Here is a 144179-nt window from a genome sequence, read left to right on the forward strand (position 1 = left end):
ATTTTTCCTAAACCATACAGCCCTAAATATGACACCTTTTCCAACACAATCAAACTTAAATTATTCAGTCCAGTGAATCAGCATTGAATAAAAACAATATCTCTACATTCAGCAGACCCTGTCATGGTCACTTGACACATCAAATCATCTGAGCTGGAAACACACTGGGAGACGAGCTTAACACCAACTAACAACATCTCCATTTAGATAATGTTTTGATAGGTATACATATAAATTATACATGACATATGTTGATTAGTGCCAGTTTACTGTTGGCTAATTATTCAGGTCTAGCAACACTGGACTTTTTCTACAGGAAATGCAACCACACAGGTATTTTTAAGACCTCCCCTCAGGACCATGTGGGTGTGGATCCGTTGGAGTTTGACTGACAGCTCCACTCTCCTGTCATTTTTGGAGCACCAGTTTGAGTGGGACGACATGTTGACCTGTTATCATTCAAGAGTTTTATGACATCATAAATTATGGCTATAGTGCCGTTCATCAGTCCGAGCAATTAAAAACACGTGTGTGCACAAGAGGATTTGACTTTTACTTTCCATTGCTGGTCTCAGATCAGATAACATCCTAAACTTGCAAAACAAGAAATAAGCGGTGTCGGCTCCTGTGTTTTCATTATAATTCAATGCTGACTCTGCCCAAGGTTTTAATATCACACATTTATACATCTGATATAAAATGATTAGAATACGTTTCATGAAAAATGTCTGGTATAGGAAAGAAAGGAAGCACTGTTCTATATGTGCAAGAAGGCAGGATGTGGCGACCGATTATTAAACAAATATGCAATGTTAATGTTATCAGGTCTTCCCTGTCTGGTTTAGTGTTGCATTGGAGTTTCATTATGTTGTTCACAAGGTGGGTACCCTCTGATATAGTGAGTATGGTTTTCATAAGCTTAAATCAATGTAGTCAGCAAATCAGAATATTCTGGTTTCACCTCACCTCCTCGATTTTTATGTCAACATTTTTCAGATTTTCGAGCTGAGGGTATATTATTTACCTTTCAAGGCACTTTGCTCATTGTTAAAGTTAAAGAAACCAATGGGCTGTTACACAGGTATCCCATCCTGTGACGTGTAAAAGAGAATGGCAGGCCAGCAGCAGCAGCATCAGCAGCATGAATCTACAGTGTGGTTTCCACACTGAGCAAGAGGAAGGCTCCAGCACAAAGAGAAGCTCTGTTCCCCCACTGATGAGCCAGCATAAACTGCCAGCCCCCTCACTGAATCATTCCTCTAGTAAATGTCCTTCACCATCGGCTTTTATGCAGCACAGCTCCCTCGCCCAGACTCCAGGCACTGTAAACGGCAAGCAGGGTCAGAGTAATTGAAATCATTAATCGTGTTTTATTCCACTTTGGGGCAAAGTAAGCTTGAATTGGAAAGAGGTAGGTAATGGCTTTGGATAATGTACCAGTCTTTGAGGGAAGCGAATGAAACAATATTGAGTTGCATAGACTATTGAGTTTCCGAGGTGGAATAGTTGTAGATCATGTATTATTATGCTGTCATGATAAAATAATTGATTTATATTTTGGAATTAATCTCATATATAATCTCTGTATTGATTTATCACATGACAATTGAAGTCACAAAGACATAAAAAGAGAAAAATAAAACTCAGGCAGCCCCTCTTACTGTTTTCATTTTTCAAAACATGAATAGTGTTTGGCAGTAATATGGAAATCTAAATTGTATATTAGTGGAATAAATTTATATTGCAACATGACATTGAGGTAGATTGTTGAGAACTGGTTTCTCAGCACGACAGACTCTTTCTGCACTGGTGTTGTATTAGTGGCACGTTGAAGTTTATGGGATACACCATAATCACTGTCTCCTCAAAACATTACCATGATCTACTCACACTTAACCTTCCCAGAGGCCACAGCAGTAACCACTGTCATGTGTGTATGGACCCGGCACGGCTTAGGTTCAAAGGTGACTGTCTAGTTGATTGCACGTCCATGTCCTGAGCACCTTGGGGTGCAAGGGCACAACATGTCCTCCACCCTAATGATAGCAGAACAGCATGATGACCTCTCTGGCGCCATGTTCTCAGTTTGGCTATGACCTCATGTTGTTCACCAACTGGTTCAAACAGACCAACAATGTCAGCTTGTGTCTGACCTGTCTCCACCTCACCCTGCTCCAGTTTCATCATCGATAGACATGCTGGATGAGGACTCCTAAATATGGGCACCAGTTCATTCAAGCTGCTCACCAAGCACAAACATGTTTACTCGGTCTCTGACCTTAGCACAAGCTCATTGTCATCATCTGTTTTTCTGGACACCACCATTTAAATGTGAAAAGTGCAGTGTTACTCTAAAATATGGTGAATGCATTTGTTTAGGGCCAAAAACCAAACCAAAAGAACTAGCTTACAAAATACACCTGGGGTTCAACTGTGCTAGGCTTTTGTTTTTTGCACACTGACGTTATTGCAGATTGAAAATGAAAAAAAAATTGTTGGCACAGGTCTTCACCAGAACTATACAGTTATTTAAATAATAACAAAATATCTGCAGTCATTCAAACCATATATCAACAATGTCAATTGTTCTGGGTACTTAAAATTATGAAAACCCACTTCTGTACTCCAGCCAACATGAGAGTCTGGTTTGTCATTTTGTGATACCAAATCTTTCTGTTTGTCTTTTGGAAATATACATTTAAAACTCAGGGTCATACACACTAATTCTCACATACTCATGTTTGCTCATAGAACCTCTTGTGTAGATTTAGATATTATGCTAACTATGCTCCATGTTTCTTTTTTTTCCATTTCATTCATCCCAGTTACTTAAATTCAGATGCTGACTGAGGATAGTTCTCCTTACCCTCATCTATATGGGCCCATCTTCTTCATATAGCACTGATGTGCCACCTAAGTTTGCAAAGAAGAAACTCATCGTTATTGGGATTTGTATTAAATTGTTTTAGCTCGAGCTTCAAGGTTTCTGCAGGTATCTGTCGGAGCTGATCCAGACAGGCTGTATATCCAGTACCTTTCAAAGCTATTTTGATTTCCATCCTTCATTCCACCAAGGTACAGCTCTCCCCCTACGTTATGGTGTTGTCTTTGGTTGCAACACTTAAAATATGTTCTGCAGCTTGGATTGTGCTTTCTCCTATGATTCCGTCTGGTGTTACCAAATTGGACGCCTTTAGCTCAACGTCTCCTGAGCTGGAGAAACTTTTCCACTTATTTTGTGTGCTTTCACCAGTAACTCGCAATACACCCTCAACTTTCAATCCTGGTTCAAATCAAAGTCTATTTAAAAGGTTGTTCAGGTGGACTGCTTTGCTAAACAAGTCCTTTACTTTCCAGATGCCAAACAAAACTTAAAAGTAACTGATTAATACATATCTAGTCAGTTTATCTAGATATGTATTAGATACATAAAGTACTTGTGCTCGTAAAACCTGGATTTAATAGCTTGATAGCGAGGTTGGTTTTTTTTGTTGTGTAGAGAGGATGTGACTTACTCCTCCTGTTCCAAAACAGGTTGATTGCCTCAGGACAAGATAAATCATACCTGCATACTAATGCTGTGTGGCTGGCATGGCTGGACAGGCGAGCGCTAACTGGACATGTAGTGGGATTTCATCCCTCCCATCATGCCAGCTGTTGTACCTGTCACGCTAACTGGCTCTGGACTGGTTGAATTGTGCTCACGAACAACAGAGCCGAGAGAATGACAGTTGTTTCTGGAGTGCAGTTTCTCTTGTTGGCTTCATATTTGTTTGTGTTTACTGTGTTCACCAGAAGAATATATGAACAACCCCTCTTATAGTATTCTGGACCTCAGACCCCGAAATTAATGTTTTGTGAAATGGGTGAGCTCATGGTGGTTCATTTTTCATTGGATCATTAGTTACTCAAATGTAAATTTAGATTCAGTTGGTTAAAATACATTCCTAATATAACAATAATAAAGGATAATATTTCATTATAGAATTCTGTAATGAAACAAAGGATTCTTTATATCGACTGCAGCTAGATTCACATCTTGTTGCCAAATTCTCATTCAGCAAAGTTCTTAGTCATCTCAACAGTTTTTCAACCTTAAACTTAGACTAATCACCAAAATGTGTTTAAATGATCCCACCCATCTTTCACAAGGTTACATTCTTTTTTTCATGCTTACCGCTGATGAAATCGGATCATAATGAATTTCCAAAAACGCGAATAGCTTTTCTTCAGAACAGCAATTATCTGACTAAGCCCCCTTCCAAGAGGTGCGTGAACCAATTCTGTGGCCTGATTGAAAGCTATTCATCACACTTGGCAGTTTCCTCACTTGTGCACCGTGCATGTACGCGAGTGCCACGTCTCAGTCCTTCGCAAAAAAGCAAAGTACAGTTTATACCAGCACACAGTGGTCTATACTTGTATTTTAAAGGCCTTAGCTTTCATGTGGTAAACAGTCAGCACTCAGGGGATAAATTCAAACTACATTAGGTTATTGTGGATTGTGAATCTGTTTTTGGGAACAGTGGAAATATTTTAATGTAATCTCTCCCTTTGGTCGTGTACTCTGCACATCAAATTACAGCCTTTATTTTGCATGTCATTAGCTTTGCTTTTAATAAGTAATTAGTGTGGAAAAAGAGCAAATATATGCTCATACATTTCTGGTGAATAAGCAACAATATGAAAGAGATTGTTGGAAGCATTGGTAGGAGAAGGCGGTCACATAGTGAAGAGATGGTGGGTGGAATGGATGAACAGCATTAGACGAGCACATGGACAGTGTGTTTCCTATGGGCTACGTTGATTGCACGCACACTTAATTTCCTCAGTCATTAGTTTGTGTCTGCAGGCAGGAGGAGAGAGGGAAGAAATAGCTTGGCACTGTGTTAAACTTTCAATACATCATCATTTCTCCCCAGAGCCGAACCCGATTCCAGCAAACACAATTGCTCTTGACCCTCAGAACAAAGGGCAGCAGTGATGAGAATTAGAATGAAGGCAACGGTCAAAGAAGGAGGCAACATCGTCCTTTTCAGAGTATAACTGTTTACTTCTCTTTTTTTTTTCTTGGCCATAACAAAGACATATTACCATAATCACCACTTCTCCACTATCATCAAATCGATTCAATTCCCCTCCACTGTTCTTAAAGTCCTTCGGGAGGAACATCAGTATCTCTATGTTCAAGGTGAACCGTGTGAGCTCCTGTGTGCAGGCAGGAATGCATGTTTGTGCATTCATAGTGTGTGCGTGTGTGTGTGAGCATGTAGGGAATGTTCCCTGGAAGAGGCAGTAAAGTCTGGCAATAATCACCAAGTCAGAGAGAGGGAGTCCTGAGGAAAAATCCTCTCAGTCAGTATCCACAGCCACATTATCTCAAGTACACACAGTGGCAAGTTAACAGTGAGCGAATTAAGCTTTTGACCAGAGGGGCGACAGTTCAAACCAATTTGAGAAGACTAAACAGGAAGGTGTACGAGCTATCTGTATGCCTCTAAAATCAACCTGTCATTACTGTTTTTCTGCCCTTGAGCAAGGAGATGTGAACCTTAAGTGCTATAAGAGAGGGCAATTTAGCAGCCAGGGGTGCAAAACTACTGCATGTGGCTCAGCTCTTGGGAGGAATTCTCTGTGCATCAGGAAAATAAACTACACAATCACTCTTTGACACGTAATTTGTTACCTTGTTAATATTTGAAGATGTTCTTGCAGAGAACTGCTATCAATAAATTGTAGATGACATGTTGAAGTATTTCTTGTAACCTTATAGTGGCAAAACTTAATGTATGTAAATCATACATGATGAAAAAAGGTTTGGTATTAGCCAATCAGAATTAAAATACATGTTCTTTTTAAGTACCATTTCATATTTACATTTCACACCTCTCACACCAATGGAGGCGTAAAATGCATTGCAGCTCACAGTATAGTGTGATAACGGACTGAGATTATTAGATATAAAGTTGCTCCCATGATTTTACACACATGAGCCAACCCTAATCACAGTGATGTGGACATGTGAAGCATTCAATACTAACAAACTTTGAATAAACAGGATCAGCGCTCTGTAGTAGCGACGGCTGAGACTCATCTATATAAGTGACGATGTGGATGACAATAACAGCGCATTCACAACAAAGGGCCAGTTTGGACTGAGTCGAGCTTCACTAAACTTTGACTAAACAGCTTAAGAGCTCTGGTGGTGCAGCTCCAGGATTCTGTGGACTGTGTCCTGCAGCAGGTCTTTACTTGTCGCAGATCAATTCCTGCAGGTCACTTCTGTAAATTACCACAGGGCAAGCAAACTGTCCACTCCAAACAGGCAGGATAAGAACTGGCACTGCACAAGTTAAATACAATTTAGAAAAAACAATGGACCAGATCAGTTGCTTCATTACACTCCGAATGTCCAAATTCCCAGGCAGCTTCTTTATTTCAGTTCTATAAATATGAGATATTCATAGGGTTACAGCCTGTTAGAAAATCAAGTCAAAGTAAATCCTAGTATATTAGTTTCCTACCAAATGAAATAATGTGTCATATTAAATTCACATTTGTGTTATTGAACCTGCTTTGTTGAAAGTGCAGCTTCTTTTCAACTCAGCAGTCCTCATGTGTCAGGAGCAGTGATAGCTGTTGGATCGGGCTCTGCCTGTGCTCATGTTTCAACTGTCTGCCGTGCCTCTCACCCTATGTGAGGGTTTTTATCACATCACACGGGACCACTGAAGCATGTGCGGTAGGAGGTGTGCTTGTACTGTTGTTGTCAAGCATGTCTCGATTTTCTTTTTTTTTTTTTTCAAACCTGCCACTAATCCTTTTTTCTGCTCCCGTCAGGCACGGATGGTGCTCATATGTCAACGTGGCAAAACCGCCTCCATGAAGACATGCATCCATCTGCAGTGGAGTATGAAGACATGAAACACGCAGACTCAGTTGCAGAAAGACACACGGGGTCACCCAAGTGCAACCATCTAAAATCACAATCTGTGTAGTTATGCAAAGATACTTGAGTTGATTTCAGTGGCGTTCATTGTAACATTAATATTAGCAGTAAAGTAAAAGTTGTCATCTGTACATAGAATCTCAAAGTTCACAGAGGCCGCGCTGCTGTTAAACTGCCCAATAAAACATGTTTTTATTATCTATTCAGCTTTAACTTCAGAAAAGGAGGTATTACATTTCAACTCTGAGACCAATTTTATTTCTATCCTCCAAAATTAATTATAACATATTTCAGAAAGCTATGGACAACAGAGCCAGCAGTAAATTACCTCTGGGCTTGCTAGGATCAGATTGTTTTACTCAGGACAGGAGCCAGGCTGCAAGCTGCTGGGATGAGCGGCTCACATCTCCAAAAATGTCAGAGCTGATTTTTTAAGGCAAAGTTAGTTTAGGTACATTAGCAAAAGTATATGTAAGTTGTTGATATTATTACTCCTCTGGGATGCAGTGTAGCAGTTTTTGTCACGTGTTTTCTGCTTTTATTTCTCTTCATGATTCTGTTTTCATTGTTACATGATTGCACTTGTCTCTTATATACATGCTTTGTCCTTAAAGGCCACCGTACCTCTAAGCTTTTACACCGCAGTCATTGTGGTAAAAGCTTCAATAGCTGAAAATCACTGGCTTTGTAATTAAAACTGCAAAATAATGCAGTGTAACCGTCAAATGTGGGATCAAGTGGAAAAGGATTAAGGGCAGAATAGAAAATCAGAGCAAACAGGACATCACTGCAGTTACAGTCATTTCCCCTTAAATTCTGTGATTTCCCTCCTCTTCAACACTTGCAACGCTGCTCTGGATAATGCTGCTTCACAAATTAGCACATTCTCATCTTATTATGGAAGCCGAGTTTATGGGCAGTCTTTGATGTGTGCAGCATTGCTTTTATTTCACATTTTCCACGTGTTTAATATGACGGCCTTAACGATGTAGAAGGTAATGAGAGGTAATTGCCGGCGCTAACTACGCCTCTATCGAAAGCCTTTATTGTTCTTCATTGGACACCATTTACACCCTGATAGCACACTCTGCTAAATTAGGCTTGATGCAAATCTTTGTTAATGAGCCATATGTGAGCACTGTGTGTTTAGCTTGTCTCAATACAGCTATTAAACACAATGCTCACTGGTGTAGCATTAGGGCAACAACTACCCTGTACGCGTGAATATTTATTTAAATCTCTGTCTAGTTCAACAGAGTGATTGCTTCTCTGTTTACCAGCTGTCCTACATTTCTGCTTTCACAACTGCCCTCCTCCCTCCCGGGGAAAAAAAACAGGGCACATTTTACCCAGGATGCACCACGATCTGGCCTTCGCATGACCCCGTCCGCCATGTTGCGAATGTCTGGCCGCGGGCGGGGTCACATATCGGTCATTTTAGTCCAATCAGAATCCTCAGATGCGACTGACGGGCCGTAACTGGTGCTGAGACTGTGCCCGGTGACGCGATTGGAGAAGCGCCGCCGAGCGAAGACAACAGACAACGGCGAGAGAAAAAAAAGCCCCAAAAAAATCCAGACGTAGTATCGCCTCGTAATCTGAGAAATTGGACAATGTCCCACTTATCATGATTCATCCTATTCTGCTGCCGAGAAGCGCTTTGGCTTTCCCGCTGCGTATGCCTTACACTCAAGCAGCACTTTTTTTGCTCTTCGCTTTTGTTTTATGACAACTCCGGGCGACTTGAACTGTTTACAGGTCAATGGCGGTGCAAAGAGGGGAGGCTGAGTTCGTAATGAGTTGACACATGGTCCCGTATATGAACACCTCTGGCCTTCGAAGCCACACAGCTGTGAATCCCACAAGAATGTTAACACATTATCAGACACCCCCCATTGCCTCACCTTTGTGTGGCTGCCACCTGACATTAGACTGCTTCACTTTGGCCTTGTTAGAGTCCTTAGCGAGGTCAGAGGGTAAGACTGGAGACCCGACAGCACAAGTAAGTGACTGTTGTTTTTGTGTGAACAAGAAATTAATTTTCCCCTTTCGAGCTAAGTCACTATTTTTTTTTAACTCTTTAACAATATTTTGTGTTGTCTTTTGCCGATGCTATGGTTTGTGTGTCGTGATCATTCTCTCTTTCCACTTGACTGCGTCATGACATTATCTTTTTCTTCTATTTGGCTGTTCTCTTGTCCGTCATCGGCTTCAAAATATCTCAGTGGGTGGCCAACAAGAAGATACACCCAAATAATCAATATCTTGAAATAAACTACAGGGAAATATAGTAATTATCGGTTAATTATAATTTATATCCTCTTTATTTTTTTCGAGTTACAGGGTGATTAAATGTTATATTTTATATTATATCATTTTTATTTTTACATTTGTAAACATTTTCCCATGTTCCCATTTTAACTAACTCTATATTGAAATTGAATTGAAATTATACATAAATATTTTTTTCACATTTGTGTGATATTTTATTTAATAGTGATTTTGTCCATCTGAGCCAAAGAAGCATTTCAGTATATACAAATTTTAAAGGCAAACTAATTATTGATTTCACAGAAAAATAAATGTTTTTGTTTGTGGATATTATTGTGTTTATGTGTAAAATGTAAAATCTTGACCGTTTTCTCAACCATCCTATTTGTTGTGGACACAATTACACAACACTTTGAATTTCAATAAAAGAACAGTAGTTTGTCATTGTTGCTGAGAGTGGATGCTGATGTATTTTGATCATGTCCATTTTGTTTGCAGTAAGGAGAGATACGGCAGATTGTGGGAACATGCTCTTTTCAGTTCCTACTTATTTCTAAAGCGGTCCTCTCTCAAACTTCGTCAACCATGTCAGACTGTTTTTCCCTCCAGTAAATCAAGGACGGTTGGGAGGACGAGGTGTGATTGCGTTCACACCCAGGAAGTAATCACACTGGACCTGCCACTGCTCTGATTAAGACTGATAAATATCGATGAGCAGTTAATGAGATGTCAGGCAGGAACAAGGCCCTTCCCTTTATGCCTCGCGATGACACCAGCGAAGAGGAAAAATGACCTTGATGTGGAAACGTCACAACCGCCTCTTATGAGCACAAAGCACAAGCCATTAATTATCCTTAGCAGTGGAAAAAAATATCGACGGTGCAAAAAAATAGTAGCCGGCAGATGTTTGCTGGGATTTTATTCTTCATAATCACGTCAGCTAAACTGAGAATGATTATTGTTATCTTTCATTTGCTGCGATGCTTTGTCTCAATAACAGGTTCAAACAGACAACAAAAGGCTCCTGCAGGAGGCCTAATTAGCCGATTAAAAGATTATCTTATATGTTCGTAATGGCCAATCATTAAAAAAACATCAATAAAATTCAAATAGATACAGATGAACGTTTCCATAAAGATGTTTTTGTCTGGCATAATGATTCAGTCCTGTTTCCCTCTGATGTAAACATGCCCGAAGTCCTTTGCAAACACGGCAGCGCACAAGACTCCCACAAAGACACAAACATGAGCCTGCTAGACATCTGCTGAACTGTGTTGAGGACACGAGCTCAGTAGGGGGCTGGAAGAAAGTAAATATATTATCTCACCAAGCATCATGTATGCAGTGCTGTAGATGTGAGCTCTGTTCCCCTGAGCTGCCAGCCCACGTCAGTGTACTTTCATACCAGGCCATGGGATTTATGCATCATGGTACTGGTATTATGCTCTGTTTACTGTAAATTAAGGCTCCATCTTGATAACTGCAGCCATGAGGACATCTTATCTTTCCCCAGCAGGCATTTTGATGTGCTTGTTCAATCGCCTCACCGTATCCGAAGGCCGCTGTACCTCTCACATGTGACAGATTCCCACCAACTGTCCAGCTTTGACCGTGAACTCCGGGTCACCCCGTGGTCCCTGAGCGCAGTCCTGATGAACATTGTTTCCCTGGCAGACATGCTCAACTCAACAGACAGAAAGACCATGCAGCTGCACCCAAACACCCAACAATAGGATGCTTGTTCTGGGGCAGAACAGGCTGGGTCCCCTTTTGGGGACGGGGGTGATGTGAGCGGGTGGTCAAATATTTCAGGGGTTTTGCAATAGGATAATCCTTTGTGATGTTTCTGTGAAATGAAGCGATGGTCTGCTCATTTCAGGAGCATTTGACTCAATGGAAAAACTCATCCTTCCACTGTAGAAATATTTAACAATTTTACATGGCCGAGCATCTTAACAAAACATTTTGACACACACTCTCTCTCTCTCTCACACACACACACACACACACACACACACACACATATTAGTGTGAGGTGGACAGCTCACTATGGATATTGTTGCCGGTCAGGTTCAGCATCACACTGGGAAAGGCAATCAGCTGTAACCACCATATATCAGAACATTTATTATGATTACCCATCATGCCATATTTAATTTTCTCCATGTGCTCTACAACAGAGAGCTCAGTTAACCAGGTCTCAGACCCTGTACCTAACTTCCAAATCCATAATATTACTCTATTTGCAATTACCATTCCATGCATACAGTGTTAGTTCTTCGCACAGAGACACGGTGGTTTAGTAAAGAAAGAGAATACCCAAATAATGTAAAATATAACCTTCATGCCAGAGGACCTCTTGAATATGCCTGACCAAATATGGGGCAGTTTTGGGCCTGTCCTGAAAAGCTGGGTCAGAGATGCTCCTGCAGATTTACGACCACATGGAGGAAATGGGAGGCCATTTTGCAGATAAATTGTTATTCATATTATTTACATCCCTTATTTTTATACTATTGATTTTATTTAATTTTTTAATTTATTTGCAGACAATTATACACACACACACATTCACAGGGTTGCACACATATTTCTTTGTTGGAAGCATTTGCCAATTAGCAAGTGGTGGAGTTGGAGTGGTAATTAGGCTTTCCAGTCAGCTGGTGTCTGTGCACAGCTTAGCTGAGACAGGTCCGAAGCTAAACGCCTCGCTATTTGTCCAGCAATTATGTCAGGTCCCCATGTCACAGTACAGACGTGACCAATTAGCGGTGCCAAGCCAAAGTGAAAGAGAGGGATTATGGCAGAGGAGATGGGGCAGGATGAAAAAGTAGACAGGGACTGAGTGTGGGGGTGTTGCGAGCTTGAAAGACGGAAGGAGGGGGTGAGGGATAGTCTGCAGGGAATAAGATAGAATAAAAGGAGACAGAGTCTGGTTTTGGAAATGAGGGGCAGGAGCGGGTAAGGAGGGTGTAAGGGAGCGGATTTCTTCTTTTTTCTATGCTTGTGTGATCATGTTTTGCATTGATCCTCGTTCTGACCGACATGTGGCTAAGACACACTTATGCATAGCGATATTTATGCTAATGCCATCTCTCTGAACAAGTGGGGATAAGAAATTAATCTTTATTGACGTCTCAATAATTCTCTCTTGCATCATGTGACACATTTTGATGAAACAAGCCAACATACAATCAATATTCTCCGGCCTAGAGTAATGTGACACTACGTCAATACCCGTAGGAAAGTATACAGAGCTCTAGTTTATCCTGGCATTGGTCCACATTTACTTCAAACTGACAGATTATACTTTGTATCGAGCACTGAACAAGCACCCGCTATCTGGGCCAGTCAAAACAACTCAGAACCTATAATACGGTCCCCGTTCTGTCTCGGGGTACATGAGGTAGATTTGTCTTCATGAGGTGTTTTAAAAGTTTCCTCTGCCAAAGTGGTGACACAATGGAAAAATAGAAACTGGGTTTGATACCAGATGACAAGATAGAGACTAATCTACACTGCTCAAAATGACTTCCTTAAATCACATCTCATCAGATCTTGATGAAGGAAAATATTGACTTTACTGATGTACATTGAATATTTTGTTGACAATAAAATGACGTGACGACGGTCAATGGAAAACCAAAATCATCCACCCATTGAAGGCTAGATTCAAAACCACACAGTGTCAAATTAAAAAATTTAAATCACAGGCTAATCCAACTTCATCACGGCAACTTGTAAAGTAACTCAGTAGTGTACTCCAGAACTCAGTACTCCACGTGTGTATACACTCCTGACAACATCTGGGAATGCTCCTCATAAGTCGGCGGATGGTGTCCTGGGGGATCTCCTCCCAGACTGTGGATAGTCTGTTGCGGTACTTGGCGGCATCGGGTGCACTGTTACATAACGTCCCATGGGTGCTCAATTTGATTTAGGTCAGGGGAACGTAAGGGCAAGTCAGTGGCCTCAATGCCTTTGTCATCCAGGAACTGCCTACACATTTTATCCCGGTCCAGCTCTCCTTGTGTAATGGCCGGTCTCCTGGTATCTACTCCATGCTCTTGAGACTGGGAGACACAGCAAACCTTCTTGCAACATATGGATGTGTCATCCTGGAGAAGCTGGACTACCTATGCAACCTGATTGGGCTGCAGGTACTGCCTCGTGCTACCAGAGGTTACAAGGACACTAGCAGAACACAAAACTAGACAATAATCAGTGAGGTATGATAAGGAGAGAGCCATTGTCTGTAGTTACCACATGTAAGACCATTCCCTTTTTGGGGGTTGTCTTTCTTTTGCCTTTCCATCGCACCTGTTTTCACTTTCATTATCACCAAAGCTGGGGAAATTGATTTACAATCAAGTGCTTTCTAAACAGACAGATTGATATCCCTAAAGTTTAACTAACTTAGTGTGACGATTAATTATTCCCTTAATTTTGAGCAGTGTATATTTTGTGTCCATGCTGGACCTTCAATATGTGTCAACTGATTCTGTCATCTAATAACAACAGGAGGCTGTAAAAGTCTGAGAGATCCAAGATGAAATTTATTCTGCCTGCTGCAAAACAAAAAGAACCCACATAATCCTCTGTTGAAACTTCACCGAGCGCATCTAGAGGGGGGGGGCTTCGTAAATATCCTCTCTATCCAGACACCGAAACCGTTGCGATCCTTGGCTCTGAATTTAATTGGACAAGGAAAGGGAGAAGAGGGGAGCCAGGGGACAAGGTGCAGGGCAGATGAGGTAGAATCTATGATCTGAGCATCTTCTCCCTTTTCCCTGAAAAAACAAGACTGTTGGCTCAGTGCCTGCGGAGATGAGTGGAGCTCATATTAATTAGTGGGCTTGAAAGACAATGTGGGAAGCTTTAGGATTGCAAGTTACTGATTCAACTACTGTGGATTGCAAACTTTTTGATTTGATTGTGACAACATGTCTTGCAAACTTGTCTGAGAGGAAAGCGGCCCTGCTGTGATGGTAACTTTTGAAAATGTCTGATGTAGAACTGTGTCATTACATTTGTGGTATTCCTCCAGACAGATGTGTGATTTATGTCGAGCCTGTCACAACTAAATTTGGCAAACTGCTTTTAGAACAGTTGCCTTTATCTCACAGCAACAACTTCAAGGGAGCATTGGAAATAAATGAACTCTGGGTAACATCTCCTAAGGATCAATATCCATTCATCAGGTGCCTGTAGCTATAAAGATGAAAGACAGGAATATAAAAAAAAGTATATTTTTACAGACAGTGTTACACTTAATGTCCTCAGGCTTTTCCAAGGCAAGGGGAACAATGCAGCCTAAACCTGTCTGAAACAAAAACATCAAGTGGCAGATTTGGATGAAAAATGAACAATTCCTGCTTGCAGGTACACCGAGCACATTAATAGAGATGCACAGAGCTGAACCTGGGAGTGTGGTCTGTTTATCTACAGCAGATTATCTGAACTGAGGGAGAGGTGCCTCTTCATACACAAGAAATGTTTCTGCCGAAAAACCACATGATGTTCGGGTAATGATTAGAGGAAAGAGAGAGACGGCCATAAATGATAAGCGGAGAAAAGAAACCTGTTTGTCTTCGGGAAATGACTGCAGAACATGTGTGTGATTATGAGTTGGCGTACGTACCTCACGGAAGAATGGGTTACTTCAATTCCACACTGATGAATGATCATCACACACAACACAAACACAAAGACTCAGTAGGAGGAGACAAGGTCACATTTCTTAAATAATTTAATTGCAAAAAGGGTCTTTTTAAAAATATTTCTACAAGAATGCATCATCATTTTTAGTAATTTGTTGTGTATGTCTGCACCATTAAATACATCTCAATGCTTTTCAAAGAGGAACTAACAATTGCATTTCTTGGCGCCTTATTCCCCCCCTCCCACTTCACTACACATGTACAGTACTCTCTGAAACATCTCGCTTCCACGTATGGGAGGGATTTTTCAAAAGTGACAAGACCGCAGCGAGTTTGTTATAAGACAAAAAGAAAGGACAGTGTGTATATTTATTTAAAACAGACAACTGAAGAAAGGAAGTTGCTAATAAAAAGGGTTTGTCGGGGAGGACGGGGGGATTTTTGATGATCAGTGGAGGATGTAAAATAGGGAAAGAAAAGATGGAAGGAATGCTGGGAAAGGCTGAATCCTATTGGCACACAAAGAGATAACCACATCTGACAAGGCGTAGACTCTGCTGATCAAAATGTTCCTGTATAAAATGACAATCCTTTTATTCCACACACACACACTAACATAACAGTCCATCTTAATTTCACCAGTCTGGAAGATGAACAAAAAAATGAAAAGGAAGAAAAAACACATGAGAGCGAGTTCTTTTCCTCTGAGAATGCTAAATATTAAACCCTCCCCTGAACGTGTGAATCCACTTTATGATTAATTGTTTGCAGTTGATGTGGTGGCAGTTTTATCATTTTAAGATGTGCAACAGTGCCAGCTCATCACTCACGGCTGGTTGACTTTGGTGAACAGGACTCCAGATCCCAGCGCACCATGTGCACCTCATCAATAGTTCACGCAGATTCCAAAACGCTGCCATTTTTCAGAGTGGGCACATCTGCCATCTGATTGTGTTTAGCTCCGACATGCCGCCCCACACGCACACACACGGACACACACCTTTACTTTATGGTCAACGATTGTGTCTTGTGTGTTGCCACAGTGGGACTTAACTGATTAAATGATTGAGCTGAGTGGAGAAAGAAGGGATCCATATTGTTTGTTCCTGAGAGTAAAAGGGAGCTTCTGATTGCATTAATTCTTCGTCCTTTGTGTGTGCGTGTGTATGTGTGTGTGTTCTATCGCTCTTTTCAATCTAAATTCTTCAGAGAAAAACAAAATTCTTCAGAAATGACACGTGTGCCCATCGTACAAGCATTTTCAACACATTCTCATGATGTTGATAACTTGCATGTCCGAAAATGACACTTTGATGAAAACAAGACTTATTTCGAGTATGCAACTGGGAAAATGACTTGATTTTGTTTTACAACTGTTGCAGGTTAGAGAGCCTTTTAAAGAGTGAGCTCAGAGTGGTGAAAACATCTGTACATGGGATAAGATGAAACAATAGAAAATAGGGAACACATTGCTGTTTTGCATAATATTCTCAATGGCTTTGTGAAGGGTCTAAAAAGTGGCTGACTAAAGTAATATGGCGAGACACACTGCACGGCCACTAACATCACGCTATCATTACACACCTAACTAATAATAGTCACATATTGCATTGATCAACTCCAACCCAAACAACGTGGAGACTGGAAGATCGCGCCAATGACGCAGCCCCATCCCTTAATCCGTTACCATCAAACACCCCTCTGTCAGAGGCACAAATAGTACGGTCTCCACGATGCAGCTGCTATCATTTAAGATGAGGGCCTGCAGATTTTTCGGCTGTCTGCATGCCAAGGCTGTTGATCCTGCACTGTACTAATCATGCAGCAGCTTGAGACAGGATGATTGCAGGCCAGACAGGAAATGAAGAGAGATAATGATAGGTCAGCCCCGCCGTATGTTTGTGCGCTCGCAGTGCCAGATTGGCTGCCACATTAATCGACCTGACAGACAAAGACCAATAGGTCTCTCTTCTGACAGCTCTGGATTCTCTGATGAGGATTGTGTTGCAGCAAGGCAAAACTGCAGGTCCTGTGATGGAGCTCCGTGTCTGGGAAGATTGCAATGATTGACAGGTGGGCTGCAACATCTCTGTGTCTCCCCTGCCCCCGAACGACTCTTTAATAACAGTCCTACACACGATGTGTAGTGAGAATCCCTCTGAGGTTATGGTAAATAAGTGAAATCAAAGCACAGGTAAACCACGTCTGAGTGGGTTATAGGATGATGGAATTAAAAAAATGTTGCCTGGAAGACAATTAGTAGCTATGGGATTCCCAAACACTCTTTATGTCAAGAATGAGAATGAACAGGGGAAGCTCAATATCCAGTTGTGGTGGCACACACAATCACACAAACTTCACATGTACATACACACTCACACTGTGACGGACAGAGAGCAGGATGACATGTTACCATGGGTTTGTCTCAGCCCTGACTTTCAACTACTTATCTTCTTAGGGTTTTTTTTTCAACTCCTGAATCATTTCACAACGACTTCGATTTTGTCAAAACACCATTTTTTTCTTTTGTTATTTATCGTATTTTTGTTACAAAACATGTACAGGCTGTTTAGAACAACAACAAAAATACAATATCCAATTTATATGCAACTTCTTTTTTGTTTAATAATCATCTATTCATCAGGTGAATCCTCTTGGAGTTTTTTCTTCCTTCTGATTGTTCAGTCCACAGTCCCAGAGGCCGAACGGACCATCTGATCGGAGAGAGGGTGCTGGGGGGGTTTGGCGGGCGAGGTACAAATAAATACATAGGGCAGGATGCCAAGAAATGAAAACAAGTTTGATTATCTTAAAATCCAGATAATAGTAAGTAGAAAGTAAGGTGTCTGTCATGGTTTCTCTCAGTTTCTGCATGATGTATCTGCATATATATATCATTTTTATATATATGCGTGTGTGTATGTCCAAAGTTCATTGTTTTGGATTCAATAAAAAAGAAAGTTTAACAGTTGTCCACAGACTATAGCGTAATTGTTTCAGATATATTTGCTCCTTGTCATGGTTCAGTTCATGCTTTAATTCTCCACGGTGGCAAATAGCGGAAGCCATACTGTACAGTATATTTGTGTGCAACTCGACACATCCACACATCCATGCACACCTGATCACGCATCCACGCACACATGCACACGCACACGTACAAAAATGCACACAGAAGGCCAAGTGGTCTTTCTATAGCGCCACAGTCAATGTCCCCCTTTATCACATAGTCCAGTGGGGGGGACTTAGGATTGGCCGGCCATTTTAAAACCACAAATCTCCCTAAAAATGTGTAAGAGTCAAAACAAAAAAAAAAGGGAGAAGGCGAGAAAAACAATGAATTGTGGACAAACGAAAGTAAAAGCATTTGCATGTGTAAAAACACACTGGATGAGCGAGTGATCCCAAGCTGCTGCGAGCTATCCTGAGTCACTTCAGGTCAAACTGAAGATTCAACACAAGTGTCCCAAAAATGTGGCTGCACATTCTTGACCTCTGTCGTCCTCTTGAGCTTTGACCTCAGCCCATCATTTTTCCTCCTCTGCCACCTCACCCTTCTTCAGCAAGTGCCCTTTTAGATAACACACCTTCAATATGAAGATGGAGAACGACACACGTGCACAGTACAAACGACTTCTATCAGGGAAAGAATTGTCCGCTATCTCCTGTAAGTCGAAACACGTCCTGTTTTTGTTTATCATGTGAACGTTGGCTCACTTATTTTTTTTTATAGAAGGGTGTTCTTTCTTTAATATATAATACGTCCATCAGAGCTGGGTTGAGGGGGTCAGAGGGCAGGGGGGCTCTTGCAGGAAGTTTAGAGTGTGAAGTTTCAGTTACTGGGGCTAAGGCCAACTTCACTAAAACACACATGCATGCAAACGTCACCCCACACCAGAGCCGGTGAGGCACGCATGGGATATAAGGAGCTTAACTCCTCCTTCAAAAACACACAAACTATGATTGGATGGAAAAAGGAACAATGACAAATAACAAAAAAGCAGGAAGAGGGAATGGAAGTGGTGATGAAATTAAGAAAAAAAAAAAAAGATTCAGAGGCACCGCAAGCCAGTTTCATTGCGTCTAATTGGCAGAGGTGGGTCAGGCAGCTAGGGTTTTCCAATGGCTCTCTCTGCCACAGTTCCTCCCCCTTTTTGTCCTTTCTGGCTGTCCTTCCGACTGCAACGTGTCCGTGTGTCCCGACGCTCACACCTGGACAGGAAGTGTTTGGTTCATCTGTAGTCTCATGTCCTGAATGCTCCCAAGAATCTTCTTTTGATGGCCGGCCAGCGTCACCCCTATCCGCAGCAGGTCCCTGTGGAGTGGGAAGAAAAGGACACAGGAGTAAGACCAGGTGGCTCAGTCAAAAGTAGAAGTAGACAAACATCACACGAAGCAGAAGAGCAAATTTCACTTTTCATCCACAGGTAAACACATGCTACCGGGTGGGAACAGGCAACCCTGGCAATCACCCATAAAATGGACTTCCTAAGGGTATGTCAACAAGATGGGGACGCTCCCACAGCTACAGCGAATGTTGGTGTTAATGCAACATGCTGCTGTTGCCTGGCAGGTGGGCGAGCGGAGCGCAGTCAAAGAGACATAATGTGATAGTTAATGATTAAAGAGCAAACTTTGTTCCTGTAACTAAGTGGCAGGCTGGTGTGAAGTCCACCAGCTGCTACACAGAAGCTGAGAAGCAGAAGATTTGTTTTCTGAGATATTAGACAGATTACTCAGTATCCTGTCATTTAGACTTAGAAGGGGTCCGTGTGCCAGTAAAGCAGCTTTACGTTGGCCACGGTTGCACAACATTCTTTACTTCACTATCCAAGAAAAACTAGTCTGGAGAAACCTCACACAGGCTCCCAGCAGGGTGAACTTTAGGTTTAGACCTTTTACTTCCTCTAAAGTGGAAGTTGCAACAAAAGGTTTTTAAATTATGACATTACTACCCTTTAAAAAAAAAAGCCCATGGAGAGAGAACCTGCTTTGGCCATCATTATCCAAACGGCATGATCTAATCATCACAGTCATGTTGGTTTAACACTGTACAATAATATCATGAGAATCTCTCTTTTCCGCTCGCTTGTTTGATTTCCCGATTTGATAGCTGAGGAGAGACGGCGTCTGCAGCAGCGATTAGCTGAGTGTTGGGGCTCTGCCACCGTCTGCGCCCTCTCCATTCAGTCCCCCACACACACACACACACGCAGGATAATCTAATATCACACAGACGCCACACACTCTTCTTGTCTCATTGACTTTGCAGCCCTATTTATTTCAGTACAAAACTGTGCACCTTAACTCACACATACATCCACACTGCACACACATCCTGTCCAAAGCCAGATAAGGGTTTATCACTGCAAATCAAGTGTTTCTTTTTTTTGTTTTTTTTTTTCCATATTTTGCCATCTCCATCAGCACAGCGACGGTGGATGAAATGATAATAAATGGGAACCATTAGAGGAATTACTGGCCATTAAGGGCCGCAGAGAGCCACAGTACACCACACCTGTCAGCCAGGCCAAATTGAAACAAATTACCTCCACCTCCATTGCCTATTATGCCGCTAATGAGGATGATTTATTTATCATTATAATCTTAATTCATTTATTTGATCATCACTGGCCTCCAATTTCCATGGCCTCCATTACATCATTTCCCGTTTGTAAACACGACAGAAGGTGGGTGAGTCGTCAAGGTCAACTGGAGAACGCGGTGAGGAGGTGGCTTCGAGTGCTCACTGAAAAGTTTATGAAAATATCCCCTGGATTGTACATAAAACAAATCATTATAACAACTTGAATTGTTGAATTTGAATGGTTCTCATTTTCCATATAAATATATAATAACATAAAAGGCCTGACACTCTTTGTATTCATAGTAGATTTATATCACACAACTAATGTTTTCCTGAAATGTCTGAGAAATATCCAAACACAGCTGTAAAACATAAAAAAGACAGTATATTTTACTGTTATTCATTTGATGTCTGAGTCGACTCTGTGCCCACTTCTCCCATCTCCTCGTGTTTAATTTAGCCATGAGATTATTTTTATTCCCTCAAGGTCAATCTGTGTAACACTAATTTGACTCTCAAACTCAGCCCAGTCAATCACTTTAGGCCTGATTAGCTGGAACCACTCTCTCTCTCTCTCTCTCGCTCGCTCGCTCCACTCACTCTGCCGTCATCTGGGCCACCAGGTCAAAGGAAGCGAATCCGGCATTGACGAAGTTGTCACGGTAGCGGCTCATCTTGATGGCGTCCAGCCAGTCCCCCACAGTGGTGAAAGTGGTATAGTCTGGGACACAGCGGTCAAGCAAGGGCTGGGACACCCTATACATGGGGAAGGGGGGGGGGGAGAGAGAAACAGAGAGATAGAGAGGGTTAAGGTCGTCACTCTGCTGCCTCTACCGGCCAACCTCACCCCCAAACGCCCCCCTGCTGAGCGCCACCTCTCCATTTCTCCACCTCTCCCTCCTCTCTCCTTTCTCCCTCCTCTCCTCCACATGTAGGGAGTTGAGTGGGGAGCGGGGAGCAGGGCATGGGCACACTTTTTATGAGAGACTGGCTGGAGGCTTGGGTGGTGGATGCTGGCGCTGCAGCTGGCGTGGCGAGATGGTGTGTGTTGAGAGAGCAGATGTCAAATTTGGGAATGAATGATGAAGCCCACCTTGCAATTTACAAGCAACCAGATGAGATTTATGTCAAGAATCTTTCAACCTTTGCTATCGCAACAACAACAGGTGTCATAAGCAAGTGTGTGTTTTTCTAAGTCAGTCTGCATTTATGTGGCCGTATCAGTGGTAGAGAAGAATGCAGGATATGTCACATGAAACCGTAGACATATCTGGATTGATTGACTCTCTTCATGCTGGTCGGTTGTGGTTTATTTCGCTGCCGAGACATGTCGCTGTGCTGCATGGGGGACTGACAGATTAGATTTCAAGTCCTTTTCCTTTCTTCCCTGAGTGGTTGTACCGAGTTGCACTTTCAAACTACCTACAAATGTGGTTTGAATCTGATCTGGGACGACTGGATTCCATGCGGTTTCGCTTGTCAGTTGGAGCCAGATTTGCGCGGCCAGTAACATTATCTGAACTCTTAGGCTACAGGCCATATGTTTTATAGTGCATAATTACTGCATTTAAAAAACATTCTCAGGGTGTGAGTGAAACGTACACTGTGGGTTGTTTCTGAACTGGTTCTTTCTCACACTCGAGTTTGGTTGCGTGCAACGAAATCCCACGGAGGTGAGGAAGACACTTTGGGGGGAAATGTTTCATGACAGGGTAAAGAAATATCTGTGGAATGTAAACACAGATGTCACTCACGTGTGTGTGGTTGCATACTGGGACTCACTCCTGAACCTGCAGATTCCAGCGGTGCATGGAAGGAGTGACTCGCAAACCTGTGTGTTGACTGTGCATCTCTGTGTCTGTGAAAGCATTTTAGTTGTGTCTGGGTGTATTTTTCCATGTTGTTCCACACCTGTTGACAAGCCTTTCTAAAGACGAACCTAACTCGCTGTGCTGATCAATGCCGCAGATACAGAGGCCACCTTGGGAGTTTTAATAAAACTCTGCTACAACTCGGAGCAAAGTGGAGTGGATGAACGAGAGAGGGGGGGTGGTGGAGGAGGTGAAGGGGGAGAAACAGACGAGGGAGCGGAGCGAAGAGAATGAGCACCACTGTCTCCCCTCCTCTCTGCTCTGTTGATCCCTGTCATCCTTTTTGATGGCATTAAATTCATTAACAATTAAAAGAGGAATGGAGAGAGAGAAAGCAGGAGGAAAAAAGAGGAAAAGCATGGAGGGGGGGAGTTAATAACAGTGATACAGGGGCTCCATTGAGTGGTGTAGATGGAGTGATTTTTAATAAGGCCTGTGCTTCGGAGCTCAAGGCCTCGGGCCGTCGTTAACGCCAGACTGTGGCTCTTCTCTTAATGGAGTATTGTTAGTCGTCCCTCTCTAAAGTTGGCTTCAAAGTGGTCCACAAGCCACAAGCAAAGACAGCAGAAATGCTCTATACTACTTAACGCTACCTGGTGAGTCAGATACAAGCAAAGTCTAAATTCATGTTCCTTTGCTGGGACACAGTTTCTCCAGGGGCTTGGGTCGTTATTTTGTCATTTAAAAAGTTCAGAGGGTGGATGTTGTTCATTTCTGAAGACAGATGAATACATTTCACTTTACACCTGCAGTACAGTACGCAGTCATGTCAAGTACACACAGTACATGCACAGCCAAATAACTTTCAAGTCAGACAGTGCGAGCTAACCTCCAGGCACCCTTCAATGCCGACCAGGACGACTGTATCATCTCTCACTCCTCCCTTGTTAGGTCTGTCGGCAAGAGGCCACCTCTCTGCTGGCCCGTTTAAAATCTCGTTAGTGGCTAATTAAAAGGCGCTCCCATCTCTTTTTTGCATCGCCTTAATCGAGCTAATTAACCGCAAGCTTAATCTTCTTAGAACGTCGCTCCGGTGGCCAACCGAGACCCCGGCTTTCCCCCATGAGCCCAGCCAAGGATTGTCTGTGGCCCTCCCTCAAGACAGAGAGACCCTGATGCAGGGACAGATAGGTAGGTCACCACCCCCCTCCTCTGTGCTCTTCCACCTTCTCTCCTCCAAATTCTTTCCAAGAAACAGATTGCACAGAGAAAGGTAGTGCAGGTTAATGTAGATGTGACATCGTTGATTGAGCCCCCAGTCAGTGGAGGAGTCGCTCCAAGGGTTGTATCGAACCACTGTAATTTGGATTAGCATAATAGTGCCGGCTGCATTTGTAAGAACCGGTGAGTTGTACAAGATGAAATCTGCACTTTATTTTGAGTTAAGAGATTGTTACAGCTGAGTCAGAGGGACTCACGCATGCTGTATCAACTTGGATAAGGAATATTTGTCCAGTGGAAATCATTATCGCACTCTGATACGCTCTGGATCAGGTGCAAATGAAATGGCTCGGTCAGTTCTCTCACGGCTGGAAAGACAAGTGACTCATTCTCATTCAATAAAGTAATGACCTTTTACTGTAATCCATCACAATAGTCCAGCTGCTCTTCTCCAAAATATGACTTCAGAAAACCAGGGAAGATTTTTAGAAAGTAATCGGCTGTAACATCCATTATGCAATGACCTTAATTAGACAATAAAATCACGAATCCACCAATTAAAACTCAACAAGGAGCTCCAGGGAAGCTAAGAATCAAAAGTTACGTCTATTTCTGTGATAACCAGCTCCACTGAACTGAACAAAGTGGCCTTTCCTGTAAGGCTTTGCCTGACATGGCTTTTATACAGATTCGTAACTTAATATGACCAACGTACTCTGACTTACCCAGTGGACTGTGTGCTGTTCGTGACCACCTTGAGGCTGGCAGCATTGCGGATAAGCTTATCCAGCGTGGCTACAATCTGGGTGAATTTGGGTCGCAGGTTCCTCTCTTTCACCCAGCAGTCCAACATGAGCTGGTGCAGCGCTGTGGGGCAGTCCATGGGTGGGGGCAGTCGATAGTCCTGCTCGACGGCATTTATCACCTGGGGAAGGACAAGAGAGAAATCCCAATCACTTCCAGTCATCGAGCATTGGTGTAGAGGGAGGGCGAACAGCACGGGGAGAGAGCCGGGTCGATCGAAAAGAACAAGTGAGGGAGGACAGGCAAGGATGAATGAGGGAAATTATAGAAGAGTCAGAGATAAAGAGAAAAAACCCACTAAAGGTAATAAAGATAATTTTCTTCTTTGGCCCTTATTTCTTAGTTTTGGGCAGATATGTAGAGAGCGAATGTGTTTAGGAATGTGATAGTAAATGAAAAACGTCCCATATCCATCCATTATCTGTAGCCAGTAGGCTATTTGTAGGGGGTGTGTGGTTGGATATCATGTAAGAATAAAAAAAATCCTCTCATCAGCTTACATCTTGATTGCTCATGTCCCAGTACGGCCGCTCGCCGTACGACATCACTTCCCACATGACGATACCGTAGCTCCAGACGTCACTGGCCGAGGTGAACTTCCTGTAGGCGATGGCCTCTGGAGCCGTCCAGCGAATGGGGATCTTCCCACCCTGTGGATATGCGAATGAGTAGGTGAGCATGAAATACTGGAGGGATGGAGCACAAACACAGAGTCGCACACATACAAGAGGGAGAGAGAGGATGAGAAAAACACAGTCTGAGGGAAACGTTGATACACAACAACACGTGGGCACATGCTGCAGGACCCAGACGCCACACACACAGAAGGTTAGTAACACGGTTAGAGAAAATGTGTACAAACATATGAAGCTATAGGAATATTTAAGGTGCTACAAACTGTACTTTTCAACATCAATGTATCTCCATCATTTTACAGTCATCTCTTGGACAAAGTGAATTGTGGGTGAGGTGTTTAACCACCATTACCTCCTAGGACTGGCATTGCTCTGGGTGTTTTTGCATTATGCTTTCTAAACCTAATCTGTACGTTTGAAGGGACTTTGTAAACCGAACAAATTGCTTGTTTAGTGATGGCAAATCCAGAAGTAGTCAAGTTAAACTTCTGTATATGGGCTGCAGCGGGCGGCTCGTCTTTGAACCAGAACTCATGTCCATTTATAACATGAAGACTGAATCTCTAAAGACCCTTTCCTATGTGCCTTGACACGCTTTGCCAGTTTTACATGTTGTACACGTTGTATTATGAGAATAGGAACCATAATCAATATTGTTTTTCAGACATTCCAGTAATTTGACACGTCAAATTACTAATTTGCTTGTAAATTTCTGGGAATCTGTTATCGTTTCAGTAGGAAAAAACCACATGTTCATTAAAGTGTCTATAATTCTGTTCTTTGTGACTACTTTTTGGCTCTAACATGTCCCAAATTCATTATTCAGTAGTAATATATGTATGTAATATATATTTTCTTTGATCCATCATTTTAACTGTTCTTTTTTTTCTCTCCTGCCATCCACAGCGAGAACAAAAAAAACTTTCTTTCTACTGGTCATGTCTTGTGGGAACAAACTGACACAGATCTACTTTTTGAATGCCCTGATACTTGCCAATGAATCATTTGCAAATCGGGCCAAAATCAAGCAATGGTGATGTATTGATGTTAAAACGATACATGCAGCACCTGTAAACATTGTTTTATAAAGATGTGAGTACACACACACATACACACACAGACACATACAGATATTTACACTCACCAGTGAGCTGGTGTAGGTGGGATCTGTGGGGTCGTCCTCCAGGAAGCGAGACAGGCCAAAGTCAGAAACCTTACACACCAGATTACTGTTGACCAAGATGTTGCGGGCGGCCAAGTCTCTGTGCACGTAGTTCATGTCCGACAGGTATTTCATGCCCGCTGCGATGCCACGCAGCATGCCAACCAGCTGGATCACTGTAAACTGCCCGTCATTGAGCTGGCATAGGAAGAGACAACGACAAACATACAATTTAGTTGCAAATCAAGGTCGCATGTTCAAATAAATATATTGTATTTCTGTTTTTATTCGTCCTTTATCTCTTTCTGTTTCTCACATGGTTCTATCTCTTTCTGTTTCTCACATGGTTCTATCACTGTGACATCTTTCTTTTGTATATCCTCCGTACCTCTTCTCTCTCTTTCCCTTGTACCATTTCCCTTTCTCTGGCAGAGAATGTATGATGTGACTTTGAGGCAGAGACTCATTGGAGACTAAGCTCTTTGTAAATGTCACCAATTGCCTGAATGCAGCATTTGTGATATATCCATTCAGGGCACTGCAGCAGAGCTTCAGAAGACCTTTATGGCTTCAAAGAAAGTGAGATAACTAAGAGAAGATCAGGCCAATTTGGATTTGGGTTGTTTGCTGGATAGTGTAACATTATTGATAAAATCACAGATCTGTGTTTTATAAGGAGTAGCTAGAGCTCCTCTTGTGAGTGATGTGTTAGCGTGTGCCTGATTTTCTCACCCTCAGGAATGAGTCCAGTGCCCCATTCTCCATGAACTCGGTCACGATCATCACTGGCCTGCTCTTGGTGACTACACCTTCCAGTCGGATGATGTTGGGGTGGTCGAACTGGCCCATGATGGAAGCTTCGGACAGGAAGTCTCGCCTCTGGCGGTCAGTGTAGCCCACTTTCAGCGTCTTGATGGCTACGATGATCTCCCGGCGCCCGGGCAGCTTGAGGCGTCCACGGCACACCTCTCCAAACTCTCCTGTGAGAGCCCAGGTGAGACAGCCAGAGGAACAGCAAAAGAGAAAGAGGAGATGGAAGGAGAGACAGAGAGAAAGAGGAAGGGGGAGAGAGGCATGACGGAAGAGTGGAGGAGAGTGGGGGAAAGAGGGGAGAGGGGACAGTTAACTGGTTAGAACCAAGGAGCCAGGGAAGGGTAGCGGGAGGGGGTGAGACAACGGGGACTGCAAGATAAGCCAGGACTCTAGGCCAGTTTCAGGGGATGGTGGTGATGGGGGAGCATACAATGACTTTATGCTGTTAAACTACGAACTGAAGAAACAGCATGGTGAGTGTGAGGCATGATGATGGAGTGAAAGAAGATATAGAGTTGAAAACTAATGCATGTTGAAATAAAAAAACAAATGGGTAAAGTTGGGTGAGAGGGTGATAGGAGCTAAGGGGGACAGAGGAGGAAGGGGGGAAAGGATGAGGGGGCGGTGCTAAGCTTCAGAGGTGCTGGAGAACCGGGCGCAGGAGGAAGAGATCGGTGGAGACAGAAGCTTAGGGGTTCTCGGGGTTGTGGACGCTTTACGTTTAGAGTCTACACCAAGCGTGTGCAAAGAATGCAAGAAACGATTAGACAATGAGAGCAATGTATGTCGACAAGGGTGCAGAGATAACACAGTGGGGGAAGTCGGGGGAGAGAGGGTGGGGCATGGAGGAATGGAGGAATGGATTGTGGAGGGGGTAGAGGAAAGGAGGGGGACAGGGAAGACAGGGGTTGAGGGTTCGTCACTTAAAAGGCGAATGCTGGGAAGCGACGGGTTTCAAGTAGCCACAGCAGTAGAAGAGTTGTCGTAGTAGCAGTAGTAGTAGCAGTAGTAAAGGTAGTAGCAGAAGCAGTGGTAGGGGACTCCCATCTCTGCCATCACAACGTCCTCCATTTTGGCTCAGATAAAATGCTAAGACAACTCAACATCACTTGGCACAGTCCTGCAGCTTTTGAGCAGAGATATTACTATCAAATATATCAAATACATAAAATGTTTTACTATCTACGACATCAAATGTTAGGGAGGGACTCTAATGGAAGGGGCACAACCACATATTGGAAGAGGTGTAAGTGCCGGGAAAAGGGGTCGAATAGTGCTCCAGCAGAAGCCCTCTTTAATAAAGAGGTTCTCAAGACAGTAAAAAGTGGGCAGTGTTAGAGACGGCCAATCCTGGACAAGAAAATTTCAATATTTTAGATCCCATCTGAAGAGGAGTAATACCTCAGAGGGATGTGCAAGATGAATATAAAAAATACATTCTTGGTATCATGCTTTGTAAAACCCAAGATTCTCCATTTCCCCAGGCTGCTACAGATAAAACGAATTAATGTAAGATAGCCATAATCACATTTGATAAATTTGTAGGGTCTGATATATTAATTTTGTTTGCATAAAGTCATTTTATTACACTGCAGAAGTTGGAATATTGAAAACAGGTAACTTTTTGGACAACTTATGCTTACGTCTTAAGCCAGTGATTCTAAAAGAAGTACAATTTAATCTAATACTTTAGAAGTATCTCAGTATGTATCTGCTTCCAGATTTCATAAGATTTTCTGAAGCGTGATATGTGTTTGATAAAAATCTATTTCTTTCTCTTACTCCAGGATTGGGCTCCACTTTAATGGCACAGGTGAAATTATAATTCACCAAACAAAATGGTATTACATCTACTTCACTAAATGTATAAAACATATAACATACAAGGGGGTGCTAGGACTGTGAGTCTCTCTAACTAAACAACGATATACTGAAGCTAGTTCAGCTAGTTTCAGTATATCTCCAGCTCACAGGAGAGTGCTGGGCACATCTGTAAGACTGGGGAGGGGGGTTTCCAAAGAGGTGACGAGTGTGGTAGGGATAGGGGGCAAGAAGAGGGCTAGCGATGAATTGAGTGAAAGTACCGCTTGGTGTGAAGTCCTCTAACGGTATGGCCTGGAGGTGACTAGCAGTCTTCCCCCTGTAGCTCAGGAGCTTGGGTGGGTTACCTGCGCCGATGACCTCCTCGATCTTCACGCAGGACACGTCGATCTCCTTGGCAAACTCGCGCACTGCTTCGTTGGGGTCCTCGTAGGTGAAGGGGTCAATGTAGACCTTCATTCCCGGCGTTACTATAGGGGATTCAGTGGCAAGAACAGGAAAGTGAATCTATGCAGCCAAAGGAAACATTTCAACAATCATTAAAACTGTGTAATTTTATGAAACTTAATTAATTAATTGTAGATCAAATCAAGATCCTTCTAAACTGCATTTGATAGATCAGGCAATTCATGCCAATGCAATCCTGGAGCCCATCGGGTATCAATTGAGAACAAATTAACCTTGGGGGACCATGGCAAATATTTTGGGGCTTGCAGTGTAGACGGTGGATATCCGAGCAAAGACTCACACCCTTGCCAGTCCAACTAGTTTCTTTTATCACAACAAGTTGACCATTTCTCTACACAGAAGACAGACAGTAATAGTTTTTGCAGGTGTTTAAGGTCCAGATGACAATGTGTTCTGCCTTTTTTGCTCTCTACATTGACTGTTTACCTGCGGGCAACCGAAGCCTGCTCAAACACAATTGGTCAAACTAGAAACAGAAACCGGAAGTCTTCAGGCTCCAAAACCAGGTCCTTCGTCTACAGATTCTGCATCGTCACATGCAGAATCTGTTTATAGAGATGAAGTTATATGAGCTACTCCTTGGTAGGTGTGGATGCTCAGTAAATTTGAGGTACAGGATTATTGCTACTGAAATGTGGAGTCATGTAGCAAGGAGGGGCATCTCAGCAAAGAGACTTACTGTACTGCTGCAGTTTCTCTGTGTACTCCGACTCTGAGCCATTCCTCTGCTTTCTGTTGAGAAAGATGAAAACAAACTGAGTCACATGGACTCACAGCAGGGTGCAAATACTGGGAAGGAACAAAGGCATGAGGAGAAAACAGATCCCTAATAATGTCTGCAGAGATGTAGCCACACTATAGTGGTGCCTTTTTACGATGTTTAGTCTTCCTGCATTGGAAGCAAGGGATCCACTGTAGATAAAGATTGTATCAATACCTGGTAGTGAAATGATTCATTCTTGGGACTGTAACTCAAGTCTAAACAAAAGATATCGCCCCATTGTATCGAGCAGCGAGTGGAAGCCAGCGAGTGGAAGCCATTCTCTCTCGTACCCCCAGAAGCAGAGTTAAACAGCAAGCTCAGCTGTCTTGCGTTTCTAGCCCTACAGACATCACAGTGTTCATTTCGATCAGGCTGGCTCTTATTTTCTCCTCATGGACTCTTTCTCTCTTGCTGTCATTCTCTCTTTTCCTTTTTTATGCATTTGTCTTCTCTCTTTTTCTCTTTTCCTTGTATCTCTATTGTGTCTTCCTGTATCCGCATCTCCTCACATGTGTCCCTTCTACACCGGTGGGGGGGTGCACAGAGATGATGACAGAATGAGGGGGCTGGGTTGTTGAAATTACATGTTAATGTGCTTCCTTTGTTGTCAAACCAGTAACCAGGGCAATAATACCCGATGGTGATTTGCATCTTATTTCAAATTCTAATTTGGTTCCGGAATATGCCGAAGCTCCGTGTTTTGTATTATTACTATTTCTTCTTCTGTGGCAGTCGGTGCCGGAGCTAAGCCAAGACCCTGAGAGAGACACAATGTAGCGGTGTTAAAATAGACGAGTGAAGAGGCAGGAGGGAGAACGAGAGGAGGGGGAGCCAGGGAGATTATTATTCAGTATAGCGTGACCGATGCCCACGCTTGTCAGACACTGCCTGAACTGGCTTTCTGAGGGAACCCAGTGAGCACCACTGCCAACCTTTAACACATATACACACACAAAAACACACACACACACACACACACTAAATTTGCTGCCTGACAAATGAGTGGTATAAGGATAAACGAGTGTGGTTAAACCAAGCTGATGCAATGTTAGACTTTTTGAAAGGTGTGAGCAGCCGCTCGCGTCTTCCCATTCAATTGCACCCAGCAGACAGGGGTGCATCTGGATTCTTTGTTGACAGTTGACTCAGAGTGTTGGGCCATGAGGGCAAGCCTATCAGTCCCAACAGCTGCTCCACCATGCTGTGTCCAGTGAGCAAAGTAGCATTTTAACCAAAGCTGTTTACTATTCACACATTCAGTGACGGCTAATCTGGCATTCAATGGCCTCACAGGTGGCACAGAAATACAGAAAGACTGATCTGGGGTGGTTTGGAGGACATGCAAACAAAGTTGACATTTGAAGCTATCTCAATTTATTTCAACCTGAAAGATAATTTTTTACAAAGTTTCTTTAAGAGCTTTTTTCAACATATTTTGTAGTTTAGATAAAGTAAAGGCGTAAGTATAAAAGTGTTCTGCCACTCTGTTATCTGCCATTACTGCCCAAGTTGCTGATGCTCATCTTTCACATGTTCCGACTTTTCGATAAGCTAATGAAGGAGCTATAACCTCACCTGAGGCAGACGATTGCGATGACCACAACTGCAATGATGAAGACAAAGGTAGTGGTGGCTGATCCCACGATGAGTGGCACCTGCTCTTGCCATGACTTTGGAGGGTCGGCTTTTGGGGGTGAAAGAAAGTAATTTACTTAGAGAACATACAAACATACTTCTGTACAGGCTACAATTCCTTTATTTTTCCTCTCTGCATGCTCTAAGTCTAAATATAAACTCTTTCCAACTAAACATCTGTATGTTTACATAAGTAAAACCATTCCTTTAGGTTCTTTAGGTGGTGATAGACTGTTTTTACTACTTCCACCATTTCATGATGAGTTAGGTGTGAAGCAGATTTTTACCAATTTCATAAGCCAGTTTCTCTAGAAGGATTTCAGTTACTTTTTTCATTAAAAATAGGAAAGGTGGCTTCCTGCTCTATGAGCTTTTGAGCCTCGATTATGATCATAAGCTTATGCACAGCACTATTATGGATATTCCAATATATCTCTGGGTAATAAAATGGTTATGACATACTTTGCAGGTTGGTGCTGAAGTCGGCTGGACTGCTGTAGCGGCCATAACCAGCTACTGTTCGGGCCCGGACCTGCACCACATAAGGCGTACCAGCCTTGAGGCCTTCGATGCGCGCGTTGCTCCGCTGGGCAGTCATGGTATGGGCGATGGCCTCACCCTGATCCTGAAGAGACAAAGACAGTCAGTGATACTAAAACAGCAGCCCCTTGTGCTGTCTCATTCATCTTCATCCCCTCTCTGATGCTATACCCTCCCTGACAAGGCTGACCAATAGAACCATGCAGAACGGTGAGAGAAATATACAGACAAGAGTGAGAGAGAAAGAGAGATGGAGATAGACAGATCGTAGCCAGCGTGTTAATCTGACGGGAGAAGGACAAGACAACAAACAGAGCAGATATACACTGAGTGACTTTGTTCTCCCCCAAAGGCAAGTCCCAGCATAACTCTCTGGGCCCCTGGGATATGCAGAAACTTTCTGATGCATGGATTGAGGGAGGACAACCAGGGGGGTAGGAGGGAGGCCGAGAGGGAGAGATGGAATTAGGGGGAGCAGAAAAGGGCAGAGCATAATGGAACTGTATGAACGTGTTGGGAGGGGAGAAAGAGATAGAAAGCATAAGAGGGAAAGTGTACAGATGATCATGCAAGCTACAACTGGAAATGGTGAGTCCTTGCTGCAACCATGTGTTTATCAGCAGAGGCATTGTTTCCCACATTTACAGAAAGGCAGACAAAACAGAGGCCATGCGAGTCATTGAAATTGGATTGAATTAGAGGCGTTGACTTACATTGCTGCTTACCTTCTCATGGTACTTAATCTCATAATCCAGAATGATTCCATTGGGCTTGTCTGGAGGCAGCCAGGACAGGCTCATGGTGCTCGCTGTGGCCGCCATCAGGTGGACTGTGGGCACTGCGGACGGAGCTACACGGGGCAGAAAGAGGGGAAATTTGTTTTATTTATTGTTTTCTGTGTTATATCTTTTCAAGTCCTTTGCCCTTTTGTGTGTTCACATAAGCCCAGACACAAAGCCTTAGGCTGTGGGCTTTGTGAAAAGCTTTGGCCAATAGTTAGTATGCAGAACCATTCCCCACTAATGCTGAAATTCTCTCTCCCCAAGGTCTTGGAGAGAGAGAGGGGGACATCTAATTCTCCTGTGACGTGAGAATCAAACTGCAAAATGGATGGATAAGTCTCTCGTACATGCCATTCTCTGTGCCACACACCAACTGTCGGCAAGCACAGGAACAAGAACTATTGTGCACCTTTTACTCCATCGTCCAGTCATGTTTTACTTTTTTGTGGTCGTAGAAATCATGTAAAAAACAATTAACATGTGCATTATTTATTATTTATATAAAACCCAAATAAACATATAAAATATTGGTTTGTGGACCCTAACACACACTCTGAGAAGACCATACTACACCACACTGCACTCCACCCAACTGAGCTCTTTGTTCACATGTGCCTATTAATGTACGAGTGCTGTCTGCCTTCCTGTGTCTCTTTCCTCTTGTCTAAGTTCAGGCTTGTTCTGTAGCTCTGACTCACTCTCTCCTCTCGCTCTACTCTTTTTTGTTTCAAATGTTTAACCATCTACCTCTGGTGGTACCTTCTTTTCAAAAATAAACTCTCTCACTTTTGTCTTATACTTTCAAAATTACCTTCTTAAATTCCTCCCCGTTTTCACTCCTGTCTTAACTTTTCATTTTCTTTTCACACTCTCTCTCCCTATTTTTGTTAAAAGCTTTTTAATCCCCAGTTTTTGCTCCTTTGATCCTCCCCCTTGCATTTCCTTTCTCTGTCTGCTACGTGTTTGTAGCCAGACATCCTTCTGTTTCTCTCTCCCTTTGCTCCTAAAACCTTCCCTTCAATCCCCCGTTCCCTCCCCTGCCATCCCCATCCACCCAGACCCTCCACATCTCTCTTTCTCCCCAGATGACAATACTTCCTCTGCAGATCCCCTGGTAACTCTAGCCGAGGGATTAGGGGCCCTCCTGCAGGAGAAGATGTTGCAGTAACCATGGAGGTGGCCCCTGCGGCTTATCACCAGCCTAGTATTTATTTTGGTTCTTAAAAGGTGAATGCACATGCAGGGATGGTCTTGGGACTACACCGGGGGATTATCTGATCCCAGTTGATGCTCAACATGCCCCCTCCCTTCCCTTCACCTCTGTCTCGCCACTCAACTGACCCCGGCACCCAAAGATGGACGGTGGTTCCTGTCAGCCCTGTACGGGACCCCTCATAAAACAATGAGGCCCTCATGTGCATGTGGGGCCTATTGGTCCTAAACCCACTGACAGAAGGTATTCGTAAAGTATTTTTTAGGAGTGCAAGGTTAGAGGTGATGAGCACAAGGCCATGGAGGGAAGAGAGAGATGACGGGGGATGGAGCAAGGGATAATCCCTGGTGTTGTCGAAGACTGCAGAAAGAGCAAATTTAACATAGCAACTAAACACATCTAAGGCGCTGCTTAAGATCCCTGGGAGAACCGCGACCAAGAGACCAGCTCGCAGGAACAAAAGTCCAAAGTGAGCTCAGCAGCACTAAAATTTACTGAGGTTGTTGATCGTTTTGTTTTTTTTCTAAGTAATTTCCAAAATGATCAACCTGGCAACCTAACTATCCACACGTCCCTACCAATTTACCTATTTACCTTATTCAAAATCATTAACCCATTTTATGATGTAAATCCCAGTGTTGTAAATTATGCACAAGGTTATCACTACTACCCTAACTTATTCTGTATGTACCTGAACTGGGGTACAATCTTGGTTTCATCTCAGCACATTGGCCTAGTTACTGTCGTTGCTGTGGGCTGGAAGCTGTGGGCAGCTCCAATACTGAAGGTTCAACACACTACACACTGCCTCGCTATTGCTATTTGCAGCAGTGTTAGCACAGAGCATGCTGTGGGTGTGTGAAAAAAGGTCCCTTTCTAAGCTCATTCAGAAGAATGTCTTCCTTCTCAATCCCTGTTCAAAGAGAAAATATGTAACACACTCCTACATGGATACAAGAAATTGATCTCTACTTTTTAAGCACATAACATATTCTCCGACATTCTTTTCTATCTTTTTCTAGCCTTTGAAAGTTGGCAATGCCTACAAATTCAATAGTGATCTTTGACAAGCAGCCATGAGGCTGCAGCTTAACGTACCGGCCTGATTTGTGGTGATATTCACTGCGGAGAAATGAGGTGTGTAAGGGCTCTTGTTGGAGACTCCATTGACCGCCTGGATCTCGAAGCTGTACTGCGTGTGCGCTTGCAGGTTACGGACAGCCACGCGGCGTTGGGTCAGGCCCAGGTGGCGCGGCGAGATATCCACGTTGTCGTCGCACCGCGAGCACATCCCCCGCTCAGGCAGACATTTCTTGCAGATGACATTGTAGAAGATGTCGTCCCGGTCGCCCATGTCGCGTGGTTCACTCCACTCCAGCACGAGCGAAGTTTCGTTCACAATGGAGATGACGCTGCGTGGTGCCGAGGGAACAGCTGCAAGCAAAGGTACAGTATGGATGAGATGAGGAAAATATGTTTCGAGCTGAATTTAATGTCCCTGCACTATGGATGCAGAGAAACACTGACAATGGACGAAGATTCATATTGAAAGACACAGTTTACATATCATTGTATTCTTATACATTCATAATTCCGTCAGTGCTATTGACACAATTCATGACCTAAAAATTGTTCCTTGTGTTGTGGTATTGGCCAATTTTTCATGCATTAAGTAGTAAATAATTTTTTCTTCCACATAACAAGAGACCGTTCCAGCAGCATTGCAGGAAAAAAGGGGGGGACAGGAGTTCAAAATTGCATGCTCATTCATTGTGTATGTGTGTGTGTGTGTGTGTGTGTGTGTGTGTAGCTATTGGCAGAGTCTTGGCACTTCTTATCCAATTACCAGAGCCTTATCTGTCACTGCACTGTGAAAGAATCAGCCTCCCACCCCAGCAACAGAAGAAAAAAAAGGATCGTCTGCTCTCTTCAGCAGTGAATGAATTAGTTCCTACGTGTGCGTAATTGCTCTTAACGAAGGCGCAGCCACCGGAATAATTCTTTACTTTCTGTCTGTAAAGGGGGCGTCAGCAGTGAGAACAGATTGACTTCACAGAAGAAGCGGGCAGGGGAGGGCCTGGATGATAAGCTTTTGGATAACGTTGGGAAAGCAAGCAGACTTGTTTGTCGTCCATGTGGCGCGGTGGGAACATGCTCCTGAGAGCGTTTATCAGCCAATTGAGGGCACAATTCCAAGTGGAAAGTTTGGGAAAGCATTTCCCACGCAGTCAATAATATTTTTATGGCTGACAACACATTTTATTCGATCTGAATTTGTGAACCTGTTTCTGTATTTTGAAAGGGAAGAAGATATAAATTTTACAGTTAACATTATGATTTTCAAACATGGCCATGCTGTACAGTCAACAGAAAGCAGTTTTCACGTACTGGTGCAGGGGGAGTCGGGAGAATCGGTGTCTGATCGGTAGTAACCGTTTCGACAGGAGCAAATGCTTGCTGCTCCTGAGCTGGCGACACTGTGGGCAGGACAGGGCAAACAGAAGCCATCTCCCTGTTTGGACTTGAAGGTGCCAGGGCTGCAAGCTGGTGGCAAAACAGAGAAAGAAATAGAGAAAGAAATGTGTGAATAACAACTCAAGACATTTACAGAAACAGTCATAAAGCAAGTAGTACCTTTTTATCACTCGGTATTTGGAGATCATATTCTTTTCAAATGGTCTGCAAAATTAAAACTCTCTCCAAAACCCCCACCTCCCCTTTTTTTCTTAATTATGGAAACTCCACCTTTGGCAAACTCCGGTGGAAATGAGAGGGGGAGTTTTTGAGCAGCATGTATCTGTTTGCATAAACCCCTGCTCACATGAGGACATCGCAACCCAAATTCAGAGCCAAAAAGCCCTTGCAAAAGTAAAGATGTTCAGGAGATTCTCCAGGTTACACTGATTCACAGCAAGGGAAAATCTCTGGAGTGCTAAGGTGTTGGTTGGTATCTGAAGGAGTCAGGACATAACATTTGCATTCCAGATATCTGGAAAGATGTTTTAGTTTACAAAACATCTACACTGGCGTCAGCCCTTATCACCAAAAGCTCTTAAATCTCATCTGTACACATTGACTTCTTTGTTGATGTCTTCTATGTGTATGGTAGCTCTTTTTCATCCTGTTACATTTATGTTCCATTTTGCTGCTATCTTTTACTTTAGGGGGCTGGCAAGAAGAATTCCAGATATCGTCCAGATCAACTCACTCAGACATTTGCAGCATATGCTTCCTTCTGCCTTTGAAATCACTTCCTATACAGACCCACGGCTTGGACATAGTTTAAGAGACTACCATAAACCTAAAACCTGGTTCTTGATTAGGGTAAAGCCTTGTTAATCAGGGAGAAACACTGCTGGTCTTTGTAAATGCCCCAGCTCCATTTATAGCAGCCGTTTGGAAGTTTATAACTCAGGTGATAAGTTGCAGACGCCACCAAGAGACACCGACAGCGGCACTGTGATCCAGAACACTTTGGCAGGCTCCATATCTTTGATAAACTATCTCGTTAAAAGATGAATGAGTTTGCTGCGGTGCTTAATAAAAAAAAAGGACGGGAGCAGGTAAGACAGACAGAGTTTACAGGGGCCAGTTGATTAGCTGACCTACTATGTGTTAGCTTTTCAATGTCAAGGACACATTGCTATGTTTGTCTCGCTGAATGATAATCACAAAACACAGCGGCTGAGTTTGTTTTTTTGCTCCCTTTCTGAAAACCACAGAGGGCTGGAAATCAGTTCTGCCTCAGACCTCTTCCTGCTCCTGCTGCTCTCGCATTTTTAAAAGTTAAATATTAGCACAAAACCACCAGTTGACTGCACCGTGTACATTAGCTCTGAGTGTATTTGTTCTTCCACCATTAATCAGAGTCATCACACCACTGACTAACAGGAAGTGCCGCCTGATGAACAGATAAGGAATGACCTCCAGTTTTTTGCCAGGTGAGAGAACAGCCTCTTTGATTTGGAATCGTGACCAGCACAGGTTCATTGAAGTTCATCCAGTGCAAAGTAAACTACAAACAATTTCTCATCTCACAGGGGACGAGAGTGTTGGTTTTCAACACGCTTGCCCAGCGGAAGTTGTTGAGGGAGCACTCCGATTAAGAGGCACATTTTTTTTTGCAGGGAAGGGATGAACGTGCTGATCAATCACTTCCAGTGAGTAAAGGGGTCATCCTCTTCCTTTCATCCATTTTCTCCTTAGAGGAACGACAAAAGAATGAGGAAGAGAGAGAGACAAGGGGGTAGAGAAAAAGGGAGGGAGGGGTGGAAGAGGTGGAGGCATAGAAAATGCTAATCCTGCCTGCCCCACCACCACCACCCTTCCTCACTCCCCTGTGTCTTATCCTCTCATGCAGAACATAGAGCTTAAGGAAGTGATTAGAATGAAAGCTGAAATTGGAAAGTGTGGAGCATGGAGAAAAGAAGTAAAGAATATTGGGAGTGAAAAATCTGCAGCAAACGAGTGGAGGGGCTAAAAAAGAGGCTCATTGATTAATATTAATGCAGACATCCTTACTGTAACTCTGCAGGCGTATTAAAGAGAGCAACGGCCTTCAGATTAAGAGGGAGAGAAGACTACAGCGGCGAGAAAGGGAGAACAGCAGCGTTGGTGGAGTTGGAGGACGGACTGCACATTGGAATGAGGAGAAAGGAAGGACTGATGGCCAAAAGGATGATGAGAAAGGAGGGTGGAGGAAAATAGTTGGAGAGTATAGACTTGAGGAGAGGTGGTGTGAGAAGAAAAAAAGTGGGAGATTTATCCCTTGTGGTTTCGACTTTGATTAGAGAACGCTTTATCAGGGCCCAGTGGCCAGGGCTTTAACCTTGAGCTGCCAGGAACACACAAATGAGTTTTTAACCTCATGCTGTACACCGTGCTACATGTTCTCCTTCTAAAGGTGAGCACGCATTCGATATCCAGGGTTGGACAAAAGCTGCCTGAGTAGAGTATCTGCCCACTCTCTGCTTGATCGCCAGTACGGGTGTTGAACAAAAGGTCTTCTTGGGCTCATCCCTCTCTGCTATAAAAAGAGGAATGAGCCCTCTGAACCGAGGCAGGCGCAGATGATGTGCGAACTGTACGCAGAATACATATGTGCAGACACCTCACTGTGAACCCTGCTGATCAATAACCCTGTCAGCCCCCTCTCTCTCTCATTCTGCTGTCTCTCCATTTGACCTACGCACCCCGAGCTTAATTTTACGCCCCCATATCCCTCAACACACACACATTTTCCATTTATCCTACCCTCTCTCCCGCTGTCACCTGCACTCCATTTCTGGCGGGACCTGGTGTTTATTTTCACCTTGCTCTCAACCTTTGTGAACCCGTTATGTTTTCCATCAGACCTGAAAGCATCATTGGGCCTCCCAGCTGTAATAAACAGACAACCTCCCATGCATTTCCATTTATTTAGTAACTAGCTGCCAGGCAATGTCAGGTCAGGGGAGTGAATGGATGCCTGCTGACAGCATCATCTACTGTGTATTATTCTACCTTGTAGTCATTGGATTAATGTGTCACAGAATACAAGGCAAATAAATGGCTCATAATAAAGTGGCAGCTGGCCAATCTAGTGATAGAGACTGTAACCTGTAGCCAAAACAATACAGATTAAATCTCTCCAACAATCCATGTGTCCACAGCAGTCATGTGTCCAGATGAAGCGTCCTTCAGCAAGACTTTGACCTTTTGCTTCTCACACATTGTGATTCCCTCAGCATAGAGGCATCAGAAACAGTGTGACTCAAATGCAACCTCATACATTATCGATTGCCATAGGGACCCACCCCCCAACCCCACCATCATCTATTCAAGACGGTAAAACAGCATAACCTGTTATGTAGAATTTACATAGATACATTGAATCTGGGCCAGTCCAGCAGCTGACGTAAGACTTAAGCATTGTGTACAGTGTAGTATGTCACTGCAAACCCTAGATTAATCTGCCATTTCAAACAATGAATAATCAAATGCTGGATTGACCTCAAAAGTCTGTTGTGAAAACACTCACCTTGACATTGGGTTTCCTTTATTGCTGGTTCAAAACCAGATGAACAGGTGCAGGCTCCGACAGGAACCATCCACTCCCCATCTCCGTTGCAATACAGCTTCAGTGGCACGGACACCTCAAGAGCGTTGGGGACACAAGTTCCTGGTGCAATGACCAAGGACGTTGCCTCAGCCCCAGTTGCTGTCTCTGGGAAGACGGCAAAGTTGGCAATTGTGGTGGAGCACTTCTTATAAAACACCCTCACTGAGATGAGTGACATGCAAGCACCAAGGTCCTGGAACGCCAAGTAGAACCCGGCTTTGGACAGAGGCCCAAAACTTCGGACTTTTGTGTTTACCCGTCCTGACTCGAGCATCGAGAAGCTCTCGTCTGGGGCAATAGTGTCCACCTTCACATAAGGGTTCTCCATCCAGAAAGGGCTGGTGGCTGTAGCTGAGTCTGAGTCAGACTCATAGTAGAAGAGGTTGAAGGTCTCTTTGCAGGAGCCAGGGATGTTGGGAATGCTGTTGCAATCACGCACAGTGAATTTCATCTCTACATATACACGCAGCACATCCTTTCGTGGGATGAAGTCACTGCGTAGCCAGTTATTCTGGTTGAGCTCACGTACATTGCAGACCTGATATGTCCTGATCGGGTTCATGGCATCATCATAGCCACTTACTTCTTCCCACTGTGAAGAGAAAATAAGAGGAACAGGGTTAGAAGCTGTTAATCTCTGGTGTTGTACTTTCACCCATCTCTATGCACCTTACAATACTCAGTCAAATTACATCAATTAAAGTAGGGGTGTACGTTTGGACCAAGAAACAAAAAAACAACTCCACTTTTTTTCCTTGGTTTTTGTGTATTTTCTATAAGATTCCCTTGCCTTTGCCACGCTAGGCATTTTATCTGTGGTGAGTGTAGCGAAAAGCAGGGACAAGGACTGCAAATTCATCACAATTATAGCAACCTGTCACCCCCTCACCACAGAGCCACCACAGCATGTTTACCTCATATCTGTTTGGAAGTAGCAGCCACACTGCTTCACAACCAATTACGCTTCAATTACAGAGCAATGATCGCAACGTCCTCTAATAAAGACAGGGAAAAGGCGCCGGTTAACCTTCATGCTTTTCTGTTTTTACACCCCTCTATGTCTTTCACTGTTACCTAGAGGGTGAATTACTCAGGATAAAATGGGATTAAATCTTCTAAACTTTGATTACCAGCTTCATTAAATGAGCGAAGGCAAACTAGACTGGAAAGATTTGCTGTAATCTAATGAATTTTTCAATTGCAAATGAAAACACCACAATTAAATCATTTCACTTCAAATGGCTGTGCATTTGTGCATGTGTGCTGGGGGAACTGCTCCCCTCTCCTATCAAACAAACAGCGTGCATTTATGTTTTCTTAGCTAAGCTAAGGCCTGGTACCTTTGTTTACATAGCACATTTCACATATCAAGGTGTTTTCCATATGGCATGGCAATGCATTAAAGCGTTTAAAAGACAATGAGGAGGGAAACTCCAATAGAACAAAATAAAACAAGGCTGAGGGATGAAATACTTTGGTTGAGCCTTAAATCTTAACCCATTGGACGTGCTACATAAATGCATGGGAATAAACCTGTCTATGGTAATTCACTTCACTCCAAGTGGCATCTTTAACAAAACGTCTATGGTTGCACCCTTGTGACCAAAGTTTGCCTCTGAACATTTGACTGTCTCGAAACTCTGGCATAAAGGCACCAATTTTAACTCCAGAGCCAGTTGTTTCCATCTGAGCTCAGAACATCTTAATTAAGGCTGTGATATGGATGTGGTGGAGACAAGGCTATTAATCCAAGACCCTGGAGGCCATGATGGAGAGAGGGAGAATGGGCGTAGCTCAGTCGTGGCATTAAAGCGATGGCCAAACGAGAGCGAGAGAAGGGGAGGAAGCGACCGTAGGGAATCGATAATCACCAGCCAGGTCAATGGGAAGACTAAAAGCATGAGGTGTCGATGGTTATTAAGTTCAGTGTAATAAATCACCCACTGCAAAAGAGCAATGTGGCCAAGTGTTTGTGGGTGTATGCATGAGGTTGTGTGTGTTTGTCTGAGCGATATGTCTGCATGAGCATGCATTTTCTATGCATGTTTGTGTATAAGTGTGTGTTCAGGGGGACCACATCCCAGTGAGACACACACCAGTGGTCAACCCCGAGTGCCTGCTTACCAAGGCTGAATGTATTAAACAGGTCATGAAAAAAGTTTCTTGGTATTGACTTCCAACAGGATGGAAGGATATGCAACATGTGAGATTCACATTTTCTCTTACTTCTTCCCAATCAAAGTTATAGATTTTACTTTCAGATGACAACGCCTCTGTCAAAATAGTTTGGAATAAACTAGAAACAGGAATATGGTTGTGAGGACAGCGATGCTGGTTGTGCTGTACACATTCTCTCAGACCTATTCTCGATGTCTTGATACCTCTTTTCATTCAAGCAAACATTAAGCAACTAAACTAGATCTATTGGCTTAAGGCATTAGCTGAAATACTTATGTTTGTTCCAGATGTGAATGTGCTCTCTGGGGCTAGACTTAAGGGCATTTCAAACGTATTCATCTCATGTGTTAGCACGCTGGGGGTCTGTGAAGCAGGCGGCGAAACACTAACAATAGTCATTACCTCCACAAGTAAAAAAATTGGTATATTGTTATCAGTGTATGGTTTATGGAAAACCCTGAGTGTGGGCCCTGTTATAAAGTGGAATTCCCCCATGATATCCCATCTGTTTTGTAAGACAAATGATACTGTGTATGAATAAACACACACAATACAGAGACATGTAGTGCAAATTAAGCAACAACACCAGATCGAGATGGTTTTTGCCTTACACACACACACATACACACACACACACACACACACACACACACACACACACAAACTCACACTTAAACACAGACATGAATGATGGACAAATGCTACAGGCTATACGGACGGATGCAGACAGTGAGACGGAGTAGTGCACATACCTGAGTAAAGACACAGAGGGGAAAAATATGATAGAATACATGTGCACACAGAGAAACATAGTAATGAGGTATGTGAAGACTCTGACTTGAAAGGTTCAATACTTAAAGGACCATATTTTAAGAGGTATAATTGTACCATTTATGTGTGTCTGCTAGCTATAACATGGGGAAAAAAGTATTGATTTTTTTCCTGCTTTAAAGAGGGCCTCTTTCTGTCCAAGCCACACACAGACAGATTTTGCTGTGAAGCAGAAGTAACTGTTTTTCATCAGCAAACTCTCTGATTGGCTAAGCACAGGTTCAACTCAAAAAAGGATGTGACTTAGTTTGAAAGCTCCAGTCAACGCGACTGGAGAATTGTTGAGACTCAATGTGGATCATAAAATACAATTCAGTTTCTACTGCTCATCTAGTTCTGCACCAATCCTTGTACCTCTGTTTGCCCCCTGTAGCCCACTCCACTATTTTACTCTGAGCCATTAGCCCACACTCTGGACTAAAACACTAGTGCCTAACTGTCAAAGACTGACTGTCCACACCTCAGTACACCTGCTAACAAAACTTTTTGTACTCAACCTACACAAGTGTGTTAACACTGTCTTACCCTCCCACAGGCAACGCAGCTGCCTGTTTCGGATCAAATTCTTACTGGCATTTAAAGCTGGGGCCCACAGCTTGTTGTGGGTGAGGAAGAAGAATGCTAGTAATAGGTGATTTCAAATTTTTCAGCTTTTTGTTACCTCTCTGAGTTTATAAAAAGACAACCAAATCTATTTTCCTGGTGACACTAGACAGAATGTGAAGCAATCTATGTCCTCAATTTCACTCACTGACATCATTGGTGCTTTGATCTTGTCTTGTTCTCTAAGTCGCTGTCTCTCTGTCTTGCGCTGCTTGAAAATGTCTCTGGATTTTACTTTATTTCAGTCCCTCTGCTTTCCCCCTTCCCCCACTTGGTATGTCACAGTGTTTGTCCTTTCAGCCACTGTACCTGTTCTTCTTAAACATTTGTCAACCATAACAAAACAGGCTGCGCTGTTTCCGTAGCGAGACTGCAAAAGCATACAAATAATCACACGTAAAATATGGTGTGCATCAAAACAGAAAAGGGGGGGAGATAACTCAGGGACACACACCGTCTGTGGTACATTCTGTTGCAAGACAAAAAGAAAAATGCTTGTGAGAAAATTCATCCCCCTTCGGTTGGTAATGTGGGAAATCTGAAGTGCAAAAGGCTCTTCACTGTATCATCTTTTGAAAAGAAGCATCTGTTGCGGGTTTGGTTGGAAAAGAAATAAGGAGGCGTTTTTTTTTTTTCTGTTTCTATGCCCTTCTGCATGGGAGCAGTGGGAGCATTGCTGCAGCATTGTAGTTTAACGAGGGGGAGGGGGACAGAGGGAGGCAAAAGAAGATGGACAGATAGGAGGAGGGAAGGAGGAAGGGGAGAGAGGGCATGACAGGCTGTGAGGGGGTGCGTCCTGATTGTTGCAGCTGATGTGGTTATAGTGTGTCTGGCTTCATTAGTGCTTAGTTACTTGGAAGTAAAGGAAGAGGAGAATAAGGAGGGTGGGTGACTTCCAACAGCTTGGGTGGAATCTTCCCTGCAAGGGCATTGGGGTAAAAACTAAATATATAAAAATGGGGGCCCACCTTTCAAAACACAAGGGCCAAGTCAGAGGGCCACACAAAGGCGAGGGGAGGAGTGCTGGCGGTCTTTGAAGTATAGCTGAGGAGGGGTCAAGACTCTTTTTGCTCCTCTTTAGCCCATTGTGGAGACCACATGGGAAAGCAAGAGGAGGCTGTCACTGGCACTTTGTGTGTGGTAGATTTGGATGCCTGGATGTGCAATAGGTCAACAGCAAGAAATATTTCTGTCCTTAAAAGGGTACTTCACGAGGAAACTGACGCTTTTCACATGTTTCGAGGGCAATGAGGCGAGAGGAAAGGAACATCTGTGACTGTGTGGGTCGGTGAAATTGGATTGCAGTGTATCTTTTTCTCCTCGCTAAAAAGCGCATCCTGTTGAATGTTAAAGCGCATCCTGTTGAGTGATTTGCTGATGAAGGTGTACATGGCTAAGCAGCTTCAAAGAGGCAAGCAGGCGCACTGCATATAGAGGCACAAATGTGCACATGTAGAGTCACAGCTGCAGGCATGTGTAAAACATAAAATTAAAAATCCTACTTCCTTTTCTCTATTAATGACCGATTCTTCGTAAAACTACTACTTAATACACAAACGTTGCCTCGTAAACTTACCCCAGTCTCAGGGTGTGCGGTCCAGGCTAATTCTGTCGTAGCCCACTTTGTGTCCATCAGCGTCTCTGTGAACGGAAGCAGAGAGAAGACGACCAGGTTAGACAAAAGGAAATGGGTAACAGAGGAGATCAATAGAATAGAATAGTTTTACAAGGAAGTCATAAAACTTGTAAAATGGTTCAAGGGACAGATAAGAGGCTTTGACTGAAGTTGTTCCCAGATAACTGGATGAATAACTCAGACAGGGAGGGCTTAAAGCGATATTTAATTCAATTAGACAAAGAAGTACTGTATGTGTGAGTGTGTTGTGTGCATGACAGGAAGAACCCAGAGCCAGTGGGGGAGTGAGACAGAGATCTAGGTGGGCAGTCTGTAAGGTATTGTGTGACATTTTATTGTGGCTCCTCATCTGGCTAATTAGATGGCTATTAGACATTTGCTTTAATAAAGTGGAGAGGAAGTAACGCAGAGTCTCGCTGAGAAGCAGTTCCGCTTCCCACAGGGCGTGCTGACACACAAAAACACACAAAAACACACACGCAGTGAGCAACAGATTGTAAAACTCCAAAAGATATATTACCCAACAGACGGCTTTAATGGAGAGGGGGGTAATAAAGTTGGGTATCACAAGAGGTGCTCTTGAGCAGAACAAAGGTCAATACGCTTGAACTGATTTCACTTTTTATCAATACATGAATGCATACAAGTACGCCCTCTAAGTTTATTTGTACACTTTCAGTATCTCTGGAGACACACTGAGGAATTCACACCCTTCACACTCTCACAGACACGCAAAATGGTGGACAGGGATCTCTCCCGCTTTCCACTCTCTTGTTTCTTCTGGTAAAAGATGCCGGGTTTGTGAGAGCAGAGAAGGAAGACTGTAAATGTCGAGTCTTTTACTACCTTGTGCTCAAGGCGCAGTATGCAGCCACGTTATTATCTCGACCGCTGTGCTGTTCTACAAGATAGTAAAAGATGATGAAATGGCACTGGCGGAAAGGAAGCTTCTGCTATCCCTTGTCGTGAAGGGAAATGCGATATGCTCCAGTTTTTCCTGCCTCGGTTGCAGGGAATGAAGCTGAAGACCTCTTCAAACTTCCACTACACTATCCTACCACCATCTCTCTCGGTTGTTCTCTACATCCCTCTGCTTATTTCATCTTTGTATGTATATATATATTTTTTATGCTGGGTGAGCTGACAGGAAATGGCACCTGGGAGCAAAATAAAACAGCACAACCCCAGTATTTCACCATACCCTCTCCATATGCCTGTGTAGCTCTGTACAGACAGGAGGCAACTGGGGTTTCCCACTGAATTCTGCCCCTGCATGTTTTGAGTGACAGTGTCGCTGACATGTGTATGTGCCTATTATGCTGGCAAAAAAATATGACTTCCAGGAGGGTTCCAGCCAAAGGGAGATATCTTCCCATACAAAAAAACATGCAATCAGATTTCAAATGTAGCTTTGGCTTGTTCCCCTTAGGCAAAATGGTCTGGAAGCTTCAGTATGAGCCAGTTCACGCAGTGAGGGCTGTCTCTCGGGGAGTGGCTGTGGGAACTGTAGTGAATACCACGCACTTGCAGCACAAGGTCAAATCTGGCTCACAACCTTTGTCACAAACAATTTTCTCTCTCTCTATATCCAGCTGGCCTCCAAATCTCCCTCTGTGTGGATGGTGGATATGCTTTAAAACAAAGCCTGAATGCTTTTGCGGAGTGCTCTCTGTCGACCAGATGCAATGATCGAGCCACATTTGTCAACTTGAGCACATAAGGGTCGACCAGTGTTTTCATCTTCCAAACTGTGTCAGTGCACATTACCTGCAGGATTTCCCTTGACTCATACTGTGACAGTGTGTGATTTGGGACCTGTTAATGTTTGGCTCGCAGGTAGGTAAGCCAGTGTGGTGGAAATGACACACCTCCGCTGTGCAGGGTGTTTATTATTATGACTAGGCATTGTGTGTGGTACTAAGGCTTGTCATTAGAGCTGACCTTGCTGAATATGACAACACAGTGAAACACAAAGACAAACAGGGGGGAGTCAAAAACGAGAGGTGGCTGGGAGATTCAGAGAGAGAGAGAGAGAGAGAGAGAAAGAACGAGAGATATGCAAAACACACTCACACACACCTGTCCAATCTGAGTCAATAGGGTTTGGACGGTGGATCATTCGAGAGTACATGAGCAGCAGTAACCCTCCCATCTGGATGCATCTGCATTGTCTATCCTAACCAGGTCTGCAGTGTGTGTGTGTGTGTGTGTGTGTGTGTGTGTTTGGTGCTAAGCCCTGCATTGTGCACAAAGTGGAGCACCAATCCTGAGTCAATGGGCCTGAGCAAAAGCACTGAGTGACCCCAGCCTAACCCAGACACTCCCTTTCTGTCAGTGTGTGTGCATGTGGGTGGTTGTTGTCATTTGTTTCTGCACATTATGTGTGTGTGAATAACTTATCAGGAAGTGAAGGCACACTGCAATATTCATGACTGTACAACAAATACAGACACCTGCACAGTCACAGAAAACACACAGCCTCTCAAAAACAATCCAGAAAATAGCGTTCACGAACGAAGCAACAGTTTTCTGTGTCAAACTGACTTGTTCTATATGAAAGATAAGATAAGAGTATTAAAGAAAATGCCTTTATCTTTTTGCTTTTTTTAAAGCAAACAAAAAATCTTCTAAGACCACGCTGCAGGCAATTTTCCTAATGGACCTGGCTGAGAGAAAGAAAAGAGAAATAGTCGGAAAGGAAACCAGAAGGACGAGTTGAGGGACTAACAACCAAAGTGGGACTGTAAGACCCTCCCCTGTTGTCTGCCTTTTAGCTCTTCAAGTTTCACTTTGAACTTTTTTTTTTTTTTTTTTTTTAAATCCAGCTTGTAGTTTTGCGGGAAAAGGGGCAAACGGAGTAAATCAGTCAAATGAAGAGGCAAATTTGCTGATGAAGAACACACACAGAGGGAGAGTGAAGCATGCAGATGTGGGAGGTGGTGCTGGATCGGCACACACAGATGCACAAGGCTGTTTAATCCATCTTCCTCACATGCACTCTCCCTTTTTTCATCTTCACTTTCAATCTATTTCTTATCAATCCTGTGAAATGATGGAACAAATTTCCTGTTTTTCCATCATCTATTGATCCCACTCTCTAACTACTTTCCATCTCTTGTCACTACAGGAAGTGTTGGGTCTGACCCCTTATTTCGTTTGTCTTCTCTCTCTCTCCCCTCTTCCTTTTCCTGACAATCTCTATATCTGTACTCGTGTTTTTCACGTTGTGCTGTGATGGATGTGACGTGAGGAGTGCAGGGGAATGTTTTTCAACCTCCTGCCGCTCACGACTACTATTCAATTAGCGAGTCACTGTTTGAGTAACCTGAGGACTGCTTTCGTAAAGTGTTATTTATGATGGAGGTCAAATGCTCCTGGGATTAATGTAACAAACACGAGGAAAAGAAATGGCATTATTTTCCTCTGCGTGCGCTGATGTGTGAGAAAGAATTGCAGAAATACAAACAGGGCTTGGGGGGAGATGACAAGCAAGGAAAAAGTACATGCACATACACACATATGCATGCATGCACGCAAAGCCAACCCCTACAGTCTAATCCCATAATGACAGGGCAGGCCTAATAACAGGGGAGGGCACAGAAGCATTCGTCCCTATGGCCGCATCCCATTCACACACACACACACACACACACATACAGAGTTACAAGCCTCTTAAAATATTTCTTTGTTCAAACAAGTAGACTTCTTAACAGAAAAACGAGAGAAGGGCCGAAGGAGGAAAAGGAGAAGAAAGGCTATTATTGACAGAGAGGAATGTGTAGTTGTTTCACAGGGGCCAAGTCCCCAGGGTCACACGGAGCAGACAGGTGAGGGATTTAACTCGGTGCTATGCTGCAACTTCTTTGAGCTTTTTAGCATCGTCTTTGTTAGCGTGACGCCGCCCGATGACAACTGAGAGATAACCAAACCAAACCCTGGGGGAGCTGAAAGCGAATTTCTGTCTCGACAACCCTGGGAGAAAAGATCTTTGCAGACATGTTAAATGTTTTTGTTGACATAATCCCTTCCCTTTAGCATTATTTCCTGATCATAACAAAATGGCTGCTGCAGTAATGAAACATGATGACAGCAGGATTTTGTTTTCAGCTGGAGAAAGTAATGAAAAAAGGAAAAATCAAATCCTCTAATGATTCTTCCCCTGAAAATCCTTCTCTTCAGGCTTCTCCACTAGTTAATTATCGTCTCTCCACCTCTTCTCTGAGTTGCCCTTTTGTTATGTTCTTCTACAGTCAAACACAACGAGCACATGGCAACCTGGCATGGGGGCAGCCACTCCATTAAAATACTATGCCGTCTGGTTGCCAAACACTTGAGCCTGTGTTTAGCCACAGAAACAGTGAAATGTGTCAACATTGAGAGTGAGGACCCCACGCTCGAGTTATTAGCGCTATTAGCCTGATTGCTTAGTGCGCTATCTTTGTTGGCTCCGCTTTTGTCATCCGGTGTGAAGCAGGGGCACAGAAAGAGAGAGAGAGGGGAAGAGAGACACAGCAAAAAGAGAGCAGGAGGAGAGATGCCATTCAAATTCAAATGGTCCAAGCAGCCTTTTTGCCTTTGTGCGGGGCCAGAGTGCGATGATTAGGAGAAGTCCCCCTGCATTTTGCGGCGAGACCTCCCCTCCGGCACCCACACACAAACACTCGCAGTCACGGTAATTGGTTTCTGCGACATGGACAGGCCAAGGAGGTGATTCCTCTGAGGAATTTCTGAACGGACTCTCCTCCCATGACAACCGGCCCACCACCCACACCTCCACCCAATCAACACACACACACTGCGAGCACTCACTGTCAGTCATCCCACAATAGCTGTCACACACAACGTTTGCCGTGTGTGTGTGTGTGTGTGTGTGCTAACAGGGTTACGACGTCGATGCCTCGCAAAACACTCCACCTTCCTCCATCTTTCCCCTTGTTCCCATGCACTCTCTCTCTCTCTCTCACTCTCAGCGTAACTCTTGTTTCATCTCTCCCTGTGGGGAAGTCTAATGAACGCTCGTCTTTGCCCTCTGCATGTGTCACTGGGCCCCTGGCCTCAATTATTTTTCCCTCGTCAGAAGATACCTTGGGGCCGAGTACTATTTGGGTTGTAACAGCGTGCCACTTTTTTTTTTTCCTCTCTTCCTGTCTGCTTGGCCCGTTGTGTCTGTCAAGGCAACTTCTGACAAGCAGCTCTTACCCAATGATACTGGGTCTTTGAGATTAACAAACAAACACAACACGGTTCTTTTCTGTCAAAGGCTCTTGAGGTTGCAGAGCCGAGCGGAGCAAAGCAGCCGAAATGTGGGGGGGGAGGAGCTTTGATCGCAGCAGGGAAGGAAGTAACCGGTTTTAACGTATATCTGTGGCCTCAATTTAAAGAATTCTTTCTGTGAGAAAGAATGTGATGTATTTATTTATTTTTTGTAGTTCCAATTGTTTTCCACGACTTCATGGCCTGACATGAAAACAAAAACCCACCACAACTTTAAAACCAGTTATCAGTTTTAATGTTGTGGCTGACTTAGGTGTGTGTGTGTTTGTGTGCATGTGTGTGTCTGCGGCAACCAAGCCAAAGAGGATAGTGCCTTTTTCAAGGGCTTGTGAAGTCTAGTCTAGTTCCTGTTCTGCGGAGGGAAAGGACCTCTTTGTCTTTCACCCCCTCCCTCTTTTCTTTCTCTCTCTCCCTCACTTTGTCTGTTCTCTCTCTCTCTCTCTCTGCCCCCCTCCCTCTCCCCTTCTCTCACTAACTCTCCTAATTACAAAGCACAGAGGATCTGACGAACAGGTAGCCTTCAGGGCAGCCGTCTACAAAACCAGGTGTGCCTCTATGATTGTGTGTGTGTGTGTGTGTGTGTGTGTGTGTGTGTGTGTGTGTGTGTGTGTGTGTGTGTGTGTGTGTGTGTGTGTGTGTTTGTGTGTGTGTGTGTTGATAAGTTTGAGTGATGGTACATGTGTCTGTTTGAGTCATCGGATGTATGAGTGAATGTAAGTAGTTGAAACTGAAGCTTCTGTTTGCTTTATTGCATTGTCCCTGTGGCTTTTAACATGGTGTCTTATGGGATTAGTTATTCTAACATTGGCCTCTTACAAATTGTTTGATTATTGTTTCCATGCACTTGACTAGATTGATTATTATTATTACTACATAATATCATAATGTGAGAGACTTCTATGTAAATGTAAAAAGATGGACACTACAACTACTACTTTCTCTCACTCCTGCGTTGTACATCTGTGCCTGAGTGTATGTGAATGTGCACAATCTCTTCCGTCTTTTGCCTCAACTCCATTGTTAACCGCCCAAACCCTCACACTGCACATAGACGGGCATTCACAGCCGTGTGCCATTAATGGCTCTCTGCTCGGTCGCAGCCCTTTCATCAACCGTAATAACAATATAACGCACACACACACACATTCACAGCTGGGGTGAGCCATTAGCGTTGTTTTATCGGCTACTTGCTCTCTGACACAAGCACTTTAGGTCGTCTCCAAAATCCAATTCTGGAAAGCTTCAATGGGAATCCTCGATAGTGTGGGTGTCTGCATTTCATCAAGAGTGCTATCCTTGCCCCTTGTAACTGTACCTCCATCTAATCAGCAAACTTTTTGCTATTATTCACGTGTCAATGGAAATACCGACGTAAGACGAACACTGCAGATTGGCCAAGACATGCAGTTTTTAGCTCGCAGCCAGCTGATGCGGTGGCTTTGAACCTGCAATCTTGTAAGATACCACCTCATCTCCCAACTTGTTAAAGCTAGACATGACATTTTGCTCTTAGAAGAGAATGTGCAAGCTTTTGTTCACTGTGCATGTCATTCCACATTTATCATTATATCGCTCCCTGCCCCTTTCATACATACTTATCTTCCTGTGTGTGTGTGCTGCTCCCACAAGACTGCTGATTCCGAGTTTCGTGACTTAATAACAGAGTTCTGGGCTTTTGTCTTAGAAAACCTAACCACCTTCTTCTTGTTTTTCACTCATGCCTCCCAGTGATGACGTGATGACTGAAATATTTCTCTCCAGGAGTCATCCCAGCCCATGCTGATTTACGGCAAGCAGATCTAATTAGGGTTGCCAGTTCTTTAACTCACCTCTCACTGGAAACTAAGTGTGCCACAGCAAAATAAATGCTGACATCATCTGAAATGGAAATATAACTTTTACAATGAATAAGTAGATTGTCAACGAAAGCCTCCACCTCTTATTTTAGATTTTTTAATGAGGTGTAAATGGTCTTTTAATAAGTAAGATCTGAGTAATAATCTAACAAGTATTGTTTTACTGTAGCAATTATTTTGTAAGGATTGGTGTCACTTTCATCGTGTGCATATGTCTTCGGATAGGTCATGTTCCTCATTTGCAGATAATTATGTTAAGGCCATCAGGTCTGTCTGTGTTTAACAACCTCCAGGAAGTGGGCACGGGACCAGATTTCTGCAGGGACACTGAATGTTTACATCACCTAACATGGAAACTCTTGCCTCAAACTTTACCATAAATGAAGCACTTTTTCACTCGCAGTCCTTCCTGGAAATGTTCCACACGTCTCTCTCTCTCTCTCTCTATGTTGTACAACATTTCATATTTCAGTCTGGGTTTGGATTATTTTTTTTTCTCCTCTGGTAAAATTCAACATCAGACACTGACAGTAAACACTGTTTGAGTATACTGCCCTAGTCATGAATTAGATAGCTGAATCCAAGCGTGGGTTTGACTTGTGCAGCGTGTGCCTGGTGCGTGAGACGCATAGGTGCCATCATCTGATTTCCTGGCGAATGACTCAGCCAACTGCGACTGAAAAATGCAAACAAGCAAGGAAGGAGCAGGTTTGCCTTCCCCCCAAAGATCTGCATATGGAAATACAGATTTCCTTGTCGTGTTATGTGGGAATTTGTGCGTGTGTATTTTTGTATTAGTCAGAGTGAGAAAGGAAGCGAGACACAGTAATTTGGCTGTCTGTTTGTGAGTGTGCATGTGTGTGACTGCAGCTGTTTATTTCATTCCTTTTCACCTCACGCTCCCTGGGGGACCGCAATACCTGGAGTATGATTCATATTTAAAGCACAATATAGTGTAACTGCAACCTCGGCAGGCTGTGATTGATTTACTAGCCTGGCACGCACATAATGGCAAACAAATAGGCAGCTGAGACACCACATACACATGAACACACACAACTACACTTTTCCAATTTCTATAAAGAGATTTCTTTGACACATATCAAAATTACAAGCAGGCAACACGCAGCTCCACCATTAGCTAGCTTTCAACGACACTTGTTTATAACATATACTGTTAAAACTGCGCTCCCTGTCTTTTATACAAGTACGTTTTCACCAAAGCATTCCTTTACATGCAGGGTTTCAAAGTCTTGCTCAAGGGCACGTCAGTAGAAAGAAGTAAAGAAGTGCAGAGTACACTGTTCTGCAGACAGTGGAGTACACTAGCCTATATAAGGACATTTCTCTTGACAGATTATTTAGCAGGCTGTTTTTCATTTGAGCTCCCATTTCAATGCAACCAGAGTCCAGCGGAAATTCTGCCAACACGATGAATCAATTCTCACATCTTTCTAAAACAGATACACATCTCTCTCTCTCTCTATCTTTCCATCTCCTATTGCATGTACTTCGGCATTTATTTAAAGCTTGCGACTGATGTTCAACAATTGCCTCATTATATGTTCATCTACAAAGCGAGGGACATGAAAGGGGGGGCAGCAGAGTAATTTACTTAATGAGATAAAGCCGTGTCGATATTCTTTGATTTGCTGCTTTGTCTGGTCAAACCTACAGACTCCTCTGCCGACTCCTCTGCAGATGTGGCTAATGAACAAGCGTCGCTCCGTCGCTCACTTGCCCGATAGGAATCATGTGAGGTGGCCGCAGATGCTAATGAATATGAAGTACCTCAAAAGTCAAATGAGAAGATAGAAAGACAGATTAGGATTCAATTAATCCTGTAATAATCCTCATTCTTATTCAACAGTATCACTTAAATGCTAGGATGTAGAAATACATGCATATACCCATCTATCTATCTATCTGGGTAATAGTGGTGCAGGCTAACATTGTGACAAGTAAGCGTCAGGCCTAACTAACTCCATCCACATCACATTCAGCCTAGTAAGTCTGCCAATGGGTTTTTGGCAGCTCCTTTTATTTTACTCACTTCAACCTACTCCCCGTCACATTTTACAAATTCTGTGTGTCCTTCTGTGGAAGAAAAAGATTTCTCAGGAGAGTGGCCTCAGAGTCCACACAAACCAGAACGTCACAGGTTTAATCTCCAAGGTCAGCATGTGTCCATTAACAGACTGTTAAACTGTCCTTGAGAGTGAAAATGTACCTCTACTTGTTGAGCAAACTGTGTTCAAACAATAACATAATATGCGCCAAATGTCTGATACAGCCACAGCACAAAGGAGATAGCTATTGAATATATGTTTTATTTGTCGAGATAAGCAAGGGAGAGACGAGGAGAAAAAGAGTGAGGGAGAAAGATTCCCAGCTTTGGGTGTGGCAGTCATTCAGCGCACAGTCGTTTATACCAACATCGCTTATGAGTCTCCACAGATTTCAGCAGGAGTGGAAAGAGAAAGAGAGAAAACGGGGGGAGGAGAAAGAGTCAAGGAAAAACAGCGGAGAGTAGGGAGAGGGGTGGCAAGAGATGGGAGTGCAAAATAAAAGAAGAGATATTCAAAGTAGAGACAAAGAGAGAGGGAGCAGACAAAGCAGAGAAAGAGATGGTAATGAAAGGCAGAGGGGGCCAGTAAGGTAACAAAGGGGGGAGCAAGAGGGAGGAGAGAACACAGAGGAGAGAAAAGGAGGGAGAGGATGGAGAGCTGGTACACGCTCTCTTGTATTCCCCACAGCCTCTGCACTTCTTTCACTGCCGCTGTGTTTTTGGCATGCTGACACGCAACGGCCTTCAGACACCGAGTGTGTGTCTGTGTGTGGACGTCCTGTGTATGTGTGTGTGTTTGCCTGAAGTGTCTGTGTTTGAAATGCAGCCTGATGGGAACTGTTTCTGCTCATCGCCTTACTGCCGACCAGGGAGCCATCGTCTTCTTCACTGCTGTCCTTTTCTCTGTTCTTCTACTGTCTCCGTTCTTTTCCTCCTCCCTTCTCCTCTCCTCCACAACACTCGTGCCAACCAGAACTCCCATTCATAACAGCTCAATAGCTTTTGCATCAGACAGTGGAGAAGATAGCAGCACAGTTTCCCGGGCCAAATACTGTATATGAAAATGTGATAGCAGCCAGCAACTGTCCTTGAGGAGCGACTGCACATGTGAATTTCAATGGAAACATCCTACTACCCGAGTGTCTCAGAGGCACTATAACATCAACATGCATAAACGCATAAACACACACACACACACACACACACACACACACACACACACACACACACTTGTGTTCAATAGGAGGTAGGCTATTGTGCTGCCTGTGCAGCAACATTCTGTGTATGCAGTTACTTCACAGCTCTAATAGCAGGTTTTAGACAATTTCATGTGTCAGCAATGGCTGACTCAACAAACAGGGCTCAATCACATGGGAACACAGACCCCTACTGTACACTTACATAATGCTAATGCACACACATTGTGCATAATAGATTATTTAAACAATAATAACATCAACACACACACACATAAACAGAGAATGAGGGCTATTATTAAGACTCACACACACACAGTCCTGTTTGCTCACTGTGGGTGTAGCCTAGAAAGAGCTGGAACTAGGCACTGAATAAAAGCCGTGGCTTTTTGAATGGCTGCACGCCACAAGAAAAGTGCTTAGCACCCAGCTTTGCCATTCAATAGCCACTGAGTCTCTCACAGAAACACATGCTCTCTCGCTCTCTCTCTACACCCCCCTCTACCTATGTTTCTCTTTATACAGTCTCTCCTAATACAGTCATCTGCCAACATATCAGATCACCTTACAATGCACTTCCAGTGCAGCATGTAATGATCGTGTTGAATCTAATTAAAGACGTTTACTTCCTGTTACACCCGGAACAGCTGCCTGCGTGTCTGCAGTGAGGGGCAAAGCCCCGATGCGGTCCACATTTTCTGAATGCCAGTGGCTTCCAATTACTTTAAAACAGTTTAAAGAACACCGCATTCGTAGAGACAAAAAGGTCTTTGAGGTTTGCTTGTTTCTTTTCTGCATCTCCTTGGAAACTCTCACAGACAGAATAAACAAAACAACAGAGCCAGAATCGGAGACTCTCCTATTAGTGTGGACGGCAGCTACCAAAAGGCGTCATTCGGCTCATTGAGCAAACCGCTGATTTATGAAGATGTTGCAGGGTAATTATCAAGTCAATTATCACCGCCAGTCATATTAATTTCCCAGGTATGCCCTTGCTTACCTGTGAGAAAGGGAAAAAAGGCATATGGGGAATTTTAGAAGATGAGTAATTATACTATAACCGCCATCCCTGCCACACATACACATGATTGCACCTGTACCCATGTGTGCTGTGTTTTTCCGGGGGAAGGTTAAGGAGGACCAGGTGACTGACGGACCCTCTGGGTCGGCTGGTGCTCCTCACATCAGCTCTTTAAGCAGACAGAGGGCTTGTTACAGTTTACCTGCTTGGCCCAGTCATTAGCCATTCAGGTCAAAGACACTGAGAACAAAGGGGAGGTTAGAGCAGTTTAAGTTAGGAATGCAGCCTGCCAGGTCAGGGCTCAGCAGGTCTGAGGCTGAGAGGATCTCTCACACACGCACACACACTTTCTTCAGTCACACAAATCCACACACACACACAAGATCACATAAAAGCACTGATATCTCTTTCTCTGTATCCTCACACACAAAGATGTGGGGAGTGGTGCTTTATGTAAAACAATTAAAATCCTAATGTTGCATGAGACAAACATGAACAGGAACAATGGCTCTCATACCAGACGCTGTTTATATATAACAATGTTAACTGGGCAGGTGATCTGGTTCTGTCTTTTTTCTATCCCCTCACATATTCTTCCTTCCTTTCCTTTTTTAATCCTTTGTTTCCACCTTTGTGACGAAGACTCTCCTTCGCACATATGGCTACCACTCCCATCCGTCTCTCTAGGTGTGTGTTTGCAGACTTTAACTACCTAACCAGCTTTGACGCTTTGAAGTGGTTCAAATTCCCACCTTGCAAAACCTCGACAGATGGACCTTATTTCTGTCTGCCTTTTTTTCCCTATTCTTTGCCCCGTGAACACCAGTTAATGACAAACAGTTGCGGATTGATTAAGGAAAATGCTTTGTATATTTAGTTTTGGGGACCAGGCTTTTCATTTAATTTCTGAAGCTGTTGGTGGCAGATAGATGCTATTATTTGTTATTTGGAATCATTAATTTCGAATAAGAGGTGCAGGGGAGAGATCGTTATTTTCTTTACGGATATTTTGTTTTTCAGAGTCACATACTCACCAATAGCTGTGTGAGATTAATCGCATTGATCTGTTTTGAAGAGGTAGCTCTCTCTCACACTGTCTGTCTGTGCCTCTCTGCCTCACTTCACTTTGCATGCATCAAGATTTTTGTCAGAGCTGCATTCTTAATCGCCACAGAGTTAATTAATCTCACACTTGGCTGGAGTAATAACTTGTTAGTCCTGCTCTGTGCAAATGGACTTCACCTCTTTAGCAGCTAAAGCACCCGTAATGCAGCAGCCAGGAGAGGGACACGGAGAGAGAATGTCAGGCACATCCATAAAAGAATTAACACATGGCCATGTCCATGCTAATATCTGCTTGACCTGACACGTATGTTACATTTACATATTCGCCATGAACTGCAAATTACATTCCTGCAAGGTGGATTCTTGTAAGCATAGCTGTGCAGAGGAATACACTTCAGATTCAAGATCGCCAGCGTTGCAAGATGATATGAAAAACTTTCTGACAACAGATGCTACAAATCTGTGTGAGAACACTACATCTCTTTCTTATTACGATGTTTCCATTAAGGTTTTATTATTGTATTATTCACAGAATAAACAATATTGCTGCTGTGGAGATTAGTCTAATCTCAGAAATACACTTCACATTGTGGGCCACACAGGTTCCTGGCTGTGGAACTTTACAGGATAGCGGGCGATAAACTTTATGATGCAAAATAATAACTACGTTTATATTGCAAACAATAAAAAAAAAAACAACAATACCAAACTTGTTTAATGACTTCAACAATAACATATCAGTACAATCAAGGGTTGTTTTTGATTTTACCCATGTATTTGGAAGAAGGACGCAGTAGCACCTAGTTTTTTTATGAGAAATTTGGTATTTTATATATCTCCTGTATACAGTATGTGGTGGTACATACAGGTGAGCTATCTTCTTATTAAAAAAAGAGGATGGAAATCAAATAGAGATGAAAACGACAACAGGGAAAGTGTGTAGTATCCACACTCTACCTGTTATCAACCCAGCCTGGTATTATCTGGTCAATCTCTTCGTCAGGGATTGGCAAGGTCCCAAACCTTATTACATATTAATGTGTTTAACCTATGGATAAACCACTCGATAGATAGTCGCAGCTCAGAATCCTGGCTCTGGGCAATTAAAAGAAATTGATGGACGGACAGACAGGCATCCAAGTGCTGCTGGTGTCCATATGGCAGGGGGCTTTCAGAGGCCCACGCCAATTACATAAAGACCTCTGCGCATTGGCATGACACACAGAGGGCTCCGACAGCAACACCAGAGACAGACGGAATAAATCTTACAGCGGTTAGTAACACATGGACACACACGCATATACATGTATGCACGCACAGAAACAGAAAGACTTGCAAGGACACAAGTCCCAAAATGCAAGATACACACACATACACACACATTGCACAGGCTAACATAGACACAAGCAAAATTAGTTTTCTACCTCCAACACACAAACCTAAACAGAAACTTGTCCTGTCTTTGTCCTAGTAAGATGGATGTCTAAATAATTGCACCATGATTACAGAACCGAATGCATCACCGATCCATGCTCAAGGACCCTCACACACTCCAGCAAGTCCGCTAAACACGAGCCAGATGACTTGCCCAGAGTTTATGCCTCAATTCCTCTTTTCATCTGAAGGTGTCCTGTTGTCCTTAAGGCTCCTAAACAGCAGCATAAATCTGACGGAAAGACGCTGGCCATATATCAGGCCAAGGGAGGAGGGAAACAGGAAGTGAAGGAGGATGAAGTTGGGGAAGAGAGGGAACACGGAGCTCTGGCTTGAATCTTTGATATATATATATCTTGTCTCATCTCATCTTTTCTAGCTTGTTTTTCTCTATTAGAATAGATTTGGTGTCGATAGGTTTCATTTTCAATCAACTTCTTCATTTCTCTGTCTTTCTCCTGGGCTATGTAAGAGGAATATGGGCTATGCTGGCTAATGTATTATTCACCCTTCATTGATGTGTAACTAAAGCTGGCAGTTTGGAGGGAGCACTGTGTCACCAATTACTCCATACCACCACTACCTACATGGACACACACACACATACACACTCACAGTAGCTGTAGCCACAAGGCCGCCAGGCACCCATTGATTTATGTGCTGACACACAGTGCATGTTTGCACACCTGCACGCACGTTATACCCTGAATCTAATGCATGGATTTACATTTTGAATGGCTGTGCATCCATGTTTTTGCACTTTTGTGTGTCCGTGTGCACTCTTGTGTTTCCGTCAAAGACTAAAAACCTGTTAATCTGGGGACACAGAGTGTGTGTGTGTGTGTGTGTGTGTGTGTGTGTGTGTGTGTGTGTATCTGGAGGTAGAGCCATTCTGAACCAGGAGGAGGAGAGCAACTTATTTATTTTTAACTGTCTCTGACTTTTTTTAAACTGTGCATGGAAATGTGTGAATTTAGTAAACACAAATTAGAGGAAAATGGTTTTGCACCAGGTTTGTCCAGGAGAGGCTAACCCTGAAGTTCTCCCTGCCTACTCACCTGCAAACCCGCCTAGTTAAAAAATAACCATGTGTTTTTGCAGAAGCTCACACATTAGCAGAAGTGTGGTTCAGTTCAGCTGTGGCCTATGGGGAGACAATCTGGGAGGAATAAACAACAACTAGGTGCAAGGTTGTTTTTCTGTCCATGCTGGAGACATGGCGAAATGGGATGCACCAAAAAATATCTGTAAGTTTCCATCCAGCTTGAATATATGTTCCATCTACTCAAATACACAAGCCAGACCTCTTGGTGGTCCATGAAGGGAGCTAGGTGGGGTTGGTTATGCTCCAACCGCAGGGTGTGGATCAGCTCGGACCTGATTAGTCATCGGCCCTGACCCTGAAGCTGCCGAAGTAGGTAGAATACAAATGAATCCCCAGAGATGCTGGCCAGTAAATCTGACTCGGGACCAGTGTTTATGGGATTCAAACTGTGCCACACAAGGCCACAGTGGATGGGCTTACTGACCCTGAACAGTGACTTCATTGAAATGAAGGGAAAGAGGCTTTTGGGCAGGGTGTTTGCAGGACTTATTGGTAGTTACAGTAATTATAAGATTGGGGTTATAGGAATTATGTCATGCTACTGGCATAGTTTATTCAAAAAGGTGTGATGAATTCGGCAGAATGTATTTGTTGTATTTCCATGCTCACAACAAACCCTTGTTTAATATATGACGTACTTTGCTCTCGCTAACTGTTAATATTCCACCAACTTGAAAACTCCCCATTCTGTTCCAGGAGGTTCTCTTACATATCTAATGACTGCTGAGGCTCAACACATCCAGGCTGCTTTTTTCCTAGGTTAATGAACAGGTGAGGAATTACTTAGACAGACGGAGATGGAAATTGATTTTTTTAAGTGTTGCCTCATTATCCCATGTGAGGCACTTAATGCAGTACCACAGAAACACAACACCACACAACGTGGACTGTGTAATGTCAAGGTCATATGGCTGTTATGCTTCTGTGTACGCATAGAGAGAATGGGGGGGTCAGCAGTGTGGACTGAGATTGTATGGATTGTCTGGAGGCAGCGCCATTAGTGAGGGACTAATTAGGGGACTAATAAGTGGTCCTCAGTACCGGTCGAAGCCAAGATTCATAAATAAGTAAGTGCATGGGCAGCTTGGTCGCTTAATTAACAAAGCGTGAAAAAAGGGTGTGAATCCCAAGAGGCACGGACCCAATCTGGTTGTTAGGATGGGCTATCGGCAGCAATCCTGTCTATCTTGGTGGCATTGATTGATGGCAGGCCAAATTGAATCTCTAATCATCACCACGCTTTTAGTTCCTGCACCCCTGGGGATTTACAGAGGCCAAAAGTGGCACAGGGAGTAATGCCTTTGTATCCCTTTCCTGACACTAGTGGCATAAACATCACAACCCCACCCCCCCAACAATCTCTCGCCCCTATTCACTTTACCATCCCCATCTGGCCATGGGTTATCTGACCCCTCTGTGTGTTCTCCACTCACACTTTCATGTCTGTGACGATTGTTTTCACACTAAGCCATTCAGCAGAGGTATTTAAAACCCAGACACCTCACACGACTCACTGTTAGACACCCTCGGCCCTGTAGCTGAACCAACATATTGCATTACAGCCTACTGAGGTTTGTCTTTTATGTAGCCGTTCCCTTTGCTCTAATCTTTTTTTATTGTACAAGAAGACAGGCAAGGAACATGTTTGGTGAAAAAAAAACAGAGTGCGACAATGACATGATGAAAGAGAAGTGCATGTCAGACCTGTCACTGAGGTCTCTATGTATGATCCTGGTTTTTTTTTTCTCTCTTCTCTATACAGAAACCATTTTGGCTTCGCAAGGTACAGAAAACAATCTGGGTCAGTGGAATGAGCGGAGATGACATGCACAGAAAGGGAAGTCATCTTGACAGTCAAGACCTTATCAATTAGCAGGTAACAACAAAGGGTCTCAGAGCAGTAAATAGCATCTGTCTCCCTGCTGCTTATTGACGCTGTTGGGATTCTGATATCACAATGACGTGAGATAAAGATGGAAGGAAAATAATACTGCAATTAGGACCCACTGTATCTGTGATAAGCTGCAGCCACAGAAGAGGGGACTGAGCATGGGCAGAGGGCAGAACGATGTACAAAAAGACTGAGATAAAAGAACAAAGGGCTAGAGTGACAGTTACAGAGAGGAGGCGGAGAGATCATGGGTAAGAGCAACGCTGGGAAAGTGACAAGGCCAAACAGAGTGGCAAGGAGGTGAAGAAAGGGGGAAGGTAAACAGTATATAAAAGAAAGCTTTGTCTGCACAGGATCTAGCTTAATGCCCACCTTTTTTCATTGGAAAACCTTGAACCCTCTGGTTCTTCCTCTTTGGCAGGCCACAGCGCCAAACTGTCTAGCTGGCACAATGCAAGCGGGACCTTGAAGTTGGTGCTACCTGATTAACCTTTGCTAAACTACCACTGCAGATACACAGCCTCAGACTTTCTCTTATCAGATGGCAACAGAATGTATAAGTTCTCATGTATCATTGCAAGATTTATTTTGAAATCTGGCACCATACTTTGCTCCCATTGATAACTTAGCTTAACCAGGTTTTGAATTACTCACATATGTTTGAGCAGATGAATCCACAATGCTCTGCTGTTGGTAAGCTTGCAATACCAGCTCATTTGAGATTTGTGTTTACTCACTCACTCCCTCTGCCTTTTGTTCAAATATAATTATCTTATTCTATCTGACACTGATTCACCTATTCTGACAATATCGGACATTAGTTCTTGAAATCATTAATTCAAAGTTTCCATTGATTGGCACTAGCTTGCTTGTCAGGTTCATTAAAATAACCCCTGCAGATTCCTATCAGACTTTATCAAAGCCTAGACTCTTCGTCTTAGCCTAACGAGAGTGTATGTGTGAGCAAGATACTGTAGAGACTGTAGGTGAAACATAGTGAGAGGTACTGGTGGAAAGGTGAAGCTCCCTTCTCAGGCAAAAAAATCCTGTGTCAGGAAGGATGCTGCCTGGTGTGAAAGTGGAGACTTGGACTGAGATCGGTGGCAAACTTCCAAGTCAGGAGATTAGACTTTCTCTGCTCAGATGGATCTCACAATCTTCCCCTGGCCTCTCTCCTTTCCTCCTCCACCCCTAACCTCAACTCAATTGACCTTGGCTCCCTGCAACCTCTGGCCTGCATATTTGCCTCTCTAAACACCTTTCGAAATAAATTGGCTATGCACACATACAGCGAGTGAGAGAGCTCCAACTTTGGAATGCCAATAACCTTTCTGACTTTGACTCGATAGGCGGGGGAGCAGAGCATGGAGAGCGTTGGACCCTCCATACATTTCGCTCATCAAGACAAGCTAGAGACTCAAACAGAGGAGTACATGAGGCAGTTTATGTGTGACAGTAAAGGAGGGGCATCCCCTTGAATTGAATGAGCTCACACCTGCCTGAAATCCAGCACCTGTTATCTCCAGCCTTCCTGTGATGTCGGAATCCACAGTGCTAACATGCCACTCTCACAAAGGTAAAAGGAAGGTCAGACACCACGTACTGTATAAACTCTAGAAGACATCTTGGCTTTTAGATTTAAAAAAAAATTCCTTCTCTCTTGTTCATTTGCACGAATACATTCTCACTACTATCAAAATGCCACATTTCCAGGGAAGTGAAGGGGATAAGAAATTCGGAGTCTTTGAACTGTCAGGATGTTTCAAGCCCCTTGTTCTCCTCTCGATCTCTCAGCTCCCCCGCTGCTCTGTTGGGACGGGGGAGAAGGGGGCTGATCGATGGGGTCTGACAGCAACAAAATGAATGGAACCAGCTGATTGATTCATTAGCAGAGGAGCTGGGGGATGTGGGTGTGGGCTCCAACGCTAAAAAGCAGGAGGGTGCATGGGTGAGGATTTCAAGGGGGTGGGGATCGTGTGCATGTGTATTGGGTGGAGGTAATGCATGCATGTGCGTGTGCATGTATGTCCGTGTGATTAAGTAACTATCACCATTCATGTGTGTTAAGTGTGTGTGTGTGTGTATGTGTGTGCGAGAGAGTTGAGAGGTCAGAAGGGATTTCCATAGGGTGTGAGAGGGGAAAGGGAAGCTGTTTATGGCCTGACTTGGCACAGAGGGAGGGGGTCAGCTTATATTGTCTAGTGCTTTCATCGGACTCGTTGCAATTAGTCTTTCACAGCACTCATTGTCAAATCCATATTAGAATCACAGCTAACAGCCACCATGTCACACAGGCCCACACATACAGAAATATAGACTCGGAATCATATGACATATATGAATTTGTTTCTATCTTTAGTTTGATTTGCAATGAAGTAAACTTGCAGCCGATTGCATCGTTCTATCAAAAGGAAGAAAAAAAAGTATATTTCCTGCTAGAGAAACAACAGCTCTGTGAAGTGACTGCAGCTGATAGTAAACTCACAGTGTGGCCTCCATGTGTTTGGTTGGACTGCTGCTGAGAACACACACACACACACACACTTTATAGCTATGCCGTTTACAGCTCTACCAAATGGACAGGTGTTAGGACCATCTGAGTTACAAAAGACCAAAACCAACACCTCCACATCTGCTAAAATGCCCCCGTGAAATACTTCCCTTAATAATAACCACTATAAGCTTTTTGACCTTCCTTTCATTGTCCTCTAAATATTGCACCCACTTAAGCATTAAAGTCACTATGTGACCGAGACTCGATTTTAACTTGAGCTGGGGTTAAATAAATGCTCCTCACAGCTGGCAGTGCCTCCAGGAGACTGCCGCGCGGAACCATGGGGATTATGTAAATAACTTGCCAAAAGGTCACGTGTGATCAGCGCTGCTGCCACTGAAGTGTGCTAGATTCAGTCTGTGTGAGCTGCGGGGAGACGAGAATGTGTTTAAGAGTGAATTTGGCGCACAGTTGATAAGAGAGCAGAGGTCTGGTTAAGCCTGCCGCTGTTCTGGAGAAGACAAAAAGAGAAAAGGGAAAGAAATATTTAATAGAAGCAGGGAGCGCTCTTCTTGCCTGCGGGGCCTTTTGAAGTGTAGATGAAGTGCAGGTGGCGAGAGTTTTTGACACCGAGGATGGGAAGTGGGGCAGAAGAAGGTGTAACAGCAGCTTGCTGCAAAGCTGCACTCCGTGTAAAAACGAACACTTGCGCACAGACCCCTCACCAAGTAAAATATACACCTTTCAAACTCTCTTGTTCTCACACATGGTTAATTACAGTGGACATCTGAGCCCATCACATCGTTCCCGAATTCAGCATTTCCTTTGAAGCTGTTCCTATCATCACACATAGCTCAGGATGGCTGTTTGAAAATTTGCAAGCTGTTTTCCTGCTCTTGAAGGGAACGAGGCCTGGAGCAAGGTCCTCTGCCACAAAAAAGTCCCACCTTCCACTACCCGGCTTAATACAAAGAAATTACTCTCCCCATTTCCCCCATGTCTCTTTTCTTCTTACATTTAACAAGACTGGCAGAGGCTGAAACCAGGTGATGCGGCCTTTCTCCCCCCTCAAGGCACACGTTTAATAGCGGCATTCGCTCTCAAGACAGATGTAACTGCCCGTTTTTTAAAAGTCAGATATCAAAGATCTCCTTCTGCTCCATCGGCAAAATTTGTTACAAGAGTCTGTAGCTCGTAAAGAAAATGGTGGAGGAGGCCCTGAGGTGGATCAGACTGCTGCTACGAGAAGTCAACCCCCTCCTCCCCTTAAACTCCGCCCTCCAAACCTCCCGCGCCTGCCAGTTCCGTGCTTGCCAAGAGACGAGCAGCATAACGGCCATCACATGACCGTGCGGGCTCCCAGTCATGTCTCATATGGTGCTCCTGATCCTGCATACAAATACTACAACTGCCCTGATCTATAGACTGGCCACAACGACAAAAAGAAGTCAAGCGCACATCGCTGACCCAGTCTCCAACTGTGCTTTTAACCTGGTGTGTTAGTGCGAGAGTTCCTGCGTGTCAACGAGCCGTAGAAAGCGGTACAGTCGGTCTCTCTAAATATACACATCCTCTCTCAGAGTATTTTTATTCCCCACTGGAAAAGCATAACCCCCTGGAGCTTGATTGTGTTAGGACAGCTATTGTTGAGAAGCATGAGTGTACTAAGAGGGTGCCCCCCCCCCCCATCTCAAAATCATCCAGATCCCCTTGTGACCTTTGAATGAGGGTCAGAAGAGTGTGGATAGAAACAACAGCAGGTCCTAACTCACTTATAATCTGGTCATTTTGACACACAGCAATTTTGAGCTGCGCTTTTATGGACATCCGCTGCAGACAGGGGCTATAAAACGTCAACTCTGATGGCTGCTCATATCATGTTGAACATTTCATCAGTATTTTGAAAGACATTAATATAATTTGGGAGGGACTGAAGGGGGTGAATACTCCCCCAGCAGCATGGAACAGCCATCATCCTTTCCTACACATAATGCTATAAAACTTTCATATGTTGGGCTTCCCCTTGACAAAAATGTGAATGGGATTTGACAGGAAGCAGGGGATGAAACTGAGAGAAAAAATGAATCTGACATGATTCACATGAGGACTTAAAAGAACAAAGATTTAAAACTGTTATAGTTTTAGATTATACCTTCTATTAACCATAGGACTAACACAGTAGATGGGATTGCCATCTCTCAACGCTGCCAGTACATATAACTACAGTAAATCTATCCACCTCAGTTAGAGGAGGGCGCATACTTTGACATGATGTGCCGTCAGCAACATACACTCAAACACACCCTAACCCCTCAAACCGCAAACGCATACATACGTACACCCCTTTGATGTACCTTCCATCTCGCTCAAAATCTCTCCTTCACTCTCACTCTCTATCTCTCCCTATGTCTGTGTGCGCCTCTCTCTTCCCCCCTCCCTTGTTCTGCTCGGCTGACTGCAGACAGCAGCAGTGTGTCTGTGTGGTGGGCAGGCCCAGACACATTCGCCCTCTCCTGCTCGCTCTCGACAGTGGGTGTCAAAGACCTGCCATCCCACAAGGCCCCTCTGTCGGACACCAGGATGGACTGCACACACAAGCGCCGGGCACAAGACAGCCGAAGGAGCAAGCCGCATACTCACGTATACAGCTTTGGAACCCATCCAGAGAAAGTCCTTAAAAGGGTCACCCTGTGAAGCACCCCCCACCTCTACGGCTTGTGTACTGACCGTGAATATATGGATTTATAGCAATTGCAACAATATAAAGAGAAAGGGGAGGGCTGATTTCAAAACAACACATAGACATATTATAGATTAGGTTTATAAAAGCAAGGGTTGATTATGGTAAAGTACAGCCAAAGATTTTATTTGGATTAAATAAGTCATTGCATAAATTCACTTTAAACACATTTCTTTACACATAGGATCACTTTACTCATGTTGCATATGTTTTAGATACACAGGACAGACGTTTTTACATGTGTGACTGTTTTGAGTATTAGCCCTCGCTGCTTATCATTGTTGCCGTTGTGCACAAATGGTCATTAATATCTACAGCAACTTTTCATAGGAGCTGAAAAACTAGTTTGGAGATGATTTAATTCCATATGGAGGTCACTGTAAACTAATACCCACAAGCTACAGAGCAACCTGAACCACTGTAATAACAATATGCTCACTCTTATTTTTCGAGTAGTGTACTTTTGCTGCTGGTTTTTTATTCTGCTCCCGTCAATCCTGTTTTGCAAGCACTGAAAGTCAAGCTGGAGAGCGCCATTATGTTGTAAAGCCCTAAACAAATACAGTGCAACGGACTTGACTAGACATCATCCCTGGTGTCATATTTTCTCACGTTCGATACAGACTCCGCAGTACAGTTCAATGGAATCAAAGCTGAAGGGACGACGTCCATGTTTCCATCCCCACAGCCTTATTTCTATTGGTCGCCCTAGCTTCCTGGTGAGAGGAGACTCCAGCAGGCCTGACACGGCTGTTGCTTGCCTGCATGTGAATTCCAGCTCGGTGAATCTTTCTGCGCTGCCATTTAAGCTATGACCCATTGGCTGGTGCACATGAGCACTCCCGCAGGCCCAAGGCATCTGTAAAGTCTGTCTGCTCTGCTGCTCTCTGGGTCTCTGCTCCAAATCTGCCCTCAGATCCCAACCACCACAACCACCGCTCCCCCCCCCCCCCCATACCATCCCACCCCAACTCCCAACATGTCGTCATCCACTCCCCCCTTCTTCCTGAGCGCCTTACGCCAATCCAAACCTAAGTCACTGTACATCTGTTCAACATGGCTGCTGCCTAGCTTATGACCTACCGAGTGGCTGGGATCCCCGTCGAGGTCAAGATACCAGGATACTGGTGAGGGACTGGAGCTGCTGCTGTCCCTCATGTTGCTGTGGTGTCTATTGTTTGTATATGCTTGTTTTTAAAGTACGGCAGAGTGAAAGTTGAGATCTAACTGCGTTTCTGTGCCAGTTTGTTCCTTTGGAGGAAGAAATAACAAAAAAATGACACTAAAAATTAAATTAAACAGTCTCAAGGCGTGTTCTGAATGCAGAAATAACTTATTGGATTTAAACTGTACACACTGTAAAAGAGTGAGACTCAAAATGTGTTAGATAATAATAATATTATTACTATATATAATTCTAGATATATGTTCCTAAATATACAGAATTGTGTTGAACATTATCATATAGATAGATAGATAGATGTTAATAATATAAAATAATGCCTTGTGTATTTATTAATTCATGTGTTAATCAGTTTATCCCCTGCACATAAAATAAATTACTTTAACTAGGTCTTATTGTCAGAAAGTCTACATTCTAAATTGTAGAGATATTATCATTATTTTTATTGGTATTATTATTATCATCTCGTTGGAAAGACAGAAAGCCCTTTTAGAAACCCGTGTGCGCATTAGCAAAGTCATCCCTCAGCCAGCAAATTGATTCAGGACGCATTGATGAACATCCTTATGAATTGGTAATTGCTGCGAGCGAGGAGACAGCTCGGCTCGTCTCCCGCATCAGACCTGATTCTGCGGTTTCAGAAGGTTGAGCAGCGCTGATTCACCCGATCGATGAGAAGACCGCATCAATTAACACTTTGAACACTGTGAGTGTGTTTATGCGACTGTCTTATCACATCACCCCCAGCATCATCATGTGCTGTAATGAAAAATAATGTATTTAAGTTCGGTAAAATAATAACACTTATATAATTATCTTAGATAGATAGATTTAATCAGCATTAGGGCATTAGTAGAATTGCATCTTTTGTTTTGCAAATTCACTTCCACGCCTCTTCAGCAGCTTAAATGCCTCCGTGCCATCTCCGCCATAGAGACACTAATAGTTTCCTTTGTCACTTCAATGGGACCCTAAACACATTTGTTCTGTGATTTGCTTTTGAATGTGACACAGAAGAGTTCCTGTAAAGTAAAGTTTAGCATCGCGGGCCACACACACGCTGCTGCTGCGCTCTTATTAAATAAAGCCGGTGAGTAAAGGCCTGAGTGCAGCCAGTGCGCCGGACAAAATGGCCCCCGCTTATTATGAATGATAATTCTGATTTAGCAAGATACGGCGCTGAAATGCGTAGGGTCCACATTTCGGTTTGTACTTGTACTTTAAGGGAAAATCAAGACGCTACATGCAGTGCAGTTCTTAGGATTGAGCTTTTAGAAGGATTCCCCTTAAAACCAAGGCAAATAACCTCTCCTACATTTTAACTTGGCTATGTTTTATATTAGTGGGAATTAACTTTACGCATATTTGCCGTCTGGTGGAAACCCCCTCTTCACCAGCCAGAGACAGGGGATAGATTTTTAGGATTATTATTCATCTTATCATTATTTATTTTTAAGGCAAAGGAAGGTTTGTCTGTCTGGTGAACACCACCTGGAAATAATAATATACAAACCTCCTTCCTCCAACACATTCTAATGCTCTGCTACTGCCTCGCAATGTCCTTTATAATGTCACTAATAAAATAATGATGACGAAGGTGAGGTGACCTCCACTGCTCACAGAAAAAGAGCAGGGGGCAGAATAAATGCAGTGGGTCTGATGAGGACTGTGCCAACTGCAAACAGGCACAGGAAAGCTCCTGTGGAGGTGTGATCTCACCCACATAAAAAAGGGCCTGATGGTGCGTAATCTTACCACCGAGTGCAAAAAGAAAATCCCGGGCTGCAAGTATGAGATCTTTTTGTCTCGGTTTAGTTGAAAATTTATGCCAGGTGAGATTTATTCATGCGGAAGAAACCAGGAGAGTTTTTAGAAGGGGGTCGTTATTACGCACGAAACTTTTCCACTAAACTAAAGTGGCACCGTCACGGACAAAGTTTTCACAGTTGCTTAAACAGGCTCTAAGGCTTATAGATAAGAAACAATAGGCAATTTCAAGTCTTCAAGTTTGAACCATATACTGCACAACAGGGATGCATTAAGACAATAAACCCAGACAAACGGCATCGACGTGGGTCCCCAGCTCGTTGCCCTGGCCTGAATATCATTATGGTGGCTGCAGTACTCATAGTTCTTTTTCTCTCTCCTGTGCTTCCTTTCTCCATCATAAGTAATTTACAGCGGAGAATAACCAAACCGCCTGAGCGCTACACAAGACTGTCATCGACACAATTTGTCTCCTCTGCTGGAAGTTCAAGAGCCAAGGCCTCTCCTGCGCCCACCAAGTCCACAGACCCCCCCTGACCCCGGCATCAGCGCGATGCATCAACTTCTAATTCAAAAACAACTAAATTAATTTCATGATCGAATACAAGCAGGGGGAAACTAACCTTAAACTTCAAGATTACAATTCAGCGCACACATAAAACTCAGTAGAGTATCAAATAAAAATAATTAATCAAATTAAATAATGTAAAGTAAGTGAATAGATCGAAATTATCCATTTATGTTAATAACCACTCTAGCACTCAAACACGGGTGAAACCCAGGGTGTACTAAGTCCATAATTAAATAATGAAAAACAAAATTCTAAAGTTTAAAGACTTTGGGTTTAACTACTATCCCTCCTCTCGAAGCTCGCGTGGAAAAAGATAAAAAAAAAGAAGAAAGAAAAAAAGGATAGAAAACATAGATTAATGACAGAAGTCTTTTCCCCCGGGCTGTGTGACCCTGGGACCCGGAGAGAAGCGCGCTGAGGCCGGGGGAAACCTCCCCAGAACCAGGCCGCTCGATTCTCCCCAAATCGCCATAAAAACCCAGAGATCCCAGAAAAGAAGTCTGAGCAGCGGCGGCCATAAATCACCGGGCTGTATTAAAAGCTTAGGTAAACCCCCTGCCAGGTCAGTCGGGTACAATTTATGGAATCACTTATGCAGGGAATAGATTGTTCTAACGAAATAGATCAACTTCGAGCCGGTGCGAGGCAGAGTCAGTGCTATAGTCAAGAAAAGTTCTGCCTCACTCCTCCTCTGTCTCTTTATTTTACCTGTGGAGCCCCTGACTTCTGCACAAGAATCCAAAACACACTCAAACCTTGTGTTTTCAAGCACGCTGACCTGCGGGGGTCATGGAGAGGGGTCCAAGGGGGGTCCCTGGTAAAATATCCCGAACCTACAGTTTTCAAAATGATTGTGTGCAGACATCTAGATATCTTTCACTCTGTGCGTAATCCATCACCCGAAAGTAGTTTGTTAGTTCTGAGATGTTTGAGCGAATAAAGTGGCTTCTGGATAAAACCATGACCTGCATCTCCTCTCTGTTATCAACAGTACAAATAAAACAACAGCCGTTATCAGATAAACTTCACACTATATTTCCAGTGCCCTCAGTTCCCAGTGTGTTCTTCACCTCTGGTCCCGACAGAGGAAGCAGTGGTGCGGAAAGTAATTTAGTCTGAATGGTGATTTCACGAAGATATAAAAAAAGCAGTGGGATGTTTTCTCAGCACCGACTGTAACAGGCCCACGGATGTTTTCTCAAATTAGGGTCAATACACAGAAAACTTCGCTTTAAATCCTATATGTAATGGAGGTTTAATAATTTAAAAGAGTGAGGTAACACTTTCCATGCAGTGCAAAAGTTTTCTACTTAAGTCTTTTCAGCCTGTACCTGCGCGCACACTACCACCGTGTTTCTGCTTCACTTCAAATCAACTAGAGGACCGTGAAAGAAAAAGCTGAGTTTGATAAAAAAAAAAATACTGGTCCTATCTGACTTTTGCAGTTCTTAAAAAAAATAAAATAAAACTCTTTACGCACGGGTCAAGAAGAAACACTGGGAGAGAAACGCGTTCACTGAGTCAGTGGCCCACTGTCCTACTTTCCTACTGGCATCACAAGCCAAACGGGAGCCTCGCCTGAGCTCCAGCATTCATAGTTAAAGCTTTCGCCCCCGTTTCAGCCTATTTCGCACTATCGCTTATTCTGATTCCCCCAAAAACTCGAACAGAGGGAGTCGTTGGTAAATGTACAGAGAAGAAATATCCCAGGAGTTGGGACACTAGCCTATATTCCGCTGGGGAGAAGAGAGCTAGAATTTCCCATCGATTTTACGCACGACGAACGTCAACACTCAGCCAAAACAGATGGCTCAGTTATTGAAAGCAACTGCCATGATATATAACTGTACATAAACAGTCGATGCCACTTCAAGGAAAAATAAACATTAACGAAAGTAAAATCGAAATGAACACAGAGATAAATGAATGAGTGTTAATTTGATTTAAATCACTAAATCATATTATGCGTTTTCAAAGCGAATGTTGTGCATATTGTGTAAAATAATTGTGTAGTTTGCCTGAATGAAATAAAGATCAAAAAGACAATTAACGAGTTTGTTTTGGATTCGAACTGACAGTGCACATGTCAAAAGGCCACACACTCACAGAGCACTAAAATACAAGCTGCCGACCTGGGGGGGAAGTGTCTGAGGGTGGGAGAGGGGAGGACTAGGGTGCACGACTCCCCGATGGGATACAGTGTAAAGCTAATTTCCTTAAAGTGACGGAGAAAGCACCGACAGTCGGCAAAAGCTGACTCTACAGAAGAATACACAACCCCAATTGAAATGGATGAGCGCTCGTTGACGCGCACAACAATACTGTATTGAAACCTGTGCCGGCCAATGCGCCTGGCTGCGTAAAGCCATTAACGATCCCTTAAATCCAACCAGATGGTCACTTTGAAAACGAAATGTTATTTTTTTAAATTCGGTAATGGTAGAAAATAGAGAATTTGGGTATAAAGGAGCCTCACCCCGCTGCGGTGCCCAGCCTGAGATGCATGGGTACTGTCTCGCCTATGGAGGAATAATACGCTCATCCTGCAAAGCAACAAAACATCATGCAAATATGAAAAAATCTTACCTTCAACGGCGGACACCATGGGCAGCAAGAGGCTGCATAAAAGCAGAAAGTAATCCATTGTCATAAAGCAGTCAGGTCGGACATGTAAATAGACCCACGGCAGAGAGTGAGGGCAGGAGTACAATCCTGGGTGATCCGACGCTCCACGCACCCAGTCCCGTCCCTGTCCCAGCTGCGTCAAGCCTCCAGCACCAGAGTTATCCCCATTCACCAACACTCACGTTGAGGGGAGAGTTCAGAGAGGAAAAATAACCACCGTGGTGGAAAATGCGTGGATACAAACAGGCTTTCCGCCCCTTTCAGTGATCTCCAAGCGTGCGTTATTAAACCAGGGAGAAGGCAGCAGGCGCAAGTCCTCCAGTCCCTTCCCCTCGCATGGAGCGAATCGGCTGTAAACAGGTAGTCCAGTCCGGGGTGGTCACCATCCAGGAGAATATTCCCAGCAATATTTTTCGATGGGAGTCAACGAGGGAAAAAATAAATTACAGCCTTCTCGATGAGATCCAAAGAGTTTTTTTTTTTCTTTCTGCGGTCAGAGGAGCAGCCGCACTTGTGTCAGAACCATGGTGAACCGTCCCAGCTCCGGCAAGCTGTGCGCTCTCTCATGCGTCCACGGTCGGAGATGAATAATTCCTGGATGAAGACACAGCCGCGTCTGTTTGAGTAGATATTTATTCCCTGAGCGAAATGTTGTGAAGCTGTGGCTGCTGTGTGAGGGGCCGTCTGCTTCGCTCGGCTTGTGCACTGGAATGAAGCGCACACGGCTGTGGAGGAATAAGGCGAGAGAGAGACAGAGAGGGAGAGAGAGAGAGAGAGAGCGAGAGAGAGAGCGAGAGAGAGAGAGAGAGAGAGAGAGAGAGAATGGGACACTAGGGGGGAGGGGTTACGTGTGAAGCAGCTGCACATGAATAAAAAAATGTCTACCTTGACATCATTCACTCTCACATTCATTATCAAAAATCCAATCACCAAATCACAGTGTGTTAAATACAACACGTTTACTTCTTCCACGAGCTGTCTTTGTTTTACGCACAGTTAAAGCAGCACCAGCCAGTCTTCTCCTACTTGCCTGTGACAAAAATAGAACAACATTTTATATATATATATATATATATATTAAATATTTGCATACCATTTTGATATGGAGCACAATTTAAAAAGTGTAACAGCCGTATTAATTGCTTATTTATAATATATATATATATATATATATATATTTGTTGTATTTCAGTTGTTTTAGCAGCGTGTTATTCCGCCTGGTCTTTCTTGGGACTCCCAGCCGCTGCACAGTCATGGACACACAGCGCCCCCCTGCGGGTCGCTAGGTTTTGATGTGAGGGAGAAGTGAAGTTTCTGCTGAGGTTTTTTTCATTCCTTTGATTAAAATTATTTTTTCGATACTAACATGACTGCAGAGCTCTAGAACATGCCCGAGAAGCTAAGGTGGACACTCGTGAATATTTCCCCCTGAACCTAAAAGAGTCACCTCGTCCATTTTGAGATTTTGTGTGAGTATGAAAAGGATCAAACTCAGCCAACATCACATTCTATATTCTAAACGTTGCTGTAGAGCAAAATATATGAACAAAGAAAATGCTTAAGGGTTTGAATAATTAGCTCATAAAATATTAAAATTTTCCACCTATTTCGAGTTAAGAGTGTTAAGAAAAAATAGTAGAGTCAAGAAACTTTCTTTAAGTTTATGTGAGCAAAACTACTGCAATAATAATAATAATAATAATAATAATAATAATAATAATGAAGCCAGACATTTAATTTCATCTGTCGAGCAAAAGCAGCAGTGTGCGTGTGTGTGTGTGTGTGGGTGTAAGTGTGTGTGTGTGTGTGTGTGTGTGTGTGTGGGTGTAAGTGTAAGCACCGGTCCTATTTCTTCTTCGGTGAAGTTACATCTGTCCATGCAGGCTTTAACAGCTCTCCTCCCCCACTTGTCTCTCTGGCTTTAAAGTCGTTTTATTGTATCAGTATAAATGCTTCGGCCGATACTCAAAACAGCAGTAAACAAAGTTAAAGGATGTGCCAAGAATAATGTGTTTTAGTCCAAAGGGGAAACCTTTAATATGTTATTTCGTTTTATTTACAGGAAACAAATACAACCGCCTGGAGCACGTTTTTCAGTTTTAGGGGTCATGATAGGTGTATAAATGAAGGGAAATGGCCATTTGCTCTCTCAAATAAAATCCCTGTTGTTTGTGGAGGATTTAAAAGGACCATTGACAACAAGGAGCAGTGACTCAACTCGCAGGTTATTTGCAAAATAATATTTGAATGAGATTGGCACTTATGCTGAGAAATATTTAGGTCATTTAAATAAAAATAAAAAATCATAAATAGTGCGCAGATGAATCAAATGAAGTCAGAAATAACAGAGCCAGAGATGAGAAATTAAGTTCTCCAGTATGAAAGGCAGCACAGTCAGCATTAATTCATCTCAGTAGCAGAAGTGTGTATTATTAATCATGTTGAATATTGATGTGTTCAGTGCTGTATGTGGCGAGAAGAGAACACTGCTCTTCACATCCAGCTAATGTAAGGAATCTGCAAACCACGTCTTGTAGTTAACTTCATTGCGCAAGTAAAGCTTAGCACTTATGTTACAACAATGGAATCTGTCGCCTGTTCTGCAGGTAGAAATGTTGTAGGCGTCTTAGGAGGAATCCAGACCTGTGAAATGTCAAAGTGAAGCCAAATTACTTCTCTGTTAGAGTATAAAGTTGAAAGGGGATTGGATGCCATTTCCTGCAAGGTGCAACCATGTGTTCTGTTGTGTGTGTTGTGAGTCCGTCTGTGTTGCCACTGTCAGAGATTTGACAGGTAATAAAAACTTTTCATGACTTCTTATTGAGCCATTTGGCAAATGTATGTAACTTCACAGTGAGCACTACCAATCAAAGAAGTTGCACAATTATTTTGAAAACTTTCCATCTGTCCTGAATTACATTTGTCAATTCAGAATAAAGTTGTTTCTGTCTGTGAAAGTGCTGACATGTTTACGCTCATCATGCTGAAATGTTGGTCTTTGATAAATATTGGCAATATTGGTATAACAATAACATCATACAGCAGTGCATTGAAGTTCCCAGATAGGTTAACTTTCCAAAATAATTCAAAGCTCGTGCATATCTTTGATTCATAATGTTTATAACATTGTAATTTAAGTAAGATTGAAACTCTATGCTTGGAAATGACCTTGGTGCACGAAATGACCCAACACCTGTAAAACGGTTCTCTCTTGAAAGGAAGCTCTCAACTCTATGGTGTCAAGCTTTGTGCTACAGGTCAACTTGAATATGTCATTAGCAATGAACTTTTAGAATCAGGAGGGCGCTCATACCTACGCCACGGCTAACTCCTTATCTTGCCATGTCACAGAAAGTTGAAAACAATCCCGCATCGATCATCCATTTATCCAAATCCACTCCAAAATTTGATGGATTCCTCCTTGCATCATGCCAAACCCTCTACAAGATTTAATAGAAAATGTTTCAATAGTTTTTGAGTAAATATTAGAATTTCATTCTAATAATATAATTCTGATGTGTTAAAGGTTGCCTCAGATTTACGCAAGGTATATAAATGATATATTTTGCATAGCATGTCTGACTTACACAAAGTCTCTCACATATGAATTCCTGTTTATTTCACATCTATATAATCTATTTGAAGGAAAATTATTTAATAAGTGAAGTGGGTAAGAAGATCTGAAGTAGCCTCATTTGTTTCCAAAACCACCAAAGCCCGAGTTCGTGCCACCTGGCCGTCATTACAGGGCGACCACTGGGTTCACAACTAACACCTCTGTAACTTCCATATCCCTCTGACTGCTTTTAAAAGGAAATGGGGTAGAAAGACCAAAGAAAAACTTTGCTAAGAAAAGAAAACATAATGATAACTTTAAGATTTTAGTTCTCATTTGTGTTTTTACCGATTGTGGTTAGGAGCAGGTTACAACTTTTGAAGTTTTTTTCCCACAGGATCAAAGAGAAAAGATGCCGGTCTAAGATTACCAGGAGTGCTTCTCAGAGAATTCCTCAACCTCTAGCTTTGTGCCAATGTAAAAAATAAGTGTGTCAAACCATAAATATGGGCTTGATATAAACCAACACACTAGGTGGGGGTACTTTTTCCAATGGCTGGAACATCCACATTAATAAATCACTGGTACTGTTCTTTATAGCCATGGTAAAGTTTTTACAAAACTTATGGAGCAGGTTTATTTTTCTATATTTTATAGTGTGTGTCATTTGAGAAGGTTGAGAGTTTCCCCGTCTATGAATGGCAGCAGTAAAACTGTACATACAGCTCCGTTGTTATATAATGACTTTAACGGGTCAAGATTAGCGTTCAAAACACCCACCGACACACACAGATAGTCTATTTCTGGAGACCTTAGATTGATTTTTTTTACTTCTTCCTGGAGGCTTAGCCATTACCCACAAGCAAAAAATGCTTGTCCCTAACCATTACCCTATAATATAATCTCAACGAGGACAAGAAGACATTTTAACTTCTCCAAAACCAGATTCAGAGCGCAGATTTTGTCCTGGAGCAGCATCTGATCTGCTTTGAAGTCCGCAATTAGATCCAAATGAAACAAATACATATAAACACACACTGTACACAGGCACAGAGAAATGGTCCAGTAAGTGCTCCGGAGAAGCACCTGGCTCGCATTATGAAACTCAATAAGTAAAGTGGCAGACATTTTACTGCCATATGGAAATTTCTCAAGCTTACACCTACTGCGCCCTTGCTAGACCCTCGCTAACCTCATCCATCCTTCCTCCCACTCATCCTGTGCCAGGATATCAGTGTCTCTACTTTCTCTCTTAATACAGAGCATGCACACACACACATATGGACTCAAGACCTTTACTGACACACAGCAAACTTCTCTTCTTTGACCCTTCCTCCCCCACCAATCATATGGCCAGACACAAACACACAGATTTAATTTGTGCATGCATAAAAGTAACTTTCCACACACATTCTCTCTCTCACACACACACACACACACATTCACACTAACCCTGACTCTAGCAGCAAGTCTAAACCCTCAAATGAAGTGGGTCAGAAAGTGAGGACTGACTAAAATGTCCTCACTCCATAAGATCTAGGCTCAAAATGGTCCTCACAAAGATATCTGTCCAAGTACACACACACATGCAGACACACACTCTGTAGCTCTTATGTCTGGTCTGGTCTAATGTGATGTGAGTGTGAGAGGATCACTTTACTCTGGCAATATTAAGGGAACGGTGAGCCATTGGTTATGTTAGAGTGTCCTTTGACATGTGTGTGTTTGCATGTGCAGGCGTGTACACGTGTACATGTGTGTACGTGTGAGTGAACAGGCAGAGAGCACTGGTAGTACTGGTGGAGGAGGAGCTGCTGGTGGGTGGCTCTGGAGAATCTCACAGAGGCTCAAAGCTGGAATCCAGGCAGAAAGGAGGTGCTGTGTGTGTCTGTGTGCGTTTGTGTGACTGTGTGAGTGGGAGAGAGGGGAGCTGTTCACGAGGGTTTTGGGGGTGGGGAGGCGTGGGGGTCTAATCCTCCAGGCCTTCACCACTGACCGAGCACTTAACACAGGATCACAAATGCAGCCCTGACTGAACCCCCTCAAGACCACCATCATCCACACTCCTCTGCACCCACCAGCACACACACACACACAACACCACATCCACTGTGTCGCCTCCAGCCCCAGTCCTGCTGCTGTAAATCAGCACCTCCTTGCCAACACCCCCCACTCTGCACACCAACGACACTCATGTTTTGCCACAACCAGCTACTGTCTGTCTCTGGTGAGTATCTCTCACCTTTCAGTACGTTCTCTACCTAACTGAGAAAAGATAAACTTCAGTGTCTCACTTGACTGATTGACTGAGTGACTCATTTATGACTCAGCCCCCCATCACCTCGACCCCACTGTCTTTATGCCGCCTGACAGATAGACAGGCAGGTATTTAGGCAGACAGGCAGTCATACTTAGATGCAGTCATATATGTATGAGGACCCCGGCGTCATACAGGCACACACACGCATCGCTGACAAACAGCCTGAGCATGCAAATTACATGCTGCGAGGACAAGAAAAAAATTAGAGGGAGAAGAACGTTTCACCGCTACGTCAGGAAATCGAAGTATCAAGTCTGAGGAGGTGGATAAGTGATCACGGATCTGGCAACTGAGGTTTAGTTCCTGACTTTACATGAGGCTCTCAATGGCAAATTAAGCTTTTCAGCCACATCTAAAGCCTCATTATAAACTCAACCAAGGTTTCAGCTGCCTAACCTTAACTGTAATTGCTTTTCTTGCTTATTAACATTTCTATTCAACGTTAAATTGGTGTCCAGTGTGTTACCCATTGCTGTTTCTAGATGTGTGTTGATTTGTGATGAATTCAAAAACTTTAGAACAGATGTTCTTTTACAAACAAAACAGGCATCATTACTTTATCTCTTTCAAACCTTTTTATCTCCGACAAGGAGATTATGTTTTTCCCCCTGTCCATTTGTTTGTACTGAACAGATTCCACTTAGTTAAAGGATGCGCGATGGATCAAGCAAGAACCCATTACATTTAGCTGCAGGTATTTTTGTCTTTCTTTAACATTGTGAGATGTGATTTTTGACAGTTCCACTGATCTTCCAGAGAATGATTCATAGGTCTTAATGAAAAAAGATCAGGAATATCTTGGGAACTGCAATTTGGTGCAGCTTGATTGAATTTAAGTGGACTGTTGGGCCTTGGCAGAGGAATGTGCTCTAATGACTGCCATTCTATGTTGTTGCTTTGAAATACCACTTATTGTTCATTGTGGTTTTTTAACCAATATAAAACACAACTATATAAAGGCCAAGTCAAAGTTCTTAATTGTAAAACAAGTAGAAAATTTACATAAAATGCTGTAATTTATATAAAATGTGTATAAACTCAATTCTAAATTGGATATTGTCTAAATGTTTAAAAGTCATTAATTAATCTCCGCACATATAATTTCTCAAACATGGTCTTCTTTCTGTTCCTTCTACTGTCAGACTCTGATACTCAGGTACATTGGCCAACAGTGTACACGTCAGATGTATTCCCATTAGCACAATGGATAAACCCCATGTTCTATGTCACTTTTAGCATAGCCTTCCAAATGTGTGACCTGCTCCCCAATTCTGCTCTTAAGGTATCTTACAGATTTATATGATGTCTAGTTACATCCATGGCTGAGCCTGAAATATCTGGGACTGAAATATCTGTCATGCCAACACAATTGCTTTGCATTCATAAATATTCTGGATGCTTCCATCGCAGCCCATGGATTACATTCACGTCGGACTGGGAGAAGAACACTCAATCGACTATAGCTAACTGTTTTGAAGAAAATACAGCCGTGACAAATTCTCAAGGACAAAGTCCAGACAGTGAGGGAGTGAGGAGGCTCATGCAGGATCCTTTTGACGCCAGCCGCTATCAAAGGTCCAGGATGAATAATCACCGGAGCTGGTCCAATAACAGAATGATTGATTGGCCCAGAGCCTCACACTGTCTGAGATAACATTGTTCAAAGTGGCCAAACACAATGTCAACACTGTGTCTCCCTCATGGGCCCCGTTCTTCCTCCATACCCAGAACCACTGCGTTGACCCCTGACCTTTCAGCATGTCCAGCTGCAAAATGCAATCTTCCATGCAGTCTGTGACCCCGAGGGCTCGCAACAGTGGCAAATGGTGGCAGATGTTTTCTACTGTAGCTTACTGAAGCTCTCGATCAACATGCCTCGAAAACAAGACAGGAAATTCACTTATTAAACAGGCCTGGGGGAATGTTCTGCCATTTGAAAGCACATCAATATCTGTAATAGTGTAGTTACTGCTCCACTCTTATCTCATTCAAGAGACATACTTGAGGCCATTGAGCAAAGCAGAGGTTAATAACTTTGGTTCCTCCTGTTTTGCAGCATCAAATCAGAACAGCTCGGTCTAGTTACTGTCAGTCAGGTGAAAAAGGGATTTTCTTCTCCCCTCAGTGTCCGGCTGTACTGCAGCTCTCCCAGAGGTAGTTAGTCGTGACAAAGTTTCTAACCACAAGAGCACATGGTTTCAGTTTAGCCCATGCTACCATCAACATGGCTTTCATCTTTCTCTCTCACTCTCTCCGTATGATCACGCCACTGGTGTACGGCACACCACGACCCAAAAGCTGAGTAACAGGATGCAGAGAGAGCTTTACCACCACCTCCACCTCAAGATCTGGGCACCCAAAAAGAAGGCTCAGCCAAACCCCTTGGCTAATAGCTAATATTGCTAATAACTCATCTTGTATGGGTTAAAGGGCTGCATTGAAAAAATGTGAAAGCGGAATCAAAGCATCTAAATGTGGGTAAATTGTTCTGCAGAGGTGCCGGTGGAGGTTCAGGGAGTCAGCTGGTCAATTGGTTAACTGGTCGTTAGCTTGGCTCGTTGCATGTTGGGCATGTGAGAGAGCACAGACACCTGGCAGGATGGTGCAATGCATTCAGTGTGTGTGTGTGTGTGTGTGTGCGTGCATGTGTTTGTGTGAGTGACTTTATATGTGAGCCAAGCCCGTATTACCTCAGTGTGGGTGGGAGTGAGGTGGTCTGTGTGTGTATGTGTGTGTGTGTGTGTGTGTGTGTGTGTGTGTGTGTGTGTGTGTGTGTGTGTGTGTGCGTGCTAAGTCCTTATTACCTCTGTCTATGCGTAATGTAACCAAAGTACTTATTACCCAGGCATGGCATCATGTGTGAGTATTTGTGTGTGCGTGTGTGTGTTTATCCCCATTAGCTTCTTCCTCCGTACCAGATGATACTCCCTGAGCACTAGTAAGCACGCTACGCAACAACACACAGCAGGATGCTGCCAGGACTGCCACAAACATTAAGTACAAGCATTATTTACCCAGATATAACTGTCGTGTCATTAGTAATGGTCATGGTACTCACACAGACATGGTGTTTAATCCTTCAATGTATAGTTTGATAAAACTTTACCTGAGCACTGATATTGCATCTCTATGTGCCCATGAGATTTCCATTTCAATTCACTGCAGATGGGTGAGATTCCCTTTGTTGTGTGATAGCAGTGAACAATTACACTGAGCAGCTTTTCTATCCTTTAATTTACTGAACATAATCCACAGACTTCAGTGAGGACTAGTTTCTGTCAAAGAGTTAGTTCCCATAAAAACTGCAGACGTATTTTGTGAATTATCCAGAGCGACCACGATGTTGTTTGTGGGAAAAGAGATGTTGTTGTAAAACGATTAAAATTTAATCTTTTTATACTCAGAGCTCCACAAATAAGCTTCCATTAATCCCCACTGTACTGAGGTCAAGGAAGAAGTCTCAAACCCATAGCTACCAAAGAGGAGGAACTCACATATGACTAGATAATACTACTAAACTAATTAACTTGGATGTTGGGATGAATTTGGTTTGAATATCTAAAAATCTATCTAATAAGAAATATAACTTTTACTCTGAAAAATATATGAATGCAGTTGCAGCAGTTAAGATCCTGTCTTTTAGGCAAATTCAAAAGTTTCATATTCTTGTGACTGCCTTTACTCATTAACTTCCCTTTTCTGCTTTTGAGTAAAACATTGCTAAAATGAGTTTGCTAACCTGTTAAAGTCTAGCCAAAGATGACACAAACACACACAGTCACCTTGCAGTTTCACACTTGTCTCGTCCTCCATTAGTCTTGACGTGCAGAGAGCAGGGCAACTTTTTATTTATTTTTTGGCCTCGGGCTCTGACTTGTCTATGCACTTACACATGATTACATCATCGATATTAGGGGCAACAAGTGAAACTAGTGATGTTTGGCTGCAACTCACAATTTCACACCTTCATATGAGTCACAACAAGTTCTGCTGCTGTAGATACAGGTGGATTGTTTCACTTATAATCACTGTTTTGTTTTGTCTGTTTGCAGGAAGCAATAGTTATAACCAATAATCATAGAGTGAGAGCAAAGTTATTAAAAAATTGTGTATTAATTTATATAGCTTTAGAGGTTTGTTTTTTTTTGTAGAAGAAAGTATTACTTCCTATCCTATACCGTCTAAATGCAACACAAAATCAAAGCTAAAAGCTGAATGAAGACTGCAGCTGGTCGTGTGCGTATAAATATGAGGTTTGGAATATCACTTTCTCTACTCATGCGTGCTATGACAACTGACTGGCAGACCAAGGGACAGAAGAGGAAATTTGGTAAAGCGGATATGTAATTCAAGAACGCCTGCCCATGCACAGACAAGCCTGCACAGTATGCTCATGGCAGGAGGGATGAATGCATGCAGTTGTGTAGCCACGCACACACAAACACATGACTGTACCCAGCAAGCGTTTGACAGACAGCGACACGCAAGTTCAACCACTTTTCATTCCCCAGTGACATTTACATGACACACGGGTTGACGTTGACCCCAAACAAGCACACAATGTGATAGTATGACTCTCTAAGAAACCATTTAAGGAGCTTTAGAGAATGTTTTGAGCTGATATCATAAACATTCTGTGATTTTTACAAAGCAATGCACACAGGCACAAATGAAACACATAATAATGTTGATGTGTTTAAATGGGAGCAGTTCCTCAAATAAAAAATATTAGCAATTTTAAAGTCTTCACTAAGCATGCAAGCTTGCATACACACATGCACAGAGACGAGTTATGAATGTACATATGTTATTTCCCTCTCGAGCCGCCCCACCCATCTTTATGACACAGATACACACACAAGGACACAGTCATGCTGCCAGCACCTACCCACACACCAACCCATAACCACCAGTCTCTGGCAGGCCACTGATACAAACAGACAACACAAAAACACTGTGCCAAGGAGGTCGGAAAGAGTTTCTCAGTGATTTGTTATGAGCAGGTGCTGCGGAGAAAATGGACAGGCAACGTTTTATCAAGGCAGACGGAGTTTACTGCCGGTAAATTGATACGAGACATCATGAAACAATAAAAGAGCCTGCAGTGCCGGTCTGGGACAAGGTGCACTGTGGTTGCATATACGTGTGCATGCAAGCGTGTGTGTGTGTTTGAAGAGATGCATTGCTCTTCACTCACCAAACCACACTCTCATTCATGCCCTATTCATTTCTTAACTGATAAGGAAGTGATGTTTGTAAACCATCATGGATCAACAATGGGAGAGGACAATAGAGCCATTCACAAGCCTGAGGGAAAAGGAGTGCGGGTTAATAAGAGGGATAGACAAATAAGAGTGTGTGTGTGTGTGTGTGTGTGTGTGTGTGTGTGTGTGGGGACAGGGCATCGTTTGTGCTCAAACACACAAACTTCTGGCTAATTTTCAGCATTGTTGCATTATTTGTCGTCTCCCTGCTGCAAGTCATCATTGGGTGTTTAGTGACTTTGCCCAGTGCTCATTCTATATATGCCTCTACCCCTCCCACCACATACACACACTGGTCTGTCACCCATGGCGATGTGAGTGATCTCTGTACGGACGCTGCTGAGCAGCTCAAGGGGGCATCTGGTCTTTTTCCCCTCTCAGTTGCTGAAATGTAAACACCCCAGTTGCCTGGATTTGCCAAATGAGCACCTGGTATTTCAAAGTGGCCTCCTGGCTGTGACTTTTTTTTTTCTCTCAAGTTGGGGTGCGGGAGGTAAGGCTGTTCTGCATTATGTGGACATGCACACAAGATTGGTTGCATGCACACACTCGGTGTTGTTCACCGTAAATGTATAGTGGGAGTGGAGACACAGGGTGAGACAGGCCTGCAGGCCCACACACGCACATGTACACACACTGACACAACAGCATAGAAAAAAATACATGGTTAGGCAGAGAACTCAAACACACACACACATACACACTACACTCTGTCATTCTCTCACCTGGCCTTGTGTTTAGTCTATATGCAGTGTAATGGTATACGGTAGGATTACTGTGACCCTCTGAGGTGCTGCAGCACAGCGGTGTGGTGTTTGTCAAAACTGTCTGTCCTCGTCCCTGTGGGCTGCTGCGACCTGTCATCAGAACAGTTAGCTACACAGAGCAAAGCCAGACCCAAGACCTTCCCACTGTTAATCCCAGAGAAAAATTGGGGTCATCACACAGAATATCTCAAAAATAAAAATAGAAAACCCTTCAGGTTCCACTCTATTTCATCTACACAGTTTAAAAAAAAAGTTTTTTCTGTCACACGCAGAAAGAATAAAAGACATTTTTCATCCAATTAAGGAAGTTTTTCTTGGACAAAATGAACAAAGTAGCCTGAGCTACAAAGCAGATACCTGCTCACTGGAGGATGAGGTATCTGAACACTCACAAGGCTCAAGTGGGTGAGAACACACACAGAGCCTTAAAAATATTCCATGCATTTTGGAAGAAGAAAAACCAGAGCTGCAGTTGACTAAAATGGAAAGTGAAATGGCAAACATGAATTAATTCATATGGCCAATCAAAGATACAATGCAACACAGAAAACTGAGTGGAAAAATAAAAAAGAGAAGGACATTATTTGTTTGCCAACAGTATTTTGTTTTCGGTTCTAGTTAAACTAATTCCAATTTCTTTCTGAAGCACATTTAAAAAAAAACAAATACCAAAGTGCTACAAAATCGATATAACAAGTCGATAAAAACACGAGGATCAATTTAAAAGACAATAAAATATTAAAAGAAATTAGATTTAACTTTTGAACAAAAGAAAATAAACAACTCCCAGACTAAAAGCCAGGGAACATGTTTTAAGACGGGCCAGCCAAACATGCAGAGGCAACTTGTTCCAGACTTTGGGGGATACAACTGTGGAGGCTCCATCTCCCCAGTGTTTCAACATAAAAAGTTATTATTTTTAAGCTTTAATCTGTTTTTATGTCTGTTTCTTCTGACAGTTAACATCTTCCTTTGTCATTTTTTTATGAAACTGCATATTTTCAGTTTAGACCCCTGCTGTTTTAATATGGCTAACAAGCCTTTTGTGTCCCTCAGCTTAATCTTTTATCTTCTTTCTATATATGAGAAAGCAAAAGGAGCAGATAAAAGCAGATATAATGTTTGCAGTTGCTTTTTATTTTTGGGTGACCTCTGCATCTACTGTCATCATAATGAGGTTTTGATCCTCTATACTGCACATTCAGTTGTTTATGATCACATGAGAACTACTCTTGCCAAGTGTTGCTTTTGAAATAAATAACAAGTCTGATAATGTATTGTTCTTGGCAAAACTAACTGAATAAGAATGCTAATGGCTATAGCGCAGTATAAGAGATCAAGTAAACAGAGATAATTTTGTACTCCCACAATGACTCACATATTATTGTAATATTACCATTCTTGTGACTAAACTGCAAATAAATAAATAAATAGATATACAGACAACATCTCCATTTGGCCTGGGGAGCCTTTTGCTCATCCCCCATAACCTCTTCCTAAAATGGAAATTGTTTGTGTGATTTATGGTCTGTTGCTTTTGGGGCTGATTCACATTCGTGTGATAACAGACTATGTCATGCCACTGCATGCCTTGACACTGACATTGTCGGGCCCAAGACTGCTTGTCTGTCATCAGCATCCACTGACATAACATGGGCGGACACCCACTCAGACGTGAATGAGGGATCGTGTGTAGAGTACAGTGTCTCTTCTTGAGCACCTAAACGCATTCCACGGTGCTTAATCACCAGAATCTGCAGCGTGGAAGACAAGTAAGAATCATAGTTGTGTGTATTATTTATGTGTACGTGCATATGCGGTGACAATATTTTTTGTTTACTCAACTGGATAAATGAGAACAGAATTTTGGGCTTGAGTGGGTGTGTGTAAGAATCTTTTTTTGTGGGACAAGTGTTTGGTGTGTGAGTAGACATCAAAGTGTGTTTTAAAGTCTCCGTGTGTTTGCATTCTTTTATGTGGGTGTGGACGTATGTGAACAAATCAGGCACACTTCTCCTTGCATGCTTTCAGGAAAGTTTGCACAAGGGACTGTGATACCCTCCTTTACCAACTCCAGCACAAAAGTGCTGTTCTGCCTTTGTAGCAAATCCCTGTTTTCTCAACTGGCTGCATCCGCAGGGGAAACAGAACACATTCTACAGACAAGCAGGAGAAACACTCTGACAAAACAGACTACAAACAGTGAGCATTGGCACAGAAGTGCTGATAACGTCAGTCTCTTTATTTTTTTTACCCCTTCTCTTTCTTTATTGCTTCTCCATCCGGTACAATCTTGTAGAGTTTATTTACAACTGTGATTGTAGGTCATTTTGTCTTGGGCTTTCTCTGCTCTTCTGTGTGAATGTTCAGACAGTTACCACGGGTGCTGATGGGGGGGGGGGGGGGGGCATCTTTGCCTTTCATTACCTATTTGTCTTCCTTTGCCCTTCCTTTTCTTTGTTTTCATCAAAACTTGGGAAAAGTGAGAGCTCTGTGGTCTCCTCCTATGCGCTGGGGGCAAAGGTGCTCTAGATTAAAAAGAACGTCGCAAATTGAATTCACACTTGATGAAACAAACAGATTTGCATGTGTCTATCCGCCTGAGACGGGTTGGCCAGCTCCAGGCAAAGAAGTGTCCCACCTCTGAACAGTGTAATGCACTCAACTAATTAATGGGCTGTTATTGGAGAAATGTGTCGCAGAGTTCGAGGTGAGGAGATGTAGAGCGGGGCGTGACCCGAGTCCAATAAAGGTCGAGGTCCTTGCTAATGGGATAGAACTGGGCCATTTCTGAACCTGAAGAAAGTTTCCAAATAAATTTGGCACAGGGAACTTCTAAGAGTGTTGGTTGTTACCTTTTGTTCAAATCTGCCTCTTTCACGTCTCACAAACCAACGACACCGACCAGTCCTGTTGGGCCCTCTCATGAAAAGGCTTACATTGTCATTTCTTTGTCTCTAAGTATTCAGGCTGCTTTATACTGAGTGACAGCTGTGCATTTGAGTTGACAGCTGATTCTATTATACAAGCTTTTTTCATCAAAGGAGGTCTTTTCTCACATTACATCAATGCAGAAATTACAGTGATAGCGTGCTGGAATTCTTGGCGCTCTCGCTCCATTTATGTGAAACTTTATCTGCATTTGTTGCCCTTTGCTCCTAACTGGTGGTGTTGCTTCACGATAGCTATTTCTGTAGAAGCTCCGGCCGCACAGCACCACCGCAGGACCTCTTCACCTAGTGTTTTGTTGGCCTTTGTGGCTGCTTCCCTGCTGAGGTCAATGGGGAGATCGGTTGAGCATTGGCAACCACAGATAAACTCTCTTTTCTCCCTGGGCATGACGGAAAGGCTCATGGGACCAGTGCGGGCAGACAGGCTGACGTGTTTCCCCTCACTCTTTGTCCCTACAGCAATTTGCCAGACGGAGGTCCCATCCGAGCAGGAATTTCACACCCTATTGAAAATGTGGCTTCTGTCAGCTGCCGCTAGAGCGCCCGTTAACAGGGGCTCATCCTTCCTTCCGTCTCCTCCTCGTTTCCCTCTCTGTCTCTCCAAGCCTTACGTTAATCCTTTGAGGGGGTTCTGCTGTGTATGTTGCCAAAAAAAAAGTCAGGATCCAAATTTTAAAATCGAGGATCAGTGTTTATCAGGGATTTGTAGCTAAGGTGTGGCTCTTGTTTTTAAGGTGCTCTATTGGTTTAACTGAGGGAGGAATTTATTGAGAGTCGGTGTCAAAAACAAACAAACTTAGAAGCTGTGTGACAGTTAAGGAGAGGAAATTGACTTTCACAGTTCTCAGCTGTAAGTATTATGATGGTGGGCAAGTCACTAATGTCCTTGGAAAGCTTGATTATCGACCACTCGTGAAAGAGGTTTCATTTTTGACACTGACTTTCCAATCCAGGCTGAAGCTGTAATTTATCTGCTCTGGGTTTTCACAGCAAGCCACTAACATGGAGATGTCACTTTGTTTTGCCTTCCCTCTTCGCCAGGGTGTTAGGGATTCTAAAAATATCTGGATTGTAACAACAAGGTTAGCATTTCCAGAAGGAGAGGTTGATGATGTTAAACATTCAGTTCATTTGGTTCAGAATGTTTTTTCTGATATTTTTTGTTGTCTTGGTGAAGGAAGACTAAAAACAATGGCGACAGTGAAATCCAGGGACAACATGAAGTGAAATGATGACAGCTAAGATTTTAGTAGGAGGGCAAATATTTAGAGCAGGGATATTTTTTGTTGTACCAAAGATCATCAACTTAACATCTCAAATGGGAATTTTAAGTTTTTCTTCTCTCACTTATCTCTCCACCAAGTTTGGAGGGAATATACACTTAACACGTACAAACCACAAAAACCTCCTTGACATTAACTGGAAACTGCTTGACAGTGTAATGTAAAACAGGCCATACCTAAATAATCCTACCTTCATGGTTGTTGTTCTAAATGAGGGCAACTGGACGTCTTTGACTGAGACTGTGACAAAATGTCTCTCATCACACATAAGTGTTCCTTCCTGAGGGGGAAAGGTCACATCCTCTTTTGCAATGAGACGTGTGCTGCAGGGAAGAGGAGCGTTGCTCTCTCCTCCCATGTGTCAGTGCAAACCCCAAGACCAAGATGATTAAAGGTAGACTTCACATTTATATTTTATATTTCCACTGGAAGTCCACAGTATGTGGTGGGATCGATAGACAAGTCAAGGTGAGCGTACTTGCAGGTGTGATGGAAATACTGAAAGATTCCAATAGCAAAGTTCAAGTATAGAAATAATCTGGTTTGTATAAAGTAGAAACAACATTCCACCACTTTTTTTCCCTGTTAACACAGACAGACAAACACTGCTGTATACTGAATCATTACCTCCACCCAGAAGTTTATGTTTCCTCCCCTCTTTGATTGTTTTGTTTGTTATCCAGCTGGATTTTGCAAAAACTATTAAACAGACTTGGCACTGATCTGGACAAAGGAGCAAATACTGGAATCTTGTTTCATTTTCTAGAACACTGCAAGATATGGTGTTTTGTGACATTTTCACCAGTTTTCCAGTTAACAATTCTTGATCAAATAAAAACACTGATGTAGAAAACTGATATGTATGAGTGTGTGCAATTTGGTGCAGCTTGGTTGAATTTAAGTGGATCGTCTGAGTTTGGCAGTGTTGTGTTTTCTACCAAGAGTCCTTCGAGTACAATTCTAAAATTGTATAAAATGGACTCTTAACTAAAGTTTCATATTTGATACTTAATATATAAACTCAGATAATTTGCAATGTAAACATTCTATAATTGAATACAGAGAGTGTAAGATAATACTGTTTATTTAATTCTTGTGTGTTCTTTAGGTTTAAAATAGCATTTGTTGCTTCATTCCACAGGCCAGTGTCTCGTTTTAGGACATGAATATAATCTTTCACAGAGAGCAGGACTTTTCTCAAAAATGTATTCAAACCTCAGCTAGCCAGAAGTAGGTAAAAGGTTAAAAATATAAAAAAGGAAAATAGATCAGAGTACATTCTGTCGGTATATTCTGCTGGCTCCCTAGCTTTAGAAAAGAGTCAAATCTTAAACAGTCATATGGTATGCTACTTGAAGCTTGACTAATACCATATTGCCATGGAAACTGAATTTTTTTGGGGGGTCTGATTGAGGATTTATTTTATTAATTAATTTTTTCCTTTTCAGTAGATACTGTTTGAACAAGCACACATGAAGACACACTTCTTACATGAGAGCAAAGGTTCTGGTAGAGGTGCATTAGGTTCACCTGAAACATGATTAAAGATGGGGTCGGGGGGGATGGCAGAAACAACTAAATGAGATTGAACAAAACTGGTGAGGGGGGTGGGGTGGGGGTGGGGGGTTAATTAGCTTAATACGATTGGAGAGAAAGGGAGTGGTTGGACCAAAGGATGTGAGGAGAGCGGGGTACCGCCGGTGTTCTGGAGGGGGTTGCTGTGCTGTGCCGTGCCGGTGAGCGTCTCTGGAACATGCCAGAGGTACAATGAGGGTGCTAATCTGGCAAATTGAAAGGTGCTTGCAGGGAGGAGTGTGGGTATGGGAGTGGCAGTTGGGCTCCCATCCCTGGAATGAGAAAAATAAATTAAATTTTCTGTTTGCCCCCCCCCCTTCCACCCAACTCTTCAGTCCTTGACTGAATTTGTGCCTCATGCAAAAGCCTGTGCTAGTTTGTCAGATGTGTTCTACCTTGTTCGTGGTTATTTAAATAAAACTGTGCCTCTGGTTATCCCTGTTGGTCAAATGTGAAATTAAGCTCTGACATGCAAAAAAAAAAGAAGCATAGTGGGATGACTTTTTATTGCTATGTTAACTCCTTCAAACTCATTCTTGTTTATATTGCTGGTGGATTTGCTTTGTTTCCTCTTCACAAGGTGTGAAATATATGTTCTTACATAAAGTTGGACATCTGCTACTTATTATTAGCAAAGACACAAACATACTTGTGTTTGCATTCAGACGTGAGTTGAATGAAATGGTGTTTGTTCACCTGAGGTGGAGGTCGTTGGATTGCATTGAGATTCCAGACAGGCAGCCCCTCTGTCTCCCTGAAATTATTTCTCTAAAAAACGTAACTGCTGCTTCTGTGGAGAAATGACCTGATCAGCAAATGCATGATCTTTTTTGGAAGGTGCAAGTGTAAGCACTACTTTTTTTCCTCCACATCTATATAATATACAGCTAATAAGCACAAATGCAAAAAATATTCAGTTCAATTCGTGAATGCATCTCAGATTAGAGTCAAGTAACTACTAATTACAAATAACAGAGGAGTAGCAACACCTTTTATCATGAAATCATTTAAAAATACAGAATTATCACAACAGCCTTGAGAAAAACTCAAACAGCCTTTTAAGTGCAAACTACATCTTTGATCGTCCTACTCACTTTTTTAGCATGAATCAATATTCCACAAGCTATCGCCAACTTTCCTGTGTTAAAGTGGCATGTCACTTCTTGTTTAAAGGCCAGGTCAACTCTTCTATGAAGCACCTGTTTCATAAAACCACTGCCCCCCCCAGAGAGATGTCTGCTCTGCCAAATCTGACAGCTGAAAAAAAAAAAGCTACGTGACCTCATCTCTTCCTGTGGCCAGCGTCAAATTAGTTACAATCATTCGCTTGTTGTCAGGATTAAACATATTTTGTCTTCCACCTCATTGGCACGAAAAATGAAGGGGGTGAATGACAAATTGAATCCACAGGCTTAATTATAGGGTCCTTGATGGATGAGGGTCAATTCAAATAGGCAGATAATGAATGAGAAAGGAGATGGGGGGGCTGTGTTTGTGAATCATCATAGGAGGACGGGTTTCCCTATCTGCCCTGAAGAAAGCTTAGACTGGTGGAATTAGTTTAACTGTAAGAAGAGATGAGGGGATGTTTCTGGGTTTTTTTCTTGTTCTTTTTTAGTTTGGTGTAAAATATGAACCGTTGTTGACCTGACATCTGAACATAACTGATCTTAAACTCATACAGAGCGGTTCCAACAGCAGGAACAAGCCTCTGAGAACATAAAGATGTCACAGAGTTTTACAGTGTGGTTTGCTGCAGACGAGTTCAGTCAGGATATTCTTGCTCTTCGCCAGCTGTGATATATCTCATATACAGCATTGTTTCAGCAAGATTCATGGCAGGATAGAATGTGTCAGTCATACCATAATTTCCCCCCCTGAACCTGAAAATATATTGCAGGAGATTGGGCAACCCTGTAGACTGTGGAACATCCAGGGAAGATGTAGGGGAGGTGCACATTTTCCCTGTCTCTCATGTAGAAAAACATCCCTTTTTGCATTAGTGAAAAGACATTGATAGAGAGTAAGTATACAAAAGATGACATGTGTAACTTTACAGATACATTAGTAGTTACAGTTTTCACATTGGGAGCCAAGATCCTGGAGGTTTTGTTCATGCAGCACTCCTTCATAGTCATATAAGTAGTCGGTAACTCACAGTAAAGCAGCTTTCAGACATGAAGTCTGGACATTTTCCTGAGGTTTTCCAGAGGAGCTGTGTGTGAGAACACAACTGTCCAAGTCAGTTGCTCTGGAGTTTTTCTAGAACTTTTTTTGCCAGCCACCTGGTGAATCGTATAGAAAATATCCAAGTGAAATTCACAGCGGGCAAGTGGGCATGTTGATGATGTTTCTAACACCCAAAGGACGCAAAACCGGAATAACACAAATATCTCAGGATGAAAAGGTGGTGCCATGCACATAGAAGATGTCAACAAAAATGGGAACTTGTAAAGACGGGATTCGAGAGCTTTTGGCGATAAGGGTCGACGCTGGTGTTGATGTGATGTAAACGAAAACACATGCTTTCTGCAGTGGAATTTATGCGTCATGTCCTGCATGCTCATCCCAGACAGTGTGATGCCTGAATGTTCCAGAAATGTTCCTGAACGCATCTGAGCCAGGTGATCTCCTGCTGAAATATTCAACTGTGAGAGGTAAAAGTTTGTGTACAGCTTAAGATATTGAGTCACAGCAAGGAGAAAAAAAGAGCTCATACCAAACTTTTACACTCTTTCAAACAATTAAATGGATGTTACATGTTTGAAAGATGTTTAAGGTCAGAGAAAGGTCTGACGAAAATGTGGTTTGTGTATAATTGGATTAAAATGTCATCTATCTTTGACAAAGCCACTATGTGGAGTTGCCAGTGGCTACCGCACCAACAAGCGGAGAGGGATCCCGTGCCAGAAACTTGTGCCAGACATGCAAGCGAGCAATTCCATCTTGATCCTCATTCCTCCTTGTGAACTCGTTTAGATTTGCCTCACTCTATCTTTCTGTCTCCCATTCTCTCTTCTCGTCTCCTCAGCGACTCTACAACATGTTGCCCCAGAAAAATGCAAATAAATAATGTACTGCATGATTAAATTACAATTTCCATTGTAGATGCGCTGATGTAAATGTGAAAAGTAACTTGCTGGCAAAGAATTAAAAGGAGGCTTCATTTCATTATGTAAAGAAGTGCTCTCAGGAGTCAAGAAAAAGAAGTTGGCAATGACCTGTCAATGGAGGGCTGGACCTGGCTCATTACACTGTGTGTATCAGAGAGCCAAAACTCACAACATGTTGAAGGAGCCATTTTGGAAAAAAGCTGCATGACATACAAGATGGATTCTCTTCCATATTCCCTTTAAACATAAGTTGAAGACATCACAAGGAACATGTTATCGCTGGGTTTGATCTTGCTCTAATATGTTTTTATTGTAACCATCTTTTGGCCCGAGTCCCCACTCCACTCACGTCCTCTCATCTGCAGCAGCTTCTTTGTCCTGTCATGTGGGCTTGGTCCACATCCCAGTAACCCATATGATCCCGGGTTTCCACTGGCATTGAAGTCTATTTAATGCCACACTACACCATGTTAAAAATATACAGCTTTCACTCCCATTATGTGGTTGTCAGTAAAATGCACATCCATCCTGATAAATAGACCACAGACAATAAGACTGGGTGTCAATCAGATGGAGAATAAGATGCAAACAGTGTGGGGGAGAGGAATGGAACCTGAAATGAAAATTCTCCAATTGAAATTCCAACTTTGGATTTAAATGTCTGAGTGGAGGCTCAGTATGGATTTATCATTGAAATGCAAACCAGTTTGCTCGCAGTGCTGTATACTAAGGGATGAAAATTAACATAAATTTTGGTTTTCAACAAATAAAACTGGCAGATTTTCAGCCAACATGCCAGGGTTGGAAATGTATTTATTCAGCATGCACTCATTCATTATTCATGTTTAAACGTGTGCACCTCATAATTGCGTTATTCAGAGTCAGGTCTTGTTTCAGCATGGGGCCTTGTGATGGCTTACAGATTAACTCCTTGAAATTTGGCCTCTTTGGATGTAATGGCCGTCTAATGGACACCTGCACTCAGTCTGCTGTGGAGACCGGCTATCCAAAAACAGCTTGGCCACTGTCCCTTTGAAAGTAAGTCACACAGGATGTTCTGGTGGCCAAGTGGCCCACACTTCCTGCCTCATCTGTCACCTCAGGCTTTAAGGCCAACTCTCTATTACACCAGACTGGTTCACAGCACAAAGCTGTCTGGTATTGTAAAACCACTAACCCCTGACCATTTGTCCCTATTTGTCTCCACAAGACCAGACGCACCATATGTGATCTGTACATGGTTAAAATCTTTGCAAGTGACAAGAGGTGAGACTTTTCCTCACATAGCTGCTGCCATCTTTCCTTTAACCACGCTGTCAAAAGTGACCTGGTTCACATGTAATTAAAGAGAAAGATTGGCCCAAGCACAAGTGGGGTAGAGGATTATTCCACTCGATCCCCATGTGTTCTTTTATTCATTTTCTTTTTTTTCTGGATGAATACATTCCTTTAATATGATGAATGGGAATGCAACAGCCCAGTAATTTCCTTCTCTGGCTATGGACATTTTATTATTTTTCAGGGCTTTAAGAAACACTGCCTGAAATTTTTTGGAACAAAACCACTTCAAAGTCACACCAGACCTCAGGGCTATCGAGACCAAGAACAAACACTCTGCAAAATTGAGTCGATACATAGCAAACAATGAAATTAATCCTTGACAAAATTCATACCAACATTCACATGGAAGAGAGAGGGGAAAAAAACATCATAGTTATTACCTCCCATTTATGTTCACTTTGCATTTCAAAGGCATGGCCTCCCCAGCTTGTCACACCCTGGTTAACAGTTTAATCCTGACACAGATGGAGCACACAGCCCTCCTTTGTGACTCGACTCCTGGATGTCCAATGGCTGGACAGGAGGGAAGTGATGAAATCAGCAGGATGGGAAGGGGAAGGACAGCAGGGAGGGGTGGGTGATCTGAGGACTACTTTATCTGTGAGAAGTCACACCGAGTGGTTGCCATCAATGAGGCAAGAAGATTAGTGAGTGGATGTTTGGGTGGGTGGACAGGGGGAACAAAGTAAAGCATTATGGACTGCTGGAAGCCAGGAGGTGACAGAAGAGTGTGTGTGTGTGTGTGTGTGTGTGTGTGTGTGTGTGTGTGTGTTCAGTGAAAGGTGGCAGTTACAGCCCATGTATCTGATCCCACTGTACTTAACCTCAATGCATTTTTCATAAACTAACCTCATTATTATCGAACCATCACCTCCAGCCCCCGGGATTCCATAAGTGAGACTTTTCCTTTTATCTAAAGCGAGATAAATGTTAACCTCTGCTAAAGTTTCTGAAGTCTGACTTGTAAGATAGTGCCTGTAATGCACCTGAGGGGAAGCAAGTGGATATCATCATTTTATCTTACTGCAGTGATGCTACTCTGTAGCCTCACGGAAAGATAAGCCTTACGAAAAAATTTATCAGGTTTGTTGAATTCGTCACAACACCCTAATGGTGGTTAAGGGACAATCAGTGGTCGGGTCAACCTGGTCTTAAAGCTACATCATGCAAATCAGGCTAGTGTTTTGAGACTGATATCCACCACACTTCCACCTACTCCTTCATAAAAGCGCTGTTACGCTACCCCAAGCCTTTCACTTAAGCTGCTTTCAGACATGCATTGAAGTTCAATACAAAAATGTCAGAGGGAACCCATTTGAGAATACAGAAAATTCACAGCAGCGAATGGTCGGGTTGATGTTACTAACCTGCAATGGATACAAAATTGAAATCTCCTGCTGCATTGTTAATATGTGAAAGGCATTTTTCTAGGCATTTTCTGGAGTTCATGTCTAAAAACTTTACATCCTCTTAGTGCACATTGTATCAGCTAATGCAGGAATCAATAGCTTGCTAGCTTGTGTATCATATAGCAACATCTTCTAGCAGCTTGAAGCCTTGCTGCAAGAGGTGTAGTAAAATCATGTTCACATATTGATAAGCTCCCACCCCTGACTTCAGGATTCTCTCATTAGTTAGATGTATAAGGCTTGCTCAATAACTTGTGTATCTATTCACTGCTGCCAGGCTGCTGGAGAGGTCTGGGTTACATTAAGATATGTTTTGGAGCTTATATCAACAAAAAAAGCTTCTGCCAAATGCATACCAAGTACATCAAGTTCTCAATAATTCAGTTTGATCTGAAACCATATCATACCCCAGATGCAAGGATAAACTCTAGAACTAAACTTAAGGTCTCCAAAACCTTAAGTTGCATAACATTCCAATTGACAAGTGTTCTTTCCATCTACATCAAACAATTGACTTTATCCGTCAGTAACAGTCTAATATCTTGGATTGCTCCATCAAACCCCAGAAGTGATGACAGAGCATCTATGGACATAGTGGTGAAAGAGAATGATGGTGCACAGTTTACGGCTTATAGTTCTTATATCAGTAAAGTTAAATGTAGTCTTTCTTTGGCATATATTGACTTTTCTGCAGAAGGCCACAGACATCGGTTGCAGAGGCAGAGACATAGTGATAAGCAGTTAGACTTTGCTAAGCAGACACAGCAACATGAACAGTAATATTCTGAGGGGACTGCACAATGTTTTCAGTGATGATACTTTGTGCAAAGTGGAAGGATAATTAATTTCCGAAAGCTGGGGAAATATAGGTAAGAACAAATTAGCCTCTGCCAAAGAGCCACAGGAAAGTATGTGGAGTTCTTTTACAGCATAGAGAACTGTGCAGGTTCAATCAAACTAACGCATGAATCTCATCAGAATTCATCAGACCTGCACTTTTCAAATTCATCAGCTCATTTCATATGCTTCTGAATGTCTGCTAAAGTATCTGCGAGGGCTGAGAACTGAGCAGGAAAGATATGATTATTTTAATAGGAGACATCAGGAAATCCAACCATGAGTGAAGAGAGGAAGGGAAGACTGAAGGGAGAGGCTGTGAAACTGTGTGCCACTGCAGAGGTGTGCATCGGGGATCATGTGCCTGCAGATTTGCACGTGTGTCTTTGTGTGTGACGATATGAAATGAGGAAAGGATGATATACAAAAACAGGAGATTGAGAAGTTGATCAAAGGCGAAAATGGAAAGAAATTCATGTATGCAGGTTGACACGATTGTGTGTCCTTGTGTGATTTGTGCGTATGTGCATGTGGTTGTCTTTGATGTGAGAGAAAAAGAGACTTGCATTTCCGTACTTATGCTTTATTCAGCAGGACACACACATCCACGACGTCTAAACATTTCCATAATGAACTGTGACGGCACTCTTTTTGGCAGAGAGAGAGAGGTTTTATTTTATTAGCATTATTTTTTTCTTTTAAAAGTAAACAGTAGAGCACAAACTGACGCCCATTTTTTGTGGAGCAAAACAACAGTTTGACCATCAGCACCATACCCTTGTGACTGAATTCACTGCGGTGCCCCTAAACTCTGGCCTTTCTGGAAGTGGACTTGATCTTATAACCTCTCCCCTGTGACCTCTCCTGGTCACATGGTTGGCTAAGCCGTGGCCCCTCGCGACCTTGTTAGTTAAAGGGGAGGCAGCTGTGCCATGAAGGTCAGGCAGGGCTACTGCCAGTAACACTTTACACACCTTCAACGCTCTGAGCTCCTGGGTAAAGGAAAGCATACTTAATCACTCCTGATACAAAAAGACCTACCAGAAAAGAGCTTAAGACCTTGATAGAGTCTTTGTGGATGTCAAGTCGCAAGTACGCATGTCTGAAAATGCATCTGTAGCCACTGAGCCTTTGAGCAGATTTTAACTTTATTCATATGTGCCTCTAGAGCAAAGTCTGATTTTACTTTAATCAATGCATTGCTCTTTGGTTTATTTTAATGGGACTCGTATCGCCACATCCATGCAAGATGAGGAACAGCATCAGCACTTTAACTTATATCTATTTCATTGTTTTCCAAACAAGCAATATGCTTTTATACAACATATGATGACACACACAATCACATGATATCTCATTTAATCTCTAGTATGTGTGTGGTCTAGATGAGGACTGCAGTTCCTATGGTGTTTCTTTTTTTCTTGACTTTACCAGATGGTGCTCTTGACTAACAAGTATGAGTTTTCCAATATTGTAGTAGAGTTTTCATTTGTTTTGAGCACAAATTAGTTTGCTTTGACAACCAGTTGGCTGATTGTGCTGGTTTACATGCAGCATTTTTAACAGGAAACAAGCACAAGAGATTCAGAGTCTTGTCGCTTACATTGTTGTAATATACTTGAAAAAAACCTTCATTTAATCATTAAATCGTGACCTTAACTCCCCAGTCACACAATTATACATGTACATGTTCCTATGTTGTTGTTTTTTTTAGCAGTTTTGTAGCATGAGCTGTCAAACATGCCAATATGTGTCTGTGGCCAACATAAAGTTAGACATTACAGTTGGTGTCTGACCTAATTAGATTTTGGCTGAATTGATGGACCACACAGTTACAAGTGTGAACAAGATGTTCATATGCATGTTTATGCTCACGCATTGGTCCAACAGTAAAGGTTTTGTGAATTGCTTTAAATTTATACACACAGAAAACACACAAACTAAGCTCTGCCAATTTCTCTGTTTTGAAGAGTGAACCCCCCAAAAAACTCCAGAGGATGTAATGTTTCAACAACTGAACCTGACATTTATTGAATGAAATTGAAATGAAAATAGTGAATTATGAGGGTTGTTCATTTTTCCATTGACATCTCCCCACTCCCACATACACAGACTCAAACTGATATGTTCCGTCACAACGTGCTCTCTGTACAAATGGTTACATATCAGTGCAGTTACTAGATACAGCAGTAAAGGATTTCACAGAGCACTTATAGAAAATCCTTTCTCATTCCACATAATCCATGATAGACCTGTTGTTAAAGGGTCTTCATAGTATTTTCCCTTCGGGGGAAGTTCACTTTACACCCAGATTAGGTTCAGGCCAGGACTTAAGACTACTATACATGGAGGTTTTTCTCTCAAGACCTGAACTGGCCTGTATTCACCTGTGTCCAATCATAAGGACGGTGCATTCTTTTGAATTACAGTTACTTTCAACTTATGGGTTTGACTTGGCAGAACTTAAAAACAGCAGGATTCTGCAAACGTAGACGAGCCCCAAGTGGCACAAAACCAGCGCCATGGTGCTGGTTTATTTCAGCAGAATAAATACGGTGTGACTTTGGGGTCAGTGCCACCAGCTGTCGACAGCAGCCCTATACGTTCAGGAAAACAAGATTGTTTTCGTTTCTCTGTGTACGTTTTCTGAGCTATGTAATTAGTCCTGTCATCTCTATCGCACAGCCACTGCAGCCGAGCCAACACAAATGTACAAAAGTGAATTGGAATTGGATAAAAAAAGAAATATCTTGGCTCGTAAAATTCTGCTAGGAGGGGTTTCAGTCTGCTTTCTTTGTTCAAAGTGTATGCTGCAGAAAATCGCAGCATACACTCGCCCCAAGGGTTTAATTCTCTCTCTGCGCTATCAGTGGAGGGGATGGGTGGGTGGCCCGGGGAATACCGCATAAATAACATGCTTGTTTACGCTGCTTGGATGCAAATGATAGACTGAGGTCACAAACTTGGAAAGTGTGTGAGACACAAGGCGTCTCACATGCAGCAGCCGCTTTGTGGATGAGATTGAAGGTTTCACTCCGAGGTTCATCATTCCTCCATAAGGGGCGTGTTTGATCTGGCCCCTCCTCACTTTGGTCTGATGTGTGCCACTCTGTTATGGGCTGCATCTTCTCTTCTTTGCTCTGTATCGTTACAAATTCTGATTCTGAAAGTTCAAACAAGCAGTCCCCGAGGAGGACGGCTGATTCTACAACAGAACTGAGAGAGCGAGGGCGCCCCGCTGAGACTTCCTCTGCCTCTCTCCAAACTGAGAAAGACGAGGGTGAAGGGGAGGGGGGCGACCAGAGCCAGAGTGTGAGGAATGTTTGAGTAGTTGATCATCCTCCCATCTTCTCAACAGCTGTGCAGCAGGACACAGGGCCCGAGTTTACAAGCTTGAAATGTATATCTGTGTCGCTCATCTCATGTCAGCCACATGGACGTTAAGAAGAATATGGATTGATCTTTCAGTACACAGTTTGAAAGCTGAGCCGAGTCTTGTATATTTTCTTTCAATATGACACACAGTTGTGCGTATGCTAGCAAATATGCCACTCAGATCTATTTTTTTGGAGAAGAAATACACAGGGGAGAGCGAAGGAAGTCACAGCAGGGAAAAAGGACATTGGTCTAACAAAAGCGCCATCTCATTCTTGCTATGACCACTGCTCAGTTAATGCCTGCTTGTCACTGGAGGATTTCCATCTTAATCTTGATTGACTATAGAAATTAAAGAAACATGGAGGTTTGTTAATTTTTTGCGGGTTCCTGCACACTCGCTCAATCTCAGTTACTTTCCTCCTACACAATTTGCAAGTCTCTTCGATTCGATATCGGTGAAACTCCCATCCATTCAGTGACTTTAAAATTATGTCTGTCAACCCCTCACACTACAGGATAATTTAGCCAGATAATCAGTACAGATCAGCCTTGAATTGGAAAGGCCCCCATGATTGTCGGGAAGGGTGAATCGGCCCAAAAACGTCATGATTATCCCCTAGTGTGGAGCCAACCAAAATCTAAACAGGACACATGGTAAACAGACTGGACCCACATGTCAAGTTTCATAATGTGGAAAGATGATGAGAGACAGAGAAGAGGACTGGAGGCAGTCGGAAAGAGAGGCAGAGCAGACCCCGGTGTCAAGTACATCGACTGTAGGATGTAGAGAAAATGATGAGAGACAGCCAGTGTGAGGGATGGACAGAGAAAGAGGCAGAGGAGAGGGAGGAAGAGACAGTGAGAGGGAGCAAAGAGGAAGAAAGTCCTGGAGACAGAACAGGCCTCTGTGTCAGGAGTGTCAACACCAGGAAGTGAAGTTTTGATAACAGGCAGAGAAGGAGCCAATGGTGGGCAAATGTGAGCAGTGATGGATGCAACTTGCTCATTGCAGGTTTCTGTGCTTTTAGCTTTGTTATTTCTAAAACTCAGAGCGGGGGGGGGGGGCAGATTTCTGTTCCCCTGCTGAAAGATCCGTGCACACGACTTCAAGATAAATTCCCGTCGTTTTAAACGGTTTAAGTGGATGTGATTATAAAATGACGGTAATTTTAATGTTAACGTATTTCATCATGCCAACCTGAGAAAAATAACGACATCTAGGAAGGGATAATGAGCACATCAATGCTGCATTTTCCTCAAAGCACTTTGGTGTCCCATGAGGCGATAAAAGCAAATATCAACAATGTCTCAGTAAAGTGAGACTAAGTTAAATGAATGTGTGTCTGGCACTTTGCATGATTCTGTTACCTAAGCTTTCGTTTGCGTGGGACATGCCATTGTTGGCCGTGTGAGGATGATGAGAGGGGAGGAGGAGGTGTGGTGTGATGTGGGTGAATAAAATGGGTAAGGAAGAGAGAAATAGGGGGAGTGGGGGGGTCCCCAGTCCCCTGGAGAGCCCGGCCAGGCATTAATCTTCTCCCTTTGACAGCTCCCTGAAAGTTTCTCAAGAAGGGCCATTTCCTTGAGCTATTATAATGCTTCAGTCAAGCACAACCCCTATGCTGAGTGTTTGGGGGGGAAGGCCGGAGGGAGGGAGGACCGGATGGATAGAAGCGGAGAGAACGAGTGGGGAGGTTTGTGGGACCTCGGGAGCAGAATATAAAGGATCATTTAGTGGATGAGCAGAAATCTGTCACATGAGGAAAAGAGAAGTATGGAAACTATTGCTTATTTTGGACATCATGTACTGTTCATCGCAAACGGCTGAAGCCACTGATCAAAACTCTCTGAACAATAGGAAACAAGTAAATGCAATCTATTTAAGAATAAATAGTTCCAGTATAAACATCACAGTCAGATTTTGAAGATTTCATAGATGCATGCATCAGAATTTCTCGTGTTCCCTGGTTGCCATGGCAATGCCACTGTTCACTTATTTCTTTCCACAAAAGGAGCTGAGCTGCAAAAGTTACGCCAGAAGGAATCTTTCCAAAATCTTTGAACCAAGCCTCACGTGTAACAGTCACTTTAAAGCACCATCGAGAGCAGAATACTTCCACCTTAAAATCAGATCAAGGATTTGACATGTCTTCTCCTCCGTTGGCCTAAAAAAAGGAAAAGATCTGTTTCTACCAGGCCAGATGCACTGCTTTTTGGGGTTGTTCCATTTCCACGCTGAGAGACAGCCAAGTCAAAGCTCCACAGCCGCAATATTCACACAAATCAAATCATTTCTGAAATTTGATATCCCACTGTTAGTGTTTCATCACTGACTTGTACTGATTATTATATATTTTTTTCAAACTTAAGAGGAGTTCTAAATTCATGCATTCATGCTCTGCAAAACCAAATTATTCACTTCCTATGAGCATGTGTTTCCTCTTTCATCACGGGAACATTTGTTGTTTCCCTGAATCGTAGATTTGGTAAAGGGTTTTCATTACAGTGGCCTCTAAGTGTGTCTGTGGAACAAGCTATAATTTCATGGATTTAAGCAAATCCCTTAATTTCCTATTTTCACAGGCACCCATGGACTGTGTTGAGTTTCAAAATTATGACGTAACTAGCTTGGGAACTTACTGTGATGTGGGGGTTACAACAAAATCAGGGAGTCAGCATCATTAAAGAAGAGCTTTACAGGTCGGGGTAGCAGGCTACTACTGCGTATCAGTGATGTCATTTGAGACAATTAGTTAAAGATTACAAATTTGTTTATAAAAAAAATATTCACAATCATAACACCTGAATCACTGGCCAAAGTGTCTATGGTCAAGTTGCATTGTGGAAAGAAAGCTGTTGCATTGATTTGAATCCGTTTGTGTATTTCCACTGTGAATCTGATAGTGTTAACATATGCATACTTTCAGACATGCTCTGGATTCAGGACATTTTCATGACATTTTCTGAAGGGGCTGTATGTGTGACAGCAAATATCTAAGTCTGTTGATCCAGACATTTTGTGGAACTTCTCCTGCCAGCCCCCTAGTAAAATGTCTGAGTGAGCCCATGTGAAAAAACAGTAGGAAAATCTACAGAAAATTCACAGTGAGTAAAACTTGACAGACTGAATTTAACTCCTTGTCTGAATGTTCTGCAAATGTTCTTGTTGTGAACATACCTGACTTGGAGAATCTCCTGCTGTACTCTTAATATGTGAAAGACAAACCCTGGAAAATGTGTTGTTTCAGTTTTATGGACATTTTCCTGAGTTTATGTCTGAAAACAGCTTTATTGAGCAAGCTCTATAGTTGCTTTAGGATTCCTTCCATACTGCTGTCTGTCATTCGTGCTCACTTGACCTCTTTTTTATTGATTTCTTGAGTACACAGACCTTAACAATGACCTTTTGTTGGATAAAAAAAGTTTTTTTATGTTTAAAAATATGGAGTAAAAAGAAAATAAACTTATGACACTGATCTATAAGCACTTACTTTGCCAATATCCTTAAATCCATATGGTTCTGCAAACACAAGAATGTTGATTTTTGTAGTTCACTTTTCTCTAACCAAGGGCTACCACACAAAACACTTATTCTGTAAATTTCCTTATCTCTCTGTCGACCTTGTTTTCAAACACACACGCATAACATGGACATTCTGTCATGAGGTGTCAGTTTGCACCATACATGATATTTTGCACACGTGTCATTAAGCACTATGAATCTCTGTGTGCTGTCAATATATCTCTGACTTGTTGCCACCGACAACATGCTCCCTTTCTCCAATCCACCGCCTACACACACACACTCACAAATGTTATTTCTCACAGTGTAGAGTCAGGATCTGCAGTGCTGGCAGACAGGGCTGTCACAGACCGTCCTTCACGTGTGGACAACCCTGCAACTATTCCCCAACTCCACCTGTGATTAAAATTCACTACAGCTCGCACAGGGTCGGGGCCACTGACTGTGCTGGGTAGCTTCGAAACCAGTCAACAAATTAATTTCTTGACCCCCCCCCCCCCCCCCCCCTCCTTCAGTTCAAGGGCAGCAGAGGCCTCCTCTGGAAGACCATGGACCACAATAGTGATAAGCTGACAAAGAATGGTACACAGAATGTAGGGTGATAGCAGGAGACAGGGACACAGGAAAAGGGAGGCAATGCAAAATCCTATGATTACATGGTGAGTCTGTGGCTGTCACTGTTATGCTAGATGATCCTAAAAATAGACATGGCATACCTTTGGCATAATGAAAAAAGTGAATGCGGGAGAGTGTGATGAATGACCTTGATCAGGTGAAAATGTGATGCTCCTTTGAATTACGATGCAGGAGGATACTAAATTAGAATAAAAGTATACAAATGACAGTAAAAACAAATTCAAGGTTCAGTTTTTAATTATATTTTAGCCCACCCATGAGACTGCACTGATAATTTAGTTTATTACTGACTCATACATCATTTGAAAAATAAATGATAATTTAAGAGAAAAAACCTTTCAAGGTTACATTTTTTGTTTGGATTGTGACGAACTACAGACACATTCTTTGGTTCCTGATCATAAACACTATTCTATATTTTTACATATGATTTCTTTGTATTATCCAGGCACCAGGTATAGTTGCAAAAACACTGATGTCATGCTTGCTTGAATCAGCTGTTTCTTTGGGCCGTGACGCTTTCATTAGATGATTTTATTGGTGTTCAGCTCAGTGTGTGCTCTGTGTGCGGGGGGTTCGAGCAACCTCTTTCCATGTGCGCTCAGCAATTTGTTCAGTGGGCCTGCAGTCAGTATTCAGTCCCTGCTGCGCAGTCACTCATTCAGCCCTTTGTGCACATCCTTTGTTGACCACTGTCTACAAAAGATGTGCACCAGAACATGTCCTGCGAGAGAAGGTGCTTTTTCACCAGCAGATAAACTGTTTCCTTTTTCATTGCCTTTAATTATCTTCAAATTGGGATGCAGGCGAGGGCTGTCTACGTGCTCTGCTCCTCCCTCACACTGGGGCCCCAGTTGTCTATCAAAGGGCCATACACATGTAGTGGGGACACAAATGCACATACTGGATAATTATGTGTTTGTGAATTTTGTTACTTGGCTGACAGGAAGGAAATGGCATACTATGCTAATAAGACAAGACTAAAATCTAGCTCCCAATGTCTTTTCATCATACTGTTTTTATAATGAGTCCACTAACAACACAATTGCATTAGTCTACAAATTGGAACACTTTTTTGATAAACAAGGAGCAGCAACTCAGCAACCCTGTAATGAAATTCAAAACTTAACTTTCACAAATAGCAGGCCTGTTACGTGCATGTGCCTGGAGTCAATCAAGCTTCGGAAAAATAACAGAGGAGACAGATAACCTGTAGGTGATGCGTGACCGTCTGGGAAATTGATATTTAAGTATCAGACCTCACTCTCCATTTTCCATACCATCTTTCAACGAGGGGAATCGGGAGAAAGAAAAGAAGATGGATCATAGGTGACTTTTCACCGTCATGGTGGTGGGGCAAAGGAGGTATCTTCACTGACCCTGGAGTGTTCTGCTCATCAATCTCCAGCAGGTCATCAAATGGGCAGGGACAGAGAAGGCCAAGGCAATTGGATTCACCATTTGTGATGGATCCACTTCTAGCATAGCTGGGTGTTTTTTTTTTTTGTTTTTTTTTGGAAAGCGACAGGAACAATGGGACAAAGAGCTGGGATTTGATGCCATGTCTGTGGTGTGTGAAAACAGGGGAACAGAGTACAAGTAAGATATCTTGTGCTTGTAGTGAACAAAAGCATTTTCCATTTGACATTACATAACTGAGACACACACACACCATGGCCTTTAAACAAGGTCAAGCCTGTAGCCGGGTAACAATCGCAACTCATTAACATCTGGGACGATCCATTGCCCCGGATATTGGCTTGGACAGTCCTTCTGAAGCCGATTGTCTTTGGACATTTCAAGCCTGTCAGTTCCATCCCATACAGCCTTTACAGCTGGGAGACATCTGCCGCCCAGAAAGAATCCTCTGTCTTTTCCTACTATTCCCATAACTGCCTGTCGTTGTTCAACTACACTCAGAACAAAGGCAGAATTATACTTATATCGAGAAGCTGATGTAGGTACAGTATCCTCCTTGGCAGTTCTGCGGAGGCTTCACCAGTGACTGTTGCCAACATTGGTTTCAGTCGGACATTTAGCTTCCCCCCATTATTGGACAAACGTAGACAAAGTCTGATGAGTTTTAACCTATGCCTCTAGCTCTCCTTTTTTTATGTGAACAACAAAGGGCATGAAAATGAAAGTCAGAAAGTGAAATTGAACTGTTATCCCTGTTTCAAATAATATCAGCGAGGGCCAACTTTTTACTCCACCTTCCATTGCAGCTGATCCAACGTAGTCAGAAAACACACTCAATAACATAATGGTAGGTTACAGAGCAGCTGTTACTCATCCAATATACATCCTTTGTCTCCCTATCTGTGCCAATCCAGCTCTGCCCCAAGAAAAAAATGCATTTCCAATTAAAAAAAGGTTTGATGGAACATGGAACATTGCTCACTCTCCAAGGCTTTTTTTTTTATATTGCATAGTTTGTCGCTTTGGACAAAAGCACCTGTCAAATGATTATATCTAAATTTAATTGTTTTGTTCTACATGTGAATGAAAATGGACACGAGGTGGCTGGTTGGTGCAGCTGGACTCTACTTAACAAGACTTTCCAATTAATTCCTAGTCTTCTTTTCTTTTGAACACTCAATGCCCCACTGGTATGCTCGGCCCTGAGGCATGACCACCACACTTCAATGCATAAGTATAAATTGGCATGAACAATGGTGGATGTTTGCATTGCCTCAGTTCAAGTAGGATTCATGTCCTCACGTCCAGACTGCCTGTTTAAGCGCATGAGGGAAAATGAAGAGTAAATTGTACAGAAACAGGAAACAACGAGGGTAAAAGGGGTCAGAAGACATGAGCATAGTGAAATCATGTAGACAGGCACTGTCACAGCCAGCCACGAGAAAGGGACGCGTGTGTGTTGTGTGTGTGTGTGTGTGTGTGTGTGTGTGTGTGTGTGTGTGTGTGTGTGTGTGTGTGTGTGTGTGTGTGTGTGGTGGTGATGGGGCTGACTGCTGTGAGTAATGGCCCCTGTCTGACAGGGCCTTGGGAAATGGAGTCGAATCGATCGATACGTTATAATGTTAACAACGATCCCTCCTCCCATTGTGCTGCCCGAGACAAATCTATTAAAGATCCATCCCATCCCGTCGTCACCATCCACTGCCAACAGCATACAGAGAGAAAGAGAGGAAGTAAGAGGGGATGAATACCAAAGCACAAAGCAATTTTCTTAGCCGCTCTGTGGAATAGTGATTCGCATTGTGTCAGAATGTTCACTCAACATTCAGTGACAAGCACTTTTTTGGGGGGGGGACGCACTTGTTGGTTTGGTCGATTTGCAGCTCGATGGAATGCATCTCTCAGTGAAGTGACCCCCTTGCCGCCACATTGAATACCCATTAACAAAGAAAAATTGACAAACACATTTTTACCCCTCTGAAATCGTTTCTGAAAATGTCTTTGGTTTGATTCTCACGATCACACAAGTTGCTTGTGTCTTTAAAAGTTATACATCAGGGGATAAAAGAAGGTTTTGTTCGGAATGACTTCATTTTTACATTCCAGGGACAATAACTTGTAATATGCTTGCCCAAGTTTTCTAGTTGTTCTCTGTGGTTGAGGGAGAAGTCCTCTGAAAAGTCACCATTGTCTCAGTGAGGTTTGAAAGTGTAGGCTTAAACAGTTCAGCCTGTCACTATACATCCCCAGAGAAGGGCGAATGCAGAAACATGTGTTGTTTAGTTCTCCAGGGGCTTTGTGTGTGTTTGTGTGTGTGTCAGTGTATTTGTGTGTAAGGGTATTTGTGTGTGTGCAATCTGAGTAGCTCCTCAGACCAGGAAGAGCAGTGAGCAGCAAGGACAGCTAATGTCAGCCATGTCTGATGCGCCACACGTGGAACTTTCATTACGGGGGGAAAATCAAACAGTCACACATGCATGCAATGCCATGCACATGACACGGATGAATGGGGGAGATATGGTCAGCTGAGGGTGGGCAAAGTCTCAACTGGCCCGGGACCTCCCGCTTTCCACTACCGCCCACAGACATTAATGTTTACACAAATTTCCACAGTCAAAACTACAGCAATTTTCCCCCAGTGTGCAAAGAGTCAAGTCTGTATCCAAAGCATCAGAGAATGTGAAGTACCCCTGCTTCAATGCTGATATAGGGCAAGCTGTGACACAGAGTAAAATCATGCACACAAACACACAAACACTCAAACACACAAACACTCAGGCATGGGCTCAACACCACCACCCCACACCCCCCCACCCGTGGTCCGCGGATCCTCTTCAAACCCAGCAACTGTACATTCTGAGGTTTTACGATCTTGACCTCATACGCAAGTGCCGCAGGGTTGCATGGAAGGGATCAGCTTAAGTGAAAGGGCCCCCACTCGTCCTTCCTGCTACGACCCCCCAAGCTTTGGACACAGATCGAGTTGCCCCCCTCTCCAGATGTGAGTCGAGGGGGGGGGGTCTTGACGCTCCAGCAATGTGTGTATGTGTGTGTGTAGGGCACACTCCAGCGTCTGCGATGTCACACTCCCTGGCACTTGACGCCACTGACCTGTCAATGAGATGGATAGGCCTGCGATGCCAATGTAATGTTAGTGTGCGGGTGAGGTACATATGTGTGGATCCTCTTGCTCTCTGCGACGCCACTGCTTTCTTGAAACAAGCACCTCTTTGGTAGCTTGCCCTGGGACAGCGAGTCCCACCCACATCCTTGAGGACACCACAGTCCCTTGACTGCCTTCTCCCAAATCAACCTCTGCGATCCCTCACCTCAGAGGTCTTTATTAACAGCTTTATTTTAAGCCGCATGGCCAGACAGCTCTGTTCGTGTCAGCATCCCTTTGCATGCACAAGAGTTAACATTGGTGGTGAATCCCTCACCCCCTCTCTCCATTCCCCGACAGTCAGACACTGCTTTGGGCGCAGATCAAAAGCGGTCTGGTTGTTACGGAGTCATGTCTGTGCACTTTGAGCCCATGCTGTTTATAACGTAATTCACACATCTGTTTTCCTTATTGATTGCTCTGCTCAAATTTTAATGGGGGGCAAATGCAGAGAAGAGATTGTATTTCTTGTTCTGAGTGGCCATCTTATCAGATTTTCCCTTCACACTGAAGTTGTCAAACACCGGGCACAGGTTTGTGCATTAAGCAGGCGATAAGTCAATACGATAACCAAAGTGGAAACACTTAGAGCACTTTCATCCCCCTTTTTGTCACTTGAATATTTAATACTTTGGTGTCTGGTGTTATGAATCTTAACACGGCTGCCGACGACCTGTCATTACTTAGCATGTGCCACGTCTCTCCCAATGCAGAATTCGGTTTACAAGTCAGCGGGTGATAATTTATGTTCAAGGCACAGAGTCGTGGTCGAATTCCAATCGATAAAGTAGCACCAGGAGGTTAGAGGATTGACCCTGGCCCACAAATCAATTCCTTTATCCATAACCACTTAAGAGGGTTTTGTGCCAGCCCCGAAGCATGGTTCCCTCGCGTGCTTCATTTTAGCACCTCGTCTGAATCTAATATTTTCTATTTTACATTTCAAATCACTCTTTGATGGTTGTTTATTTATGTGTAAGAAATGTGGATGAGCAGTATAACATCTTGACAAGATTTGATCCATTATCATTTAAGCAGTACCAGCGATTATGTTTTCTCCTTATTCTATCCACCCTGTAACGTGTCAGCGGGTATTAATGGACACTGAGTGTGTGCTGTGGTCTAAAATTTTGGTATGGGAGGATTGTTAAAGGCTTTTGCTGATCATTTTTTCCATAAAACAAATTACTCTGAGGGCTTTTAGAGTGCATTCCACCCTGAGGCAAAAGCCTTCCTGCGCCGGGAGGACGAGACATGCCACAAGTTGCTTCTTCACACACAAACACATGTGAGGAGACAGTCAGACAAATGCTCTCAGACAGATAGATTTGCACACAGAGAGCCAACAACATTCTCGGCAAATCCCAACACACAGTCACACTCGCACAGCCTCTCGGTGGATATAACCTAACCCCTGCTCCGTCACATTGCTCCAACATAGCAGTGCAAGCCTAATGAGTGTATGCTGTGTACAAATTAATGTCCATGTGCTGCTGGGGTGTGTGGGAAGCATTGTGAAGCATGCAAATGTCTGTGAATACACACACATTCTTTCAAAACCAATGAGAAGATATTCACCCACTCAAGAAAAATGTGATCATGGACAGACACATGTACCCACACAGAACACATTCCTATATGTACACACACATTCTCCAGGGATCTACTTTCTCCAGGGGTGTATCTGCTGAGTTAGATACACATAGATCAGTGTGTGCTCTATGGAAGTCACACACAGAAGTCACAGGAGGATTTTGGCATATTTCTGAGCAACATGGCATGGCTGAAAAATGTGGTTACGCAGAATCCTAACTCGACAGGTGTGGCTGTCCAGCAAACTGTTGTGCTCCTCCATGTGCCACACGAAGATATTTTTCTCATGGAAAAACTGATTTCAGACTTAACACAAGCTGTTTTCAAACATGACCTCCGGAGAATTGGCTATTCATGAATAACGCAGCAGGAGGCAACACAGCATCAAATCCTCCACATTATTCAGGCAAGAAGTGGAGCAGCTGGGTGCAGCAGACAGAGGCAGGAAGTGACGTATTAACTGCGCTGCGGAGATGACGTGATTTTCTTGAAAACACACAGACATCGATGTCAGCTCTTATCACCACAAACTAATCTTCTTCTGTTTCTTCTACGTGTATGCACCCACATATATGTTTTCTCTTTATCTATTTTTTCAGTTTTACTTTTGTCGTTGGCTGTAAGCATCATCAACACCCCCCTGAAAGTAGCTATAAAGACTTGGTGTGGTTTATAATCAGCCCCCGATTATCTGTGTCTGCTCTGTTTCTCAAGAGGCAGGACAGGTGCTAGGAATAGAACAAAGACATGAAATATGTGCAAGGACTTACACAAGGATTTGAAGCACACATGTGAGAAACATCACACGAACAAACACATTCCTGGGTCTTCAAAATGCATCTTTGCACCCACAATAAACAAGGCCACATGCACCAAGACAGATACCGTTACATGCGTATCAAAATTAAATTAGCCAACGATATCTCCTCTTTCCCAAGAGCAGCATCTGCAAACATCAGACAGCCTCTCCACAAAAGACCTGTTAGTTCTCTTTGTTTAAAGCCAGCCCCCATCTCCCAAACCCCAACTCAATAAGCTCTGCAGTGTTTATACAGAACGCATTTTCATTAACTGTAGCAAATTACATTTTAATCCATGAAGCCCATTCCATTGAAGAAATTGTTTGACTGGCATGAGATTGGCACTGAGTTACTGCCGTGCACAAGACAACGAAACATAAGTGAGAAATGATGAAAGCTGTTTATTGTTCTTTTTCCCCTTTCCTCTGTCATGCTGATGGAAATTAGCAAAGATACAGGATTCTTAATGATGGCTCACAGCTGTTAAAATCCTCAGCAGACTTGATTCAGCCCTTTTTCTCTTTTTAATCTCCTCTTTGACAAGTTGAGAAATTGACATATCCCTCGGCTAATTTGAATTATACTTTGCACTGATGCAAAAATGTTTATACGTATATCTTGTACTTGCAACAGCATGCTGTTGCAACAGCATGCTGTTGCAAGTGATTAAACCGTGTGTAACCTATTTTAAAACAATCCTCTTTTGTTTCATTTAAAAATAGCAGAGAACAATATGATGTATTTTCATTGGTCAGGTTCCTATTGAGTTCGCCTGTTGCTGCTTTATAAAAGTGCTCAACTCTCCACAGTGGCTTCTCCTCCAGTCGTCTACTTTGATCTCTCTGCTGTTTCACTGCCTTAATTGCCCCTTAATTTGTGTGACCAGCAGACCCTGATGTTGGGGGCCGAGAAAGAGGAAAAGCTCAGTTGGGTAAAAACAGTGACCCACTATGTGACACAGTCAGTATGCTCCATTGCCCCACACATTTCTTCAGTGGCCCTCTGATGCCCACTGAGCCTGGGGGCCTTTTGGAAGAGTGAAGAAGCAGTAGCTCTGGGGCTGAGACCAAAGGCTTGTGGCCCCTAATTAGCAACAATGGTTAGGAAACTGAAAGTTGGAGCAGATCTCTAGAGCAGAAATCCTCTCCCTATGGTGAGTTCTGCTTGGAGAACTTGTAATGAAGGAGTAGTCTTTCTGGAGTCGGCAAACCAACAACAAATTTAATTGTACACCCAAACAAAGCTTCGACTATTACCCGAAACACTTGCACACCGCAGAGAAATGCACATCTTCACACTGTGATATTGGTACTATGTGCAATGACGCATACCAGGGTTTGGCACACCGTTGAAAAGAAAATGTCTCTTGCTAATCACTGCCACCTCATCCTTTGCATATAAACAATGCATGTATTACTAGGACACATCTGTTTGCAAACCACTAATGCAGCTGCAGAAAAGTGAAATGACGCATTCAATTGGGGCCAAGTTTGCAGGAAATAACGTCATGTTCATATCATGTTTATAACAAAGGCACCAACAGTAATGGCCGATTTATGGAATCTTGTCCCTGCCAGACATTTGTGAAGATGATGCAAGGATGAAGTGAGTTTCTGTGTGATGATGATTCAGTCTGAAAACCTTGACAGGTTCCACCAGAACCAAGAATCCTCCCTTTCTTCAAAAATGACTGTCACAATGTGACTGAGAAAAGCAGTCAACCACGGGTGCTGCAAAGATTTTATTTGGTGGACAGTAAAACAAGACTGCAGCAGCACTGACAGCCCTGCTGTGAATATACGCTGTTAAATATGATGTAAGGTTTTGACATGAATAAATAAAGTTTAAATAACGAATGGGGTACAACATAACAGGAGAGTTTGTCACTTTCATAATTTATCATATTCAAAATGATGATTTTTAAGGCAGTGATACAAAGTAACTGAACCTGTCACTTAGAATGAATAGAGTTCAAAAAGCAAGGCTGAGTAATTACACAAGATAAAGACTTTTAAACTTTTTACACGAAACAGGAATCAAGTAATTCTGTTTTTAAGGGATACAATGAATGAGAGGTCAATGTCTCTGCACCACGTGAAAACTTCATACAAAGTAACAACTCATCCCCTCTTTCTTCTCTTGTACTGAATCCAGCGGTAAACCAGCTCCCACACTTATTTTGTCAACATCTTTTCAACTGAGCTTGTTACAGTTCTGTCCACTAAAGCAAGAAGAAGTGAAAACCATGTTCCAGACTGCTGACAAAGATCATGCCATTAAAGTGGAAAATAATATGTCTCCCCATCCAAAAAGCGGAACGGAAACTCACAGGTAATGGGATATGATAGAGATGCACAGTATCTTTGGATTGGAAACAATTCAACCTGATGTCGACAAACTCAAGACTGTAGATTTAGCAAAACTCACGCTGTTTTTGTCTTATTTTGAGGTTGAGAAGTAAGAGGGATGTGAACTGCTGACAGTACATTGTTGGATCGTTCCCTAGTCGGGCATGAATTTTTGTGGCTGACCTTGGATTGGACCCTAAGGCACGATCTCAGGGACCGGCTGAGAAGCAAAGATACAAAGTTGAGAGAAGTTGTGTTCTGTGCTAAGACACTTATTATTTTTGACCTTGTTAATTTGGAGCATCCTGCTAGAGGGGTCATCACACAGTGCCTAGGCCATGATGTAATAGTCGGAAAGTTGTCCCTTTGCCAAATCATAACTTGGTGCCCCAGCTTGCTAAGCCCCAAGCCGAATCTGAGCTGGAGAAAATCCCTTGCTAATATCTGTTTATGAGTGGCTGAGTCACTTTAATAAATACTTACTTCTGGCCAATGGCAAGCGACAGCCGAATAAGCGTGAACCCAGCGCCACCTGTTTGTTTTTGGACTGAGCGGGCCAAGAATGCCGGCCCGGGGCCTCATCTCCTGTGTTCTGGGCCAGGTGTAGCGCAGACGTCCAGGTCCAGTTCCTCTCAGAAATCTGTGTCTCAGGCCAAAGTCAACTCCACTGCTCCTTCCCATCCTCAGGCCTTCCCCTTGTCCCTGTCAGGCCCCCGAGACCTCCTGAAAACCAGAGAGGCCCAGAAGAGAAGGAACCCCAGTTGTTCGAGCGATGCGCAGACATAGCAGCATGATTGGGGAAGCGGAGATTAGGACACACAACTGGTGTGCATTCAGAGCACAGTGGCGCCATTTGATTAGGAGGCATTTAGTCATACTTGGTCCGAAAAATGTAGCAATACAAACAAAACTCTCTGGTTTGAATTCTTTGCTCTGGAATTGGTTCATTTACAATTTTCCTCTGCAGAACCTAAAAAAAATCCTGGGCACAAATTATAGCATGTGGAATACACATAAATATACACAAAGACATTTATGCACTCAGCCTTCATGAGACGTAACTGATCAGACTAAATACAGAAGATGCTCTTAATACAATCTGCCCTTTATGATTGACATTGAGTAATGAATGATACCATTGTCTGCAGGTTTGAGGCTGCATAAAAAAATCACTTTACATAAACAACATCATTATGGAGTGAAGCACTTGTGCTATCTCTCCTCAGCATCCCTCTGAGTCTTATTGACCCTTCAGCATCACGCCCACTCTCACCATCATCTGCTCACAAGCCTATAAATGCCACCAACCTCCACATCATGTTTACCATCGCTCCTCTGAATGCTAGATGTCACAGATGTTGTCTCCCTCTCTCTCAATAAATGCCGTTTAATACGGCATCATTAACTTTGATTGGGGTTATGCTTACCATTCCCCAACACTTGTGCAGAGGACTGTTTATTTTTATCTGCTCTATATTTTCATCAGCCAAGCTAGCCAGGACCCATTCCCATCCCACGCCCCATCAGCCATCTCTGCACCAGCCCAGCCACTTGGATCAGACACACCTCATACATCTCAATGTCAAGGTCCATTATCCTGACACAGAAATGCATGTGCCTCAATGTAACTAGGCTATAGAACGGTGCATAATATCTTCTCACAGAGCAGCGGAGTGGCATTAAGAGGAGAGGGTAGCAGGGGAATGAAACCTCTCATATGGTTCTTACTGTGTCTAACCATAAGGCAATTACATTCAATCTAATGCGGACTGTTTCCACTTTGCCAGTCAATGTGAACGGCTACTCCTATAACCTATTCCGCCCTAATTAATGGGGGACATTTGCAGCCCTTTGATGGCTTTGTCATGAGTAAAAAAATAAAAGATGTTCTGTAAAGGGGCATTTTTGTTTTAGAAATTATCAGCATTGAACACAACTGTCCTTTCTGCAACAAAGAATTCATTAAATCATTTTCTGAACAAAGTGACTGCACGTGTCGAGGACTCGGACCATTCTGTTGCCGCAAGTACCGACATATCCTCACGCTGGAGCCAGCACAAAAGAAAAAATCGCAAGGCAACATAAACACATTAACGTCAGCTGCGGGTGCTTCAGGCAGAGCTTGAATTAGAAGCAGAAAACCTCCATAGCATGCCTCATGTGAATCATGATCAATGCCACGAAGAAATCCAATCAAGTGCAGGGTTTTGCTGAAAGTCAACCTAGGTCACAGAGGGTATTGTCAATACTATTGTCATTTTTTCCAGGGTGAAATGATTTAGATATTGAATTCCTATATTAAACTTCATAACCAGGAGGGCCGATCATTCATTTTACTTCTTATTCTGCACCAGAATCAGTGAAATCATTTGAATGCCTCCTCAGTCATCTGTTGCCCAAGAAGGACGACTGAAGAAGAAAAAGACATTGGAATCATCTGCCTGAGACTCATTATGACTTCTAATGACTTTACACTGGAAACAATTGCTCTTGGTTTCTCTGGTGGCAGTTCCAGCACGCCTTTTTTAACAGGCAGGATATGAGAGATTATCCAGGGGTATGTTTTTAATAAGACATGAAAAGGAAAGGGAGAAGTTGCTGGCTCATTCCAGACTTCTTCTTTTGGTTTCAACTATTTCCTTTCAACAAGTGAACCCTGCAGGATCATCTTCCAGTCTTCAAGGAGGTTATTTTTTCACCCCTTTCCATTTGTATGTTTATTTGTATGTTTGTAAGCAAGATTACATGAAAACAACTGGACAGATTACCACAAAACTTGGTAGCTAGGGAAGAACTGATTTAAATTTTGGTGCAGATGTGGATCCGGGGGCAGATCCAGGAATTCTTTTCACTTTTTTTCACATTTTAAAATAGAGAATTATTCATGAAACTTGATGAAAAACCCCAGTTGAGGTCAAGGGAACATGCATATCCACATCTAAATCCAAATCTGGTGAATTTAAATGTGGTTTCAAAGGGGACTGTTGGGCCTTGGTGGAGGTAAGTAAGAGTGCCATTCTAGTTCAAATGTTTGCTTTTGGAGGATAAAAAACTATCGTTAGACTAAAAACACCTTATTTGTCTACTTCATGGTCTGGATCAGTAAAACAAGAGATCTCTTGCTTCCAAAAACAAACCTTGTTTTTATTTCAGTGAGATAAATGGTTAAAATAAATGTTCCAGTTTAGGGTTGTATCAGAACATCTGTTATACTGACCATGAGAGTGAAAGAAAAGCGTAATTTTACCATTCAAAACATACACTTATTGACATTGGGAACATTCGCAGTGCATCTACAAAGTAGTTTTGTTGGTGTTTGGCTGGAGAATCCACCACGATGCAATATGAATTTCCTTTGCGTCAATCTACTGTTTCATCATTATTAAATAAAAAATGACTCAGGAGCATGGGAGAGGGCAGACCACACAAAATAACCCCCCCCCTCCCGGTTCCTGTTCCACACTGGGAAAGCAATTGCAAACATCCAGTGTAAACAGATAGGGCCGATAGTGATTGAATTGAACCAAACTGACACAGACCGTGACAGGACGTGTTTCCTCATAGTAGTGCAGAGCCTGATGTTCCCTCTTCACTTCCTCTGCTGCATATCTGGATCTGCTGGTCCATCAGGGATGTAGTAGTGGCAGGGGAGCAGAGACTGCATGATGTGAGGTGAAGGGAGAAGAGGGGTTAGTACAGTAGGAACTCGTTGTACTCTGTTGAAGGTATGGTGTGGTGTGTTAGTGTTATAGTGCCTGTCTACAAAGTAACGGCTGGTGAGATGTGGTAACGTGAGGCACAGAGAGGGGAAGGAAGAAATAAGGGAATATATAGAGCAAAGGGGAGGTGTGGGAAAGGAAGACATTGGAAGAGGTGAGGGGGAGACTGACACAAAGCTGTTATTTCTAGTTTATACTGTTTATTGTCCAGTAAATTACACATATTATTTTGTTTATAACATATTTATTAAAGTTATGTCAGTGTACTTTCTAGCTTGGGTGCCCACAAGTTAATATTCTGTAGTTTTCTTTCATTTGCAATAACACTTACCCTTTTTGTTTGTACTGAGCTCCTCTGGCAAAAGGCCTGAAGCCTGCAGGTAGTGGTCTTTTAAGCTCCGCCCACAGGAAGTGGAGGAGGCCAAAGGCAGTTTGGGGAGGGGGGGGTTAGATTTAGAAAGTTCTTTGTTTGACTTTATTATCATTTGTTTGACGTTAATAATATTATTTTGTATATACTTATTTTGGTAGGCTGTTTATTTTTGTATATTAGTAGTTTATTTGTAAGTGAATGTCACATGATTGATTAAGTTTCCTCTGTGTGTTTATCTGGACCAGTCCACCTGTGTATATATAAACCCCTGTGTCATTTGGAGGGAAACTTCACAAGGAGTTGGGGAAATTCCCCTATAGCTGTGTGTTCCTCCAGATCCTCCAACAGGTCCAACGCAGCAGTTATGGTCACTTATGGAAGAGAACAGGCAAATGCAACATTTGGTGGAACGCGCACCCAAACGTGGTTCAATTCAAATTGTCTCCCTCACATATGACAGTTTTTTGGATATTAGTGTAAACAACAAAAGCTGATTCCTTTGTAATTAAACAACATCGTGATGGATGCATCTTACCTGCTAAGTGTGTCAAATCTGAACTCGTCAAGGGTTGCCACAACAAGTAAATATTACATCACATACAGCTCAGACTGTTGCCAGCCTTTTGCCACGCTGAGCAGTTTGAATGGTCCAATGTTTGCACATGAGCACAAGAAGACGATGTTTGAGGGAAAATAAAGCTAAAGAAACAAATGCGACTACTTCACTGTCAGTTCACATTGGCATCAAGCGTGGCTCAAATCTTTGTGCGTATAATATGAAATGACAATGATAGGAGCAGGAATTGAGAGTTGAGCATGAAAATCTGCGACAAGAATGCGGATATGAGTCAGAAAGACGAAGATGAATGTGCAAAGTGGAGTAACAGAGTGTCAGGAAGATGTGAGAAAATGAAAAGTAAAGATAGATGTAGGAGGGGAGAGAAAGAGAGAGAGAGAGGCAGATGGAGAGGGAGACAGTGTTGGAGAGAGGAATGAAGAAGAGGAAGAGAGAGGGAGACTTAGGGGGGAAGGAGGGGGTAAATTGAGAGGCTGCGTAGCACTTTCCTCTGCAAGCTGACAGGGCTTGACGCTCAACTAACAGGGCTGTTTTGACAGGTGTCAGATGGTCCATATTACTATTTCACCGCGGGGCCCATGGGACCCTGCATCACGGGCCACAACAGGACTGGCCAAGCTGGAAAAAAAAATAAAGAAAAGTGGCATGGCAGCAGAGTAAAACACACTTGACTTCCTCCCTCTGCAGCTCGCTGGCTCTGCACTCTCCCACAGCCTGGGCATCTGCTGCACGTTAGCTAAAAGTCTCACTGATATGAGTGTGTATGTGATGGATGACTGTGTATGTGTGTGTGTGATGGATGACTGTGTGTGTGTGTGTGTGTGTGTGTGGACTGAAAGAATTCACTGTAAAGGTGTGTGTGTGTGTGTGTGTCAACATATGAATCTGTCAGAACGACAGGACAAGATGCATACCGGTTCTTTTTCATGCTTCTTTAGGGATGATTTAGGTGAAGCAGTCAGATGAAGAAAATCAAATCCATCTTCATCCAATAACAATTTATCAATGTTACATTCCTTCTCTGGCATGCACTAAGCAGATGAACAAATATGATCTCCACCAGGCGGTGGATGTATGCAGGGAGAACAAATCACATCATCCCTGCGAGGGGTTAAGTTGTGACACCGGAGAGTTTCTTTAATGTGGTTAGAAACATCTCAACAGGCAATAAAAAATATCGATCTTATGCTTTTCACGCTGGAATCCATTATCGACGCATGAAGTGCCGGCCAAAATGTGGTAAGTGAGCGAAAGGTAGTCTGATGCGATTATTCACTGTGACTCTGTGATCTGGGTGATTGACATCAAAGCTCAGGTTTGCAGTTTCAAGACAGTGCGGAGAAGTAATTTATGAACATTTGAACTCCAACAAGCTCCTCTATTGTTAAATCACTGACACTCTAACAGTGATCTTAGCATTCATCACCACTGCTGCCTAGACAAATAGCAATATTTCACAAATCCCTTCAGCTTTGTAAGTGTTTAAAACCACTCGAGTCTTCTGACAACTCCCAAATGCACACGGCCATAATTTGCAACAAGTTTGTAATTGTCCCTTGTTAAGTGTTTCGGGGGGGATACTGTGGCTGCGGCTTCCAACAGGATTGTTGCAAGTGCTAAGACATGTTTTATAGTTACCGCATGAAACGAGAGAGTCCCCCGCTCGCATGATTCACTGGAGATCACGGGGTGGATCTGATGCAGCGTCTCGCCGACGAACAAAGGCCCCGCCGTGACCAAAGGAATGGTTCGGTCTGGGATGTCAATTTAAACACAAATGCATGAGAATGTGTGCATGGGATTTGACATATAATGTCGAGGGAATTTATTCAGTTGGTGGAGATTTGTACTTGTTTTGTCTTAAATATACATCAACTACATCCACAAATATTATTATTTATTTACTGTCTGAATCACTGTATCACCGAAACTGCTGACAGGCTTGATATCTGTTTGACTCTTTGATTTGTATGTGCATGATATGAGTCACAACAACATGGTAATGACAAAACGCAAAAGGATAAACAGAAGCCAGTAACAGGAACAATTGAGAATTTAATAAGAAATTTAATTAAACTATAAAAATAATAATGATATGAAAAGTAAGTAAATAAGTAAAATAATCTGTTAACAAGACATATTGGGTTGAGGTGTCAAGTGAATTTAGTCTTATTGATCACACAAAGCACTTTAAGGTACGAGTCATCAAGGTACGAGTCACACATACATTCTCACAGCATTCATACAATGAACTTGTGGGCTTCATTATCTTGCCCAAGGACACTTGGCATGCGTACTGGAGGAGACGAGGATCAAACTACTGACTTCTGATTAGTGGACCTCCTGTCTACCTCCTGAACCCAGCTCATATCAGTCACATGTTTCGCAGTTTACATATTTAAATGGAGTTGTAGAGCAGTTCCACTCAAGTGCTACTCTGACAAGTTAACAAAGCACAGCACTTTGACGTATTCTTTCCATATCCTTGGTCTGCCTTTGCAACCTACATTTCAAAGTAAACAAATGACTGTATTTTAGTCAGATCGCTAAACACACACACCACAAGACACCAGGGCCACGTGAACATGCATCAAATCCCATAAATATGCAATGATAAAGTAATCTGGTAAATCTCTGAAGCACTTTACAAGATTGTGTTGCCAATTTAATGCCCTCCAACCTGCATGATGTCATATTGTCCACCCTAATGTACTTTTATCTTTCTTTGTCTCTTTCTCCTCCCCGCCCACTCCTCCCCTTTGCTCCCTCCAATCACTGACAACAAGATAAAAAGGCCACGGGTTGGCCCATCTGTCGATCAACAAAATTGAAAGTTGCGTTAAAGATTTTCTAAGCTTCAGTAACCCCTCGCCCCTGTTCTTATCCTTCCCCTCAGAGTTTAAACCTCAGCAGTGCAGCAGTATTGTGTCATGTTCTGAAATAACTACAGCTTGCTTGTTGTTGACTGTATATACCCCCCCGAGTTACAGTGGCCTGAATCAACTGGAAAGGGACAATAAAATGATCCTGAACTTTGCCCGTCCCCTTTCATTGTCCTTCAGTCCAACACAAGTGGTCTTTTTACACAGAGTTTGATTCAGTTCCCCCCCGAGTATGTTAAAACAGGAGGCCCCTTTCAGGGTTTTATGGGGTGTCCTGTTTTTCCAACATACCTCCAGTGATTTAGGTAATATGTCTGAAATAAAGAGTTCTGAAGGGTAAGAGGCAACTCAGGTTTTACTGTGCCCTCACTTAAATGAAAATAAAACTAACGTGAAATAGACGAATGGCAGACTTGAGAATGTGCTCTCGGGAGCCGACTCGATTGTAGCGACGCTTTGAGGGCCGCCGGACACGCCTCTTTTTTTGGTCCCCTGGTGTGCGTTTTTTTCAGGCGTCCCGTGCTGCACTTTGACATCACACTCACATAGCTTCCCGATTACGCCACAATTTTGTTCCGAGAATCTCATCTCCACTGAATTGTGGAAAATGGATAAGGCGTCGCTGCATGAGAGGGAGTGAAGAGGGTGAGAATTTATGGGAGGCTGGGTGAGGTGAGCTGGGTCTCAGAGCAGTCTGGCCGTCTCGCGGCCCCGCAACCTTCCAAGTTAAATACTCTGGTCAAGTTTCCTGAGCGCTTAGATCTGTCTGTGGTCCAATCATGTCAGCTAAAAGTGCACACAAAGAAAGTATTTATATCCACTTAAAATAGCTTTCTCTCCATGCTGTCTGCATCCATTCACCCCGTCAGACCGATGGGTTTATTAAAATGTAAGATTGTGAGGATTTTTTTAGGTTTGGATGCAGGTTATTTTCACAGAAAAAAAAGAGTAGCCTTAAAACCCTGCAGTCACCAGCTGAGTCTCTTCTTCTATTCATGTTATGTGTGAAATCTGCTTAACATTCATGGCTTCACTCTAGAAAGGACAAACTTCAACTCACTGTCCAAATATTTTACTTTAATCAGCTGTACAGTATTTTTTAACTCATCTCTGCTTGTTTGTTGGCTTTTATACTTAGGTTTCCGTTTAATCATCATCTCACTGAACTGTTCATTTATTTTAACGCCATGTTTTTATCTGCATTAAACATCCTCACTGTGTCCTGCTTTGATAACATGAAAGAGTGTAGAATTACTAATCTGGCAGGCATTATTTCCACCAAGTCTCATATATCTCAGCACAGACCAAGTACCTTTGTTCAGCGGACATTTTACGCCCTGTATATGTTTTACGTTGTTGTCTTTTACAAATTAGACCTGTAGCACGGGTGATTTGTTGCAGGAGCTCACAGCAGCAGCTGGAGGAATTAAATAGGTTTCCTGGCTCTCGTCCAGCCATTTTTACAGGGCTCTTTTGCCATTCTGAGTGTACAGTTTACAGTGTTTAATGATGCTCTGTATTTTTACTGAATCCTCATTTCCCAGTGTCGGCTAATGAGAAGGATGGAGACGAAAGCTAGAGGCAGTGGAGGTGGTGATAAAAAAAGGGGTTTGTGGCGGTGTAACACATGCTGTAAAAGGTAAGAGGGAAAAGAAGAAAAGAGCAGCTGTGTGTGTGTGAGCGTGCACGCTAGTATGAGGCCAATATATCTAATATACAATATCCGGCTTACATTGGCCTGTAAAAATTGGAGAGTGGCCAGTCAGTATTGACTACCACTGATAAGAAAATGAGTTTAACCAGCAGCTTCAAGGGTCAAAGCCTGAAAAAGAAACTGCATAAATGAACTTTCTCGTCCAGTCACATTAACATACCTGAAAAAATCTGCAGTGGAGTTGGAAGCCATCATCGTTGTGCCTTTACACCATTAGCCGAAAAACCAAATTAGGACAGAAACCGGAGCTGTTGTGTTTCCTGTCACACCCCGGATTCCTGAACTCTGCCGTGAAATGGGTCAGCATTATGCTGACTTTGTTTGGTTCAATGTAAACAAGCAAAGCTGTTGAAACTTCTTAACAGCAAATGTAGCTTGATCTCTGTTTACAAGTGGCTTAAATGTGATGACAGTGTGAGTTGTTTGCTTACGTCTTAAGGCCACTGTCAATCAAATCTGATCAAACCACTACAGCCTCGTGTGAAGCTGAGTAACCGCATATCTGAGTGTTCAGTAAATAAATAAATGTAAGATGCCTCAGAATATTCTTTTCCAACCATTAACATCAGTTGGTGGTTATATAAGATTTTAGGGGCTTATAACCAGTTGCATTAATTACCTCAGAAAAGGAGTTAATGTCTTTGTCTTGCAGGATTCTGCAAAAACTACTGAACCGATTTCCATGAAACATTGTGGAGGTGTAGGACATGAAGATGAAGGAAGAGCCCATTCAATTTTGATGTAGATGCAGATCAGGGGGAAGATCCAGGAGTTGTTGTTTTTTCAAAATTTTTGATGAGAGTAATTAATGGAGGCACAGTGGTCAGCACTGTGAACAGATCTGTCTCCTCCAGAGACCCCTGGCAACCCAACCAGGGTGAACCTCGCCTCCAGCCCATTGTCAGCTGGCTCCAGCTCCCCAACAACTCTCAAACGATAAGTAGTTTAGATATTAGGTGAATGGACAATGCATGGATCTTGATGAAAGAAATCAGGCATGTTAAGGGGACTGGTATTTATGAGTGTGTGCAATTTGGTGCAGATCACAATAAAAAGGAGCTAATTAATCAAAATGTATTCTCATAAGGTGACGGTTCAGCCTTGGCGGAGGTATGCACTACTCTGAGTGAGTAGTATGTTTCTAAATGTTCTGAATTCCAAAACTGCATGAATCAGTGTTAGCTGGTGTGAAATGAAACCTACTGTGGTGCATTGTTCCATTATTACAGCAAAGCTGAATGCAGTGTAGATCTGGTCCAGGTTTTAAGCTGTCAGAGGCTGTCACTTGGCGTTCACAGACTCTGGACTTGAGGCCACGCTGGCGGGGCCAAAGTGAACGTCCATACTGAGACATCTCAGAAGATTATTGACTGAAGCGGGGGGTTTGGGGATCGTGAGTGAAGTTAATCCAAAGGCACACAAGCGATAATGAGGACTCACTCACTGTTTACTGTGACTTCATCAGGCACTGTCATCATGTGGTTGCACAATGCAGCCTGGCCCAGATGCTTGTCTACAAACGCTTAACACATGCACGCACATAGACGCAAAAAAATGTACGAACACTGTGCTCCAGAGCGCTACGCTCACTGAAGGTCCCAACATGAAAGGGGCAGACATGAAAAATGAGCTGTTTCCCGCAAAAAATTAGCTGACGGCCTTTGGCTCCAGAAGCTTTGTTTTAATTTCCTGAACATGTAATAGCTCCGTGCATGGAATTAAACAAACCATATGCACACAGTCTCTCCTTCATAGCAGAAAGACGCCTGTAAATGACCCCGAACTCCTCAATAAATAACGCTTCTATCAGCGCATAACTCATCGCCACTGCATTTACGGCCAAATCTATTTTAATTATCGAGTGTACCCCATTAAACAGCTGTGCCAGCAAAGTCAACTGTATTTTCTTGACATAGTACTTGTCATATACTCACAAAGTTATTAGCTTGGTCCCAATATCTCATCACAGTGAGCGACGCACAACTAAAATGATTCAAGGTGACTACACACGGGTGCACAAAATAAAAAGGTCCCTCCTGAAGGACACGTGTAATTTTACATAGAACAGCTATTTATCCTCATTTGGTTTACCCTCCCTGATCCAAGGCGTCGAGATATTATCCCTCTTATTTTATCTAAAATACCGGCTGTTGCAATTTCCAGCTGGCCCCGAGGAGCATTTGACCTTCTCCACCCCCGTCTCATTGCCACTGTTGGTATGGCCTTTTGTTCTGACTAATGTGCGTTAATATTCCGGGCTGACCCACACCTGCACCACTCAGGGAGCACGCTCCTCGCTAATGTAACCAAATCTCCGCAGTTGACCCTGTCTCCCTCCATAAGGTCGGCCCTGTTCTTTCTAATGGAGGTTAAAATCCTCTCCTTTCCCACACTCCCACCTCTCTTTTTTTTTCTTTTTAAAGTTCGAAAACAGATGAAACCAGACCATTTTGGAGTCTGTTGCTCCCATTTGATGGTTGAAGAAAGCTCTGAGAAAGCATTCTCCCAGTTCCAAAAACAATGATGTATCACAAAGCCAAAATTTAAAACATCCTGGAGTGAAAAAAAACTGCATATTTATCTTATCTTATCATATTTCATTTAATCTCAGTTGCAAGTAAAAGAAAAAGGCAGCACTGAATTTCAAGTGAGGCACTTGCAAAAACATGCATGTATTTGTAACATCATCCTCTGCATTATTCATTGTCGTCATGGGTCAAAACATCCCTTCTACACCAGATTCCAACGAAAGATTCAATTCCAAGCTTGAAGTTCATCAAGACATTTTGGCCTTAACAAGGACAAAGTTGTTGTTCTTGGTCCAGCCTTCACCTCCCTGACCACAAACTCCCTCCATACTTGTCTGGTAGTATCATCAGACACACGCAAATCCATTAATTGAGCCATTACTCAACCCAAGCTCCTGTGTGTAAAGTCCGCGTCATCCCCAAGCTGTGTTATAGTTGGACCCAAATCAAAAGAAGCTTATGTAGGGGAAAAAACCTGATATATCACCCCTCTCTCTCTCTCTGCATATCTTTACCTTCTTCCCAGGAAAAAATATTAGATATTCCTGACAAAAAAGTGCATGCTCATTATTCCTCCTCATAGCTGCCGCAGTGAGAGACAGGAGATGGCCCAAAGTTACTCGGAGCCATTTGCCACAGATGAACGAGAAAAGATTCTCCAGAAAGATATTTTTATGCTGATGTGAACAGTCTTTGATTGTAGCCGATATGGTTTTCTTCGAAGATTCCCACAATTTTCTATGTAATGGATCCTTTCCTCATTAAAGAAAAAAGGTGAATACTCTCCCCAGTGTCTAAGAGGATTTTCCACTGCTCTATATGTACTTTGGGAAATTTAGAGTCTGTTACATGTACTGTGAGTGATACTAATTGACAGATTTTGGATTTGGAACAAAACATCTGAAGGAAATGTACGAGAGAAGAGAAACAAATGAGTCTGCAAAATGGATCATCTGCGTAAATCTAGTCACCGCATGTAGGGTTTCAAACACTTCGGCAGCAAAGCAATCATCAAACAGATGTTCTCTGCATGTTTCTTGCGCTGCATTTCTCTAGAAACACGTTCAATATGAGAGACTATTAAATAAGAGTTTTATTTCAATATTAAATTCTTTCAAATTCACTGCTCTCTAAGTTATCAATTATATCTTTATCAGAACATGTATGATTGTTACTGTCAGCAGGAGCCTTTCAAGGGGCTTTGGGGGGGGAGGGGGGCATGCAAAAGGGACCTGGGGTGCCCTACATTAAATTAACTGCCTATATTAATAGTAAAGTAGTAAAGTGTAAGCTCAAACCCCCACCACTATCCCAGACACATCATACACACACGTTAGATTCTAGTTTTCAACCAAACCTCTAAAATTATGAAGGTTGTGGCAGAGAGATTGTGGCATAGGGCCTTGTTAGGTGGTTTCCGACCATATGTCATTGCAGTCTGGGCATAAACGATCATAGAATTTTTCTAAAATGTCAATGCTGTGGTCTAATCAGCCGTTCTAAGGGACCTGTCTTGGGGCCCCATGCAACTGGCTGTTTTGTAGAAGCTGCAGCGGATGCAAAAACTATAACTTCACCAGGGGATGATAAGAAAAAAAAAATAAATTTAATTGACCTCACGTCAACTGATTTACAGGGAATAAGCAGCATTTCCAGCGTTAGTACAACAGACTCAAGTAAAAAGGGAAAAAAAAACTGGTGTAAAAATGTATACTAAAATATAAAAGTTTTTAGTTTTACAAATCGCCTGTGTGCTTTGAAAAGTTAGTTGCACAACAGATTCACATTCAAACCTGCAGTTCTGCTCTCTGTACCTGGACAATGGTGAGCGATGTATGAAAGCAATGAGCATGTGTGTGTGTGTGTGTGTGTGTGTAAGTGCCAGTGGCTGGATGTGCTTCAGCTTCTCTTCTTCTTCTGCGGGTGCACCTGGAATTGATGGTTTTCTTACGGCAGCAACAGGGCCCCCACCTCACAAGCTCAGGGTGATAAATCACATGCAGTGATAACAATCCAAGCCCTCCCTGCTCAAATCCATTTTTAATCACTCCCAACAAGACCCATACACACCCCTTTTTTGGGGGGGTGCCTTCAGTTTTCCAGCACATTAGTGAAGCAAGAGAGAGCAGCAGGAGAGACCAGGGGAGAGAGTGGGAATAAAAAGAGGCGGAGGAGGAGAGAAGCTGTTACAGTTGTTTGTACGTTATACAACCAGAACCCAACACACTGTGACATTTACTGTGTTTCTGGATTTGGACACGAATGAATATACACAGCTGATGACTTCTCTCCTTCTTCCTCTTGTTATCTTTACCAGAAAACTCACTTAAACTATCACTTAACATGCTCACCACTTCCCTGACTCACTTCAACTTGCCACTTGACATAAACTCTGAAAAATATGCGGGACATTTTTGGAGTTTACACATGAAGAATGCACAATGCGCCCTCATCACGACAAAAGCTTACCCATGTAGTTGTCTTTTCAAGATATTATATATTATATTGTTGATATTATATACATTTATTTGCATTTTTTTACCTCCAGTTTTGCATCTGTAACATGTCTGAAACGTTATAAACACAACCCCTTGCTGTGAATTATTTTTTCTGCTGTATTCTTTCATGGGCTCACTTGGACATTTCCCACACATTTTATTTGGAGGCTGGTAGGAAATTTTGCAGACATGTCCAGAGCAATTGCCTCGGACATGTGTGTTATCACTTACAGCACCTTTGGACCATTTCAGTAAACTCTCCGGACTTAAGTCAATGTGTAAGTAGCATATATCTGTTCTTGTTAGTCGTCATTGCAGGGAGAGAACTGATCTGCTGTGTCGGTGTGGATTTTACAGGCTTGTCCATACTTGGGTCCTCAGGCCACTGAGTTGTTGTAGTGATTCTGGTCAGGGTTTCTAGTAGGCTGAAGTTTTTTCAATCACATTCTTTACGGCTTCTGCTTTTAAGAAGCTGCACTTTGAGGTAAAACACAAAACTCCTCTTTCCGTTTTTTTGTTTACCTCCCTAATCCAGGATGGAAATTGAAACTACATCATTGCCATATGACGATTGTATATCTGTCTCTGTGGTCTTGTACCTAAGTGACTTTGTGCATGACTTTGGTGCTGACACAGTGAGACAACCACACAGGCAGGAAATGATGAATTCTGAAAACCATTCGTATATACACAGGATTCTTTAAGGGACACACAATCCCTTTTAAAGGCTGTATTCTTTAAAATTCTCATTTCTGTGGTCTTAATTAGTTATTATGTTTAGTGTTGTGTTTTCGTTGGCACATAAAGCAAATTTATTTTTCCTTAAATAAGCACAAGCTGCAATTTCCCCCCCACCAATACCTCCTCAGTGAAAATTTGAGAACACACCACTGATGCTTATTTCAGATTTAAATCAACAGCAGCAACATCCAAAGCAATACCAATGAAAGCAAAGGAGCCTGAACACCATATCCTGGAAAATATATAGTCCACTACAAGCAGTCACTTCAACATTTTACAGCTTCTGCATCTGTACAGTGATGTGCAAATGTTCCCTATGAGAAATAAACTTTAACAAGCACTGCTCTCAACTTCTGCCTCCTATCGTCTTAAAACTCTGCTGACACGTTTCAAATATTCATGATGAATTCAATGTATCCTGAAACTAACATATTCCAAATTTGAACAAAACAAAAAAACTATTTCAACTTTAATTGCATGTCACCATCTCATAATACATAACAGAATCAAATAACCTTATAAAAATGTTTTAGAACAGTCACATCCATGCATACATATACGCCATATATACATGGATACACTCATTTATTTGGTGTGTTCATTAAACAAACTAAACAGAAGCAGTTTGACTGAAAAGAACTGTGTCCATAGGAAATATTATTTATTTATTTATTTTGTTCAACTATTCTATAAGCCAACTCACAAGTCGTAGAAAGTGCTCTAGGCACATGGAAGAGAGTTCCACCTTGACCATGACCTGAGCGCTCTGCTGGAATGGTATACTGATATGACATGTCTGATGTGATCTGTGCAGCGAGGCAGTGAAATGTTTTGTAGCACAATAGAATACATTTAAATGTTATCCTGAAAACAATAGGCAGCCAGTGAAGTTTCCAGAGAACGGGAATCTTTTCGACTTCTGTGGCTGAGTTATAATGTTTTATCATAGATTGTTTTTATTTACAAGATCCTGGAAGTCTGTAAAATGTACAAAGAAATGAATTTGACCCAAACTGGTGGAATTGTTGAGAGAAACAAGGATTTTTACTTGGACACATGTTATATTGATAAATTCTCTCAGGGTCTCACCAGAATCATTTTATGTTGCAGGATAAGTAAAAATTACTTTTATTGAGTTTGTCTCTGTTTTAAATAAATTTATTTTGATGTCGGTTTTTGCTGGTTACACTCATGCAGAGAAACTGGATTCAATAAAAATTTTTTGTGGGAATGATTTAATTATCATTAGGTTATTTAGAATTTAGTTAATGCATTGTTTTTTCTTTTGTCAAATTGCTTTAACATCATATTGTATACATGTTATCTTGCTTTTCCTAAGAATGGATAATACTTTTTACAATTTAGACAAAGAGGGGGAGGAATAAAAGATAACAAACAAGGAAAGTATGCAACCCTTACTTTAATTTTCTCACCCTGGCTCTGAATCCTCACCAAATTGATAGCATTTTTCTCATTTTGCCTTTCATATCCTGTCTTGCTGCTGAGGAAAATGTGTTTTGCACATGTACATTGAAGTGGAACCTGGTTTAATTGCTGTGTAAACAGCAAGGAGACATCAGTATGTGATGCAAGCAGCTCTTCTTTAAAACTTCAAACCAACATGGTCAACGAGCAAAGTTGAGGACGCAGTTAAACACTTTCTGTGTAAATTCAGCAATCAACTACTTCGCTTGAAAGCAGTTAAATATTGTTGGATGACATAATACAGTACTTAACATGTTCATGATCTTATTTGTATTCTGCCCCGTGTCAGCTGGTATCAGCCCTTTATCTGTTTGCCTCTCTCCTCTTTGTGCTAGAGCTGTTCTCATTTGCATGTTTTTCAGTGTCTGCTCTCTGACAACACAACGAGTATGAAATTGTGGGACATCCATTCACTCCTGAATCCTCGGATACAAGTGATACAACTCAAAATTCAAAATGAGCACAGGCCGTAGGATTTTGCTGAAGTGGCTTTGTTGATGCAAGACTTACGAATAACAGAGAAGAACCACAGGATTTAACCGTGAAAATAATTTAGATCGTATCTGTACTGTATTGTAAGATGCAGCTGTATTGGTGCCTGAGTCTGCAGTAAGATTTGGTTGTCGTAATCACCTACAAAATTCAGGAAACCTAAAAGGAGACCTTGTCCTCCCTTCTAAAATCTGAGTCCCTCTAATCGCCTAATATCAAATGAGGGGTCGACAGCACTATCACTTCACATGTGCTTTTTCTTTTCTTCTCAACTTAAATTAGATCAGAATTCACAGTCAGCCCCCCCCCCCCCCCCCTTCATTCCTGTCTCACATGCAGATGTAACACTTTCCAGAGACAGTGTTTTCTCATAACACACTGACACTGGTGGGGACAAGGATGAAGGTGATGCAGGGGGAGGATTATTTCAACAGTTTGGGGGACATACCACAGAAAATGAAAAAAAGCTTCCCCGCTATTTCCATCCCCATCCCTCTGTTCCACGCTCAGAGAAACACAGTGCAAACATCTCAGGCGTCTATGATCTTTGCCAGCTCATCTTATTTGTATCATGGAAAAAGCTCTTGAGGAGTTTTTTTTTCTTCACACTGTAAATCAGGCAGGACTCAGTGACAGGAACCCTCACAGCTTGCAGACATCCAGGGAGGAAACGTCACCACCGAGGAGGGTTAGTCAACGAGGTTAAGTTAATCATCATCTTGATCCGAGCTCAAATTTCCTTTGAGTGAGGTTTGGACTGCAGAGGGAACAAAAACAAAAGTCACATTCTGAGCTAGTTAATGACTAGTGAGACTCCAAAGAAGATGTCAGTCTTGGGATTCAAGAGCTTTTTACCATAAAGGCAGAGACCGGTGTCGATGTGCTGTAAACAAAAACATGTGATTTCCACAGTGGAATACATCATGTCCTGCTGCATGTTATACCCAGGCGCCACCCCTCTACTGAATTTTCTGAACGCGTCTGACCCAGAAAATCTCCTGCTGCATTCTTCATGTGTGAAAGCCAAACTCTGGAAATTTGTCTACACCCAATTTCCTGTAATTTTCCAGATGTCATGTCTGAAAACAGCCAAATGTCCCAACTCCTGACATTCAGCAGACATGCCACCAGTGCTGGATCTTTTGCCTCTGCCAACTTGACCTTTAGTATGACACATGACAGATACATCTAACATCACCATGCTACAAGTGTGTTTTTAATTCTGATTTTTGGGCTTTGATGTTGTTTGGGCTTTTCATTTTAACGTGGAAAGTTGCCTAGAAATAAACTTCAAACAATAAGTAAGGAGCTGGTTCTGTACGTTTCGAGCTTCATCCATCTTTGCAGGCTGGCGCAGGGGAAGATGGATTACTATGATGTGGTATCCATCTGACAAGGGCGGGGTACAGTATGCTTAGCTTCATTCACACTATTAGCCATCTCTACGGCTGCTGTTTTACTTCTCACGCCCACCGTCATGGACACAACTACTGCTTCTTACACATGCTCATACAGGCAAACATTCATATTCTCTGTTTACCTCCCACTCCTCTTTTGAAAAGAAAAAGGGATGAGATATGCATGGAGTCTGCTGAATGAAAGAAATGGGATTTGGGAGCGCAAGAGGAAGTAAATCTTCCTTGGCAAGCAGAGTTCTTTTGCTTATAAATAGTGTATCCACCTCCAGCTTCGCCATACAACACACACTCATTCCTTCTGTATAGTCTCATCCACCACAACAAGTCTGTGATCCTGAATAACAAACACTTGGGACACAGAGTTTTTTAAACATCTTACCTCGGATAGTGTAATGTTGATGAATATGTGTGTTTGCATAGAGTAAGAACAAGTAATATTTATCAATATAGCTTAAAGGAGCTGTCTTTCAATCAGCAGTCTACTGTAAAAACACAGGATAATTGATAATTATATGATTTCTTATGCTGTCATACAATAAACAATGAGATCTTGAATGTAATAGTTGTATAGATGTACCGAGATACTGGCAGCTGATGGCTTCTATGCTTTGAGGAAAAAAGGAACTGGAGGAAAATCCAGTTGTTCCAAAGAGAAGATTTTATTGTCTGGTTATTTTTTGTTATAGTGATATTGACCCAAAAGCAAAACTGAGAAGCTTCACATTCATGCTGGCAGTGTTTTGGCTGTACAGCATTGCTTTGACCCTCCATGTTAAAGTCAGCATGCTAGGTCGGCAGATTTGAACCCATAACATTCTTGCTGTGAAGCAGCACCATGCCACCCCTTCTAAATTGGCAATAAACACAAAGTGCAGCAGTGGCTAATACAAACGTAGTTTTACTTTCTCTGTGGCCACTGCTGACTAAGATGATACAATAATAAGGGATAACAAGGACTGTCTGACCTCTGTAGTCGAAAGTTATGTCCGATTTTTCAAGGCAATCCATCTATTTATTAGTATTGAAGATATTTCATACTGGACCAAAGTTGTGGGCTGCCAAACCAATAGTCATGGCACCATACAACACTTCAAAATCTGCAAAAATCCTTCACCTTTGCTAAATAGACACATTCACATCTCACAACTTTCTGTGTAACCTAACCCTGCTGACAGCCAGGCAGGCTGCAAGGATTCTTTTCTTCGATATTTCCAGCAATTTCATCAAGGTCCTTTGGCGTATGGCCAACATTCCTGATGTTACTTTCAACATATTTTGGCATTGATTAAAGCTCAGGTATACACAATTAAACCACTTCTGTTGGCACAAGGGAAACCTAATCCCAAAGCCAATGGCCTGTCTACCCTGTGGTAACACCTATTAAAATAGCTTGGGCCTCCAGCCCCAAAAGCTGGACTCAAATACACTCTAACAACTCTCAGGCCGACCCCAAGGACATTGACAAGAACGCTGAATGGCAACCATACACAAACACAGACATGACACCATATGATATGACCTTGTGACTGTTTTTGAAAAAGCCAGCTTTCTGTTCATGGGACAAAACTAGGAGAGAGCATTCTCCACAGCTAACCTTAGGTAGGAAAAGAGTTCTGTGACAATCAGCAGTAACTGAGGCTGTCTTGCAAAACACTGAGCTGTACTTTTAGGGAAAATTGTGGAAATTGAGACATCAGGATTGGGTTTTCTGAAGTGGCTGGGGTTGCTTTTGTCCTGAGAGATACAATATAATTCGATTTGCCATGAAAACAGCCGGCCTGTGTGTTTGGGGGGACAGGAGCAGCCATCTGTGCTGTGAAATCAATCAAGACGTTCTTTGCTGTAACTGTAGTAAGACTTGTAATACCAGCAGTATAATGGCCTCCTGATGTCACAATCCCATTCATGTTTCCAGATAAAACTGCCCATCTCAAAAATGCACAATGCAGCATCCGTACCGGGATTGGTTGTCAGATTTGCCCGGAAAACTCATCTGTTTTCTGTAAATGTGTTTTTATTTTTTCCTCACATCTTCAGTTTTCTTGTCTTCATCACAGTGGTTTGAAAAGTCTCTGATTGTCAAGACTTGAGAGATGTACAACTTGAAGGAATTGCAGTGAAATTGGTATCGTGGAGTCCTAGCCAAGACAGTTTAGAAAGATGCAGACAACCTCGTGCAGAAGGAGAATGGCAGTAGACTGCATACCTCTGCCAAGGTCCCACAATTTAATTCAAACGCATCAGTCCTCCAAATACACCTGGTTTAATAAATCAATATCGAGGCATTATACTCTGGGAAATCTTCAAATCTTCAAAAGTATCCCAAAAATTCCCAATCTCACAATTTTAATGAAAGTTAAAAAGCATTCCTGAATCCGTCCCTTTAACTGGAACCATGCCACAATTTAACAAGTTCTCTCCTGGCCAGTTTACCATCCCTCCTCTAGGTTTTGTGGAAATGTGTTTGTGGAGGTGTAATAATCACAAATATCAAACGAGATGGTATGGCATACCTCCCTTTTCTATTCCTTCCACGTACTTCTTTGGGAAGTTAATGGACAAAGACTTGTGTGGCCAAATTAAAGTTTAATGCAATTTTAAATTGATTAATAGTTAAAATCTAACATCTCTTTATCAATCAGGTCAATATGTTGATTATAAATTAATTTCAAACCACATCAGATACCCACTAGAGTACACAGACTGATACACACATCAGCCTCAGCTTACTTCTTTCTGTCTTTAAAACGCTTCGCCCTGGATTGGTCTAAACTCCCCCCCCCCCCACCAAAATCAACTCTCCAACTGCTCCTGTTGTTACACTGAAAAATATACTACCTACAACGATCCTGTCTCACTGCACTCAAACACACACATAAAACCCTACACACCATCAAATCAGATATCTGCAACTACCTAGTAAGAGCAATAACTCTCCCACAGTAGATCCACGGTACACAGCACTCAATACTCAAGTCAACAGTGACTTGTACAAAGGTGTTTTTGCCCACCATTACGTCCTCCCCACTAATCCAACTCCACTTCCTCCATGTTTCCGCCATTATGTCAAACAACTTTGTCTTGGACCTCACTGCTACAAATGCCTATCTAAGCACATGCCAGATATTGAATTTTGACTCACGCCTGTTATCCTGTGGAGTGGAAGGCGAGTTTATCTGACTTGCCCTTTGGGAGAATGAAGTATGATGCCCTGTTGAGGTTTGGAGTTCGCAGTGGGGTCACAGAGGCGGCTGGTTCTCGTTATGCCATGATCCTTACATGGTTAATTACCTCTGTTGTTGATGGGATCATTTTACTGCGTAGATCCTGAGTTTGGATGTGATTTTGAACAAGAAAGGTCTTGACACAACATGGTCACGGCAAAAGCCATGAAAACAGGACATGCCACAAACTTCACACTACAGTTGTGAAATATAAATGGACTGAATTCATTTATTATGCCAAAATGTCTTGGCATTTTTTTGTCTGTTTCTTAGTTAGCAAAGTTAATAATTAAAAAACTATTTACCTAGTTTCCACAATATTTGGTTAATGGGTATAGCAATGGCAAAGGAATAATTCTGGAGCGGAACCAGATAAACAGGTAGATCCAGGAATTTTATTTTCACTTTCTTTCACATGGTAAGATAGGACATTAGCCTTGGCAGAGTTATGCACTTTCAGAGTTCTCCAAGCTTTTAATATAAATCATTGGGAATCGCTGCATGAGCTGTAATTCAATCACAGAAAATTCTTTCTGAATTAGGAAGGAACTGTCATTTTTGCTTCGCTCTCATTGTGTCAGGTCACAACAATTTTCCCTTTTCTCCTCTGCTCTTTTTCTTCCTTCCAGCAGCAGAAGTAAGAAATTTCTCCTTTGCCTGCTCATCCAGAATTCATTTGACACTGGTTCTTCTTAGGATCTGGCTCTCGGCACATTAGTATTCAGGAAAACTGTTGGCACGTAATGGCTCCTGCTAGAAACGAATGTTTCTTTATTTCCTGATATGCACTTTGTAACATCTCAAGCACATATTGCTGCCATGTGCCTTTGACCCTCTGCACAAAGGGGTAATACGGGAAGTCTGTTCATTCAGACCCGGTTCAAAGAATATCTATTTTCCAGCTCAGGTATGTTTACAGGAAATATGTACATGAAAAGTATTTAAAATGCCAAATATTTACTGATGCACTTAATATCAAGAAACAGTTATAAGTCATAATAATTCATTTGTATTCAGAATTATTCTCCTCTAATGAAGAGCAGAATCTTATTTATTCTAATTGATACATGAATACAGTCAATTAATCTGATCTAGTTTTATGAACTGTCATTAGGAGGATAGTCATTTGCATCTGCTAAATGTGCATGATGAGTGCTTTTAATTGAATTGACTAATTAAAGTTGAGTCTTGAGGAATAAGATCTCCTCTGCTAATGAGTTAACCTCAAATAGCTCAATTAAATCATATTGACAGTGTTCGTCTCTCCTTGGCTGTTACCTACGTCCTCTGGATATGAGTATATCTCCCAATTCTTTCATGTTCATGTGCTTATTTATACAATCAAGAAGCTGTTCCCCATTTATGCTTAGCAGGCAAACCAAAGCAATTTTAAAAGTCAGCTTGAAAACATTTGCATTCAAGATGTTCTTCCATGGTGACATGTGAATCTGTGCTTATTGGCGCACATTAGTTGAGCAGACACAGGCCAGCCCATGTGGTAACGGCTACGGCTAATTTCCTTGTGGGTCCATCACTTGGTCGGACTTGTGAACCCCTCCTCAACGCCACCCTCGTCATGCACAAAGCCCTCAGATCAGCAGTGCAGACGAGCCAAAGGGGCACACACAAACAGAGGAGTTTCTGCTTCTCTAATTAATAAACAGCAAAACTTCAAAGCTGCGGGCTTGTCGTGGAGCCGCCCACTCTAAAGAGGAGCATGAGTGTACTACCATCCCTGAATCACTTCGCATAGTTAGATCAGGGCAGAGCAGCTTGGGAATAAATCATTTCAGCATAGTTCAACAAGTTATAAAAAATAGATCTTACAGCACAGGCATCCTATCGATGACTGCTTGTAAACAACTAAAAAGTCTGCATTTCTTTCAGTTAAAGACACATTTTGACTTTTAGAATCCTGTCAAAAAGGCACTTTCTCTCATTTAAGAAGTATGCTGCTAAATACAACAACTGCAACTTGTGTTGCACAGAAGTTATTATGTTGTAACCATTAGAAGTGACCCCCCCCCCCCGCTCAATTCATTAGAAAAATGTGCATGTTGTTGTTCACATGGCGCCATCATGGCTGCTCTGACAATTTACGAAAACATCCCATTTTCTCCTTTTGGACCAATCTTAGCTCCTTTCTTCTCCCTTCAGGGTAATTTCTTTGACCCTGTCTTCACATTCAGTTGTACTCGTTCATACTTGCAGAAGTTCCAGAGAAATAACTGTCTTCTGAGTTTGCTTTGCTTTGCCTTTCATGTTTCAGCTGCCACCTGAACTCATTCTTCAAAAACACAATACCACTTTTCACTAAGGGCTTAGGGTTGTGCAGACTGGGGTTAAACACTGTCCACTCCTCGTGTGGTTTGGACTCAAACTGTGGGCTGAAAAAGACTAAACAGTGCCTTAGGCAGATTTCCAAATAGCAGAAAGTACCATGGGCATTTAGAGTCTGTCATCGAAGACTTGGTTGCTGTGGTGCAGTGCAGGGGATGTTTTTCAACACTAACCATAACCTAACCAATGTACAGACAGAATATTTCCCTCATAACGCTAACATGACTATTTTTGCTCCTTGTCTTCTCTTCCTGCTATTTATGCTGACTGATAGATATTTTCTGCAGACATTTTCCATATTCCTTTGACTTTTCATTGACCCAGTTCTGTTCTATTGACAGAGACACAATCTCGTACTGCAGTTGCTCTTTTCCTGCCCATCTATCCACTAAGCCAATATACCCATAATGCTAATGAAAACAAGGAAAATATGTACAGCACATCCTGCTTGTGATTGGTGGCAAAGTAACCTGATACCATTTCCATTTTTCCCACGTTTTCTGCGTTTTGATAATAAGATTCTCCCCATATGTCAGTCCTCTTGATCACTGTGCTTTAAAACGGTCAGAACATGCTGAGCTAATTTGATGGAGTCAGTGTTAAATTGTAACCAGATTAGGCACAAATGTAAGAATAAAAGTAATCACGGAGTAACATCATAACCACTGCTGCTATTGCAAATTTGGATTTTATATCATACATATCAGCATTTGTACGCAAGCAACATATTTCACCAGCCTGAGTCTTGTATTCGTTCTCTGTCCTACCATATTAAGTGAAATGACTTTCACCCTAAGGCAGCAGGCAGCACAGCAACCAAAGAATGCAATGGGAGCCAGCTAATGGCACCAGCTTTAAAAACAGAAAGCATCTGGCCTCCTGTACATGGGCACATGTGTCTGAGCTTCTCTCCATTCTAACCAGCGTTGCCCCAGGCCCTTGGACTAACAATGAACGTGTTAGAGGTGCTGATAGTGTCAACGTTAAGGATAATTGTCCATTATTGGCCTATGATAAGTCTGCTTTTAGCACACTGAGTCATAAATGACCTTCTCATCTAGGGAGCAGCAGAGATCATCTCAGTCTGGATGTGCTTATGTGTAGTTTTCCTCCATTAGTTTTGTAATTTCTCACTCACTCTGAAGATGTAAATGTCCTGATAGTTTCTCTCCAATATTGAGTTTAATTTACTTTTTAAATTATGCATTACTTATGAGTGGGATTTCTATTTGCATCAATTGAACATAAAGATTCAATGAGTCAAATTAAATTTTTTATTGTGTTTGGGTTCAGGGGAGCATCACACAGAACCCTGTGGTGACATGCAGTACGGTATATCTTAGCTTATTGATTGCCTTGTTTTACTGGGCTACAGCCTGTACTTTATCACAGTTGTAATATCTGCACCAGCTCATGTCTGCACAGTGTTGGAGACACTTGTTTACAATTTCCAAGAAAGTCTCTGAATGTCTCTGAGCAGGGTTTGCCAGAAGGGTTCTGAGGAAACGATATACTGTATTCTCTAATGGAGGAAAAACAAGAGGAAAGCAGGGGAAAGGAACAGATGGTGAGACTGAAACCAGGAGAAACAGCAAAGAGGAAATAAATAGTTGAGACACGGACAGCTTTAAGGTGGAAAGAAGTGAAATTGCCGGAGAAATTGGGTGAAAGGTACAAAAAAAGAAGAAAAGAACAAGCGAGAATGACAGAAAAATCTGACAATGAGAGACAATAAGGGAGAAAAACGACTGTGTGAGTGACTTCAGGCAGTTCCAAATGTCTCACCAGATGTTCCCAGATGCAAACACTGCTCCTCAAGATGACTCCACATTAACCTGACTTTATTGTTACAGATGTGGTTCTATTGGCTGCACTGCTGATTTACACCCAACCAGAGAGCAGACTGGCCTCGCCTCCCAGGACCCCTTCAAACCAAATGCCGCAGCTGGGAGGAAGGAGCAGCAGTCGAAGTAGAAATGGAGAAAGATTGCATGGAAAGAAGGAACCATACCGCGCCATATAATGACCCTATTCCAGGCCTCTGGCTTGAAGGCAGAATAACCCCAAGCTTGTTTTCTCTGTCTGCTGGATTTAGTCGCCACCTTTTCCCTCTTCATTCTGTGTCAGTGTTTCCTCTCAGCTCACAATAAGCCGTGGAAAATGCTGGCAAGAGACAAAAAGACACTGCTTTAATCAATACCAACACAAGGCCTTGGCTGAAGAGCACAGGGAGCATAAGAGAGAGGGAAAGGGACTGAGACAGACCAAGACGAAGCCTCAGTTGAGTTGCTTTCGCCTTGAGCATAAATTGCCTTTGAAACTCAATGACTTTAGGAAGGCGACAAAGAAGCAGAAACACACGCGACTCAAGGAGAACGAGCAGAACCAGAATGAGGGGATGTCACAGCCCCCTGGTTTGTCCAGAACAGTGCGCTCATGAATGCAACTTTGAGGATGACAGCATCTGGATAATGAAACCATAAAACAATGGCCGCAATTATAACCAGCCATGTCCAATTTTAAGGATAATTCACATTCATTCCTCATCTACAGACTTTATTGTCATCATCTGTGCATCCGAAGCCATGTTGAAAGACTATATTGTGTCATGGTTTGCCTGCATGTGTGAGTACGGTGTTTGGAGGACTTAGATTGATATGCTAGTTTACTGAACTTACAATATCAGTCAGCTGTGATATGATGGAGGATTCTTCCTAACCAAGGGTACATGGACTGTATATATCTTGGATCCTACTGTTTTAGGGGAGTTGCCAATCAACCTAGATGATGATGTTTTTAGAATGGGTGTCTGTGGAAAGTTTGTCTTGCTGTTCTTTTTGAAACTTTGCAAAAAACACAAAAATAAAAAGCTAGGGCAAACAGCGCAAGAAATCTGTACTCCTGGATGGAAGCTTTACCCAGTACAACCTCAGTCCTCTAGTGGCCACTGAGCAGCTTCACACACACTATCTGGAGTAATTGCCTTGCTTGAGGACATGTCAACAGTAATTGTTAAGGGAGGAGAGAGTATTCTTCTTTAACATTACCTAACTTGTTTCCTATCTGCTCTGGGGATCTGGGACTGATTTACGGTGCAGCATACCCTTCTGGTTTGCAAGCAAATTTGTGCCTAGAAGTCCGCTGGTTTGAATGCTTAGACTGGGAGGAGAAAACTGTGAATAGATGGCATGAATGAGTAAAAGCATTCGATATAATAGTAAAAAAACATGTTTGCACTGATGAAATGGCCCATTTTTGACCAACATGACTTCAGGTATGGTGCATTTACAGATCATGTTTAAGGAAAAGTAGTCTGTGTGCACAAAAATAACACGTTATTACTACAACTCATTACCATGATTTGAATCTTTGGAAAGTTAAAATGCTTTTAAAAATAGTTTTAAAGAATCATTTAAATTACTGTTAATTCTCCATGTCTGTGCAGGTTTCCTCCAGGTACTACAGCTTCCTTCCATTGAGGAGGGTTGGCAAGCTGTGATGGGTTGGTGACCTGTCCAGGATGTAGATGTCTATGTCTTTTCCCTTTTCCAGCCAATGGATAGACGGATTGATTCTAATGAATATGCCTAAATGGATGACATGACTCATGATTTAAAAGAAGACTATTTTGCTCAGAGGAAATTCAAAGTGACGTGTACCTTTAAAATCTAGTGTGGTCTCTTTGATTTGTGAACCAAAACTTCATTTTAATTCCCAATCATACGGATACTGACATTTGACTGTTGATCATTTGCAGGTGATGGGGCTAAGTGAACAAAGCTGAGAAAAATGGCCCATTGTGTGCACATTGCCGCAATCAAAGCCAAATGTGGAGCCTTGTTGTGGTCACAAACTCTTCATCCTGCCTGTGTTAGCTTCTCAGTGGCCAACAGAAGGCTGTAGTTGTACTGGGCAGTTTGAAGGTGTGAATGTGGAATAGGGCGTCACTTTAAAAGACGAAAATTGTTAAAAAATGTGGTTGGAACATTAATGTTCTTCTTGCTCTGTCTCATTATGATTTTTCCAAATGCCATAATAAAGTCCAAATGTTTTAGTGGAGCATGTCTATAAAAATATACAATCTGTTAAATTACAAATTTATTACGCCTCTTTTTTTTCCACTTTTGTCTGAGACCAAACGTATTTCATGCAATGAGCAGAATGATGGCAGAGAGTCGAAGTCCAGTAAATTTATAAGGTCTTTCATCACAGGATCAGTGAGGGACAAGCAATAAATTCAAGACCACAAATAAACACCAATTATTAACATGTCTCCACCATTAACCGACACTATGACAAAGTATTAACACATGTTGTCCTCTAAGTCTCCCAGCTAACTTGACCATGGGCCACTGCACTATATCAGTATCATGGGGAAGGACTGTGTGTTTGTGTTAAATGAGAACGTTCACTGGCTCTTCTTCTCTGCTCATCCCCTCCTCATTCATTTTACTGTTCCCTCCTCCGTCTCTCATTCTGTCTTAGCTCCATCTCTCCATCGCAGCCTGGGGCTCCTTCTAATCGTTCTCTGCTGTGCTGATTGGACTTTTCATCAGTCAACTCCCCAAGGCTCAGTGTGACCTCCTCTGGGTCACTGCATACTGATTATACCCTTTCGTTTTTTTTCTGCTTCCTCTTCTTCACTTAAACTTCGTAAAGAAGAGATGGCATGACACAGACGTGATGCATCCCGTTGGAGCCGAAAACCAATCTTGCCTGACAGGGTGAGGGGGTCACTATATAGTGGTGTTTCTAAAGTACAAGAACTTTTGAGCACTATCCCGTGGTTAACCACCACGGCAAGCAGTGTTTGATGTATTCAAGATGAAAATGAACATCTCTCTTTACGTCTGATATCAGAATTATCTCCACGAAGGAGTTTATATTTTCATCAGCACTTGCCTGGTTGTTAATTAGCAGGATTTCACAAAAGCTGCAGAACCAATTTCCATGAAATTCTGTGGAGGGGTGTTGCATGTGCCAAGGAAAAGTTCATTAAACTTTGGTGGCTCCGGGAATTTCTGTCTTTAACATGGCAAAAATAGGGATTACCTTGACGGCCATATGCAGTCACAGTTTTGTTAACTACTGCCCACCTATGGCATCAACAGGCTGTTGTCTCTTGAAACTAGCTTGACT

The 144179-nt window shown here is 42.6% G+C and overlaps 1 protein-coding gene across 10 annotated transcripts; it reads right to left on the minus strand.

The window, feature by feature from the left end:
• Positions 1-14951: 14951 nt before the first annotated feature.
• Positions 14952-74509, minus strand: LOC109636626 (ephrin type-B receptor 3). Of its 10 annotated transcripts, none has more exons than XM_020098434.2 (16): positions 73735-74509; positions 45424-45488; positions 40155-40827; positions 36524-36679; positions 35234-35569; positions 32854-32990; positions 32063-32225; positions 31541-31649; positions 29882-29934; positions 28998-29204; positions 26833-27080; positions 26083-26298; positions 24804-24953; positions 24225-24424; positions 21068-21223; positions 14952-19195 (listed from the first exon to the last, which is right to left on the minus strand). In XM_020098434.2, the coding sequence occupies exons 1-16, from the start codon at positions 73796-73798 to the stop codon at positions 19087-19089; spliced, it is 3042 nt and encodes a 1013-aa protein (XP_019953993.1). In that variant the 5' UTR covers positions 73799-74509; the 3' UTR covers positions 14952-19086. The 10 variants fall into 10 exon arrangements, with proteins under 10 accessions (XP_019953993.1, XP_019954001.1, XP_069377980.1 ...); XM_020098442.2 differs by having other exon boundaries at positions 29082-29204; positions 32866-32990; positions 73735-74508; XM_069521879.1 differs by having other exon boundaries at positions 29082-29216; positions 32866-32990; positions 73735-74508.
• Positions 74510-144179: the final 69670 nt, after the last annotated feature.

The sequence above is a fragment of the Paralichthys olivaceus genome, chromosome 3 (genome assembly GCF_024713975.1).
Source record: "Paralichthys olivaceus isolate ysfri-2021 chromosome 3, ASM2471397v2, whole genome shotgun sequence".
In the NCBI taxonomy this organism is placed as follows: domain Eukaryota; kingdom Metazoa; phylum Chordata; class Actinopteri; order Pleuronectiformes; family Paralichthyidae; genus Paralichthys; species Paralichthys olivaceus.

Coding starts and splice junctions, on each gene's coding strand:
- LOC109636626 (XM_020098432.2), bottom strand. CDS start 73,798: ATGACAATGGATTACTTTCTGCTTTTATGCAGCCTCTTGCTGCCCATG. Junction 29,935..31,540: donor ATCGCAATCGTCTGCCTCAG/GTGAGGTTATAG, acceptor CTTTCTCAACAG/AAAGCAGAGGAATGGCTCAG. Junction 29,217..29,881: donor AGAGAAACTGCAGCAGTACA/GTAAGTCTCTTT, acceptor TTCTTGCCACTG/AATCCCCTATAGTAACGCCG.